The sequence below is a fragment of the Medicago truncatula genome, chromosome 3 (genome assembly GCF_003473485.1).
Source record: "Medicago truncatula cultivar Jemalong A17 chromosome 3, MtrunA17r5.0-ANR, whole genome shotgun sequence".
NCBI classification, from domain to species: domain Eukaryota; kingdom Viridiplantae; phylum Streptophyta; class Magnoliopsida; order Fabales; family Fabaceae; genus Medicago; species Medicago truncatula.
Window position 1 is genome coordinate 22,400,370 of NC_053044.1, and position 120,868 is coordinate 22,521,237.

The 120,868-nt window shown below is 35.8% G+C and overlaps 9 protein-coding genes, 3 long non-coding RNA genes and 1 other non-coding gene across 19 annotated transcripts; 8 read left to right on the forward strand and 5 right to left on the reverse strand.

Moving 5' to 3' along the window:
* Window positions 1–7,995: 7,995 nt before the first annotated feature.
* Window positions 7,996–11,410, forward strand: LOC11430841 (receptor-like protein EIX2). 2 transcript variants are annotated; one of them, XM_024778482.2, is made up of 3 exons: window positions 7,996–8,419; window positions 9,530–10,528; window positions 10,678–11,410. In XM_024778482.2, exons 1-2 carry the CDS (start codon window positions 8,149–8,151, stop codon window positions 10,510–10,512), a joined length of 1,254 nt encoding a protein of 417 aa, XP_024634250.1. In that variant the 5' UTR covers window positions 7,996–8,148; the 3' UTR covers window positions 10,513–10,528; window positions 10,678–11,410. The 2 variants fall into 2 exon arrangements, with proteins under 2 accessions (XP_024634250.1, XP_003599911.3); XM_003599863.4 differs by having other exon boundaries at window positions 7,996–10,528.
* A 1,420-nt stretch (window positions 11,411–12,830) lies between these two features.
* Window positions 12,831–16,285, reverse strand: LOC112419972 (uncharacterized). Of its 3 annotated transcripts, none has more exons than XM_024778370.2 (8): window positions 16,101–16,285; window positions 15,218–16,026; window positions 14,759–15,123; window positions 14,444–14,662; window positions 14,136–14,228; window positions 13,944–14,048; window positions 13,488–13,790; window positions 12,831–13,418 (listed from the first exon to the last, which is right to left on the reverse strand). In XM_024778370.2, exons 3-8 carry the CDS (start codon window positions 15,107–15,109, stop codon window positions 13,335–13,337), a joined length of 1,155 nt encoding a protein of 384 aa, XP_024634138.1. In that variant the 5' UTR covers window positions 15,110–15,123; window positions 15,218–16,026; window positions 16,101–16,285; the 3' UTR covers window positions 12,831–13,334. The 3 variants fall into 3 exon arrangements, with proteins under 3 accessions (XP_024634138.1, XP_039688421.1, XP_039688420.1); XM_039832487.1 differs by having other exon boundaries at window positions 12,831–13,063; window positions 13,334–13,418; window positions 14,759–16,026; XM_039832486.1 differs by having other exon boundaries at window positions 14,759–16,026.
* Window positions 15,262–19,068, reverse strand: LOC112420138 (uncharacterized). The gene is made up of 3 exons (XM_024778784.2): window positions 16,633–19,068; window positions 16,101–16,545; window positions 15,262–16,026 (listed from the first exon to the last, which is right to left on the reverse strand). Exons 1-3 carry the CDS (start codon window positions 18,873–18,875, stop codon window positions 15,262–15,264), a joined length of 3,453 nt encoding a protein of 1,150 aa, XP_024634552.1. The 5' UTR covers window positions 18,876–19,068.
* Window positions 19,069–26,358: 7,290 nt separating this feature from the next.
* On the forward strand, window positions 26,359–29,237 carry LOC11444252 (receptor-like protein EIX2). Its single transcript, XM_003599867.3, has 2 exons — window positions 26,359–28,866; window positions 28,977–29,237. Exon 1 carries the CDS (start codon window positions 26,460–26,462, stop codon window positions 28,848–28,850), a length of 2,391 nt encoding a protein of 796 aa, XP_003599915.2. The 5' UTR covers window positions 26,359–26,459; the 3' UTR covers window positions 28,851–28,866; window positions 28,977–29,237.
* Window positions 29,238–31,543: 2,306 nt separating this feature from the next.
* On the forward strand, window positions 31,544–37,507 carry LOC11445289 (citrate synthase, glyoxysomal). 3 transcript variants are annotated; one of them, XM_003599868.4, is made up of 14 exons: window positions 31,544–31,968; window positions 32,439–32,619; window positions 33,286–33,371; window positions 34,013–34,117; window positions 34,632–34,694; window positions 34,844–34,953; window positions 35,242–35,361; window positions 35,521–35,596; window positions 35,702–35,775; window positions 35,913–36,033; window positions 36,270–36,367; window positions 36,472–36,595; window positions 36,794–36,983; window positions 37,071–37,507. In XM_003599868.4, the coding sequence occupies exons 1-13, from the start codon at window positions 31,708–31,710 to the stop codon at window positions 36,929–36,931; spliced, it is 1,557 nt and encodes a 518-aa protein (XP_003599916.1). In that variant the 5' UTR covers window positions 31,544–31,707; the 3' UTR covers window positions 36,932–36,983; window positions 37,071–37,507. The 3 variants fall into 3 exon arrangements, with proteins under 3 accessions (XP_003599916.1, XP_024635364.1, XP_024635365.1); XM_024779596.2 differs by having other exon boundaries at window positions 36,794–36,990; window positions 37,071–37,463; XM_024779597.2 differs by lacking the exon at window positions 37,071–37,507 and having other exon boundaries at window positions 36,472–36,597; window positions 36,794–36,959.
* Window positions 37,508–39,876: 2,369 nt separating this feature from the next.
* TRNAM-CAU (transfer RNA methionine (anticodon CAU)) lies at window positions 39,877–39,948 on the reverse strand. Its single transcript has one exon. It is a non-coding gene; the product is annotated as a tRNA-Met (tRNA).
* A 727-nt stretch (window positions 39,949–40,675) lies between these two features.
* LOC11434377 (transcription elongation factor B polypeptide 3) lies at window positions 40,676–43,558 on the reverse strand. 2 transcript variants are annotated; one of them, XM_003599870.4, is made up of 8 exons: window positions 43,336–43,558; window positions 42,241–42,430; window positions 42,020–42,157; window positions 41,762–41,840; window positions 41,517–41,585; window positions 41,334–41,409; window positions 41,123–41,179; window positions 40,676–41,015 (listed from the first exon to the last, which is right to left on the reverse strand). In XM_003599870.4, exons 2-8 carry the CDS (start codon window positions 42,421–42,423, stop codon window positions 40,919–40,921), a joined length of 699 nt encoding a protein of 232 aa, XP_003599918.1. In that variant the 5' UTR covers window positions 42,424–42,430; window positions 43,336–43,558; the 3' UTR covers window positions 40,676–40,918. The 2 variants fall into 2 exon arrangements, with proteins under 2 accessions (XP_003599918.1, XP_024634978.1); XM_024779210.2 differs by lacking the exon at window positions 43,336–43,558 and adding an exon at window positions 42,716–42,849.
* A 1,018-nt stretch (window positions 43,559–44,576) lies between these two features.
* LOC11440476 (glutamyl-tRNA(Gln) amidotransferase subunit A, chloroplastic/mitochondrial) lies at window positions 44,577–53,270 on the reverse strand. Its single transcript, XM_003599871.4, has 10 exons — window positions 52,670–53,270; window positions 49,916–50,227; window positions 49,509–49,688; window positions 49,290–49,384; window positions 49,074–49,149; window positions 48,849–48,926; window positions 48,466–48,559; window positions 48,332–48,381; window positions 47,470–47,583; window positions 44,577–45,158 (listed from the first exon to the last, which is right to left on the reverse strand). The coding sequence occupies exons 1-10, from the start codon at window positions 53,192–53,194 to the stop codon at window positions 45,069–45,071; spliced, it is 1,614 nt and encodes a 537-aa protein (XP_003599919.1). The 5' UTR covers window positions 53,195–53,270; the 3' UTR covers window positions 44,577–45,068.
* Window positions 53,271–64,434: 11,164 nt separating this feature from the next.
* Window positions 64,435–65,823, forward strand: LOC112419909 (uncharacterized). Its single transcript, XR_003010009.2, has 5 exons — window positions 64,435–64,453; window positions 64,641–64,807; window positions 64,982–65,048; window positions 65,218–65,330; window positions 65,788–65,823. It is a non-coding gene; the product is annotated as an uncharacterized lncRNA (long non-coding RNA).
* Window positions 65,824–69,504: 3,681 nt separating this feature from the next.
* LOC120579348 (uncharacterized) lies at window positions 69,505–69,946 on the forward strand. Its single transcript, XR_005645151.1, has 3 exons — window positions 69,505–69,540; window positions 69,644–69,740; window positions 69,837–69,946. It is a non-coding gene; the product is annotated as an uncharacterized lncRNA (long non-coding RNA).
* A 166-nt stretch (window positions 69,947–70,112) lies between these two features.
* On the forward strand, window positions 70,113–70,760 carry LOC120579363 (uncharacterized). The gene is made up of 3 exons (XR_005645164.1): window positions 70,113–70,144; window positions 70,493–70,622; window positions 70,721–70,760. It is a non-coding gene; the product is annotated as an uncharacterized lncRNA (long non-coding RNA).
* Window positions 70,761–70,956: 196 nt separating this feature from the next.
* Window positions 70,957–71,835, forward strand: LOC120579557 (uncharacterized). The gene is made up of 4 exons (XM_039831982.1): window positions 70,957–71,074; window positions 71,177–71,353; window positions 71,462–71,530; window positions 71,638–71,835. The coding sequence occupies exons 1-4, from the start codon at window positions 70,976–70,978 to the stop codon at window positions 71,833–71,835; spliced, it is 543 nt and encodes a 180-aa protein (XP_039687916.1). The 5' UTR covers window positions 70,957–70,975.
* Window positions 71,836–72,952: 1,117 nt separating this feature from the next.
* LOC112420139 (uncharacterized) lies at window positions 72,953–118,472 on the forward strand. The gene is made up of 8 exons (XM_024778785.1): window positions 72,953–73,079; window positions 73,159–73,323; window positions 73,794–73,946; window positions 74,086–74,157; window positions 74,252–74,705; window positions 74,810–75,735; window positions 77,376–78,554; window positions 116,812–118,472. The coding sequence occupies exons 1-8, from the start codon at window positions 72,953–72,955 to the stop codon at window positions 118,470–118,472; spliced, it is 4,737 nt and encodes a 1,578-aa protein (XP_024634553.1).
* Window positions 118,473–120,868: the final 2,396 nt, after the last annotated feature.

Sequence of the window (120,868 nt, forward strand, 5' to 3'; positions counted from 1 at the left end):
GCTGGTAAGGCACTTCTGGGTTAGAGCAAGTGTCTACAACAAAGAAGCTGCTAAAGTGGAAGAAGCAGAGAAGGTATTGATTGATCCATCTTTGGAGGGAAAATCTCGTGAAGAAATGGGTTTAGAACCATTTGTCTGCACTGAGATAAGATCAAGTATCATGGGCATTCCAGTTCACATTTCTGAAGACATAATAGCCTTTCTTATTATAAGAGAATCTGAAGGAAGCTACAAAGGAGGAATAGGTAATAGCAAGACCAGCCAATGGAATGAAGTGGTCAACCTATCCATGTTCAACAACCTTCAATTGAGCATAAGATTTTCCTCCACTTCTTCATCACTGGAGAGAGAGCAAATGTGCCCAGATACATCTTCAGGCACATGATCCAGCAGCTTAAAGAAAGTCAAGAGAAGAAGAGATGTTGGATTCCTTATGGAAGGCTAATTTAAGAAATTCTTCATCAGGGAGGGATTCTGAAAGCTCTCAGCAAAGTAAATTTCTTTACTGATGAGCAGCTAGACACAAAAACCGGAAAAATCATCAATGGAAGCACTCTGAAGCACATGAAGCTGAAGGAATCATTTGTTATATCAAACTTGATGGAAGACTTTCCTCCCATCTGCAAGCAAGATCCTCTTGATGTCCAGATGAACTACATCATAGATCACTTTGCATCAACAGGCACGAAGACAAATCTGGAAGATGTGCCTGAGACCATGTATGGTGGAGCTCTACCAGTGGCTAAGAGCAGGAAAACTAAGGAAAGCTATCAGCAAAGATGACTACTTAGACGATGCTTCTGAACAATCTTCCAAGAAGGCAAAGAAAGAAAAGGCTTCTGGTGTACCAACCATTCAGGAAGAAGCTCAGGAACTAGATGCTGATAAAGTCCTGAAGAAGAGAACCAGAAGTGACAAAGCTGATGCTTCCTCCCAAACTGCTCTTGATCAACCTTCAATTCCAAAGAAGAAGAGAAAGCAGGCTACGTTGCTGAAGAAGAAGAGAAAGCAGGCTACGTTGCTGAAGAAGAAGAAAATTAAAGATGAGGCTAATCTTCAGAAGGTCTTAAAGATAGCAAAGCAGTTTGAAATCCCTGCATCCAGCATAGCAAGGGAAGATGCTGGTGCAGTTGCTCAGGAGGTGATTAGGGCTGCTGAAGAAGTGTAAGAGTTAATGGCAACTGAAGCTGGAAGCTTATTGGATATTGCTGAAGCAATTCAGGAAGAACATGCTGATGTATCAGAAGCTGCCATCCCAAAAGCTTCAGAAGGTATTCTTGACTCTCAAAACATTGATAATGTTATTATAGTAGAATCAGATTCAACCCCCTCCATATCCTCTCAATCCACCTCATATACATCCTCTTCAGATTTAGATGATGTACCCCTAGGTCAAATATACACAACCATTCATAAAGGCCTTTCACCATCCACCAAACACCACAAAAAGCCTGGTTTCAATTACAATACATTTGAACCTGTTTACCCATCTATTCTTCAAAGTATAGGTGAAATGTTTGAAATAAGAGTAGATGTTTGTAAAAATCTACCTGCTGATCATCTTTTTCAAACACCAGTGATCAAAACTCTTAGTTTTGTACCTGCTGGTATAGAAGTGGTTAATGAATCAGCAGTACCTGAGCGTGTCCATGTCAAAGAGTCTAACCAAACTTCAGAACCATCTGTATTAGAGAATCTAACAAATCACTATTCTGGTGAATTGACAGGTGTTGAGTCCAACTCAGAAAGAGCCCCTGAGGTAGCTTCTGGTGAAGTTACTTTAGAAAGTCTCCAACAACAAACACCAAAATCACAAATGGCCCAATCAGATATCTCTGCCCCTGAACAAGTTGTTCCTGAACCATCTGTTCCTGAACAACTTGCTTCTAAACAAACTCCATCCCCTTCTATTCCTAAAATTGTCAGTGAACCTGACTTTATGATCACATCAGAAGCTTCTGATGTTGAGGTTAAGCAATTAAACTCTTCCTTTACTATGATTATAGAGTCTGTTTCTGATCAACCATCAACCCTAAACAATCAAACTCCAATCTCCTCAAATAGCCAACCTTCATCATCAAACCTAGATATCCAACCTGTAGCTCCTACCAAACCAAAAATCTCTTCTCCACCCATAATGTTTCTGGATTCAATTATATTATCATATGTGTGTGAGAATATTTTTAAGGAGCTGAATAATCTGGTTCAAGCAAGGGATAATCTTCTTCACAAGGACAGCTATGAGAACCTCTGGAAAAGGCTAAACGAGAGAGTTGACTTTGTCTTGAATGAGCTACAAAGAACATGTATGGATGCTCAAGACTCAGCTCAACAAAAGCTTCAAGATTGGCTAAAAGGTGTTGATATAAATATGCAAGAAGTTAAAGTTCTCAAAACTTGGGTGCAAAATCCTTTATGCTTAAGGGAAAGGAATTCTACAGATTTCATTCCTACTGGTGTGCATCCCTAGGAACTGGATTTAACCTTCCTGCAGAAGATAAACTTCAAGTCAGCCTCCTATGAATTAGAATTGATGCAAAGGAATACAGAACTTGAAAAGGAAAACAAGAAGCTAAGAAAAGAAGTTCTTGAACAGAAGCTACTCCTGCTGGAATACAAGTCATCCACAAAAGCTTAGTTAAAAGAAGCAAGGGTTAGAGAAGAAAGATTGATCAAGAGTAATGAAGACTTCAAGCAAGAAATGAATGAAAAAGCAGATGAAACACAGAGAATGATGAAACAAATGATGGAGATGATCTAAAAACAAGCCCAACCTTAGTTGCACACCTTTAACTTGTTTATTTTTTTGTTTGTTATCTGCTCATTTTTTTTATGCTTCTGCATTACTGCTTCTGACCAATTTTATGTGCTTCTGAACAATATGATTATGCTTCTGAACTTCTTTTATGCTCTGATATATATATATATAATTTGCTTCAGAATTTCTCACTGTTTCTCTCTCTCTTTCTTTTTGTCTTTATTTTATACTATTTGTTGATGACAAAAGGGGGAGTAGATGTATAGTATTTATAGGCTCTGAGCCCCATTAATTTAATTTTCAACAAGTTAAATTAAGGGTTAATAGGCCTTTACCCCCTGTAATATAGGTCACTTTTGGTTTTGCTCCCTGTAAAAAAAAAATTGAATTCGGTCCTTGTAAAATTTTTTTGTTTTGGAAAACCCCCCTAGACCAGCTGACTGTGCATTTTTGCTGATGTGGCATGCTGCATCACCCTTTTTGGATGACGTGGCACGCTGACTGTATAATTTTTTTTATGGGGTACACGTGGCATTAATGATTATTTTTTTAAAAAAATAAAAAAATTCTTAAAAAATTTAAAAAAAATGAAATAAATTATAGAAAAATAAAAATATTAATAAAAATGATTAAAAAACGAAAGTAATTATGGAAAAATTAATAAAAATCTGGTAAATGAAAAAATCTAGAAAATTTAGTAAAAAAAATTCTGGAATAATTTAAAAAATATGGTAAAATGAAAAAATATAGAAAATTTAATAAAATAAAATCTGGAAAAATTAATATTTCCATATTATTTTAAATAGACGGAAAATTTAAAAATTCTGGAAAAATTTAAAAAAATTCATTTTTTTTCGAAATTAAGAAGTTTTATTTTATAAAAAAATAAAAATTCAGCAACTTAAAATATTTCAAAATTTATGAATCTAATAAGAATAGAATTAAAAATGAAAGTTCAGATTTTTCTTTCGAAATTAAAAAGTTGGTTTTTTTTATTTTTTAAAAAGAAAATGAAAATATTGGAAAGTCTATTCATAATTAAAAAAACATAACATTATATCATGAAGAATAGAATTTCGATATATATTAATTTTTTTTTTATAGAATTTCGATATTTTTTTATAATTTTAATTTAATTCAGATTTTTTTGAAAATTTCGATATATATAAATTTTTTTATTTTTCCAGATATTTTTTATTAAATTTTCTAGATTTTACTAGAATTTTTAAATTTTTCCAGATTTTTTTCATTTTTATATATTTTTCCATAATTATTTTCGTTTTTTTAATCATTTTTATTAATATTTTTATTTTTTCAGAATTTATTTTATTTTTATAATATTTTTTCGTTTTTTTTATTTTTTAAGAATTTTTTTATTTTTTATTTTAAAAAAAAAATCATAAATGCCACGTGTACCCCATAAAAAATAAAAAAAATTATACGGTCAGCGCGCCACGTCATCCGAAAGAGGTGACGTAGCATGCCACATCAGCAAAAATGCACAATCAGCTGGTCTAGGGGGGTTTTCCAAAACAAAAAAAATTTACAAGGACCTAATCCAATTTTTTTTTTTTACAGGGGGCAAAACCAAAAGTGACCTATATTACAGGGGGTAAAGGCCTATTAACCCTTAAATTAATATGACCTTCTTCTTATCTCTAAGTCTATTAATGTGAGATTATTCTGAGAGTTCTTTCGCTTTTAAATGATGAATTTAATTAACATGGATAGAACTCAGGGGGAGCTTACAAACCTCACCTTAAAGTACTATTGGACTTAGGGGGAGCATTCAAACCTCATACCCTTATAGTCAACTTGTTAATTAGATTAACAACAATTACACTTTTTAAATACTAATGTTTGTCATCATCAAAAAGGGAGAGATTGTTGGAACAAAATGTGTTTAACATTCCTCTTTGAAAGTTTTGATGATAACAAGGTATTAAAAATTGTCAATTGGATATGCTAATATTTGTATGAGTGTACAGGACCATGCTTAAAGCGTTTGAAGAAAACTGCTCCTGAAGACAAAGTGTTCCTGAAGTGGTGACGTCATCAGAAGCAAGTTCATCAGAAGCTCTAGTTCATCAGGAGATGCAAGATTTAAAGCTTCAAAGGCTATTCAATGGATTCAATCTCGTTTGAGCATTGCAGAAGACTGGAAGAGTGAAGCAACAACTATTTTGAAAGGATTTAAAGGCATTGAATGCTTTTTCTTCAAAGAGCGTTTACAAAGTACAATTGTACGAAGTGTACAACCACTACCTCCACTACTCTGTGTTTGTCTCTGCTACAAGACAAGAAAAACAACTCTATCTGTTCCCTCTCAATTGGAATGAATTTGAAATTGATCCTTCATAGGACAATAACCATATCAGGCAAAAGATCATTGGTGATTGATCAAAGCTTCAAACAACTCTATTTTGATGTGCTGACAATTCACAACGTCTCTTTCACATCTCTATATAAAGGAGTGAAGACTTAGAGTTTCGAGTAGAATAATACCAAGGATTACAAGTGCCAAAACTCTGCTGAAATTGTTCTGCATTCAAAAGTTCACTTATAATTTCTTATCAACTTTCATGTCTTAGAAATTCTAAAGACTTAAGAGTCTGTATCTGATTTGTATTGTGAACACCATTGATTGTATATCAAGTGTTCAACCTCAAACATTTTTCTTGTAATTCTGTTTCATTTTTTCTAACAATCCTTTTCCAATTTATCTTTTTTTAAGCTTTGCCATAACCCATCATCTTATATAAAACCACATTAAAATCTCATAACAACTCATAATTCCATTTGAATTAGATATTCTTCTCTGATTCAAACAATTATTCATGATGACCATTCTTACTTCACAAATGTCACTTCTTTTGCTTATACTTCTATCAATAACCACATTCCACAAAACCATGTGCAGCAATCACACAGTTCGATGCAACGAGAAAGATTGAGAGACATTGTTAAGCTTCAAATGGGGCATCAATGATAGTCTTGGTCAAATATCAACATGGTCAACTGAAAAAAATTGTTGCGTATGGGAAGGAGTCTACTGCGACAACATTAGCAGAAGAGTTACAAAACTTGAATCTTTGTATTCTAGAACTTGAGTTTCTTAGTTACTTGGATTTGAGATTCAATGATTTTGATATGATAAGAATTCCATCCATTCAACACAACATCACACATTCCTCTAAACTTGTCTACCTTGACTTATCCTACAGCTTTGTTACTGGTATGGATAATCTTGATTGGCTTTCTCCACTTTCTTCCTTAAAATATCTCAACCTCAGTGGAATTGATCTTCATAAGGAAACCAATTGGCTTCAAATAGTGAATACACTTCCTTCACTATTAGAATTACAGTTGAGTTCTTGTAACCTGAACAACTTAATGATCAACCCATATATCAAGTATTTGAATTTGTCGTCAATTGTAACTCTTGATCTTTCTTTAAACAACTTCACCTCTCATTTACCTGATAGGTTTTTTAATCTCACTTATTTGACCTTTCATAGAGTAATATATATGGTGACTTACCTTCAAGCTTGCTAAACCTTCAGAAATCGAGATACCTTGATCTCTTTCATAACCAGTTACAAGGATCAGTTCCAGAAGAAATAGGCCAACTTGCAAGGATCTATTCCTTCAACTCCAGGAACCTCTCTTCCTTAATTTACTTATCTATTGGCTCTAACAATTTCTCTGGTGAAATTTCAAATTTACATTTTTCCAAACTCTCTAGTTTAGTTGTACTATAGATGAGGAATTCACGTTTTGTATTCCAATTTGATTTGGATTAGGTTCCTCCTTTTCGACTCACTTACCTTTCTTTGAGAAATACAAATCAAGGCCCAAACTTCCCATCTTGGATATATACACAGAAGTCACTGCAACATCTCGACATATCGAGCTTGGGAATTTCGTTGGTAGATAGAAATAAGTTCTCGAGCCTTATAGAAAGAATACCTAGTGAAATTATTTTGTCAAACAATTGGATTGCTGAAGACATATCTAACCTAACACTAAATTGTTCGTACATAAGGTTGGATCACAATAATTTCACAGGAGGACTACCAAACATATCGCCAATGGCCTATTATGTTGATTTGTCTTACAATTCATTCTGAGGATCAATTCCATATAGTTGGAAGAACTTGAAAGAACTGACATTCTTGAATCTATGGAGTAATAGGCTGTCTGGTGAAGTTTCATTAAACCTCTCTATTTGGAAACAATTGAAGGTGCACATCAAACTAAGTTTCCTCCTCCCTTGTTTTCGGTGCTAAAGTCTCTAGATCTTTACACTTCATTCTCATACGTGTATCATCAAAGGTAACGTCCCTACTTATCAAGACATTTGATCCTCCACCAGATTCCAATTTCCACAACTTGTAACCCTTCACACCTTCCGGATAACCAATGAAGACACATTGCTAAAAAGATGAAAACACTAAAATGCGGTTTAGACCGTGGCTATTACAACAACCCTGCATCAATGTATTTTTCCCCATTTCATTTCCATCCCTTAATTTACAAATATAAACATTTATTAATTATATGTTTGTATATAATTTTGTCTCTATTATTATATTAAAAAATAATTTATCTTTTCAATTTATAATAATTTTTCAAATGTTTGAACCTAATATGTAACATTATTTCTGTTGGTCACCATATTACATTAATAGATGCTTAAACACTCCGAGCATAAAAATAACATAAAAATAAAAAGGAGGACTAGTTCAAAGTCTTCTTTGTTTTTCCAAAAGTCTTGTTTGGAGCTATTTCCTTTTTCTTTAAGCTAATATTCTATTTTTCCTACCAGACTCAGGTTTGTTAGCATCCCCTATTTTCCCAAACCAACTTCTTTTTTTTATGTTTTCCCATTAGCATATCCAACAACTTCTGACTTCTTTATTCAAGATGACCATTCTGACTTTACAAATGTCACTTATTTTGCTTCTACTTTAATCATGCGCAACATTACCGGAAAGATTTTTTTGAAAGAAGTTGAGTCACACATGTTAATGGTTCTTGTGTTATTATTATTATACTTCGTTGATTTTTAATGACAGAGTAGAAGTTTTGCCAAATATGTGCAGTATAATATTATTTTTTTTGAGCAAGTGCATTATAATAGTTTAAAAAAACTCGATCTATTGCATTTTCATTTTAATATTCAAAGTCTTATAGTTTTGGAGCTATTTCATTTCTTCTAACAATTAGACCCCATTTGAATGCTGTCCGCATACTTTTTTAGCAAACTTTTTTCCAATTTTTTTTTGTAAGCTTTCCCATAACCCATCATCTTATATGACCACTTTAAAATCTTATAACAAATCATAATACCATTTGAATTAGATCTTCTCAGATTCAAACAATCATTCATGATGACTATTCTTACTTCACAAATATCATTTCTTTTGCTTATATTTATAACCACATTCCACAAAAGCATGTGCAGCAATCACACAATTTTTCGATGCAATGAGAAAGATCATGAGACACTGTCAACCTTCAAAAAGGGCATCAATGATAGTTTTGGTCGGATTTCAACGTGGTCAACTGAAAAAGATTGTTGTGTTTGGAAAGGAGTCCTTTGTGACAATATTACAAACAGAGTTACAAAACTTGATCTCAACTACAATCAATTGGAAGGTGAGATGAATCTTTGTATTCTTGAACTTGAGTTTCTTAATTACTTGGATTTGAGTGATAATTATTTTGATATGATAAGAATTCCATCCATTCAACACAATATCACACATATATCTAACCTTTTGTACCTTGACTTATCCTTTAACTACGGTCCTACTCTGCACATGCATAATCTTCATTGGCTTTCTCCACTTTCTTCCTTGAAATATCTCTCCCTTAGTGAGATTGATCTTCACAAGGAAACCAACTGGTTTCAAGTAGTAAATTCACTTCCTTCACTATTAAAATTAAAGTTGTTTAATTGTAACCTGAACAACTTCATAATTAACACATCTATTGGGTATTTGAATTTGTCTTCACTTATAACTCTTGATCTTTCAGGAAATAATTTAACCTCTCATTTACCTGATGGGTATTTTAATCTTACCAAAGATATCAACTATCTTAGCCTTGAGGAGAGCAATATATATGGTGAGATACCTTCAAGCTTGCTAAACCTTCAAAATTTGAGACACCTTAATCTCTATAATAACAAACTACACGGATCAATTCCAAATGGAATAGGCCAACTTGCACATATTCAATACCTTGATCTTTCATGGAACATGTTAAGTGGTTTCATTCCTTCAACTCTAGGAAACCTCTCATCCTTAAATTACTTATGGATTGGCTCTAATAATTTCTCTGGTGCAATTTCAAAATTAACTTTTTCCAACCTCTCTAGTTTAGATTCACTAGACATGAGTAATTCAAGTTTTGTATTCCAATTTGATTTGGATTGGGTTCCACCTTTTCAACTCAGTAGACTTTATTTAGCACATACAAATCAAGGCCCAAACTTTTCATCTTGGATATATACACAAAAGTCACTGCATGTTCTCGACTTATCAAGCTCAGGAATTTCATTCGTAGATAGAAATAAGTTCTCGAGCCTTATAGAAAGAATATCTACTGAACTTATTTTGTCAAACAATTCGATTGCAGAAGACATATCTAACCTAACACTGAATTGTTCCTCATTATTTTTGGATAACAATAGTTTCACAGGTGGACTTCCAAACATATCACCAATTGCCGAGTTTGTTGATTTGTCCTACAACTCCTTCTCAGGATCAATTCCGCATACTTGGAAGAACTTGAAAAAACCGAGAGTCATGAACCTGTGGAGTAATAGGTTGTCTGGGGAACTTCCATTGTACTTCTCTTACTGGAAACAATTGGAAATCATGAACTTAGGAGAAAATGAATTTTCTGGAACCATACCAATCATGATGTCACAAAACTTACTAGTGGTCATATTGAGAGCTAATAAATTTGAAGGGACTATTCCACAACAACTATTCAACCTCTCTTATTTGATTCACTTAGACCTTGCACATAACAAACTTTCCGATTCTATGCCAAAGTGTGTCTACAACTTGACTGATATGGCTACTATTCAGAAAACTACTGTGTTTCCTACCACAATTGAGTTCTTTACAAAAGGTCAAGATTATGTTTCGAGAATCCAAAAAGAAAGGCGAACTATTGACCTTTCAGGCAATAGCTTGTCTGGAGAATTGCCATTGGAATTGTTTCAGCTTGTTCAAGTTCAAACATTAAACTTATCTCACAATAATTTTGTTGGAACAATACCGAAGACGATTGGAGGCATGAAAAATATGAAATCTCTCGACCTCTCTAATAACAAGTTTTTTGGTGAAATTCCTCAGGGCATGTCTCTCTTAACCTTTTTGAGTTATTTGAATTTATCATATAATAATTTTGACGGAAGAATCCCGATCGGAACACAACTTCAAAGTTTTAATGCATCGAGCTACATTGGCAATCCTAAACTATGCGGAGCTCCCCTTAATAATTGTACCACGGAAGAAGAAAATCCTGGAAATGCAGAGAATGAAGATGATGAATCTATAAGAGAGTCGTTGTATTTAGGCATGGGAGTGGGATTTGCAGTAGGTTTCTGGGGGATTTGTGGTTCTTTGTTTCTTATTAGGAAATGGAGGCATGCGTACTTTCGGTTAGTTGATAGAGTGGGTGACTATCTCTATGTTACTGTGATCGTAAAGTTAAATAGCTTTCGCCGAAGCTGAGCTCCTGCTAGTTAAGGTTAGTTAAACCTACCTCACAGTTTCATTGATTAGACTACAGAGTATTTAATCATTCATAATCCACTGATTAGTTGATAGAGTATTTTATTTTATTGTATAAATCCATTTAAAAGTTATATCAATTGCATTTGCTTCATATTTTATCAGGTGATTATGCATGTGGCGATCGGGCATTATTAATGTTTATCTAATCGTGGACATAATTGTCGATACCAGCCATTCTTGAGGTCATATGAGACTGGACTGCTGTTCTTGGGGCTTGTCCTCTCTAATGTTGCTCATGTTATGTATATCTCTCTCTCTATATATATTAGTTTATGCAGATAGTTGCAGAATAAGAGTTTGTGTAGAAATTTTGCTGCTTTTAATTTCACATTATAGCAAAAGAAAAAAATTAGTAATCTACACTAGTTTACAATATAGCATATGTTTCAAACACAATATTCAAATAAAGGTTACAATTCCAAGTCTTCCCTGCCTTTTCTTAGTCTTCTTGTTTGGATGTTTTTCACTTTAATCAATCAATTATGTCTATTTGCATACACATAATTGATTATGGCCACTTTTAAATAAAAAATTGTAATTATTTCCTTATACGTTTATTTGCATACACATTCAACAAAATCATGTCTAGCAGCAAATAGTGGTTTGTAATGAGAAATATCCAAACAAAAAATAGTTGATCCTTTTCAACGGCTTTCAATCTTTATCAGGTGATTATTAATGTACAAGATTCTGCATTTTTTTGCAAATCGTGGATATAATTTTCCAAACTGAGCGAATATTGTCAACATTTGTATGAGACAAGATGAGATCATACATGACTGTACAACTGTTGTAATGTTTTTATACAAGTTAGGGAATGAATGGATTCATGTTGTCAACTGTTCCAAATGTTGTGATTTTAGACAATCTTACATATAGGTTTATAATGGTTCTTTCATATGCTCCACTTCCATGTTTGTAACCGACAATTCCACTTCTTTCCTCTTTTATATGAAAATTGAAGAAAAAAATTAATGAGAAAGGTGATTTGTCAAATACAGTGCTTTTGTTTTGTCACTTTGTAAGATATGTGGCGATTTTATGAAAATTTAGTAAGACACTGCATCCGAATCACATTAATATTAACAATAGTAGGCACTAGGAAATTCATGAACATGACCAATTCCACTAATCATTCTCACTCAGTGCTAAGAATGTCACAAGAATATTAAGTTGGAAATATGAATGCCTGCAAACATCACAAGCCAAGACTGACTCACAACAAGCATAAGGCATTGGAACTTCTACAAAATCACCTGCTGTTATCCTTTTGGCACCACAATTATTGATATCTCAATAATAGGATGCTAGATCTATCTACTCTACCTCAAGTACACAAATTTCACCTAATAGAGCAAAACAACAAGGCAAAGACGAAAAAGTTACCTTTCGGAGAAATTGCTGTCTGAAGTAACCGTGATCTTGCTCTTGTCACAAGTAACATTAACGGAATCACCGAGAGCACCAATCTAATCCTCTCCTGAAGGAACTTCTCAAGAGAAGCAATGTCTAAAATCTTATCCTTAACCGGATTTGCGTAGTTGATAACAAAGCTCGACATAAAATTATTTGTAGAGAAGCAATTTTGTAATCTTATCCACAACATTCGGAGAAGCATTTAGCAGTGTTGGAGTTACTTTCACCTAAGTGTTGCAAGATTTAGTTCCCTTTGTTCTTAGTATCTCAGTCACAAAAAATGTTATATGAAGTTTTGAACTTTGGAGCCAAAACCATAAGGGAAGCTCAAATGAAGCTTAATTATTTATTTGTTTTTAAACCGAAACACTACAAGAAACTTGACCTCTAGTGACGGGCAAAAACCGTCACTAAAGGCTATTTTCCGTAGGTATATGTGGCCAAAACTTTCACCCACGGCCATATTGGCCGTGCACTATACTTAGCAAGTTGCAACGGATTTTTGTCTGTAAGTGCATGTTTTACCTACGGACAGTACCTTTACCTACGGACGGGTTGTGTGTCTCTACAAGATTTTTCTACAGACTAGTACTTTTACCTACAGCGTCTCTGGCCGTGGGTAAAAATCAATCCCACAATTTTTTTTTTTATAAAATGTCCCCCTTTTTTTTTAAAAACGTGAAACCCCCAAATATTTTTTGAGATATTATTTATTGTTGTTGCACTGTATTATATTTTTCTCCATCATACAAACTGGTTAATAACTATAAAAACAGTTATATTTCATAAAAAAAATTGGTGGATTAATATTCTCAAGGTATTATTCACCAATCATCATATAAACTAAAAACAACACCAGAATATATTCTCAAGGTATTATTCACCAATGTGGACAAATCATATAACTAAAGACAACACCAAATTACACAAAATGAGTTTTACTACTTATAAGATGCAGAAACTGACAGACACAGTTTTTATATGGTTCTACCCTATCAAGAACAATCATATACTTTTCTTCACATCATGTTCCGCCAAAACCAGATCATCTTCCTCTTCTCCATCAATGCACCTTAAAATAAGACCAAAAACAATTAACAGTTAGAGAGATGGATACGTTGTCATGCAATAAGTTGCCAAATTCAACATGCACGTTACGTCCGTGCATGTGCGCATGTGCAAACACACAAAGTCATCTGCCAAGTGATAAACTTATCTTGCACAGACATCTTTACCAAACTCGCAGTCACGTAAGTTTTAATTCATGACAAAGAAGAAGGAAAAAAGTTGCAGCTAGCATATAATTAGTGAACGCACATTTGCCCTCATTGAAAGATAATACCTTAAAAGTGCAGTGAACCAGTGCCACTTGTAGTTTGTTGATTATTACCAATAGAACCATTTGGAGCACTTGCAACATCAGGTACCTAAGTGAAAAAAAGTGTATTTTATTTTCTTGAAAAACATTCTTGAAGTTGAAAAATAAGATTTATTACCTCTTGAGCTACAGCCTGTAAGACAGCATTAATTTGTGGATCATCAGAAAATCGCATTTGAAGCACAGCAACAAGATTTCCAAGTACACTTTCTACTTTTTGAAGTCTATCTTCTGAATTAGTGCGTTGAGATGAAATATTTGAACTAGCATGTCGTGGAAGTTTGCCAAGACAACGCACACGTCCTCTTCTTTCAGGCCCTTTCACTTTTGAGTATGTATCATTCATCCAATTTGTAGAATCTTCAGTGACTTGAAAATTTTCTGAATTTTCTACCTCTGCCATATGCTTCTTTAACTCCTCCTACATGAAGAACGTTACAGTGAATTTTCTTCTTGTAATCCAAGTAAGGTTCAAGTTATTAGTTACAAGGAAACTAAACTTAAGCAAGTTACTAGACAGTACACCTTTCATGAAATTTTACACAGTTCCTTACTCTAAATAAATATATCTTACAATTGTTGAAGCTGCCTTTTCAGTCACAATGCTCCCGTCTTTTCGAGTTCGGGTTTCAATATAAATTTCAGCTCGAGAAGGTTGCACTCCTATAGCCTTCGTTGTCTAAAATTTTGAATAAGAACAGTAAGCATTCTATTTGCAAAACAACCTAGTTGAAAATACTAATAAAAGTCATACAAAGAAACATACCATCTCATGAATTAGCCTCGGAAGATTCTTGGTTCCCATGCAATGTAAATCCTCATATTTTGAGCGATTCCTTTTGTTGATTTGACTTATTTTCTATAAACAATAAAATACGAAGCATTAAAACACAGTTCAAATAAATCATTGTTGTTATTGTTGTAGTAGCTCTTGTTGCAGTAGCTGACTAGTCTAATTACCAACACAATTACAGAGTAAAATAGTGGGATGTAAATAAAAAGACGTGACAGAAGCAATATTCTTAGATAAATTCAGCATTGAAAATAGGCAGTGCATTGAAAACAAACATATACCTTCCCTTCCTTGGAACACCAATGGTGCACTAAAGCACGATATTGGGACGGATCAACTCTTGTGTCAGGGATGATAGAAGCCATTTCCTCTTCAGTTTTGCTTTCATCATACCCTTTTGATTTCAAATCATGCTTAAATTGTCTCCACTTACTGCTCATGTTATCCTTTAGTATTTGTGTTGTTTGCTCGGTCAATTCAGGAACAAATCGGAACTTACTCTATTTATTAAAAAGCCAAATTGTTAGACATTTTGTAAAGTAATAAAATATCACAATAAATAAATGGAAATAAAACTTCAAAAATTCTACAAAGACCTTAATTAAATCAAACATGTTGGTAATATCAGTCTCAAGCATGTCTTTCCAAGAAATATGGTTGATAGGAGCACATTGGTGTCTCCTTACCAAGCTCCCTATTGCATTCAGTAGAGTCTTCCCTTCCCAACCCATGGGATTACCCAAACTATCCACTTCAATAAGTATAAATTCTCCATCAGGCATGTCCCATACATCTAACATATGTGTATAACCTCTAGTCTTCTTTTCACAATGGGTCTCACTATGACTTCCCTCTTTGTTGACTTCATTAGAACTATCAACTGATTGCTCTTTTTCTAGTGATGGGCCATCAGTTTGAACAACCTTCAACTTTCTCCGTCTGCCCATGGTACTTGCTTTAACTAAAAGATCAAACAATCAGTTTAGTTGCTGAGAATGTAAAATAAGAATTAGTTGCTGAAAATTCAAAATAAGAGTATGTAAAACAATAATTACCTCTTCAATTGAAATACAATGATCTAAAACTAGCAATACACACCTTAAACAAAATCAGTAAAACCATCATTAATAACAGGAAAACAAACATAGTCTTCCTCACTATCATCCCCTGTATCACAATCCTCATCATTTTGGGGGATGTCACTTCGGGGAATGTCCTCCATATTAATTTGAACTTCAATGATATCATCACTATCATCAGCTTCTGGTCTAATCAAGTCATTATCATTTATTTCTTCCAAGACTTGTTCATTTCCATTATCTATAGCATTGGATTGAAGATCACCCAAATCATATACATCTCTAACCTTAGCGTGCACAACGACAAACCAATCCTTTTGTCTCTTATTCTCCACATAGAATACTTTTTTGGCTTGAGAAGCAAAAATAAATGGGTCATCACATATATCATTGCCTGTATGTTGCAAATAATTAAAATTTACTAATGGCAAGCCCAAATTATCAATGCTGCAACCCCTATTTATGTCAACCCAATCACACTTGAAAAGTACAACTTTATATTTCCCTGCATAATCCAACTGAACTATATCTGTCAATGCACCATAGTAGTTTATTTCTCCTTCTTTAGGGTGTTTGTCTCTTGAACTAGCATAACTTCTTGTCTTAACAGTAACACAAATCCCACTGTTTTGAGTCTTTAAGCACCTTTCACGCTTCTTTGTATGGAATCTAACCCCATTAACAATATAACCACTATAGTTTCTCACTATTTCTAGTGGACCACGTGCTAACCATTTGATTTCATCTGTGACAATAACACTTCCTTGCTCTTCCAATCGTGCGACCTAACACAATTTTATTTAAAATGATTATGAAATGAAACACAATATTGATAATGGAAAAGCTTTGTAAAACTTACTCGTTCACGAAACCAATCAGAAAATGTTTGACAATGAATTCTGTCGAGTTCATATGGTGAGAGCCGACGATTTCGATTTTGTCTCTTGATAAGATCAATGTGTTCTCTTTGAAAGGGGTCCACATTATTGTTGTTGAAAAGCACATATCTATGTGCTTGTATCAATGTTTTTTTATCAAGAGAAACTCGAGAAACTCTTCTTCTTTTCTTTACTTTGAACCCAATGTGGCTTTTTCTCCCCAATGGTCTACCTCTAGGATTAAAAAGACTTGAGTTTTCGACAAAAAAGGAATCATCATTTCGACTAGGTCGATTAAAACGAGTTTCCACTCCAGGGAGATACCGTGAACAAAATATCAAGCCTTCATAAGCTATATAACTCTCTGCAATAGACCCTTCAGGATGTGCTCGATTACGTACAAATGACTTTAGAGTAAAAAGGAACCTACAAAAAGATTTTATATTAAAATAAGATAATATCATTTTCTTTTATAAATTAGAATACTGTTAAATAAATAAACAAATTTCATACCTTTCAACGGGATACATCCATCGGTAATGAACTGGACCAGCAACTTTTGCCTCATATGCCAAATGGATTACCAAATGCACCATTACAGTGAAAAAAGATGGAGGGAAAATCTTTTCTAATTGGCACAACGTTTTAGCTACTCGATGCTCCAAGTCCTCCAAATTATGCTCATTAAGCACCTTGCCACATAGCTCTTTGAAGAAATTACAAAGCTCACTTATAACTTTAGTCACTTTGTCGGGCAAACAACCTTTCATAGCTATTGGAAGAAACTCTTGCATTAGAAGGTGATTGTCATAGCTTTTGAGGCCAGATATTTTGCGTTGCTTCACTTGCACACATCTTGGAATACTAGACAAATATTCATCTGGAGCTTTCAAATTCTTCAGCACTTCCAAGAATGATTCTTTCTCCTTTGATGTCATCTGATAACAAGCTCTAGGCAAATACTTTTTACCATTACATTGATGTATCCTTGGGTGTAGCTGACTTCTTATGTTCATGTCTATAAGGTCATAACGTGCCTTATCGTTATCCTTTGACTTTCGTTCTAAATGCAGCAAGGTTCCAATGATGTTATCACATACATTTTTTTCAATATGCATCACATCAAGATTATGACGAAGAACATTATATTCCCAATAAGGCAATGTGAACAAAATACATTTCTTTTTCCATGGTGACGGTGTCCCAATTCCATGTTCTTCCATTTGTTTCAAAGCAATAGTTCCATTGGGTAGCTCAGGTGGAGCTCGAAACTCTTGGTTTCCATCAAAATGTCCTTTATTGTATCTCCATTTATGGCCAGGCTCTAACCAACGCCGATTACACATATAACAAAACTTTCTACTATAACGCAACCACTTAGAGGTTGTGTCAAAACCACAACATGGACAAGCATATCGACCTTTCGTACTCCAACCTGACAAATTTGCATAGGCTGGGAAATCATTTATAGTCCACATGATCGCAGCACGCATTTGAAATGACTCCCTTTTACATGCATCAAAGGTTCTGACTCCAATTTCCCATAATTCCTTTAATTCTTCGATAAGAGGCTGCATATATACATCAATATTATTACCTGGACCTTTTGGACCAGGAATAAGCAACGAGAGTATGAAGTTTGGTTGCTTCATACACATCCACGGTGGAAGATTATATGGAATCAAGACAACAGGCCAAGTGCTGTGAGAAATTGTCATGGTTTTGAAAGGATTAAAGCCATCAGAAGCTAAACCTAGTCGAACGTTACGAGCATCACGAGAGAAATCCGAATATCGACGATCAAAATCCTTCCAAGCAAAAGAATCAGCTGGATGTCTCATGAGTCCATCTTTAGATCGATTATCTTTATGCCATGTCATAAAAGAAGCTGTTTTCGATGACATAAAAAGTCTTTGTAATCTAGCCTTAAGAGGAAACCAACGAAGAACCTTTAAAGGTATCTTTTTTCTACCTTCCACATCATCTGAGTTAACTTTCCATCTTGAGAGACCACATTTAGAACAAACATTAAGATGAGCCAAATCCCTCCAATACAATATACACTCGTTTGGACAAACATGAATTTTTTCATATGATAAACCCAACCCCGAAATAATCTTCTTTGTCTCATAAAATGACTTAGGCAAAGTATTTTCCTCAGGAAATGCATCACTTAACAGTTCTAGCAACATTGAGAAGCTTTTGTCAGTCCATCCATTCATACACTTTAAGTGGTACAAGTGTACGATGAAGGATAGTTTTGAGAACTTACAACCGGGATAAAGATTTTGCTCTGCCTCCTTCAATAACTTAAAGAACTTTTTTGAATTATCATCCTCTTCAGATTGTTGAGCATTATGGTTGTTTGTGAATGCTTCAGAACCCCTGTCCTCTATATTTGTATATGCATCATCATCATTATCGCTATTCGTATGCATTGGAAATGCATCATGAATTAATGCATCCATGTCATGATCAAATCCGTGTTCTACTTCAGATGCACATAGAGGGTTAGAAGGGTTTTCTTTCTCACCATGAAAGATCCAATGAATATAACCTTTTAGAAATCCATGATTGATTACATGTTCATAGACATCCATCCGAGTACGCTTGTAGCAATTGACACATTTTTTGCAGGGACAAAAAATTTTCCCATTTTCAGATGAGTTAGCAAAAGCAAAATCCATAAAACTTAAAACCCCTCTAATGTACTCCTCCTTAGTTATAGATTTATTTGATATCCAACTCTTATCCATTGTATAAAACAGGAGAGAGTCGAGCCGTGAGCTCTGCACCTTATTTATGAGCCAATAAGGCTTATAAAACCCAAAAATCTCTCGAGGTTTCGTAGCTAGCTAGTAATAAATTCAACAGTAATACTTCATGCAAAATCAGTTGCACTACATAATCATACCTAGGATTTTAATCTATTTATCCAAAAGAGTCATAGTCCACTTACGGTTGAGTGCTAAATCTAACAAAGCTGGTTTGCCGTGATCCTCGTAGACTATGACAGACACAGAACAACAACCAGAGCTGTTCCAAAAAATCTTTCGAAGACTTGACTTCTATACAAATCTTCTTAGCAACCTGCAATAGAAATAAACTCTGGAATCAATTTGATTGATGCTGATAGAAAAATCCTCATTTTCACATATGTAACAGGCTACTAATGATTGATGAATATAGTTTTGAACTCCAATTCTAGCTCTTAACTTTGATTTACACACTCATATCATATGTTTTCCCTATCCAAATTTTTATCATTATAGTGAATTCAAGTGCATAAACTAGAGAAATGTCATATTCAAATTTGCTTGTAGAGTGATTCCTTTTATAGACTCATTCATGTTTTTTGGTGCATAAACAACCCTTCAAAAGTTTTAAATAAAAGATGAAATATATCATGAATGTTATGTGAGAATTGATTCATATATTTATGAAGGAAATATTCATTGCAATCTAGCACCATATAACTTCTTTTTAACTATTATATACAAGTAGCTGTAGATGGCATATATGCCGTACATGCATACAACACTGTTGTTTTAGAATACAAACCCTTTTTCTTTTTCTTTTTTTTTACAAAAGAAGAGCTGCAACATATCATTAATGATTGGAACAGTAATACAAGTACTAAAATCATCATAATTGTGAAGGGTAACAAAATATAGAACACCCCCCTACCCCCACTAAGGTATGACAAATTACAAGAGTTTCTTTTAATTGCGAGACGCTTTTGTTGATAATCGTCTCCCGGATCTCGTATTGGTGTATTATCAAGTCATTCGTTTTAGTAGTTACTTTAGTCTTCCACACCAACTGCATTGAATTAGTGTGTGAACACTCACGTCGTAGACTAGACCTCTTCCGTTCTACACGTTCAAATGCTGCTGCTATTGCTCCTCTGCCTCCAAATTTGGAACCACAGCCAGCAGCTCAGGTCTAAATATTCATGTGGCTTGCAAGGGGGTACTTGATCCACTAAAAGGTATTAAATCTAGGAGAGGGTTCGGAAAACACTCATAATACAAACAAACAAGCTCGTACAACTGCTGGATTCTGTTTTGAATTCTGTTTTGTATATAGGTACAAACAAGTTCATCCAAATCGAGCGAGCTCTAGGAGAGAAAAAAAGTATATAGGACCTAAAAGTTTATTGAATTCTGTTTTGTTTTCCTTATTAATTGAGCAGAATAATGTATATGTTTCAATAGTTAGTTTATATGTGGAAAATCAATGTAAAAGTGTTGAGCATAGGGCTGTGACAAATTCAAGCCATGCTCGTACAACTGCTGCATTTTTTGTAGCTCATTCGGATGATTGTAACGTCGAGCCAGCACAAGCTATCACTGATGAACATAATCCACCAATTTTCAAGTCCTTCAAATACAAGGATTTCAACTCTCACTACTTTAACAAATATGCTGACACAGACGTGGTGCTGAAATCAGTTCAAAAACACATACACATAAACTGATTTCAAAATTCTACCAAAATCAAGTTCAAAAACACATACAAATAATCTGATTTCAAAATTTTTCCCAAAATTCAGTTAAAAACACACGCACATAAACTGATTCCAAAATTCTACCAAAATCCAATTCAAAAACACATACACATGAACTGATTTCAAAATTTTCCCAAAATCTAGTTCAAAAACACATCTACGTATACTAATTTCAAGAATAACAACACTATACCTAATTACCACATTCATATCAAAAATTAAAACAAAGAGAACGAAAATTACTCACAGCGATTGAAAATGATCCAGAGCGAGTTCGAAGATCGGCGGTCCGACGGTCGATGAAGGCGACGATTGAGATTGATACAGTTTGAACAAAATCGATACAGATTGATGTTGTGTTTGTTTTGACGGCAGAATGCACGCGCGTTTCAGCTTAAGCTTGAATATATAGCTTTTCAATATCACGTCCAAATTGCACGCAGAATCGATTGTGAGCTTGAGAACGATTAAGAGCAAAATCGATTTGAAGATCCCTAAATCAATTTGAACAAAATACGAACAACAAAATCGATTTGAAAATCGATACAGTAGGGAATCGATTCAGAGCTTGATGAGGTTTGTGAGGTGAGATTGATCAATGGAGTTTCTAGGTTTGTGAGGGAATCGATACAGCTTAAGTTTGTGAGGTTTGAGATCAATGGAGTTTGTGAGGTTTGAGATCAATGGAGTTTGTGAGATTTTAGATTGATGAAGAAAAAGCCATTTTGAGATTGATGAGCGTGTGAGTGTGAATGGTACGGTACGTGTTTGTGAAAAAAAAATCTCACTCTATTTGTAAAAAATATAACAATAATAATTATATAATAATATAATAGAAATAATAAAATAAATAAAATGGTTTTAGTGACAGTTTTTCATATGTCCGTTGGTAAAAACTACCCGCTTTAAAAAATGGCTGTAGGGACAGGGTACTTTTCTTGTAGTGAAAGGTTAGGAATGGAAGACGCATAGGTCACACTAATGCACACACAAAAAATGTAAAAATTAACATGTACCGCAACTTTGTTTTCCTTATGTGTCGCAATCGCAGCATTTATATTTCACTTCACGAAAAATGGTTTTTAGACACCATTAACCAACCAACGAAACTGAGACAAAATCGGCCACTTGTTCAGGATTATATTATTTCCTTGTGTATTGCAATCTCAGAATTAATTCACAATTTTGATAGCCAAGTAAATCACAGAATACCAATCGATGAATAGAGGGACAAAAACCAAAGTTATATGCAACACCGACCATTAAAATCAAGGATTTGATTAAAATAACCTCCACCATAAATCTGCAAAAATCATATGTTTTTCCTGGAAAGCCTCTGACTAAATGTTCTCAGCATATAAAATCTCCACATGAGGCTTTCATGATCAATTTCTCTCACTTTATGGATACTCCAAACCTTCTTCCTTCTTGTTTATTGAAACAAATAGGAAATGAGAGAGGACATGTCCATAAATGAGATTAAGAACAAAAGAAATGATATTTAAAAACATTTGCATCATATTAAAATCAAGCTAAGCTGATTTTAAATTATAAATTAAGTAATAAGATGAGCAGTTTATGTAATTTAAAATATGTTACGACAATCAACGATAGCCTGCAACTAACATTACAACTACCAAAATATGGTTATTTTCAAATAATAGTTTTCAAGAACAGAATGGTAGACCAATTAGCATAGACTTTCTACCATTTTATCCTTCCAATAACAATACCAATTATTTGAAAAGAAAACTAATTTATTCATCTACCGAGAACAACAAGAGTTTGAGCAAGGACAATGATTTTAAAAGAAATGCATTGAAAGGACTAGCAGCTATGGTTATGAGTGTTCTCTCAATTTCGATAACTTATATCAAATCTAAACACTACTAAACTCAAGCTATACTTGACAAAATTTGTACCTTCATGAATCAATGGTATACACGACAACAGAATCAAGCTTTAAACTCACGTTCTTTCATCAAAGTTATATATAGTAGCAAAAATAATTGTTTGTTTTCACAGCTACTTAAACGCTTAGCCATAATGTTGTAAAAAAGAGATTAGTTCAACACAACTTACACTTCCCCTAAACATCTTTATAGCAAAACTATCTTGACAGACGAGAGACGGGAAATCCTTGCCTTTTCAAATTGCTAAGTTGTTCATCATAACCTTACCATACAATTGGACAAATTTAAGTGAGCTCACCATTAGAACTCTCATGCATATTTAACTTATGACCCAATCAAATGCAAAAAGGATATGTCAACTAACAGAACCTAAACTATTGTCAATTGCACGACAGTCTAAACATATGTGACAATATCAGAATAGATCAAACCTGCATGCGTAAAGCGATAGATCTTTGAAGCAAGTTATTTCATGATGCGAAAGCTAGATCTCGGTTCTGTTAGAGTCAGAGACCATTAAATCATAGGCAATTGTATACAACTGTTATTTTCAAGGAAGCTGTCTTATTATTTTCTACCTTATGTACAGAATGAAAGGAGAAATAATGAATTAAGCAGAATATAATGAATGTAGCCAGGGTTGACTCCACTGACAGTGTATTTTATTGCATTTCTGATTCTTAAATTCCTGCATTATAGAATTTTATGATAACTTCTATCCATTTCATTACAATAATTAACAATTCTATAATATGAATCATATAACTGCTACTGTTGCTGCAGAAATCATTTTTCACTTGGTGTAATGATTTTTCCCAAATCTTCCACAAGGTTGCAAGCAAGATAAGTGCTAGGGCCTTAGGGTGCTTTTTTGATAAAGAATAAGAAGAGAAATAATCTAGGAGAGAGACCACATGGTAGAATGACACCATTCCAATCCATTTAAAGATCAAATACCAAATTTCCGCTACCAAGTTACATCGACAAAACAAGTGATCCTCCACCTCTCGTTTCCTCGGACACCACACACAATCCGATCTAACACCATCCACTAACACTCCTCTTCTAGATAAATTTGAGCAAGTCGGGAGTTTACCAGGAATTACTTGCCAAGAGAAAATTTATTATCGTATGGTTGTAAGCAAACCGACACTTTTCCTTACCAATGAGGAAAGGGTCCAACTGTCAAACTATAGTTAATACTTTAAATACCTTTCATTCTCATTCTCATTGAATTGTGATTGTGATGGGTAGCTACCTTGAATGGACTATTATGGTTGTTAGTTGTTACAACAACATTTTAAATACTCTAATCCGCCACACATCCTTTGACAATAATTAAACATCATTAATCACATAATCAAAAGAGAAAAGGAAATTTACGAACTATCCTTAAATAATGTATCTAACTTTCATGAAGAACAGTGAAGTTAGAATGTCATTTTAACAACAAAAAAAAAGGTAACATGTGGATTCAATCTTAGCAACAAATGTGATGTTAGTGAATTCGTTTCTATTAAATTAAAATCTTGTTATTTTTTAATTGCTCATACCTTTGTAGTCAATATTTTTTAATAATGATATGAGCTAAGTTTTCTTTGGTCAAAGAAAAAGAGATAAAATAGAACTAAGCTTCGATGTAAGTTTGCAAATGCACGTAGGAGTAATGCAGTAACTCATTTTCCAAAAGATATACCCCCTTCAGAGTTAATTTGAACTTCTTTAGATCAATTTGATCAATACTAATACATATATTTTAAACAAGGAAACTTACATTCTGTTTGGTAAAAAATAATGGATGACAGATAAACTAACTTTTATATCTGATAGTAGATAAGCTATCTGATTGAAGTGGCTTATAAATTTGAGATAAAATGTGATACAAAAAGTGATAAGATATAAGCTTTAAGCTATTTGAGTTAGCTTATTAAGAAATCGCTATAAGCTCGTGAGAAAATAACAGTTACCAAACGAGTTTTTTTTAGACATACATACGTGTGAGAGTTAACTTAAAATCAGGATCTGCATAAATCGTGCCACGATAAAGAAGCAACGTGCCACGATGGTTGAAGATTTTCGTGAAGCAAGTCACTGGAAAAATCGTGCCACGATGGTGCGCTGGCAGCGAATAACAGAAACGTATTTTTGGGTGCAGATTTGTTCCAAATTTTAAGCGATACTTTTACTATAAATATAGACCTTGTATCATGAGTAAACTTGGAGATAGAGGGATGAAACAAGGGTTTAGAAAGGCAACAACAAAACTAGGGTTTGTATAGAGTTTGTCTCTTTTGAACAAACACTAGGGTTTGAGGATTGATTCACCTTGGGAAACACTATTAGGATTGAGTCTCTTGGTTACGGGAAGAGATTGGGACTTTGGGTAGAATTAGGTGGGAGACTTATTCTTGTAACCCATTGATATTTATTTTGTAAACGTTACTCATCATATAGTGAAACGGAGGGCTGCTCTCTCCCCCAGACTAGGTCAATTTGGACGAACTGTGTCAACAAATTTTTTTGTGTTCTCTCTTCTTTTTCTCTCGCTGCAGTTTTCTACTTTTGGCTTGTGTTTATAATTGTTCCATACACTTTGATTTTGGTTGCCTGATTATCCCTTACTCCACACATCAAATTTATTATTGGTGTGATTTTTCATCGAATTCATAACAATTCGGACTTATAAGCTATATGCCATAAGCTATAAACTCAAATACGTGTCTTGCAAAACAAAGAGCTTACTTGGCTCCTTTTGCAGTCAAATATAAGGCACATCCCACATAAGGGAATTCTTGTAGTGACTATTAATTGGTTTACATACCACTCACTCCCTATCTTCAATTTAAACAGAACTTGTGTTCCAAAAGGAGATTAGAAACATCTCTTCCTTATCAAAACAATGATACAAGGATTAATTAACTCATGTTTTAGAATGTTGTTAGAGACGTCATATCTTCGCTAAAACCTTAAGACAATATATGAATCATCTCTATAATTAATATTTCCAATATTTAGCCCATTTATAGTTAATGCAGGACTATCCACTCACACTTGAACCCAACACCTCTTTCTTTATTGTGGTTCTGGAACATTGACATTGACCCATTATTGCTCACCACGCTTCCGAGTTCTTAAAAGTAAGAGAATATTAGGAATTTCTAGTGACCAACAGAAAAGTATTGCATTCATTTCATCATTAAAGATTACTTCACAATTGCAGGAAGATTTTAATTTCTCAATTATATCAATGTCAACCAATAAAATCAATTGGCAACAGGTAGTTTTAGTAGGCAATGCTGTATGCTTGGCAGTGGCGGAGCCCTTCATGGGCTGGGGTGGGCCACGGCCCACCCGGAAAAATAAAAAAATCAACGATTATAGGTCTATTTTGCGAGATTTTATTCAATTTTGTATCGGTTTTATGTTTTGGTTGATCCAAATTCCTGCAAAGTGGTGTAGTAGTCCACCCGAAAATTTAAATAATTCAATTATAGGTCTATTTTGTGAGACTTTAAACAATTTCTCAATAGTTAATTTTCGTGGCCCACCCTGACATTTTTTTCTGACTCTGCCACTGATGCTTGGGATAGAAACTATAAAAAAAAAAGACTATAGCTAAATTAATATGTATATTAAGTTCAAAATAATTTCAAAGTCTTCCCTACTTTTCCAATTAAGTCTTCTTGTTTGAAGATATGCAATAACAAATAAATCAAACTACTGTACTTCAAAATTCAAAGTCTTCACCTACTTTTTAAAAGTCATCTTGTTTTGAGCTATTTCATTTTTCATGCTTTCCCATTATCTAACAACATCTTCATATGCATAACATCAAAAGAAAAATCTTACACATATAATCACACAAGAATCAGACTCATATTTGAATTACATCTTCCTCTCTGATCCAAACAACGCTCATGACCATTCTTACTCCAAAAATGTCATTTATTTTGCTTCTTCTTTTATATGTAACCCGATTCGACAAAAGCATGTGCAGCAATCACACCACTCGATGCAATGAAAAAGATCGAGAGACATTGTTAACGTTCAGACACGGCATCAATGATAGTTTTGGTCGGATATCAACGTGGTCAACCGAAAAAGATTGTTGTGTATGGGAAGGAGTCCACTGCGACAACATTACCGGAAGAGTTACAAAAATTGATCTCAAACCTAATTTTGAAGATGAGCCAATCAGATATTTGAAAGGTGAGATGAATCTTTGTATTCTAGAACTTGAGTTTCTCAGTCACTTGGATTTGAGTCTTAATGATTTTGATGTGATAAGAATTACATCAATTCAACACAACTTCACACATTCATCTAAACTTGTCTACCTTGACTTATCCAACAGCTTAATTACTAGTATGGATAATCTTGATTGGCTTTCTCCACTTTCTTCCTTGAAATATCTCAACCTTAGTTTTATTGATCTTCATAAGGAAACCAATTGGATTCAAGCAGTGAGTACACTTCCTTCACTATTAGAATTACAGTTGAGTAATTGCAACCTGAACAACTTCATAATTGGAACATCTTTTAAGTATGTGAATTTGTCTTCAATTGTAACTCTTGATCTTTCTTACAACTATTTCACCTCTCACTTACTTGATGGATTTTTTAATCTCACCAAAGATATCAACTTTCTTAGCCTTTCAGGGAACAATATAAATGGTGAGATACCTTCAAGCTTGCTAAAACTTCAAAATTTGCAATACCTTTTGCTAGCTAAAACCCAATTAAAAGGATCAATTCCAGATGGAATAGGCCAACTAATAAATATTAAAGGCCTTGATCTTTCAGGGAACATGTTAAGCGGTTTTATCCCTTCGACTCTAGGAAACCTCTCATCCTTAAATGACTTATCTATTGGCTCTAATAATTTCTCTGGTGAAATTTCAAATTTACATTTTGCCAAACTCTCCAATTTAGATTCACTAGACTTGAGTAATTCAAATTTTGTATTCCAATTTGCTTTGGATTGGGTTCCTCCTTTTCAACTATCTCTCCTTTCATTGAAAAATACAACTCAAGGCCCACACTTTCCATCTTGGATATATACACAGAAATCACTGCAAGATCTCGACTTATCGAATTCAGGAATTTCATTGCTAGATAAAAATAAGTTCAAGGACCTTATAGAAAGAATAACTGGACAACTTATTTTGTCAAACAATTCGATTGTTGAAGACATATCTAACCTAACACTAAATTGTTTTGACTTACGTTTGGATCACAATAATTTCACAGGAGGACTCCCAAACATATCACCAATGGCCAATTTTGTTGATTTGTCTTTCAACTCCTTCTCAGGAACAATTCCACATAGTTGGAAGAATTTGAAAATTTTATATCACATTAGCTTGTGGAGTAATAGGCTATTTGGTGAAGTTTCATTGCACTTCTCCGATTTGAACCAATTGGAAATCATGAACTTGGGAGAAAATGAATTTTCTGGAACCATACCAATTTTGATTTCACAAAAGTTAGAAGTGGTCATATTGAGAGCTAACCAATTTGAAGGGACTATTCCACCACAAATATTCAATCTCTCTAATTTGTTTCACTTAGACCTTGCGAATAACAAACTTTCAGGATCTTTGCCACATTGTGTCTACAACTTGACACAAATGGATACTGATCGTGTGTATGCATGGCGTCCTGCCACAATTGATTTATTTACCAAAGGTCAAGATTATGTGTATGATGTTAACCCGGAAAGGCGAACTATTGACATTTCAAACAATAGCTTGTCTGGAGAAGTACCATTGGAAATGTTTCGGCTTGTTCAAGTTCAAACGTTAAACTTATCTCACAATAATTTGATCGGAACAATACCAAAAGAGATTGGAGGCATGAAAAATATGGAATCTCTCGACCTCTCTAGTAATAAGTTTTATGGTGAAATTCCTCAGAGCATCTCTCTCTTAACCTTTTTAGGTTATTTGAATTTATCTTACAATAACTTTGACGGAATAATCCCAATAGGAACTCAACTTCAAAGTTTTAATGCATCAAGTTATATTGAGAATCCTAAACTATGTGGAGCTCCTCTTAGTAATTGTACCACAAAAGAAAAAAATTCTAAAACTGCAACGCCGTCTACAAAGAATGAAGATGATGACTCTATAAGAGAATGGTTGTACCTAGGCATGGGAGTTGGATTTGCAGTAGGTTTCTGGGGGATTTGTGGTTCTTTGTTTCTTATTAGAAAATGGAGACATGCATACTTTCGGTTTATTGATAGAGTTGGTGACAAGCTCTATGTTACTTTGAACGTAAAGTTAAATAGCTTTCTCAGAAACTGAGTTCATGCTGGTTAAGGTTAGTGAAACCTACTTCAAAGTTTTATTAATCAAAATATTGAGTATTTGTTTCCTTATGTAATTCTATTCAAAACTTACATCCATTTCATTTGTTTCATATTTTATCAGGTTATTCTGCATGTGGCAAATCCTGCAATGTTATCCAGATTGGTGATATAATTTTCCAAATAGAGGAAATATTGTAATTTTCCTGCAATGTGAATAATAAATGGTTCAAGTCATTCTGCTTGCTGCATTTTATATATCTTGTAATTACAAAATAAGCATATCTGTTCCATCAAAAGTACAAATATAATGAACTCAAGCAGGAGAAATGTTTAGTATCAGTTCCATCAATATTTTCCCAATCGGATTAAACCGATAAATAAGAACAAGATTATGTCTCCTTGTGCTCAAACAAAATTTTCGAATACATAAGCATTATATCTTTTTATAGAGTACAAACTTGTTTAGGTCCCTATATAAACGTTTCACATATATTTGACACACACATCTTTCTCACTCGAATTTACATATGCAACTTTCATAGAACTACAAATTTCATGTTAGCAAAATTGGAACCATGTTAAAGTTAACAATTAACATTTGGTGTATAATTTTATGATAACCATGTTAAAGTTTTTTTTTCACTATAACAACTCTAGTCTTTTGAGTATAATTTTTCATGTACAAAATTAAATAAAATTCATTCAAACCTTTCACGTGACAGCACAATGCATGATAATTGGTTTTGAGATGAATCACCTCATACCAAATGTCTTTTGTTTATTATTAGATCTGAAAATGGTATATAATAGGTGAATGAATATTGCAATTATTTGATATATTTAGTATCGAAGAAAAATAAATATGATGGTATCATATGTAAAATTACAAATTAGGATGAATACTTTTTTTTTTTTTTCGGGGTTCGGACCCCGAACATTGCATTATGTATTGTCCATACCAACTGAACTAAACTCAGGAGGACATACTTGTTTCTATTTGATAAGCTGAGATGTGGTTCTAACTTGGCAGGCATGATGTACATAAATTTTTAGAAAGTATGGCTAAATTGAATAATATTGTAAACAAAAACAATTAATTTTTCTAATCACACTCTATGTACTGCACCCAACTTTACTTAGAATTTTACATTAATACAAAAATAATCTTTTTATATAAAATTTCATAAAACTTTTATTTCATTCATCATCGTTACTCTAAAATTTCACCCTCTTTCACCCACAAAGAATCATGGATGTTCAATCAATTTATATAAAAGATTAAAAGTGAATCAAAGCATCTTTCATCCATAATATATTACATATAAGTAAGTCCTTTTGTTCAATGATGCTAGAGTTTCTATTTTTTTTATTTTTATTGTTGTTAAACATTGATATGTTATTAACATTATTGAAGTTAACTTAAATTCAGTTTAAGTAGGTACATGTAAACTTAGTTTATATAACCTACTTACACTCTTAAAATAAGATTATGTAGAATCATTAAACAAGGTTGAAGAGTTTAAAGAAAAATTTAACTTTTAGTATGTACATTTAAACTCAGTTTACATAATCTACTTAAACTGAGTTTAAAATTGAATTACAGCTTCTCCATCGTTGAAGCAAGTCCTTTTTTTCCTTTAGGTTTCATTTCACTTAATTTCAATTACAGTATAATCAAGAAGTCTTCTTCATCAAAGGGAGAAATCTTTGTTAGATAAGTATGGTTTTTGAAGAAGAAAGAAGGAATAGGTGTTTCTTGATTTTGGAAGAAGAAAGAAGGAAAATTAAATTTTATTTAAGGGTAATTTTGTTATTTTAGAATGTAACCATGAATATATGGGATGTAATTTGAAAAATTCAAAAACAATTAAAATGATTCCAAAAAAAAAAAACAATTAAAAGGAAAATGTGTTAAATGTCAAGATAGGATAATGTGTATTCAATAAAATAATTTATCCTAAAGAAAATAATTCTACAATTCATATAATTAAAGATAATAATGGTTAAAGTTCTTGTAAAAAAAAAAAAAAAAGGTAAAATTACACTTTTAATCCCTTAATTTAATTTCCGGTAATAATTTGGTCCTTTATTTTTTTTTATTTCAATTTGGTCCTTTTTGTCCATTTTAAATACATTTTCAAGCTTCAAATCTTATATTCTTATGCAAACATAGACGAAGATCATATATTTGAAGACTGAAAGACTATAAGAAAATAAAATCATGAATTTTAAGCTTAAAAATTCATATAAAAATAGATAAAAAGGACCAAATTGAAATGAAAAAAAGATAAATGACCAAACTGTTATCTGAAATTAAGTTAAGGGACTAAAAGTGTAATTTTGCCAAAAAAAAATTAATGATTAAAGTTGTATATTGACATGTGTGCAGTAGTCGACTGCGACATCTATTTTGGAATAGAGAGTTTTGATAAAGAGAAATGATATTTGTACAACCACTTTGTGACAACTTTTTGACAAATTTCTCTCTCATATTTGCATTATTCTCTTATTCTCTCTCTTCCTTTCTCTCTCTCCATTGTTTTTGACCAATAAAAAAAGAGAAAAGAAATTGTCACAAAAGTTTGTATTAAATGGTTATTCAAATATGAGTACTCTTTGATAACGTTCAAGATAAAAGTAAGAGTGAAAAGATAGAATTAAATTTTGAATGATGTGGTGTACCGTACGTAACACCAATCTACGTACATGGAAGACGTGAATCTCAGTTTTGACTCCAATTTCCAATTCTAATCCTAATCCTAACAATAATACGATCCTTATTTCTCGAATCCATTCAAAGAATAACGAAAAACAACATAAACACAAACACAAGACACAAACATCGTACAACAATGTCAACGACAACAACAACGGAATCGAAGATGCACGACGCTGCACGGAACCGTTTATCCACCCTCACAGCTCACTTGCTTCCTTCCTCCACCACCTCCTCCGCCGCACTCCTCCATCCTCTCCACCTCTCCGCTTCCTCTGGGATCTCTCCACCGTCCAATGTCAAAGGAACGCTCACCGTTGTTGATGAACGTACTGGGAAGAAGTATAGTATTGAAGTCTCTCCTGATGGCACCGTCAAAGCCAATGATTTCAAGAAGGTGAGGGATTGAATCTGCTTCATTTTCTTTCTATTTGGTTGTGATCAATTTTGTTGTGTTGATGAATTTTCAATTGTAGATTTGACATTCGAAATTATTTTTTATTTGATCAATTGGGTCTTGTTCAATTTTGCTTTTTTCTGCTTCTTTTAATAATTATATGATTGTTTAGCTTACAAGTAAGAAAATTTAGATTTTTATTTTAGGTAAGAGGTATATGATGAAATATTAGGTGGGTTGATCTGTAGTTGTTGAATGATGATTATGTATTAATCTTTATGCATTTTGTATACATATCAAATAAAAATATTAAGACTCATGCTAGTGGACGGTGGGATTGGCCCCCTGATTAGTTGGTCATTGGGCTGGATATGCTGGTGTAAATCTATTCAAATGTTACACCGGTGTGATTTGATTTCTTCTCTTATTCGACTATAATATTATCTGATGCTCTAATTTTTGGTTTACAGATATCAACTGGGAAGAATGACAAGGGACTCAAACTTTATGACCCTGGATATTTAAACACTGCTCCTGTGCGATCAACAATTTCTTATATTGATGGTGATGAGGGAATCCTTAGATATAGAGGATACCCCATTGAGGAGTTGGCCGAGAAAAGCACCTTTCCGGAAGTGTCATATCTCATATGTGAGTATTTTTCAGAAAATTCTTGCGTGTGCATGTAACCTTTATGCAGAGTCGAGTATAGTAGTTTTCGACTCTTCGGCAAAAAATTGTTAGAGAATCTTAATATAATAAAGTAAATTATCAATCCCCGTATGTTATTTTTGTAATTTAATAAATGCTAAATCATTCATCGATGTTTTAAAATCAAATAGCTTTAGCTGGTATTTAGTAAAAAAAGAATCATGAAACAACGTCGAGACTGTAAACTTCGGACATACAATTTGCTAATTTTACATCAACATATCGTAACTAATAAGCATGTAGTATTCAAAATGGAGTTGCTTGAAATAATTATTGACTCAAACTGTTTTTCCGATTAGATGTCAAACATATTATTGATACTAAATAGATAAGACACATAGTTACAGATAACTATATTAAATTGGCAATCCTAAATTATCAAGTGCAATATAAGAATACTAAGTGAAAATTTTAAGGCCTGGTCTTTCAAGTGTAATTATTATAATTATGATTGAACATTTTTTGGGATCAAATTTTATGGCCAAACATGGCCCTGCTTTTAGCCTTTGTTTATGATATGTGGATCAAATGTTTTTTCCACCGTTGACTAACTGAGATGCAAATTTTTATGTCCGAGAAGACTAAAGTTTATGCATATATTTTCAGTGTATGGAAATTTGCCTTCTGCAAGTCAGTTACAAGAATGGGAGTTTGCTATATCTCAACACTCAGCTTTACCACAGGGTGTTTTGGTGAGCTTTTTCTTTTATCAATTTATTTTCTTACTTTGTTATTTCATTTAACTGGCACATTGATGATAGTTTTTGAAGAAGACACATTGATGATTGTTATGTTAACAGTGGCTGTTATTATCAGTATTAGTGTTGTTAACTTTTATGTTATGTATATGCCTCATTTTCTCAAGATAGGTTTGCATCCCGAATGAAATTTAAGCAAAAAGAGTATTTGAAAGGTTAATGTATATGGTCTAAACATTAGTTAGTACATCAACTTTTCAAATACCATTTTTACTTATATTTCATTCTGGACGGAGTAATTTATAGGCTTCATGATTTCTCCTGCAATCACTATACAAAGTTCCTTTGTCATGATAATCTAAAGGAGAGTGATTAGGTCGTTCATTTCTTTTTGAGAAGTATGTGTGTATTTTAGTGTTGTCAAATAGCGGCGCTATAGCGCTATAACATAGCAAAATTTGAACAAATGCTATTGTTTCCGAATACGCTATTTACTACAAAATATTTCCAAATAGTTGCTATAATATAGCTCCATTTGATAGTAGAATTTGAACAAACTGCTATTTTTCACGATCTGTGATTGATAACACTGGTGTATTTATCTAACTTGGTGGTTGCATAACATTGTTTTGTAGGATCTCATACAAGCTATGCCTCAAGATGCACATCCTATGGGTGTACTTGTTAATGCTCTGAGTGCTTTATCTGTTTTTCATCCCGATGCAAATCCTGCTCTCAGAGTAAGTAACACAAACCGTTGTCAGGATCAAGTTTCTCATCTTTCTGGATCAGCATTGATGCACTTGTATAATGAATGTGGAATTTTGTATGTGATGGAAATCGATTCTTAACTTTATTTTGTGGAATTGCTTCATCCTACCTATTTTTCCAATTTCTTCATATTGACAATGTTTTACTACATGTTTATTTTTACTTTGTCCGTTTTATTCACAGCAACTAGCTTTGACTCTGCTACTTAAAATTAACTTAGGAAAGGATTTTGAATAAAATTCTTTTTGTGCATAACATATAAGATGTCATACAAAGGAAAAATATCCATTCAAATAGAAGACAATATCAAAATTTAAAAATATCTAGAAACTATTTTTAAGAGATATGAACATGATATTGTGAGCCATCCTCTATATCATGAGCAGAAGTTTATTTCTTGTTAGGATTCAAAATTTTGCCATGTTTTATTATTTGATTCGCGTTTTATCATTTTTTTAACTTTGCATATATTTTTTAATGCAGGGACTTGATATCTACAACTCAAAGCAAGTGAGAGACAAGCAAATAGTGCGGATTATCGGAAAGGTTTGCTATTCAATTCTATGAATTCCTTAATCTTCCGTAAATGTCATATGTAATATCTCATTCAATTATTCTGAATGCTTCTTGCACTGTTTAAGCATAATTTTCTGAATTTTCGTGCAATATTAAATCAATTGTATGCTTATTTGCAGATAACAACAATTGCTGCTGCGATTAATCTTAGATTGGGAGGAAGGCCACCTGTTCTTCCATCCAACAAACTTTCTTACACAGAGAACTTCCTTTACATGCTTGATTCTCTGTACGTCTTCTCAGAACTAGCATGACTGACTTACCAAAAGACGGTTTATGATTTAAGATTTGATGATCAAATAATAACAGCATACTATTTGATTTAATTTAACAATTATCAATTATAGGATCATGATAGGATCACAGTCCTATTTAGATTATTCCTCTCATGTATATATAAATACTTGTACGAAGTTTGTTATCTGAGAGATAGAGAGAGTGAGAGAAATATTCAGATTCAAGTATTTTATCAGAAGAGTCTAACTCGTTAAATCTCCACTATGCATTTTTTTTGCAGTGGCAATCGGTCATATAAACCTAATCCTCGTCTAACTCGTGCACTGGACATCATCTTCATCCTGCATGCAGAACATGAAATGAATTGCTCTACATCTGCTGTACGCCACCTTGCATCAAGGTAGATCTCTCACTACTTATCAAAATAGCATGCTGCTTATAAACTTTTCCTAGTCTTTTTGGCTGCTTTCCAGCAGATACAGTTTGGTCTAAATAGCAATTTTGAAAGAAAACTAAAGATTCCTGTTATATGTTGCTTTAACAATACCCTTATTTGCAGTGGTGTTGATGTATACACTGCTATTGCTGGCGGTGTTGGAGCTCTATATGGACCTCTTCATGGTGGAGCTAACGAGGTAATTAAATGGTTCAAGTCCCTCGTGAGCATTTTTTGTATTGCATATTTAAACAGAGAGTAAAAGAAATGTGTGACAATGCTAATGCATCCTTCAATTATACAGGCTGTCCTCAAAATGCTGAGTGAAATTGGAAGTGTTGATAACATTCCAGAGTTCATTGAAGGTGTTAAAGCCAGGTTGACGTTACCTTTTATTTCTTCTGGGTTCTTATCAATAAAGATTGCTGATTGGCGATGATTTGCTCTTTTTTCATCTGCCACTTTTTGACATTGTTGTTTTTCATATTATTAACTGTGTGCTGTTTATTCTCTAGGAAACGAAAGCTCAGTGGTTTTGGACACCGTGTCTACAAAAACTACGATCCTAGAGCAAAGGTCTTAAAAAAATTGACCGAGGAAGTGTTTTCTATTGTTGGCCGGGATCCTTTGATTGAGGTGTTTATCCATCTTGTATTCCCTGTCTATGTTATGTCTGTTACATATTTTTTTGGGTATATTGTTCATGAGGCAATTGATCGATGACCAGGATTATGAATTCAATATCAAAATACATCTCTTTTTTTTTTTCTGCGTTTATTTTACTTCAGACTTAATAATATCAAAATATCATTTTTTTTTTCTATATTTAGTTTGAACTTGAAAATTTTATATGCCATTATTTGATTTTGTAGGTTGCTGTTGCCTTGGAGAAGATTGCTCTGTCTGATGAGTATTTTGTCAAGAGGAAGCTATATCCAAATGTTGACTTCTACTCTGGATTAATATATAGGTAATCTATTACTACATCTGATTTTTTAACTAGACATCATAAGATATGTCATTCTTCCCGGAATATTTGAATAAGATTGATCTGATTGGTTTATGTTATTTCAGGGCTATGGGATTTCCACCCGAATTTTTCACTATTTTATTTGCTATCCCTCGTATGGCTGGATACTTGGCACATTGGCGGGAGTCCTTGGATGATCCGGATACAAAGATTATGAGACCTCAACAGGTTATTTCCTTTCCTTTCATTATTGCCTGTCGTGATGCACCTGTATTTTATTTGTAGCATCTCTTTTTACGAAAATTGTAGCATCTGGTATCTTGGAAAATGATTTGCTGGCTGTATCATTTTAAGGCTAAATTTTATCATCCTTAATGTTAGTAATGGGAAAAAATTTGTATATAACTAATATATTTTATGTTCCAGGTATATGTTGGGGAATGGCTGCGCCATTATGCTCCAACCAAAGAAAGAACTGTACCGAGTGGAAGTAACACCGACAAGCTTGGCCAGTTATCTGTATCGAATGCTTCAAAGAGGCGGCTTGCTGGATCTGGGATATAACCTTATAGACTCAAGATATAATGAATAATTATGAACAAAGTTCAGAGATAAAGTAAATGGTATTCTTTTCCTTGCATAAGAATCAAATCTTATCTGATTATTGCTTTTAATTACCTAAATTGTGTTTTTCTTTAATTAGGAAGTGGCAAGGAGTTTTTATGAAGTAGCATGTCACTGCATAAATAATGTAAGCTGGTGTCATTACCTTCTAGCAGAATGATCATAGTGGAGGATTTGCAGTTCCAAGCTGGAGCCTTCAACTATGCAAGTAGTACATGTGCCAGAAGTTCTATAGAAAATTTTAGTCGTTTCGAACGTAACATTTACGAAATAAAAAACTAGTATTTGTGAGTGTGTTTGTGTGATAAATTTGCTGATTGCTGATTCACACTTCAAAGAATAAAATTTTCTTACTGATAAAGTTGTAGATATATGTTTGCAAATTTTCATCCTAAATCCTAATGGCACATTTTCATGCATATGAAACATGAAGTGACCACTGGACTTGAATGTAAAATTTATGTTGGCTATAGAGGGATATGAGCTGCTGAAAAATATAAAACACAATTATTTGAATTAAAGGACAAATTTATTTGAACTTAATGAATAAAATATGATTCCTAAATCAACTCCAGTGCTTTGAATGAGCTCTCAAATTTTAGCAAGAGTGAATTCGCTCATGATTCCTGTTGATGAATAATAGAAATTTGTTTGCAAATTTTGATCCTACATCTGTGGGGCATATTTTAATACATCTGATACATTTATGTTGGTTTTAGAGAGATATGAGTTGTTGAAAATATAAAAACAGCCAAATAATATAAACTACTTGAGGATATTTTTATTGGTCAATTTTGATCTGATTTATACTACAAAAAGGTTGAAATGCTGATACTTGGTATACATAAAACAGCATATAATTGCTTTATCAGTCAGATATTCAAATTCCAAAAACTAAGTTATCAATTCTATGCTGCTGATAATAACAATGGGCTAAAATATGGTTTTAGTCCCTGCAAATATGTCTCGTTGGTTTTAATCCCTGTAAAAAAAAATTGTTTTTGGTCCCTGCAAAATTTTTTGTTTTTAAAAATAGTCCCTGACCTTATTTTTGTGATGATTTGCATACGTGGCACATTATAACTGAACCAATTTTGTAGTTTTTGGTCCCTGCAAAATATTTTGTTTTTAAAAAGGGACTATTTTCAAAAACAAAATTTTGCAGGAACCAAAAACAAAAGAAAAATTTACAAGGACTAAAACCATATTTTAACCACAATATCATCAGATATTTAAGCAACACTATCAGAATTCTAACTAGCTTATTCAGTTATTACATGAGCTTTGAAGTTTAGCTAATTCCTGTTACAAGAGCAAAACTTCGATATTCGACTTCTACACTTGACCTGTCCAAAGTGGGTTTCTTCCCAAGGAATATGCAAGCATTGCATAAGCAATGTTTATCGTAAAAATGTCAGATTCTCAATAAACCTCACAAGGAGACTGTAGAATGTATGAATAGCCAAGAGAATTTTGTTACATTATCAACATATATCTATACGGACAAAATTTAGGAGAGACAACTCTTATATTGCTTAAAATCTTCAAGGAGATTAATATCAACAATTGCATACGGAAAATACTATACAAAAAAAAAAACAAAAAATGCATGTAAAGTTAGTATGTTTGTGAAACCATGCTAATTTGGAATATAAACTTTTTCACGTTTGTGAAACCGTGCTACTTTGGAGATGTAAACTTTTTCTTTCGATTTTTTTTTTTAATTAGATATCCTCCACGTGTAATTAGAGATTAACCTCTCGAGTTTTGTAGGACTTAAATGAGCGACAAATCCTCTCTACCTATATTAACTTTGTTGTATCTCCAAATTCAAGTTCAGACATAATACATTGGTCAATTTAAAAGAGATTTGTATCATCTCATCTAAACGTTTTTTAGTGATAGGGAGAATATCTTGCAAAGTGCATTCATCCGACGGAAAATCAATTGATTATGTGTGTTGTGAAGTTTCTAATTAAGGTCCTCAAGAAATTCCATTGAGGTGCAGTTTTTTTTTTTTTTTTTTAAAACTCTGTATCCGATCCAAGAATCGACTAATCCGATGGGACCAATCCCACCGCCCACTTGCGGGGGCCCCGTTTAAAGCCAGAGCAAGCTCTGTATGGACTTAGTCCACCGAAATTGGCACCAGAGGGAATCGAACCTGATACCTCTGGAAGAGCAAACTCCAAGATCTCAAGTCAACCACTAGGCCAACCCCAAATGGGTTGAGGTGCAGCTTATTAGGTTGCAAGTAGACAAGTAAAATGGAATAGTATATAATTATATTTTAGTTGGTTTTGAATATTGAACCAAAGATTATAATAACCTCTAAAACACCATTCAAAAGATTTTGCAATTAAAATCTTTATTTCAGTTAAAGTATAAAGCTTGGATATTATTAAAACCAAAGCGAAAATCGCAATTACTCATACTGTTATTATTATTATTACTACGCAAAATCCAATGACGTTTTTAATTTGACTCGAGCAAACAACGTCAAACATTTTGTATTGAGTGAGATAAACCATTTTTTTAGAGAGTGAAATAAATTGATAGTTACAACACAAAAAAGTTATTGATATTTCTCAAACATTGATAAATTTTTCAAACATAATTTTTGAGAGGTAGTGAAATACTTTCTCAAACATTGTGGTTGTATATGTATATTTTTATATCAGCTCCAAAAAAGTTATACAAGAAAAAAGCTGAAATTATACTGTTGATATTCGAAGTGAACTTTTTATTTTTATTGATAATATGTATCTGAAATTTTTGCTGTATAAATACGTTGGCATGTAACTATATGTATGTCCTGGAAAACTAGACAAAGGATAGAAAGGTAAATTACATAAAATGGAAAACGCACAAAAAAAAATTAAAAATATCAGAGCCTGGTTTCGATCCAGGGACCTGTGGGTTATGGGCCCACCACGCTTCCGCTGCGCCACTCTGATTTCTTGTGAATATGTTGCAATCTAATTGTATTTGTAACATATTTAATCTCGCCAATGCATTCTATGTATCTTATACGCGTCACAGATATTTTATTTGAGCTCCTATATATCTTTTTGATGAATAGATAAATCTTAGATATCGATCATATTTTGCTAATTAAATTTTTGGGAAGAAGAATAAAAGGGAAGCTTAGGAATAGGATTAAAATTGGAGGGTTGCAAAAACTGTTGTATTCATGATTTCTGGCACTTGGGTTTGGCCTTTAGTAAGTGGGATCTAGCATGTGAATGTTTTAGGTATTGATAAAATTAGTTTTGAAAAAATTTGATGTTAACAGAATTGATTTGAAAGAAGTAAGGTTACAAATTTTATTTATGTTTGATATTAATTTTAAAATAATGCATGTTGTTATATTAAAAAAGTAGAATAACTTTTAGTAAAGAGAAAGATAAGAAAGCTAAAATTATTAGCTTTTTTTAGAAATGATAATGATTGTAGAAGGACTCCTTCCTTGTCTTTTTCTATTATTTCCTCATTTCATCAAAAATTAAAAAAAGTATAATACTTTTGGAAAGAGATAGGTAAAAGAAGCAAACAATATTAGCTTTTCTTAAAATCAATCAATCCATCTCAATTTTCTTTTTCTAAACAATATTTTCTTTTAACAAAACTGCTCAATGCCTGCAAGTTGCAGTTGCATCATCGATCATAATCATGAACATTGGATGTGAAAATGAACTGTAATTGCATTTATATATGGAAATCAACATATTACAATACAAACAACTGCATAATTTGATTCTATCTACGCGGTACATATAACAACACATAAATGTCGAGTCAATTTTAGAAGCAAGCAATGAACATACATTTTTTTTAAGGGAAGAAAATACATTTGTATTAGCATGAATATAAATGTTGCTATCATCACAATTTAAAAGCAAATAATGATACATAGCATTGCTATCCTCATTGTCTGCCCCTAAAACATCCTTTTTGAAGATTGGGACCTTTGGAACTTGAACCAACTCCAGACATGCTTCCGATCTTCATGCTGCTTGATGAACTGTAGAACATGGAGCAACTTCATGAGAATTGTCGAGGAAAACAAAATGAGAGGAGAAAAACAAGAGAACGACGTTTGTACCAAATAATGATATTATATGTACCTACCTGCTACTCCTCGGAATAGAATTTTTCTTCATTGCTGCGATATTTTTTACCTCCCGACTGCAAGAATTTTAGAAAAACAAACCAACAAGATTTTAAGTCAATATGCGGTTCAAGATGCATGAACAGATAAAGTTCTAGTATGTTTCACGGTAAAGTGATTTCTGAAATACTTGGAAGCATCAATCCGATAATCATAGAAAAGAAAGGTTACCTCTTAAGAAATTCTATCTTTGACTTCTTCATTATGTTGCTCTTCACATTTGACACGTTGTATCCAGGTCCATTATCTACAAAAAATCGTCAAAGATGAAAAAACAACTAAAAAATTGAAAGCTACAACTTCAGTGAAGTAGAGGGAAACAAACAACAGAAATAAAATAAAACAAAAAATTACCTCCCCAAAATCTTCTTTTACTTGAAGGTGGAAGTTTGGTGCATGTTTTTACTTGCCTGCTCTGTTTCTCTGCATAGTATCAACATTTTGTAACTATTTTATACCAAGCAGACGGCATGAAATATAACGACGCATGAGTTGCTATCAAACAAGAAATTCTAGATAATTAGCATTTTTGGTATGACACAGGCAAATTTCCTAGAAGGAAAAAGGAAGTAGCAGAAAGGTAGAGAAAAAGTCATTACTTGCATCCGCATTCTTGTAGCGTTCCCTGAGTCGATCAATTGCTTCATTCTCAGCCTGAGCCACTTCTTTTCCCTTAGCCTGTGTATAGAGTTAGGAAAAGGTTAGAGGAAAAACAGCGCAAAATCAATCCACGCTTATACTATTACATGGTACAGTATCTAGTGCAAAAGAAAGAACAAATACATATAATACTTCTATCAGTTCTGAAATATAACCGAGTCTGAAAAGAAAAAACAAAACAAGTAAAAATAAAATACCTCATACAACTGCAACCATCTGAATGACACTCTTTTTTCTGTCATCCTCCTAATTATTTCATTTGTGCAACTTATACCAAACTGCTTTTCAAAGAACTTTTTCCACAATTTATCTGTTACCGGGCTCAAATCCATCCCCTGCCAAATCAAATAAAACAAATTATAGATTCATTTATCTTGTTCTAACTTCACTCATAATAGTTAACAAAAACCCGTCTTACTTCGCTGGCCTTCTCGATATGCGTCAACTGGTCAAGTGTGCAGTGTGGCAAGATTCGTTCAAGCAGATGATGATCAACAGGACCAACATTTCCAAGGTATCTTAAATTATCTATAGCTGTTTGAACACAAAGATCAACCAGAGATGGCGTCTTTCTCGCAGATATTTGACCCCTTCTCATCATAATAACACTGATCAAAACAATTCATACAATCAACAACTGACCAGTAAAACAAACAAAACCAACACGGGAATTAATCTTCAAATTTCTATTTCTTACTAAGCTAAGCCTGAAATAATCAAGACCATAATTGATATGAAGTTTTAAGTCATGGATGATCTACGCCATTTAATGATTCTTGACATTGCTTAAATATTGCTAATGCAATTGCAATCTATGAGGCAAAGACAAAGAAACGATACATACACTAACATCAATAATAATTTGAGAAAATGAAATAATTAAATGTAATTACATGTCTCAGTGATCGGACACTGACATGTGTTTGACCCTGGACACGCCTTCAATCAGAAACGTCACTCAGTCAGTGCTGGTGCTAAAGAGGTTGCAATCACTGTTGCTGCTACAATCGCGGCAGCAGACCATTTTCTAAAACCTTGTCAATTGGTAGTTAAAATCACCACTCATACACCAACACATAAAAAAACACCTTGAGTTACTACTCCTATGTAGCAAACACAATCAATTTGATTCAAACTACTCAGTAAAGAACAATTAAAAAAATCTAACTTTTTATTTAGCACACAAGTAAAAATTGAATTGAATTTCCTACATTAAATAATTTAATTATTCATAACATTAATTAATAACAGAAGATCAATAAGGTTCTGATTACAAAAATTCAGGCTATTTATCAGTAAAAATAACAGAAACATAAAAAATCCTCATGAATCCTCAATTAAAGCTAAAATCTATCAAAACTTCAAAAGGGTCGTCATAAAAAACAAAAAAGTTTCAAAATTGAATCAAAAAAATTGAAATTAAAACAATTCAAGATCATGGGTCATTGAAATTATGAAAACAGAAGCTAAATTAAATTGAACAATGGTACATGGGAATTTTCGAAGTGCTTACAGATTCTGTTGATTCGAAGGTGGATCAGACACGAGGAACAGAAAGCTGGTGAATCGAAGAGGAGATGGATAAAGAGTGTGTTTTTCCCAAGGTTACAAGAGAAGAACGATTAGTGCGCGCGTGATATCACGCGCGTTGTTCTTTTTTGAAGGTGATTAACGGAATATGATAACATGCGCCGTTGTTTGTTACATGTGTTGGATTGGAAGGGCTAGAAACGGAGGTGCCAATAAAAAAAGAGAAATGATATTTCTACAACCACTTTACGATAACTTTTAGATAACTTTTTATCTGATACTTACATTATATTCTTACTCTCTCTTCCTTTTTCTCTCTCTATTGGTTTAGACCAATGAAAAGAGAGAAAAGAAAGGTTGTCAAATATCATTGCTCAAAAAAAAATTGAAGGAAGGGTACCAATAAATAAATAAACTGTTAAATAAAACCGGATCTACTTGCTAACCAAATTAAAAAGTTAGAAATTTATGTTTCTCTTAAAAATTAAAAATATTTATCTTTCAACATAAAAAAAAATTATAAAAAAATAAGTTAGCGACGTTTCTTTTTATTGTGAATTAAACACTTTGATTTTAATGATATGTATGACACCCTTAGGTGCTTTATTATAATTTATTGAATTTCTGTTGTAAAATAATTTGTGGGATTTATATTTTATGTTTATAACAAACTTTGAAAAGATTATGAGTTAAAGAAATCGTTAGTAGTTATAAGTATTTCATGTGAAGAACTACACGAAAATATCTAAGAAAATCTATTCAAGTTTTGTTATTTTTATACATAGTAATATTTATCATTATCATGTTTGTCAAAAAAAAATCTATCATTATCATTATAACAAACTTAAGTTCAGGGTGCTTGTAAAAAGGAAAAAATATCATTATAACAAACTTAAGGTGTTTGTGGTGTCATTAGGATCGATTTTGAGACAAAAAAATCACCGGATATAAAAAAAAAAAAAAAAAAAAAAAAAAATCAAATGCGATTCAATCTGATTTGGATGACTATTCTTAAAAATCCGATCTAACAAATCGGAAAGATTAATCGGCTTGATGCTAGTATTGTTAAAGAAGATAAAATAAACGTATGCTGTATACATTGTTCTCATCACATTCTAACATATCATACAATTTTATTTTATTTTTGAAGGGACATACCTTACAAAATAACATAACCTTGCTGCTTATTGTAACCATAGTATTCAATGTAAACTAAACAAGCCATTAAAATATAACCGGTAGAATTTCATATATTTTTTTCTTCAATGTTAACCATAAGTTTTTTACTTAAGAAAAACATCCTCAACAGTAAATTACGAGGCCAACTATTTGTTAATTCTGATGAGCAGTTGCTCCTTTACACTTGATCAATCTATAGCTGGTTTTACACTGAATAAAACAAATTAACTATTCGCAAATGATAAGCCAATAAACAAATAACATTCTCAATTTCAAAAAAGGAAAAAACAAAAAGCAACTAGAAAATGCTGCTGACTTACTGTGATCATTCTCAATTTCAAAGAGTGGAAAACTCAAGCTTGCTCAATCCAGATTCAATCATGTGTGACCAAAATATTTGCCTGTAATGTCAACCAAATTTTCCTTCTATTTGGTAACACTGAACACCCTAAACATACCTGCTTCGGCCACCGCATTTTCATGAAACTGATAAATTATTTATGGATCACCAAGATGTAGAATGATCCCTTACCCTCGTTATTCAACGCTATCAGCTACGATTGGTGGAACAAATCTGCAATTCTCAAGCGTTTGCTCAAAGATATGTCCCACTCTCAGCAGTTCTCCCTGCAAATAAATTCCAAGCCAAAAAGGATGATTCTATTTTTACTTTATTTTTTGAAGGAAAAAAAGGATGATTCTATTGTTCAATGTCAAAAACATACTCATGCACGTTATCTCTTCTAGAACTCTGGCATATATACATGCCCACATTATTTTAGGTTAAAATACATAACACCAAAATTTTACCCAAGTATATGAGATACCAAAAAAAAGTAGTAAGACCACGGTAGTTAACTTTAACCATTTGATAACTTTCAATGTTGGAAGTAAAGAAAATCCTACCGACAGTGCAATAGTGTGTAAGCTCAAGAACATCTGTAGTTTTTCTATAAACATGGAAGTTTAACAAATAGGACAAAAAAGTACACTTGGTCCACATGTAGTTCAGTATGTTCTGAACTTCCAAAATGCAGTCAACCTAGAGTTTTCTTTTTCACTTTCAATATTCTTTCCTTTAAGAACTTAAGAGGGTACCGGGGGGACAACAATAAAAAATCATAAACCTCTCTTTTAGCACAAAAATAAACTGAGCTATAGTTTATAAGCAAAAATCATATATTGACGTTACTTTTTGAAGAAAACTTGAATTTCATTAGTGCAGTTTCCTCTCTTTACTATCTTCCTTTTGAATGTGTCTAATCTTTCAGTTCAATATCTGTCATTATGCAGCAGCAGTTTTATGTGTGAGTTGTACCACAAAGAGAAGGAATTTCAATCAAAATGTTAGGTGTCTGTTAGTAAGTGCCAGTAAGAGTGAGAGTTAGTTGGATTGAGATAATTGGAAGAAATATGGCATTTTTGCTTAAAAATAAGAGGAATTAAGAGGGAGAAGTATCTAGTCCTTTGGTTAGGAGGAACAGACCATCGAAGTTCTGCAACATCTTTTTGTAACTGAGGAAGATTGTAACTCTTTCTTATAATACGATATCAGGTGGTTATCGACTGGTATTGGAGCTCCGATCTTGGACCAGTGACTCGATCACACACAAGGGTTCATAACAGGAACATCAGACAGTGGAATCCTGATGGGACTGAGGACAAGGAGAATAATTGTGAGGGGTATCATGTGAGGTGCCTATTAGTAACTGTTAGTACGAGAGCAGGTTAGTTCAGCTGGGAATAGAAGAAATAAGGCATGCTTCTCATGTATAGGGGCCTTTCCCGGGCTAGGAAGGAGTAGACACTTTAAATTCTGCAACTCCTGTAATTTTGGGGAGGGGGGATTTTCACTGTTTCTTACAATAAGCCATAGAAAGATTCTATTACCCAAAAGTTGGAGAATAACAACATACATGCTCAATGAAATGTAGAATTTAGGAACAAAAACCTTTGAACCATTCCCCAAGAAAGAAAGGAGATAGAAACTAACATCAGAGCATAAGACCACCAAAATTTGTACTTCATTCCTCTCATATTGTTTGTTGTTTAATGTAATGCATGTGTCTCAAGGAAATCATTAATTACACTAATTTTCAAGGTAAAATCATCTTTTTTGACTAAAACATTTTTATTGAAGTAAGAGTTATGTCGAATGACTAATGATTATGGCGTAGTTGATATACAATAAATAAGGGTATTATTTAAAAGTTGTAAATAATATTTTCTCGATATTCTAAAGTGACAAATATTCCAAACAAGATGGTTAATAGGAGACAAAGGGGGTACCTTTTATACAACTATCTCATTTGATGGAGGAAGAAAAGGATTAAATTCTTTAGAACGTAACATTGCATTATTTTTCTTAATGTGGCCGTATTTAATCATCTTCAAATTAAAGAGCAAATAATCTTTCGGAGGTGTTTGCTTCACTGCTACAAATTAAGTTCCTGGGAATTATTTATTTCCATCTTTGGTAGACAAACACACCAATACATTCTAGGGAATAAATTATTTCCGGTAACTTTTTTCAACTAAATTACCCCATTTGTATTCACAGCAGTTAACTTCCTTTATTTCTTAAAAGGCCATTTATACCCTCCTAAGTAACTGCAGGCACCCACGTTTATAAACCAATATGTGTACCTTGTCTAGTTTACATGATAAGGGTGTTTTGATAATCATATCATTTCTTTAAGTGTTCTCAGGAAAACTAATCATCAACCAAACACAATTTTTAAACTCATTTTGGAATAAAATTCATGTGTGATATTCCAGGGAATCAATTCCAGGAATAATTTTAATAACCATCAAACAAATGCTCCCTTAGGTTTTAACCATCTCCCTCTTTAATGCTCTTTAAAAAGGTAGACTAGAGGATGCATAGAGAAGCCCCATCAACACGAAGTTCAGTGTAGTTGATAAGAAAACTCAATACCTCATTAAATGCTGCACCAATCATTTGCAGGCCAACAGGAAGGCCAGTCGGTCCATTCTCAATAAATCCACATGGTAAAACCAAGGCAGGTAGTCCAGCTAGGTTGACATTTACCTATAAAAAGAAAAACCACCAATAAACAAAGGCAAACATTATGCTCGGCATTTCATGTAAACTGAGTAGCTAGAAATGAAATTACAGATAACGCATAAAGATCAAACTCTCTAAACCACTGGGTGCATAACTAGTTATGCAACTTGTTGAAAAATTATCCACATCTCTATATTTATTGTATAGGATTATTGTTTAGGCATATTGTATCATAGCACATAAAGTAAATACGAAAAATATCTCCAATATTTATGTTGTATTTATTGTCTTTAGCCTATATAAAATTGACTCTGCTGTGTAGTTGAGACGCGGTTTCAAAATCATGCCTCTATTTTCTCTAATTCAACACAGCTTATGCTAACTGATGACTTCATTCGCTGGGATACTCTTTTATGGAGTAACTAGAACTCACAATAATATATACTTGACACATGTTAAGGTACTAATACAATGCAACGACCCAGCAGTTATTGATTAATTAAGATATTTATTGGATTGTTTAGATTGAATATATATCATCTAAGGCATAAACCAGCAATTCTGTGGCCTGCTCAATAGCTCAGAGCTCTATAAACTTTAGTAACTCGTACTCGTTATGAATCAAGTTTAATTTCAATGGAGTTGAAGTTCAATAGTACAACTCCAAACCTCAAACTAACACTATTTGTCTAGTTAACATTAACATATAATGAGATCAGAATTCAGAAGTATGAGACAGAAATCTAGCCAATAAGAAGAATGAAATACTTACAGTCATGATGTCACCAGCATACATAGCCAAAGGATCATTTTTCTTTTCACCTGCAAATGTCAAAGAAAGAGAACGATTACTATTGCAGGCACTAACATGCAATAATGCAAAAGGAAAGCTACACAGATGCTAACCAATTTTATAAGCAGCTGAAGGAGCTGCAGGGGAAATCAAGATATCATATTGGTCCAGCGCCTCCTTGAAGCTATTCCTTATAATGGTTCTCACCTGTTACATAGAACACAAGTGAAAGGCCTTGCAGATCCCAAACAACTAAAATAAATGAAATTCAGAACGTCGATAAGACAACCTAGGAAATGAAGCAAGATTTTAATTTAACTACCAGAGCAATATATATGTTGACTAACATCATATTCTAAAAGACACATAAAGAACAGGAGTAAATGTATATCGTTATGGATGTAATTTTGAAACATTATAAATTTCTTTAAGCAACATATATTAATCTGAGTCCTGTGACTGAATTAATTATAACATAAAATAAAGTTAGTTGTACCTGCTGCGCTCGTTTGTAATATGCATCATAGTAACCAGCTGAAAGGGCATATGTCCCCATCAAAATTCTCATTTTCACCTGAAATGTATTAAAAAAAGAAAGCCAGCTCAAAATACCAATGCATATAAAATTGGATCATTTCTTTTATACAGGTATATTTACATATAATGCTGCCAAAAATCTTGCAGCCGAATTTGAAATTAAGAAGGATTGAAAGGTGTGTACCTCAGAACCTAACCCTTTGGCTCGGGATTCACCATATAGAGAGTTTAGCTCTTCAGCATAAACTTGGTTTCCATATCTAGATATAGAGAAGGTGGACCCAAGCCAAACAAAATGAATTATCAATGAAAATAAACAACACAAAATAAAACATTGTGTTCAGTTGTGTGTGTTTGGACGAAGAGAGCGAGAGGGGTACATGGGGAGTCAGCCACTGACCTAATACCATCATAGCGAGACAAGTTGGAAGATGATTCAGACAAAGCAAGGACATAGTATGCCGGCAACCCAAGCGAAAAGGATGGCAGTGACACCTGTAAGTTAATGGACGGATGAAAAGGGTTAACTAACAAATGAATTCTAATAACATAAGCTTGTAAAGCAACTTAAAAAATTATCATTCAGATCAGAGATATAGAGAAAAATGAAGTGGAGGACCTCGCTCACAGAGCATCCTAATGCCTCAAAATGTGAAGCAGCGTCACGAATTGCAGAAACTACTCCAGCATCAACACCATCTTCAATAGTTTCACGAATCAAACCAATTCTCAGTCCTTTCAAGGGCTTACTTTCCAAAGAACTTGCAGAGTCAAAATGAGATAGAAAGTTGGGCACCTCCTGATAAATTACACTGTTAGTTATTCATTGTTAAAAAGTAATTAATTGGCTTAATAACAAGGTAACAAAACAAATGAACACAAGAACAACTTAGGCAATTACCCTTCATATTTAACAAAGAGCCCGAGACTATACCAAACATTGTCGTCAATGACCATTGCTAATAAAGTAATAATGAAAAAATTAAAAAGCTAACATTTTTACCAAACATGGTGAAAAACTCGTACCTGCTTACTTGATGTGGCATCAAATCTATCATGACCAGCAATTGCATGGAGGAGAATCCCAGCATCAGCGACCGATGAACCAAAGCAGCCAATGGCATCAAGCGATGACGCATACGCCATGAGTCCAAATCTTGAGACGCGCCCATATGTTGGCTTCAAACCTACGACACCGCAAAATGATGCCGGCTGCCTCACACTTCCACCAGTATCACTTCCCAACGATACAACACACTGCCTGGCAGAAACTGCAGCTGCCGATCCTCCGGATGATCCTCCTGGCACCCTAGAAACATCCCACGGGTTGGCAGTCACCTATTGAATGAACATATGCATCACCTGAGTAAACATATCTCAGTTATAAATAGGCGTACAAGTAATAAAGCTACAAACAGAACTCTATCAAAGCTTAGCCAACCCACCCACAGACGGAGAAAAAACAACACAGCCCCACTATTTGTATGTTTTGTAATGACAAAAATACAAATTTAGCAATGCATCACATTATGGGTCCATCAGGTCATTCATCAACAATTTCACCTGACTCAGATCCTCTGCAATCTCTCTAAATCTAAATAAAATGGTCTCTATAGCTGCTGCCCCATAAAGCAACTGTAGGACATCCGATTTTCAATTTTCATTCTTCTCATTTTCTCTCCAAACAAATGCTGGAACCCATGCTCACAAACTTAATTCAATTGTTAAACACAAGATAACTGAATCAAGTAACCACATAATGTCACCACTCAAACCATCTCACATTTACTTCTAATATTACAAACTGGGCATTTGAAATTTGAGAGGGGACGTTCTTAGATGCACCTAGCATACGACACTATTCTTTTATCACACCGCTCAACATGACTGACATCAGCCAAGTGGATCATCAAACATCATGATTCCTCACCAACACTAACCCCACACTAATGTATCTAAAAATCTCTCATATTAAAATCATCAACAATTATAAAATATATATCTAAAAGTTCAAAAAACAAGGGTAGCATACAAACTAAATTGTAATTCAGCTTAAATGCCCACCCAAACTGGAAAACAAAAACATGTTGATCTTCAAAATCAACAGAACAAACAAACAACTACCGAATAAAAAAAAAACAAACACAAATGCACTACAACACAAAGCAACAAAAAAAAATGAAATGGATTTAATAAGCCACCAAACTAGTCTCAGACTTTGTATGGCGCTCTCAAATAGGTCCCTGACATTATATATATTTGAAAAAATCATTGACTCTATTAAACTTTCAAATTGAGCCCTTTATCTGACCACTTAATATCAATTAGGTCCCTATATTTTAACAACTTACAGGAGTAAGTACGTTATATGTGCTTAAGCTTCTGTTAGTTCAAATCTAGTTATTGCCCTAAATGTATCTAACAATATGTATTGTTTTAGGTTAAATGTAAGGTAATGTTGACTGTAGGGTGACATTCTCAATATGTATTGTTTTAGGTTAGTACATGGCACATGAATGGAAGTTGTGAAATATAGAAACACTGGTTTATACCAAAAAATCTTAAAACCAAACTTTCAACCCATATTCGAAATACATTATTTCAAAATTGGCTTTAAAATCTATACAAGTTTTTGGCTGCATGAGTTTCATTCATGAACTTAGCATCAAATTTCCATGGATAAAACAATTCACATTGCAGTTGTTCCAGGTGTTGGGTATGGACACTTAGTCCCTATTCTTCAATTCTCAAAGTTACTTATCCATCTTCATCCAGACATTCATGCCACATGTATCATTCGCACACTTGGTTCTCCCCCAAGTTCCTCAGAACCCATCCTTCAAACTCTTCCATCAAATATCAACCACATGTTTCTTCCACCGGTTCAACCTGATGACCTACCTCAAGGACTGCCTTGGAAATCCAAATTCAGCTCACAGTTACTAATTCTCTCCCATATTTACATGAGGCATTGAAGACTCTTGCTTTATGGACTCCCCTTGTGGCCTTGGTGGTTCATGCTTTTGCTGTCGAAGCACTAAACTATGCTAAAGAATTCAACATGTTATCCTATATATACTTCTGTGCAGCAGCTAGTACACTGGCTTGGAGCTTCTATTTGCCTAAGTTGGATGAGGAAACAACATGTGAGTACAGAAATCTACCAGAGCCTAAGTTGGATGAGGAAACACCACTTACTATCAATTTGTTCCCTACATTTAACAACTCACTATCAATTTAGTCCCTAACTAACATACTCAGAAGATATAATATGAGTAAAATTTAACAGAGTCACGAACCTTTTTTCAAACACTCATAATTTGACACTATAGTCCCTAAAGTTATTGAAATTGCAAACACATCCCTAGCACCTAATTTAACAGTAATTTTAAGGACAAAATTAACCAAGGAAAAACACATTCAAAGATTAAATTGACAACCTAAAAACAGATTTGAGGACTAAAATGACTAATAAAAAATGCTCTTGTGGATGTGTTTGAAATATCGATACCTTCAGAAACCAATATGACAGCAAGTTATACTTTCAAGGACCTAAATTGAGGTGTGCCAAACAAAACAAAAAAACTAACCTCAGATTAACATTAACACGGTCAAAGAACTTGAGAATAATATTCACTTTAAAATTTAAATTATGGTAAAAAGTTTCAAATAAGGTATATGAATAAACTTAAAAAAAAAAAAAAAAAAAAAAAAAAAAAAAAAAAACAACTTGAAATTGAACATATATATATAAAGAATATATAAAGAGAGTGTTAGAACCTGAAATGCAGAAGCTTCAGTGGTACTTCCCATACCAAACTCATCCATATTCGTCTTCCCAACAACAATCCCACCCAACTCCTTAACTCTCTTCACCGCCGTCGCATCAAACGGCGGCCGATAACCATCAAGTATCCTCGACCCACCAGTCGACGGCATGTCAGCCGTACAAATATTATCCTTAACAGCAACAAGAACACCAGCAAGAGGACCAACTTCCTCCCCCGCAGCGATTCTGCGGTCGAGGTCATGTGCCTGATCGAGGAGGGATTGGTCGGAAGGGAGGTGGAGGAAGGAACGGAGGTGGGGTTCGGTGAGACGGATGCGGGTGAGGTGGGATTGGATGAGGTCGGTGGCGGAGAGGGTGTTGGTGAGAAGGGAGTGGCGGAGGGTGAGGATTTGAGAGGGGGGTGCAGTGGTAGGTTGGGGGTGTGTGAGAATAGCTTGAGTGGTGATTGTGGATGATGGAAGGGAGAAGCGTGAGAGAGTGGAACGTGGGGTTTGGAGTGTGGATAGCATTTTCATTTTCACTTTAGAGTGAGTGTGAATGAATGTGAGAGAAAAGAAGATATAACGATCCTAGCTCAACTTTCTCTCCAAACAAGTATGAAGTTATCGTACTGTAGAAAAATCCTAGTTTAAGTGGTGTGCGTTAAAACCGGTTCACATGAACCATACCCACAACACTGGTTTTTTTTTTTAAGAGAACCACAACCCTGGTTACCTTTTATGAAAACCGGTTTTCGTCCAAATTCAATTTACTCAAAACAGTTGGTTATGAATTGTTATGTTAATCCTTTTGTGCTTCCTATGGAAAGTTTTTCTTTTAGAGTAACTCTCAGTTTCTTCCAGAGAAAGTCAATGCAGAGAAATGGAGTGGGACGAGAGAGGAAATTGAAAATGTTGAATAGAGGGTTAGGGAGATTTAGAGTGTTTGATTCTTATTTTGTTGAATTTTGATTGAATTGGAGAAGAGAATTGTATTGATGTTTATAATCCATTGAAGAATTGAAATGGTGATGGAAGAAATTAGGATTAAAACCAGTTTTCTTACAAATCAGGTCTAAATCGGTTCTGACCAAAATCGAAACTTATTTTTGCTAAAAAAACAGTTTTCATGAAATGGGTTTACTAACTGAACCGAACCATATATTTCATGAAACTCCAATATTTTTTGAGAAATGCTAAGGACACACTCTTTTAACACCCTCCAATGACATGAGGCCACATCACCTCCATTTTTTATTCTTTTACTTGTTAATCTGTTCTACAGGTTGAGAAATAACAACGCTTTTTATTTTATTTTTTCTTTAACTTAAACTCTGACTTCATCTTCTCCGAGACTCCCTTGCTCTCTACAGAGGAAAATTCTACAATTCTTATAAAGGTGGATCTGCCATGGGTATTCTGTTCATGATTTTTATAAGCATCGGATTCATACAAACAATTTTTTTACTTTGGATCGATAACCTGATACGAGGGAGAGAGATTGTGGTTTGTATTGAACCTATAAACAAAGATACCCAAATCTGGCCTGTTTAATGGGAACCCTGTTATGAAGTTTAATTAGAAAGATTCGGGCTTTGATGTTTGAATTGAAGAAAGATTGTGGGGATTGAAATTTGATGAAAAAAGATTGTGGAAATTGAAGTTCGAAACATGAATTTTATCCAAAGTGAAAAAATTGTTTGTATGGATCATGTTTTCTATGGTGATGTTTTTAGGTTCCATTGTTTAATCCTGAACTTGAAGAGTCTGTTCTGGATGGGAGGTTGAAGCGCAGGAAGATGAAAATCTTTAATTACTATTTTTTAATTAAATCCAAATAATAATAAATAATAAGTAATAAATATAATGAAGGATGGTGGAAACCGGTTGCAAGTCAAGGTGTTAAAAAACTGGATGACATGGCAAATTGTGAGTGGAGTGTGTTAGAGGAGTGTGTTAGAGGGTATGACCCTAGCATTCCTCATATTTTTTTAGGGGTTGAAACACAAATCCTTGTAGGTTGTAACATCCGCTTTCTAGTCGTCAACTAGCAACAAACCTTTGCTAAGCACGGGCCCGTGTTCCGTACAGGGCTAATAAGAAGTAGAGGGTTATGTATTAAAACACATTGTAATGTTATATAAGTTGAGAAAATAAGAAGAGAAAGAAGAAAAAAAAAACTGCTGATAAAGTCCACAGTAATAATAAAAGGGCAGATTGCATTGAATTCCTTTGGGATTATTTTTTATAACACAAGTGCCCCTTCTAATTTTTCAAACGCATCATCTCCCCTCATTTTATCCATTTCAATAACTTTGTATACATACAATTTAAGGTCGGTCATTTTGATTTTTTTGTATCTGTTTTCTCTTTTGACAATTAAGTTAAATGAGGTTTTTTTTTCACAATAAAGAAAAACAATAACAACATTTGTTTTTACCATCAAATACAACAAAACATCGGCAATTACAGAAGAGATCAAAAGAGAATATGGAAATGAGAAGAATTTTGGTGGATGGACATTGTGGTTGATCAATGAAAAGGAAATAATTTTCGATATACTCGTTTTATTACATTAGAGTTTGAAAATTAAACAACCTTGACTGAGAAACAATAATTTGGAAAAAAAATCACCTAAATGAAAAATAGAAGAAAAAAATAGTCAAAAATTAAGTTAGACCAAACTCGTATGAAGAAGTTAATTGCTAAAAAAAATGGAATTGACAATTTAAACCTTATATTATAAGGGAAGTGCTTGTCAATTTGTTAAAAAAAAAAATAAGGAAGATTAGTGTTTAGTTATAAAATAGAGCGGATATTTGTGTTATTTAAGAAGACCTTAAAGAAGGTTGGTGTAATAAGCCCTTTTTTTTAAGACTAATTTTCCCATGATAAAGTCATTGAAATTTTTGTTATTAAATATTATGAAGTGGTGTCATTATTGATAAAGAAAAAACATAATAAAAAAAACATGATAAAAATATTAAAAATAATAAAGATTTCATTATTAATAAAGATGTCGTTATGAGTCACGTGTATGAACTGTACAACTATATTATTTAAAGACTTATTTATCATTTTTTTACTGTGTTTTTTATAGTCATATTTCTGAAAGATATAATAATTAATAATCTACAACAATATAAATATTATTTATAATATGACATGGTGGTCTGACTTCTTTGATTCTCTGTTGTTTCTAAATATGTTGAAATCTGCAGGTTTCAAGGCGTCTTGTTTGCATACACTCTAGTTCTTCAAACTCGAAAGAGTTTTTATGCTTGCTAATTTGTTCAACTATCTGTTGGAACTTGGATTTTGATATCATGCTAACGGTCGATCCATTATTATTTTGTTTGAAAAAGGTCGATCTATTAATTGTTCTTCGCAGATGTTCACTTTTCATACTTTTTTTGTAAGTTCGTTTCACATCCATATACCGGTTCGCTTGGTTGAGCCCGTGATTAGTGAATTTTTTTAGGATAGATTAGGGTTGATCTACTCGGTCTGATTTATTATGTTCTATCCCTGTTTTGGGCTATATCTGAGTCAGATCTAATGCCTGTGATAAGTGAATATTTTTTTAGATTAAATATGTAAACAATTGTCATTTTTTTTCATTGGATTACCTACAAAAGAAAAACTGATACGAAGGTAGTTCTATTACATCCTAAAATAATCATATGAACATCATAAACTAAATAAGATCTAAACATGTTGAGGAGTCAAAATATTAAGATGGGGCAAAATTGAGTTTTTATTTGTCATTAACTTTCATAATTAGCGAAAGATAAAATAGATTGTAAATATCCCCGTGAGTTTAGCTCAGTTGGTAGGGATATTGCATATTATATGCAGGAGCCGGGGTTCGAACCCCGGACACTCCACTTCTCCACAATTAAATTGTGTGAGCTCTAGCCACTAGGCTACTTGACCAAAAAAAAAAAAAAATAGATTGTAAATTATTTTTAACTCTTTAGATATTTAGAAGTTGAATTATATGAAAATTTGTTTTGATTGAGATTAAGTTTGTTTGTTCTTTAAAAAAAATCTTATGTTAGTGTGTTTTATCAAGCGAGTTCGTTTTAATTTGTTTTTAAGATAGAAAAAATTGAGGGAGATTGAAGAAAAAATACAAAAGGATATACTTTTGACAACGTGTCAAAAAATTAGGGAGGGGTAGGATTGTATTTTTGGTAGACATTAAGTTTCATAATTAGATAATAGAATTAGAGAAAAATAAAATATATTTTAAATTATTTTTAACTCCTTAGATATTTAGAAGTTAAATTTTAGTAAAATTTGTTTGTTCTTTAATAAAAGATTTTAATTTGTTTTTAAGAGAGAAAAAATAGGGGGAAGTTGAAGTAAAAGACACAAAATGATATAATTTTGATGACGTGTCAAAAAATTAATAAGGAGCTAGATTGTGTTTTTGGTAGACATTAAATTTCATAATTAGATAGTAGTAATAGATAATTTAAATTGTTTAGGTACAACAATATAAAAGAAATTTTATGTTGCCAAATCACATAAATTTTTTGAAAGTTATTTTCCCTCTCATTTAAATAGGATTTTTGTTAAAAAAAAAAAACACAAAAGGGTAAATATATGTTGAGGTGTCAAAAAGATTTAGATGGGGAAAAATTGTGTTTTTGTTGGTCATTTAATTTCCGTAGTTATATTACTTCCGTAGTTTTTTTTTAAGGATTTACTTCCGTAGTTATATCTATACTATATATTTATACTATATATAAAGAAAACTAACCATTTCGGCACTTTTGGGTTTTTGCAACAAAAAGAAAAAAAAACACTTCTTGGCTGGATTTTTCTTTCCAAAAATACTCTTAATTTTTAATACAAATAACACATACAACAAATAGATAAGTTGTATGTTACTTGTCCATTAGGTTACAACAAATATATATATATATATATATATATATATATATGGGGTTGTTAACTTACACCCATCTAAAAACACTAAGCTGCAAATTAGCAAATTACACCACCTAAAATTATTAAGATGCATGTTAGCAACCTACACCCACTTAATTATTTACACTCATTTTTAAAATATTTATAAGGTGCAAGTTAGCAAACTTAACTAATTTACACCCGCCTTAAAAGCTTGTGTCTCACATGATACTATTACATGTTTTTTTTCTAATTAAAAAAAACAACAAAAATTTCATTAAATATTTGATTTCCAAATTCATACTATCATTCACACTAGAACAACAATTCAACAACATGATTTAATTCATCAGAAACACTTAAATATACTTCTGCAAGAGGAGTTTGAAGCAAGAGGTAGTGGTTATTATTTATTAAAGTCATAAACATTAAGGCAAATTGAGCACCGAAGAATATTGAAAGGAAGTGACATGGATGAGGCAAATAGACCACCGAAGAAACAAAAAACAAAATGCATATCAATTCCTTATAAAAACAGCACAAAGTTCACGGAAAAAAAAAAAACACGTAACTGTTGTTCCGAAAATTAAATTTGTATGTTTAGGAAACAAGACAAGATGTCATTTAATTAGTTGCAAAACTACCCTTCCATTTAAAATTAAGTTGATAGAGATAAAATAATGTTTTAGTAAAAGACAAGTGGATGTAGCTTGATAATTTGTATCTTAGTGTTTTCGGAACTGTTGTTCCAAATATATATATATATTACAGCTATCTAAAAATATTAAGGAGTTCTTTCAAAAAAAAAAAATGTAAATTTATATATTTAAAATATGTTTTAAGCCAAGGACAAATATGTAAATTTCCTTTATTTTTTAAATAAAATTATGAGAAACATAATTTGTATCTAAGAAGCACGTGAGACACAAACCGTTTAATCAAATGTTATAACCAATATCTAAGGTTTAGTTCACTTTTATAGTTACCGAATTCATATTTTAGTACATTCATTAGTGAAATACTCTATGTAGAATAATTTTAAACCTAATGGACAAGTAATTTGACTAAATTATTTTTTAAAAAGGAAAATGTAGGGGATGGGAGGAAAACAGAGATAAGTTTTGGTTCCCCCAAATCAATTTTTTTTTGGAGGAGAGCTCTTTAAAATATTTATTTATGTGTAACAATTATCCACGATTTATTTTAAAATTCAAATGTTATCATCTATACTATATAGAAAAGGGTAATGTTAATCGATGTCTCCGGGACACTAGTTAAGGAGACTGATATAACAATTTTGCATTGGAAATTGTTAAAAACTAGTATGTTTAACTTTTTAAAAGTCAAAATTTTGTTGTTTTCAAGTAAAAATTTCTATTTTTTACTTCCTTAACCCAAAAGAAAACTACCTCTTTCATCATTTGTGGGCTGAATTTTTCTTTTCAGTAATATCCTTAATTTTCAATACAAATAAGACATGTAACAAATATATAAGAATAAATTTAAATATTAAAACAAATGTAACAAACGTGAGCAAAAAATAATGTTAAAGATTGGACTTTAAATCCTCTAAAAAAAAAAGATTAGTAACAAACATGAGTAAAGAATAAGGTTAAAGATTGGACTTTAAATCATCTAAAAAAAAATTATGACTCAAAATATTTTAAAAAAAGATTTGTTAGCACTATATTAAATATTAGGCTTATTTGATCCAAATGTCCCTCAAATAATTTCAAATTTTCATTTTGGTCCCACAATTAATAAAACGTACCTTTTGGTCCCTCATTTTTTCCTCCGTTTGCCAAATAAATCCAGACCGTTAACTTTAACTCCAAAACATCTATGGTGAACCAACCTTTCCATCATAGACCTTATTAATTTTGTTAATTTTAACCGCTTCATCTTTTGTTTTAAAAGATGACCATTGGATTATACATGTCTAATATTTTCTTACATTTTTTCATCTTCTTCCCTCTTCTTCTTCATCATAATCATCATACACATTCATCCATCATTATCTTTGAAGCCAGAAAATAAAAAATTAAACACTTAAATTAATTTTTTAATTACAAATTCAAAAAAAAAAAACTCCACCCAACCAAACCCATTAATCTATCTATTCTCACAATATTACACTCAGATTCGTTCACCAACTTTACAACTCAATCTTCATTTGTAAATACTCTCTTAATAATCCACCTATTCTCTTCCTCCTTAACAACTTCTCCACTGTTCTCTCTCTGTTCAGTTTCATTTCAATTCGAATTTACAGAAGGTTTGTTTCATTTCAATTCCAATTTCATACACAACAAGATCTTCCCTTGCTCATGTCAAATCTGGAACCAAATCCTATGGTTGAGCTTTTGACTCGAATTCGAATTCCATCTCAGCATCGAAAACGTCGATGGAAACGTGGAAGAGTGACGTACGGCGGCGGAAAGGGTTGCGAGTCGGTGCCGGAGACAGAAAGGGTTATGAGTAGGTGAAGTCTGTTGTTGGTTTGGGAGCTGACGGGGAGTTATGTTGGGTTTGTTCAGCTGCATCTGTGTTGTTGCTATAAATTCTGTTGTGTAATGTTTGCCTGGCGTGTTGTTTTTCTGCTGGATGGTAGTAGGCATCTGTTTTGCTGTGTTTTGCGGCATCTGTTTAGCCTTTTTATGTCTTGTGGATGTTGATTTTTTTTCCTGGTGTAGTGCTGTAATTTTAAGGCTATGTTTTTGTTACTTCCAGCCACCTCTTGTGCTAGGCTGCTTTGTTTGAAATAAAATTATGTTTCAAAAAAAAAAATGTGTGCATGGGAGTGGAGGGTAAGAGGATGAATTAATTGATTAATTTTCATTTTTCTGGATAAATGATGAAGATGATGATGATATTTATGAATGTGATGTTGAAGATGATGAATAAGAGAAAGAAAGAAGATGAAGAATGGGAGGTGCAATACGTGTTATAAGAAGAGAAAATTTATAGGAAAATGGACCATATTATCCGGTCTACGAGATTGATCATTACAAAGATGGGAAAATTTGTGCTCGAAGGACGGGTAATATCTGATTCTAATATCGGTGAAAAGGTGTTTATTCCAAGGTTATCGCTAACACCATCTGATAATAGAATTCCTTTCAAATTTAAACGAAGGTAGTTTCCGATATCTTTCTCATTTGCAATGACTATTAACAAGAGTCAAGGTCAGTCGCTAGAACATGTTGGTGTCTACCTACCGTCTCCTATTTTTTCACATGGACAGTTGTACGTCGCACTATCACGGGCTACTTCGAGGGGTGGTTTAAAAATATTGATTAATGACGACGACGGCGATGATACCGATGTTGCATCAAATGTGGTCTACAGAGAAGTTTTCCGTAATGTGTAGGACTTTTTTGTGTACTATTCATTTTCTTACTTATTGAAACTATTTGCATGTCAACAAACTTCAATTTCCCTTTCAAAATTATATGTTATTTTAATGTAACAGGAACTACGTACTAGAATTATGGAACAATAACAACGTCTTTGGTATTGACATTTTGCTTTGATTCACGACAATTTTTAGATTCACGCGAACTACAATGTCTTATTTTTTCAGTGAATATTATCTTTTTTAAATGACACGTGCGTTAGCACGGGTCAATGGTCTAGTGTTCCTAAAAATTGTCCTTCGAGCACAAAATATTAGGTTAAAATATTAGATAGGTTTTAGGAGGAGTGAAGTTAGGAAATCATGGTTAGGGTTTGGAGGAGGGGAATTAGGAAATATTGTTAGGTTTTGAAGGAGGGAAAAGTTGCTAAAATATCTTTTATTTATAAACCTAACATTGTTGCCCTAATTCCACCTAATATTTAACCTAAAAAATTATAGCCACTTTTCCCTCCTTCAAAACCTAACCATATTTCCTAATTCCCCTCCTCCAAACCCTAACCATGATTTCCTAATTTCCCTCCTCCTAAAACCTAATTCCCCTCCTTCAAAACCTAACCATATTTCCTAATTCCCCTCCTCCAAACCCTAACCATGATTTCTTAATTTTCCTCCTCCTAAAATCTATCTAATTGATTTCCATATTTTCTGTTGCCATATTTTTTTTCCTCACTTCCTCAACTCATTTACCCTAATATATTATCTTTTATCTTTTATTTATTAAAGTTAACCCGGATGCTAATTGTTGCCCTAATTTAACTTAAATTCAATGCTTGCTTTTACTGTATTACCCATGTTTAAAATATCAAATTGCAAAAATCTCCTATTTTAAAAAAATAAATTGTTTCCTACTAAACAGATAAACTTTAAAATAAAAAAAAACAAATCACTCCTATTAACAAATTGTTCCTATTTTATTGCAGAAATTCCCAATTCTTTTGAACGAAACAAATCCCTCCTACTTTTTTTTTAACAAAACAAATCATTATTTCCTGCTGCTTCTGCTAATAGATTTTGTTACTCGCATCCTTGGAGGTTGACTGGTCTAAACTCCCATAGAATTTCTGAATCTGCAAATATCATTTGTGTAAGATGATGATATATGCAATGATTTTCAATGTTTTTTCTTTCTCCACCATGTTTTGATCTGTAGCTTTATTTTACAAATTGCAGATTTTGTTGATGGAAATGTGGATTTGGGGATATGCAGGTATGTTTGTTTATTTCACTTTCATTATGTAATTGTTTCATTCTAATTATTATTTTTTTCTTCCCTTTTTATGTGTTTGTATAGAAGTTTTTTTTTTTATATATATATATAATTGCCTCACTTTCTCTGATGGTTCCCACTATGTCGTTGGATTTATCACCAAGAAGCTGGAAGGGTTGGTTCTATCCAGAAATTTGCAGATAGGCTTCGTTGTTACACTTGGTCATTACTTCTTCATCTCACTTCAAAATTGCAAGTGCGTTTTCTCTCTACATGCGAAAATTATTAGCTTATCTTAACGGGGCTCCACAATGATTTAATTGTTTCATTCTAATTTATTTTTTTTGTGTTTATATAGAAGCATTGTTATTGTTTAACATTGAGAAGAAAAATCAAATGGATTTTTAGCTGCTCCTCCTCTTTTATGTGACTAAGGTTAACCACACATCTTTCTCTCCATTCAATTCCTCTATTGTACAAAATAGCTTGCAATAGCTTTTTAGACTTCTTACAAAATCAAAGTAATTGTTATATGATTGGTGTGGGGTTTGGTTTGTTGATTTTGCAGTTCAGGAATTTTCAAATTTGGGGTTGGAATAAGAATAGGAGCATTTGTTTAGTTTGATTTTTGGTTATTTGTAATCCGATGACTTTTTGAATTGCATTGCTATCTAATTTATTATCATCTCTTTTTTTGTTTGTTATATTCTAGAAGGAGGTTTATGCGGTGGTGGTTGTTGCAAGAAGGCCCTCGCGGTGATAATTTATACGGTGGTGGTTGATTAAACTGATGTGACTGTGTCTTAGATGTCCCCTGAGCTATGCAAACTACAAATTAAGTTGTAAACCATGATTCATATCATTGTTTTAATAAGGATTGGCCCAATGCTTCATGTGATATTCTATTGGCTGAATAAGGATCTATCTAAGCATATGATTGTGTCTTCAAAATATGCTTAACTTACCATTAACTATAAGCATGATCATTGCAAAACATTAATTGTAAATCATACCTTACCTACATAATATAGCTATATATTTCATGTTATTTTAATTTACGGTTTTTATGTGATGTTGAACTCCTAAATTACTAATATATTGTGCTCATCATTGACCCGTGTGATAGCACGGGGTTAACAAATTATGAGGTTTTGCTTGACATGAAAGCAATTTCTGTTATCTGTCTCATTTGCAATAACTATTAACAAGAGTCAGGGTCAGTCGTTGAAACATGTTGGTGTTTATCTACCGTCTCCTGTTTTTTCACATGGACAATTGTACGTCGCAATATAAAGGGTTACTTCAAAGGATGGTTTAAAGATATTGATCAATGATGAGGACGGCGAAGATACCGATGTGACATCAAATGTGATCTTTTTTTTTTGTCAGGTAACCTAGCGGCTAGAATTCACCTTATAAGGTGAATAAGTAGGGTGTCCGGGGTTCGAATTAATATTATGAATTGAATTATATTATTATTTCCATTCAACTAAACTATTTTGATACATATTAGCACTTGATATATTTATCAATATGACCCGTGCTTTGCACGGGTTAATGGTCTAGTTAGGTTAAAATCTTCTTATATATTAAAGTTAACACTTAAGCATATTGTTGCCCTAATTTTAACCTAACCCTAATGCCTTAATTTTACTCTTTTAACCCTAGCTCACACCTAATCTTCTCACACCTCTCTCCCTTTTCTCTCACACTCAAATTTTTCCAATCAGTCTAAACCTAACCCCCAAAATTTTCATCTCACACCTCTCTCCCTTTTCTCTCACACTCAAATTTTTCCAATCAGTCTAAACCTAACCCCCAAAATTTTCATCTCGCACTCAATCCTCTCATTCTCACTTGCTTCCGTCTCCGCCGTCATCTCTATCGCTTCCATCTCCAAATTTTCATCTCGCACTCAATCCTCTCATTCGCACTTGCTTCCGTCTCCACCGTCATCTCTATCGCTTCCATCTCCGACGTCATCTTTATCGCTTCCATCTCCGTCGAGTTCAGTTTCCGCTGTCATTCTACTCCATCGATCTCCACCGCTTTACTCCTCCGACGTCTCCTCCATCACGGATCTGAACTTTTAACGAACACTTCCTGTATCAGCCGCCACTTTGTCTCCTCCGGCAACGAGGCCCTAACTCCGGCAACCAGGATATTCTCATAGGTTCGTCTCTCTCTCTCTTTCTCTCTCTCTCTCTAATTTCTTTTGTATGAAGTCCACACTTGGCTGAGGTTCTTCTCATAGGTTCATCTCTCTATCTCTCTAATTTCTTATGCAATCACTAATTTGGCTTTTGATTTTGTGTTTTATAATCATAAATTTGTGTTTTCATAAAAGGAAAGCTACGCTACTTATAGGTATGGAAAAATAAGCCTTAGAAATTTGTATGTATTTAATTTATTCTCTCTGTGTGTATTTGCTAAATTTCTAGGTAATCAACGTCAAACCCTTCAGCAATTAATGGTGACTATAAAGTATACTCAAATTGCTGAGATTTTAGGAGCTGTAAAACCATTTGAGAGTTGGCTCTTGATAACAATCATGAACCATTTTATGTGTTGTAATGTGGAGAGCAGAATATTGAATAGCTTCATCATGGTGAGTTTTGTTTAGTTGTAGTTTATGCAATAAGCTTCATTCAATTGATTTTACGCCCATTTGGTAATCATATTCACTCTTTAAATCTATAGAGTAAGTCAAATGCGAAAGGCCGTAAGCCCTGATTATATCTTGCTCATTTGAATATATGCTCATTTGATGATTGAATGACAGATGCAGAAACAGGGAAAGTGTGATTTCTTACCGAGGGATAATCATATTCACTCTTTAAATCTATAGAGTAAGTCAAATGCGAAAGCAATAATCTTATAAATTTTGTTCCTATGTTGTTCAATAAGTCATGTCAACTTGGTTCTGTTTTTTTTTTTTTCATACACCTTCCATTTGTACATTTTGTTTAGTTCCATCATTGGTTGTTTGACATGCAAAATGTAAATTCTAAATTGCAGCCAAGTTTTCTAATGTCACATATTAGTCGAAGAGAGTCTGAAGTTGCAATGCAACCAAGGAAATAAAAATTAAGCGGAGGGTTATTGCCTTGCCTTTTCCTACTGTTGGCAAGGTTTAGCTTTCAATAAATTTTCAAAAAAACAATGTTAAGGTAGCAGCTTTCTCTAAGATTTTGTTTTTTTTGTTAATTTTTTGAACATTTGATTGCTAAGTGAATTGATATATTGATAGGTCGTAACACTACCTGACTGGTAAACTTTTTAACACATATTCCTTTAAATCTTAAAAATCTTGCAGAAAATTGATGGTATGCACCTCTATTAATATGATTTATTTACATCTTAAAAATACATGTTATGCTTTCAATTGATGGTATGCACCTTCCATTTGTACATCCTATTTTCTAATATGGAAACCCTATTGCCTTAATTTACTGTTTTAACCTTAATGCTTATTTTATTTGTTCTATTTTTTTGTTTCAACAGACCTTAATGCTTATTTTGTTTGTTCTATTTATTTGTTTCAACAGAACGGCTTATTCTATTTGTTCTATTTTTTTGTTTCAACAGATCTGCCAAATCACACTCATAACCAAATCTCCTATTTTCTTTAACAAAAGAAATCGGTTCTTCCTTTTCTCTTGCTTCACCACATACTAGAAGCAACATCACTCCTGGTTAGTTAACATACCTTTGTCTTTTCTTTGATTCTCTTCTTTTCATCACTATTAACCCTATTCTTTTCACACATATTCCTTTAGAAAACATGGCCGGCATAAATATAGAGACTCTTTTGTCCTATCACTGCCTAACTGGTAAACTTTTTAACACATATTCCTTTAATCTAATTATATTTTTTCTGCCATATATACATGACAAAAATTTCACTTTTGTTTTTTATAGGTCCTTTGATCAAAAACCCACTTTCAGAATATGACAAGGCAATCAACAAGCTACAAGTAAAGTACAGAACATACATCGTCGAGTACGACTTCGACACTGTGAGTATACTTTCATTTTCGTTGTACAGAACAAGCTATAATGTTATTTTTAAATTATAAACAGATAGTTGTTGAATAGTGTTGTTTGCTAAATTTATTGTGCTGTTTGCATATCATAAATGTTTCTTCTATTTTAGAAACTAAGTGTTTATTATATAGTGCTGTTTGCTCTATGTATAATGATTTTCGTATGTGTAGTGCTGTTTGCAAACCATGGAATTGAATCATCTTAACCTTTTAGAGTAGTTGAATAGTGTTGTTTGCTAGCTGTATAGTTATGTTCTTATCACCTCTTGATTTTTTTTAAATTAAGAGGCACATCTATCAACCAGTGTTCATAAGCCACATGTTTGTCTAATCATCCATATTAGTTCAATGTCCTTTTTTTTTTAAATTACGGTAGCTCTTGCCTACCATAGTGTGATAAATATTTATAGATTCAATTTAAAACAGTTATAATAAACAAATAATTTTGTTGTTTGCACCAGGGTGCCGTATCCTTGCCAAGAATGTTCGGCAGTGATTTTGGAGATCAGATTGGGCGCTTTGCAACATTGACTGATCCAAAGGGCAATCAATTTGAGGTCTTAGTCGATAGCATTAATGGTGACTTTTTTTTAACAAAGGGATGGAAAGCAATTCGCGAGTTTTATGGGATTAGTCTAGGAGCTTGGATTACTCTGATTTTTGTTGGTGTTGGACATTTTGATATGAAGCTGACTGATAGGTTTCACAAGATTATTAACTATCCCGTTTTTGATCCACCCATGCATTTCCTTATTGACAGAACTAACGTGCACACAACTTTCAACAAACATCTCCAGCCCAAAACATCTCTTCTCTCTTATCGTCATAGTATCAATTACATGATTATAGATTTCGGAAAAAAGTTATCTCAATATGATGTAACAAAGGGTGCTTTGGTATGATACACTTTTCCGATAAACATCGTTTTTTAATTAGCTTCTCATTGACTAAGTTATGATTGCTTCCATTTTGGTTTATGCAGATACTCATTTACACAGGAAATGTTGCGCAAATGCTGGATACTTCTGCTACCAATGTGAAGATTGTGGATGATTGCGGTAATGTATGGGACTGTGACTTAATTTTTGGTACTCTTCCTTACGAACACTGCAGGATAGGTGGGCAGTGGAAGAGGTTTGTGGAGGCTCGCAGGCTGCGTGAAGGTGTCAAAATCAGATTGGGAGCTCCGATGGCTGGAATGAATGATTTCATTTATCTCGATGTTGTTTACGATTAGACCATGTTCATTTAATTGCTTCAGAACCTTGCAAGCAATTTCTTTTATCAGATCCACCGTGTTATTTTTATTGCTTCGGAACCTTGCAAACATTTGCTTTTATCAGATCCTTCTATTTTGTAGTTTTAAATTTCTCAAGTATTTTCCATGTTCCAATCACTATCTATCCATAGCAAAGTATCTACTTTTTATTTTGGTGTTCCTCTTGAATATAAAACACATAATATTGTAGAAAATCCACAAGGAGAACTATCTGATCAAGTTGTACAATCCATTATGTCCAAAAATATATTTTGAAATATTGCAAGCAATTTCTATCTGTGGCAAAATATTGTTCATAATGACACACTCCATAGCAAAATATCTACTTTTTATCTTGGTGTTCCTGTTGAATATAAAACATATATAATAAGTAAAGTAAATAGAACTGTAAATTGTTGGGCATGTAAGCTGAGCAACAGATGCAAATAGAACTTTGAATTTCTGCCCTTGCCTACCAATTTTGTCAAACTGATTTCTGAACCTTTTTTTTGTAGATTGGCCAATGACTTCATTGTTGCGCCTGAGAGTCTTTCAACTTTAATTGAGGGTGCACCCAGCATTCGGAAAGATGTACAAAGGTATAATTACGATGAATATGTTGGTGTTCTTATTTGTGGTTTCTATTTTGATTATTATTATTATTATTTCCTTTTGAGAAATTAGAATAACTTAGAATTATTATTAAGTTTGGTTCCAAATTTTTTGGGAGCCAATACTTATCAATATGTCCTCTTTTTAAGGAAAGCAAAAAACCAATTATTTCCTTCTGATGCAATCTTTTCCTACCTAACAAAATGTGCTATTTTTATTCAAAAGCAACTGTACAGATCGTTTGCAGTAACAATTTTTCCTGTTTTTTTTTTTATGAAAAACATCATACATATCCTTTCCTTCCCATCGAACCCCACTCAGCAGTGTAACAAAATGTGCTATTTTCAATGAAAGACACTAAACAGATCGTTTCCACTATTCAATCCTCCCCTACCTAACAGTATTTCCTGTTTTTTATGAAAAACATCATACATATCCCTTCCTTTCCATCAAACACTACTCATCGGTTTTTGTCCCTTCATTCTATATATACATCACAACCTAATAGCAATATAATCTGGTTCTAAGTAAGCATCTTCCTTTTTCAAAAACGCCAAACAAAAATGTCTAGCATATACACCCCACTATCAGCTGTTTCTGGAGGAAGGAAGAACCTGAAGATGTGTGTGCGTGTTGCTCACATTTGGTTAATTCCAGCTAAAAAAGATCCAACTAACATCGTATTCATGAACATGTTGCTGGTGGATGCAAAGGTTTGTGCAATTTTTCAATGTTATTTTTTAAATTAACCTCTTACAACCATATATTGTTTCCATTCTCTTTTTGTTGCTAATGCATGTTTGAATCACTAATTGAATTGAATATGACATAAATTACTTAGATTAAGTTCGATTTAACTTACTGCGTTGTTTAATTTTTGCATGCTTAAAGAAAAATTGAGATAGCATATATATAGTTGCTATATAGTTTACAATCTGAAAACATATATAGTTAATGGAAATAAAACTTATACTCATATATATAGTTGCTATAAATAGTACGTCCATGCATATCGTTTATATTTTGCGGCACTATGGTGAATATGACAAATGAATATGATCAATATGAGCTATTAATAGTACCTCCATACATGATGGTTTATATTTCTCTGTAATTTATTATTTTAATCACCTATTTTCTACTTTTGTTGTCATCTATAGGGTGGACGTATCCACGCCACAGTTAGAAAGGATTTGGTGGCAAGATTCAGGTCAATGGTTGAGGAAGGGGCTACATATGAGCTTCACAATGCAATCGTCGGTATTAATGAAGGTCCATATAAGATAACTTCCCACAAACACAAACTTGGTATGCTGCACAACTCAAGTTTTACGAAAAAAGACTTACCTACTCTCCCTATCAATGTTTTTGAGTTTATGTCATTCAATGAAATCCTCTCTTCAAATGTCGAGGAGACATCTGCTGGTAAGACTTCAATTCTGAATGTGTGATGTGCATTACTTATAACTCTCTGCACTCCCTGAGAAAATACTTACAATTGTTTTAACTTTTCTATACACTATATCAGATGTTATTGGTCATGTAATTGAAAGGGGTGATGTAAAGGAAACTGAAAATGAGGGCAGGAAGAGCAAAGTGATTGATTTGACTTTGCAAGATTTGGAGTGAGTTTTATCTTTTGATTTTTGCCTCTTTCATGTAATGTAATTTTGATAAATATTGTGTGGATGCATTGATTATTGCCTAATATTTGATTGCAGGAACAACCGTTTGCATTGCTCTCTTTGGGGTGAACATGCTGACAAAATTGTGAGCTTTTTTGTTAACCACGACAACTCTTCTCCTGTTGTATTGATATTGCAGTTTTGCAAGACACACAAATATTTAGGTATTTCGCGGTTTTTAGTTTCTACTTTCTGTTAATATCTACACATGAAATATTGGTAGAAATTGTTCACTTCCTCTTCAATTTGATTAAACTAGGTGCAATGGGGATTGTTAATGCGTTTTATGGGACTAAATTGATACTTAACGGTGATTTACCTGAAGTTGCTACTTACATCGCACGGTAAGCATTTATGTTTTTATAGAAAGTAGACACTAAAATCTTATAATTGGTGTGGACGTATTTTGTAAAACTTGATAACCTATAATTATTGCATCAATGAAACCATGAGCTGCTATGATTGTTTAACTTGATACCACATATGATGACATAGCAACCAAGAGTTAGACGACTCTAATTTATGCTCTTATATTTCTACAATTTACAGACTTAAGAATTAATTCATATATGTTTTGTTTAAAAAAATAAAAATACAAGATGGAGCTTGACATTTTGCATAATTGTCCTGAGTTTTATTATTTGTTCTGCTTGAGTTTCATTCTTTTAATGAGATTGTTATACTTTTATCAGTATGAAAAAAACATCGCTCCAGTTGACCCAAAGTGTTAGCCAGATTTCCATAAACAGCTCTGCATCTCTTTCGGATGACTTGCTCAACACCAAGAGAATGACAATCGAAAGTATGATTGAGTCAACTCAGGTAGTTGTCTATTTTAGAGATTTTTGAATATTTTTTCCGATTCATCATTGATATTTATGTTCAAGAATTTTATGCAAAAGGCGGTGAAATTTTTACAGGTGTGTCAAGGTTCGGTACTTGCCATTATATGTGAGATCGAAACTGAGGCTGAGTGATACTTTCGATCGTGTACCCAATGTGCTACATTGGTCACTGTTGACAATGGAATGCTCCGGTGTCACAAGTGCAAAACTTGCAAAAGTGTTGTGCCTAGGTATCTAAATCTCATCCGAATATAATATTTGTTTTTATCATACGTAGAAGTTTATTGATACGGTTGATTATTTGTTAGGTTCAAGCTGCATGTCATTGTGATGGACGATACAGGGTCCGCTACTTTTGTTCTTTTTGATCGCCAAGTGACGCAATTTATTGGGCGTAATGTGCAGGACTTAATCAATGAACATGAGAAGGTAGTGGATAATTGCATGATCTATATATGAGGTTTTTTTTTTTTTTTTTTTTTTTTTTTTATGCAAGGAATTTTCAACTAACATCTTCTGATTTTTCAACAGGGAGAAGGCACCAATGATTATCCTCCTGATTTTAATGTGCTTATTGAAAAGCAAGTTCTTTTCAAGGTTGAGGTTGATGAAGGAAATGTCGTGAAGAAGTATAGGAATTATGCCGTTAAGAAGGCATCTGACGATGTTGGTGTCATCGAACAGTTCATGTCTAAGTATAATTTGGAGGTAGTTCATATCTGATATTACAATCTCATAACTATTTTAGATTAATTAATGTTCATAAGGAAATCATCCTATGACTAATTGGTTCTTTTGTTGATGTATGTGTGATAGAAACCCAACGATGGATCTGTTGAAGAACTTAGTGTGAATGGTGTTGCAGCCAACAATTATAATGTTCAGGTGGCACTTCATTGATTAATTATATATAATCTACAATTGCCAATCAAATGCAGAAAATTTAATCTGTAGGAAATTTAAACAAATTTTTTTAACACAAATGTCTGCAGGATGTACAAGAGGCTGAAGACTCATGCAGCAATACCTGTGTGATTGGCACACCAACCAGCAAGACAGGTCTTAAGCGGTCCTCTGATAGCATTGACTCTGTGGCTGTTGATCACGGTGAAGCTGGTCAGGCATCGGTTACAAAACCTAACAGGGATGTTCGTGTCAAGATTGAGCCTAAAGACACTAGAGTTGTTTAACTTGCTCTAATGCTGGAACTATCTGCTTTGTTATCGAATTTCTTCAATCTCCATGAATCAGACATTTAGGATTCAGTGTTTTTCCTTTATTTTTTTACATTTTGGTCTTTAATTTTCATTGTATTGCTGTGTTGGTTGTACTTGCTTAGCTCTGCAAACTTTTGTCAGTACACCTAAATAAAGTTTTGTTCAAGCATGAATGTGGTAATATTAGTCAACAAGATGAATCAACTTTCACATTTGCAAACCAAAACAAATACAAAAATCAGTTAACAGTTAACCAAACTGTGATGAATTGGTAACTTCATTGCAAAAAGTATACTATTAATTTAGAGACTTAATAACAACATTTTATTACTTCTAGAGAAAAGGCTAGACAAACTTATTTGGATTAATACTTTTTCAGGTGACCATAAGAGAGAAATTGCTTTGGTAAATATGCAATGATCAGCAAATTTTGTTTTTACCACAATGTGTAGCAGTTCTTCTATATGATAAGGTTTACAAGCTAAATTCATATGATAAGGTGAGTAGCGGATTTACTCAAGTTGCTACCTTATTTAAAATAAAACTTAGAAACCTGTGTAGTCCTATATAAACATTTATTTGGGAGGTAGCATTATAATGAAGGGAATGAATTATTTTGAAATGCATGGTCTTCATAATGATCCAATTCCCTCTGACCATTATCTTGCTTAAGTTTTCTTGATCTCCTGCTACTCTACACATGTCAACCATGAAAAGTACAAACATAAATTTTCTCTTATTATTTTATTTATAACTGAGATTTTTTTTTTGTAACTATGATTAATACTTCTTTTCCCACGTGTTTCTAATATCTTTGTGAGATTCCTAATGAAATTGTAAACTAAAAATGCTTGCAGAATCTTGATTTGTCTCACAACAAATAATTAGACACAAAATCTGCTCCTATTCTTATGGATCCTTCCTAAATAATTTCAACTATAAGTGCATTATTTTTAGAATTATAATATAACTTAATCAGCAATAAAATTGCAGTCAACTGATATGAGAGCATTTAGCCTATCCAAGACACTTACACAGAACAACAATTCCTTTTAGTTGTGCTGTTTCATCTCATGCTCCTATTTGCTTAATGGAGAATAGCAAGAGGCGAAAAATTGTGCAAATATATGATAATTCAGAAATTGTTTCACATCATCCTTCATCTCATAAAAGTTTCAACCTCTCTAACAGAAATCCTTTGTCCGACATCACAAATGGTTAGTCAAGCACAAACACTGCAACACTATTAGTAATTGTTTCACCTAATTTTGCTAAAACATGGATGTTTCTTTACAGAAGTATCGAATAGTCGCGGTTCTAACAGCCAAACCAACGAAATCCTTGGAACCAGTGGACATGTTTTAACAAATGCCACACATATCTCTCACGACCAATCTGTTGGATCTTTCGATGGCATATGCGGAGAAAACCGCGAGGATTCTGATATACCAGACAATGAAGGTAAGCTAGCAATGAACACTTTTGGTTTCCATTGGACGATGATGATGAAAATATGAATTATAGTAGGATTATGCTTAAATGGAAACAATTTAGTACATGATTTAAGGGTCTTTCACTCACATGATTTAATGATCTTTCACTCCTTATGCATCCAATAACTCATGTATAAAACTTAATCATTTAAGCATAATATCTTCAATGTCTTGGTAGCAGACTAGCAGCTAATGAAACAAAAGAGAGAATAGAGAAACTACTACATAGCTGCATAATCATATATGTTCCGCATAAACTGATAGTAAAATTTTGTGTGTTCAATTATTTTGTGAAGTGTGCAAAAATGTTGAGAGTGAAGTATGCAAAAATGATTCAAAAAACATAGAAATTGATTCCATATGATTGATTTAAAAAAAACAATTAATCTGAAAAGAACATTAAAACCCTCTCAAATGTGTTTGTTTCATTTGATTCAGTGATTCATTTGGATGATGATGCAACTGTAAACCAGAACCATCTTTTTCAAGCCACACACAGAATTTTGTCGTCTGTCACATCTGCTAATGAAGAATCAATTGTAAGAAACTGCCTTCAAAATTGGGAGGACGAAGATATTCCACCAAATTCAGGTAATGTTGCTTTTTGTCTCTGTAACTTTATGTTTAATTGTGTTGCTTATATCTTATTGGATGAATATGAATTTTCATCCGAAAATTATCTTGGTCGAACAATGATTTCTTAACGTATATGGCTGTTGTATGTGAACAGACTTCATCTCTGACATTGTGCATCAGAATTGCACCGATATGTTGTTGGAAATATTTTCATCTCTTCGATCAGGTACCATTATTTGTAATTAAAATATAAATATGTTTTCTTTCATCCAAGACATTGTTACAATATATACAATTGATGATACTCGCGTTATTTTCAGATTCTCTTGAAAGTGTAAGTTACGAGGATTTTGGGCAGCCATATTGTATATGCAAATATTGTGGATCACACATGTGGTATGGAGAGAGGAATCACAAGCAGTATAAGCCAATTGTGCCAGAATTCTCTATGTGTTGCAAGGAAGGGAGTATAAAAATTGCGTACCCACCGTTGCCTGAACCTCTCGCTGATTTGTATTACTCTGACAATAAAAGAAGCAAGTACTTTATGGAAAATATTCGATCTTTTAACAGTATGTTTGCCTTCACATCAATGGGTGGCAAGATTGACAGCTCTATGAATAGTGGGAACGCTCCTCCGACGTTTGTTCTGAATGGCGAAAATTATCATCGGATCGGTAGTTTGCTGCCAATGGAAGGAAATGGCCCGAAGTTTGCTCAATTGTACGTTTATGACACCGACAACGAAATCAAGAATAGAATGGCCGCTGTGAGGTAAAATGTTTTACAGTTTGGAAATTCCGGTATTTATTTTTTATTGCACTCTCTGAAGTAAAGCTTTCATACCATACATATTGATATTTTTCTTTTGTTTGTAGGATGGACGACGACAACGATACGATCAAATCGTCAATTGTTGCTGACCTTAGGGACATTCTTGATGATGTCAATTCCTACGTCAAACAGTATAGAACTGCAAGAGATACTTTAAAGGCGAGCAATGCCCCTACTGTCAAGCTAAGAATATTAGGCAAGAGAAATCGGGATGGTCGGAGGTATAATTTGTCTACAGCGTCAGAGGTTGCAGCTTTAATAGTCGGTGACTTTGATTCTTCTGATTTTGAAAGAGATGTTGTTGTCGAAGAGAGATCTGGTATTTTGCAGAGAATTTCAATTCTTGAGCCATCTTACTTCCCATTGCAATATCCGCTTTTGTTTCCAAGAGGAGAGGATGGTTATCGAAAAGATATCAGGTACAATGAATCATCCAATAAGACACTGAAAAAAAGGTTATATGTCACTCAATTAGAATGGATGGCTTATATGGTCCAGCATCGAGAAAGGATTTTTTCAACTATTGTTTTTTCACGGAGGCTGCTCCACCAATTTTTAGTTGACGGATTCAGTATGATAGAGTATGCTAGGTTAAGGTATGCAAGAGATCATCAAAAAGAGTTAAGGGCGGATATGTATAAAGGATTAACTGAAGCACTTCTAAGAGGAGAGACAAATCCGGCTACTACTGGAAAAAGAATTATTTTGCCGTCGACTTTTGTTGGTGGTCCACGGTACATGATCCAAAACTATCAGGATGCAATGGCTATCTGTGGATGGATTGGATATCCCGATCTATTCATCACGTTTACTTGCAATCATAAATGGCCGGAGGTTGTTGATTTTCTCAAATTGCATAATCTAAGACCAGCAGATAGACCAGATTTTTCTTGCAGAATTTTCAAGTTAAAACTCGATCATCTCATAAAGGAGATCAAGAAGGGCCAAATATTTGGAGAAGTCCGGGCAGGTAAGTGATGAGATAAAACCGCAAGTGCACGGTCTTACCGAAGTAGTATAAAAGAGTATCGTTTCGACAGGGAGTAGTTCAATTTAATTAACCTTTAGAGATGATTAGAAGAGAGAAGAGAATTGTAAGTTGGGGGTTTTTAAACGGTTAAAAAGCAATATAATAAAAGAGCCTTGGGATCGTTGGTTTCATCTAAATAACAAGTCCTTCTCAAACCAAAACCATAAGCTTATAATGTTATGTTAGACCTAATTTCTCAAGACAGTTTCTCTTAAGTTCCTCTAGTAACCAAGCCTATTTCGCTGACTTGATTACTATTGGATTTTGGTTCCTCTAACAACCAAGCCTATTTCGCTGACTTGATTGTTATTAGTTCCCTTGAAGATCGAAACTATATGTCTCAAAGATTGCAAAGCCTATTTCGCTGACTTTGCAATCCTTGTCTGAATTCACTTGTTCGAATATCAAAGCTCCACTTTCGTTTTATGAATTGATATTTGGAATAATGGACGAACAATTATCAAACCCTCCACTTTCGTTTCCACAGTTTGATAATGGTTAATCCATGTTAAGACGGTGAATTCAGATAAGAAATTAGGGTTACATAAGATTAAGGCTTAGGGCTTGGTTTGATTAGGATTATGTCATTTAGACTTATCCAACAATCCCAAGACAAGAAGAAGTCTACTCACTCATGTTCATCGTAGACATGGGGGAGAAGAGAGAAAGCATGAAAGTAAAAGACAGGAAAATAAAGGAAAGGAAAAGAACTTTATTTAGAAAAGCAATTGTCACTTATTGTATTCCAAGTAAAGATGATTATTTGTGATGGCTAGCTACTCTATTTATAGTACACAATTGACTTAAAATCTAAGCAAGTATATTCCAAGAATATTCCTCAGTAGATTGTGCGCCAAAATAGAATAGCTTGGAGTCCAAGCAAAAGCAGCAAAAGGTCTCTGGAGGGTGGCACGGCCGTGCCAAGGCTAGCACGGGCCGTGCCAGGCTTCTGACTTGTGGGAGATATATTTTGTTTCCCAATCTTCGTATTTTCGTGTCCAATTTGCTCCAAATCCCTTTCTTTTGCTCCAAGACTCAATCCATCCAATATTCTTCCCTGAAATATAATAAATTGCAATTTAAAGTAAACTATCCTAAAAAGGAAATAATACTAATATAAAATAATATAAAATCTAAATAAAACTAAACTAAAAAGCATATTAAAATAGCATATAAATGACTCATCAGTAAGTAATGTATACACTAAAGTTTTGGTCTCAACTGTAGCATTTTATTTATATATGTTATGTTCTGTCGTAAAGTATTTGAAGTTACTTTCTATTGCTACTTCGTCTCTTTATTGTAACACACGATGCAAGTACTAAAATGAATTTCAATTGATTCCATACGGCACATTGATGAGATAGCATGTTAATCCATGTCGTATATTATGCATCTACCATGTAAATATAATGTTTATTAGAGGTATTTTATACACAATATTCAGTAGTTAGCCACGACTCCCTGATTATATGACATTTGTGCAATATTTTATTTTTTAGACTAATTTACCATGAAGTTAACTTATATCAACCTTCTATGTTATGTGTGCAGTTATATATACTATTGAATTTCAAAAGCGTGGACTGCCTCATGCACCATACTGGTGTTTTTGAAGCCAAGATATCGTTGTAAGAAGCCTGAGGATCTTGACAAGATTATATCAGCAGAGATTCCAAACAAAGATACATATGTGGAGTTATTTAATATAGTGACTACGCTGATGATTCACGGCCCATGTGGTGACCAAAACACAAGTTCGCATTGCATGCTCAAAAATAGATGTACCAAGCACTTTCCAAAGAAATTTGTGGATCAAACCGTGATCGATAACGATGGATATCCAGTTTACAGAAGAAGGGACAATGGAGTTTATGTAAAAAAAGGAGAGTGTTTTGCAGACAACAGGTTTGTTGTGCCGTATAATAGAACACTGCTCTTGAAGTACAATGCTCATATCAATGTTGAGTGGTGCAACCAAATTCGTTCAATCAAGTACCTTTTCAAATATGTAAACACAGGACATGATCGCGTCACCGCAAACTTTTATGGTGGTGGAGGTGAAAATGGTTTGGATGAGATAAAAATGTATTATGATTGTCGATATTTGTCTGCGTGTGAAGCTGCCTGGAGAATATTCGCTTTTGACATACATTACAGAGAACCTTCGGTTGAACGGTTAAATTATCATTTAGAAAATAAGCATTCAATTACGTACGAAGAGAACGAGGATATTGCAGATGTCATAGAAAGATCGCATAGAAAAACTACAAAGTTTTTGGCTTGGATGAAAGCAAATCAAAAGTATCCAGAAGCAAGAAATATGACTTACAATCAATTCCCGACAAAATTCGTGTGGAAAGCACAAGATCATGAATGGACTCCTAGGCAGCTTGGTTTTTCGATAGGAAGGGTCCATTTTGCTCCACCAGGTTCCGGCGAAAGGTTTTACCTGAGAACTCTCTTAAACTACATCAAAGGTCCGACATCTTTCGATGACATCAAGACAGTCGACAGTGTCAAATACAATACTTTCAAGGAAGCCTGCTACGCTATGGGGTTACTGGATGATGACAAGGAGTTTATAGATGCCATAATGGAAGCAAGTCTTTGGGGAACTGGCACTTATTTACGTAGACTCTTTGCGGAACTTATGGTATCTGATCAGTTTGCCAGACCAGATGTTGTCTGGAATTCTACATCCGCAAGTTTAATTGATGACATTCTCCACAAACAGAGGCGGGTGCTTGGAGCTCCAGGTTTATTTCATTGTGTTATACCCTGTTTTTGGACCTAAAAATACTGGGCCCAATTTCATTTCAAACTTTGTCAATTATCAAATTTCAACTGCACAGTTCAAATTGTCTCTGCCTCGCAGTATTTTCAATCACAATTTTACCTATGTTTTTCTTGCATAAAACCTTTCGAAATGTCTTTACTTGTCTTGTAAGTCATTCAAAAGTGTCTCTGAATCATTACATTGCTTTTTCTACAGTTTATTTCAAAATTTGCAAAGAAGTCATACAGAAGGGTATTTTGGTCATTTCCTGCAGTGGGACCCATTTTCATCCTTGTGACTGTCTCGGAGTCTTTTCAGATTGTTTTTTTTTTTTTTTTTTACATTTCATCAGTAAACCTTGTTAAGTTCATTTCAAACTTGCATCTGAGTCAGTGTCGAGTTAATTTGATTCTGTTTAGGTCATTTTTCGCCATAGGGGCATTTTGGTCATTTCACATAAAATTTTGGCATGGGGAGGTTACTTTGAAGTACCTCATTTAGGCCATTGGTTCGTTTTAGTCCGTTTTGTCAATTTTATTTGTGTTTCGCTTTACGTTTGGTCAAATTACCAATTTTATTTTTATTTTTATTGTTTTTATTATTTTTGCATTTTTGGTCCTCAAAGAGTTCCAAAATTGCAGTTCAGTCCAGTTTCTTTTCCAATTTTCATTTCAGTCCTTTTTGTCAAATTGCAGTTTAGTCCTCAAGTTCTTATTTTTGCAGAAAAGTCCAAAGTTCATTTTTCAGGTCCAAGCCGTGCCATTTTCATACAAATCCAGGTGTCACATTTTCATTGGATCTCAAGTACACATGTCAGATTATAAATAGTGCACAGTGCCACTCAAAGCCATTAATCACACGCCACTTCACCAAAAACAGAATCAATCTTTCTCTTTCTTGTCAGTTAGATCAAACCAAAAAATCAGAGAGAAATCACCAAGAACACAAGAACCCTAAGATTTCCAGAACCAAATTCATACACAAATTCATTGATTTTCACACTAATCCTCAGAGATTCGTGTGAATCTTCATCACCGGATTGAAGAATTCTCCTACAATTCAAAGTGCGAGCTCACATTGAAGCAAGCTCAAGCACTGATCATAGGGATTTTTCATACAGATTCAAAAAAACGTTGAAGCAAGCTCAAGCACGTAATCACAGAGAAGCAGAGAAAGAATCAGAGAAGATGAAGATGAACCGGTAAACCGATTTATTTTCGGTCCAAAAGCAAGCAAAACCATCAAAACCGTCAAGAACATTCAAGTTTTTTTCCAAAGATTTTCCTCCATTAAAAGTTTCAACCAAAACTTCAGGTAAAACTCATTTTCTTCTCTTAGAAAGTATTAATCACGGTTTAAACCTGTAAAAAAAAAATCACGCAAGCAACAGATCTAAAAATTTCCAGAATTCAAAGATAAGACTTGTTATACCCTGTTTTTGGACCTAAAAATACTGGGCCCAATTTCATTTCAAACTTTGTCAATTATCAAATTTCAACTGCACGGTTCAATTTGTCTCTGCCTCGCAGTATTTTTAATCACAATTTTACCTATGTTTTTCTTGCATAAAACCTTTCAAAATGTCTTTACTTGTCTTATAAGTCATTCAAAAGTGTCTCTGAATCATTACATTGCTTTTTCTACAGTTTATTTCAAAATTTGCAAAAGTCATACAGAAGGGTATTTTGGTCATTTCCTGCAGTGGGACCCATTTTCATCCTTGTGACTGTCTCTGAGTCTTTTCAGATTATTTTTAAACATTTCATCAGTAAACTTTGTTAAAATTCATTTCAAATTTGCGTCTGAGTCAGCGTCAAGTCAATTTGAATCTGTTTAGGTCATTTTTAGCCCTAGGGGCATTTTGGTCATTTCACACGAAATTTTGGCATGGGGAGGTTACTTTGAAGTACCTCATTTAGGCCATTGGTTCGTTTTAGTCCGTTTTGTCAATTTTATTTGTGTTTCGCTTTACGTTTGGTCAAATTACCAATTTTATTTTAATTTTTAGTGTTTTTATTATTTTTGCATTTTTGTCCTCAAAGAGTTCCAAAATTGCAGTTCAGTCCACCTTTTTTAATTTTCATTTCAGTCTTTTTTGTCAAATTGCAGTTTAGTCCTTGAAGTTTTATTTTTTGCAGAAAAGTCCAAAGTTCATTTTTCAGGTCCAGGCCGTGCCATTTCCATACAAATCCAGGTGTCACATTTTCATTGGCTCAAGTGTACACATGTCAACTATATAAGCATTGAGTCAGAATCAAAGCCATTGATTACACGCCACTTCACCAAAACAGATTCAATTTTTCTCTTTCTTGTCAGTTAGATCAAACCAAGAAAATCACAGAGAAATCACCAAGAACACAAGAACCCTAAGATTTCCAGAACCAAATTCATACACAAATTCATTGATTTTCACATCAATCCTCAGAGATTCGTGTGAATCTTCATCACCGGATTGAAGATTTCCCCTACAATTCAAAGTGCGAGCTCACATTGAAGCAAGCTCAAGCACTGATCATAGGGATTTTTCACGCAGATTCAAAAAACGTTGAAGCAAGCTCAAGCACGTAATCACAGAGAAGCAGAGAAAGAATCAGAGAAGATGAAGATGAACCGGTAAACCGATTTATTTTCGGTCCAAAAGCAAGCAAAATCATCAAAACCGTCAAGAACATTCAAGTTTTTCCAAAGGTTTTCCTCCATTAAAGGTTTCAACCAAAACCTTAGGTAAAACTCATACTCTTTTTCAAAAGCAATATCACTGTTAAACCTAAAAATCACGCAAGCAAAACAGATCCAAAGGTTCCAGAATTCAAAGAAAACCATAACCGTAAACATCAAAATCTAGATCCGTAAGGATCAACGTTTTGAAAGCGAAAACAGGCGTCAAAAAGTAATCAAACGACGAAACGATGTAGATCTTTAAAGATCTAAATGATCTCATTCAAAAAAAATCAAAAATCATTTCAAAACCGTAAAAGCTTTTTCAAGATCTACGTCGTTCCAAGCCGTTTTCAAAAAAACAAATGCCGGATTCGTGTTTAGGGTAAGAAGGCGAATCGTTTGATGTAGAAACTTTGAAGTTCTGGAAAATTAGGTCACCGGAGTTGCTTAGGCGCGCCGGAGAAGATGAAGCTTCCGGCGGACCTTCAAGGTCTCCGCCGTGGCTTCATCCTCACCGGCGGTGAGGGTTTAGAGAGAGATGAGAGAAGAGAGAAGAGTTAGAGAGAGAAAGGTGTGTGACAAATGAAAAAACCGGCGCGTTAGGGTTTTATATAGGGCGCTAGACCGGACCGGTTCAAGACCGGTCCAATCCCCTGCGTTGTGAGCCCTTAGATCTAGGGTTTGGGACCTTGGATCAATCCAACGGTCCCTGAGTATCCCTGTGAGATCCGTTTCCTCTGGTTTTGGGCTGGGCCTTCTGTTGTACGTTTTTTTGCTTCTTTTGCTGCTTGCACCATTTTCTTTGCTATTTGCACCTGTGGCCTGCTCATTCTTGTTTACAAAATTTCTAAAAAAATCCTAGTTGTTTCTTGGTACATTTTTGGCATTTTTATGGTGTTTTCCTGCATGTAAAAAATATCAAAATGGCATGAACAAATTTCCATGTGTTTTTACACTTTTGGTATACTTTTTGCTATGTTTTTGTTCTTGATACTTTGATATGTGTTATGAATAAATGATACCATATCTTATGATGAATATGCCTCTGGACATGTGCTTCTTTTTGCTGTTTTGAATATGATTTTATGGATTTCTTGTTTTACAAGCAACAAATGTTTGTTTTAGAGAATAAAGTGTCAAATTTCTCTATGAATTTGGTGTGATACCTTGCTTGCATATGTTTCCATTAATTTCATGTCATGGCTTGAAACCAAATTTCTTGCAAAATTGCCATGATGTGATGATTATGGGTTACAAGCACCTTTAGGTATCACATCAAAGTTTTTAGGTTCATTGCCACTTTATTACCTTTTCTTTGCCATTTTTATGCATTTCCTTTTGATTACTTCCTACTATTGTGTGCTTTATGATTACTAACCATTTCATCTCATGTGCCATACCTTTCATAGCATTCCACCACTCTCTCCACTTTCTTTAGCTTAGCATTTATTTTTTTTTTTTTTTTTACAAGTTTTAATTCATTTGGTAATGTAATTTGTTATCATTGGTTTGTAGCTTGGCAAAGGGGCCATAGAATGTATTTAGGAAATGTTGTAATATGGACTATGGACACTATGGCGCACCGACACGCACACACTCACCTTAGATGTATGCATAGGATTGTATGGTTAGACAAGCGTTTAGGTTTTAAACCCTTAGAGAAAATCCACCTTTTTTTCAAAAAAAAAAAAACAAACAATTGAACTTCACTTCAAAAATTTCATAATAAATATGAAGTCAACACTTCATTTTTTCCTTTCTTTTTTTCTTAAGAAAAATTCAATCCATCTTAACCATTTAGACTTTCTTTCTAATCACTAATCAAACCTCATTTTTTTGCTAAATCTAATGCTCATGAAGCCTCCCAATCTCCTTCTTCAAAACCTTTTTTTAAAACTTAAAATCAAACAATTAAAACAAAAAACAAGTTTTTTTTAGCAAGAACTACGCCGGTTTTGATCCCGTAAAACGGTACGTAGGCAATGAGTCAAAACTCATCCAAGCCGAAATAAAATTAAAATCTTACAACTTCTCTCCCCCCATTCTTAACTAAATAAACCTCCCATTTTCAAAAGTAAGTAAAAATAAGCGTGAATATAGACTTAGGAAAACGGCTCCTATAGAGGACTATAGTTACTCCGGGTGCCTAACACCTTCCCGTAGTAAAACCGACCCCCGAACTTAGAATCTAAGGGTTTTTTCTCAATTTTTCCCTTCCCAAGAAAAAAGAGAGATATCAACGGTCAAAAGGTTCAAGTCCAATTAATGGCTTGGCACCCAAAAACCATGATAACAGAAATGGCGACTTCACTGGGGATTCTTTTTAGCGGGTCGCGCCTAGTTTTTCTTAGTTTATATTTACGCTTTGTTTTATTACATATGTGAATATTTGTTTACTTTCATTCAACGTGTGGGGTGAGAATATCAAAAGTCCTAACCCGGGCTGAGTGAACTTATGTTTAGGTAGAGATATAATCGACAATTCGATCCGGGGGTTGCCTCGTGTATTGGATTATGCGATCAATCTCACATAGCTGAGGCATTTTGAAGGTGATATTGTCGGCGTGTGTTGTCATGCTTAGGCACTTCACTTTCAATTGTTCGACGAAGCTATGAACCGTAGTTACCAAACCCATCCTAGCCTTTTTAGGACGTAGTGCGGTGGCTAAATTGAGTGTTGTCTCAAACTTTAGTCGTCATGCGATACTACACTCAAACTAGACCTTCTCACAAATAATCATGGAACGGGTGTCGTCCTGTACTACCATGATATATGTGAGAGAGGTTGCAGTTTGGGAACTGTGTTAGAACCTTGGATTACCACTATCTAAAGCCTTAGTTCACCGGACGCCGTGTCCATCCGTGGCCCCGTTACTTTGAACCTCAACCCACATTGTAATTAAACAACACAATCATGCATACATGCATTCATGCATAAACATTTTTCATGCATTCATCGAAGGGTTTAAACAAATGGAAATTTTTGTAAATAATCACAGGTATGAAGAAGACTAAGTGCTACAAGTTCAAGGAAGTGGATTTGGTTAGTTTGAGAGAGTTGGCACTCAAGGTCAAGAGTCAAACAGGGTTCCGACTCCGATATGGGGGATTGCTTACTTTGCTCCGAACCGATGTGGACGAGAAGCTAGTGCACACTCTGGTGCAATTTTATGATCCGAGCTTCCGCTGCTTCACTTTCCCGGACTTCCAGTTGGTTCCTACTCTCGAGGCTTACTCCAATCTAGTGGGTTTACCTATAGCCGAAAAGACGCCTTTCACCGGTCCCGGGACTCCTCTTACTCCTCTGGTTATCGCTAAGGATCTCTACCTCAAGACTTCCGACGTCTCCAACCATCTTATTACCAAGTCTCACATCCGGGGGTTCACTTCAAAGTATCTTCTTGATCAGGCTAATCTCAGTACTACTCGTCAGGATACACTCGAGGCTATTCTTGCTTTGCTCATCTACGGGCTCATTCTCTTTCCGAACCTCGACAACTTTGTGGACATGAATGCTATCGAGATCTTTCATTCCAAGAACCCGGTTCCCCCTTTGCTAGCAGATACCTACCACGCCATTCATGACAGGACTCTCAAGGGCCGTGGGTATATTCTTTGCTGCACATCTCTTCTGTATAGGTGGTTTATTTCGCACCTTCCGAGTTCCTTCCATGATAACTCGGAAAACTGGTCCTACTCGCAGCGGATTATGGCTCTCACTCCTAATGAGGTGGTCTGGATCACTCCCGCCGCTCAAGCCAAGGAAATCATCATGGGTTGTGGAGACTTTCTCAATGTACCTCTTCTTGGTACCCGTGGAGGAATCAACTACAACCCCGAGCTTGCTATGAGACAGTTCGGTTTCCCTATGAAATCGAAGCCCATTAATCTTGCTACATCTCCAGAGTTCTTCTTCTACGCGAATGCTCCTACCGGACAAAGGAAAGCTTTCATGGATGCTTGGTCTAAGGTCCGAAGGAAGAGTGTGAAGCATCTAGGTGTGAGATCCGGTGTCGCTCATGAGGCTTATACTCAGTGGGTGATAGATCGAGCTGAGGAGATTGGTATGCCTTATCCAGCTATGAGATACGTGTCTTCGTCTACTCCATCTATGCCTCTACCTCTACTCCCCGCGACTCAGGATATGTATCAGGAGCATCTAGCTATGGAGAGTCGTGAGAAGCAAGTGTGGAAAGCTCGGTACAATCAAGCCGAGAATCTAATCATGACTTTGGATGGTAGAGATGAGCAGAAGACTCATGAGAATCTGATGTTGAAGAAAGAGCTAGCTAAGGCCCGGAGGGAACTAGAAGAGAAAGACGAGCTGCTTATGAGGGATTCCAAGAGAGCCCGAGGACGACGAGACTTCTTTGACAGATACTGTGATTCAGATTCCGAGTCCGATGATCTTCCGACTACTTCCTATGCTTGAGAGCTCTATTTGTTTACCTTGTTGAAAATGTTGTGTAATTTTGTTTATTTGCAAGATTTCTAATTTGTTTTAAAATCCTTCGATAAAAAAATAAGTCTTTTGCATTCGCATTTGCATATCATGCATCATATGCATCATGCATTGGTCACAAAGGCTTCCAAGTGCTCACTATCTCCTGGTTCCTCTGCCGCAGTGTGAAAAGTGGCTCGTGCTCAGAGAGTTTACGAACCAGATAGAATTGATCGAACCAGAGAATACAGAAGAAAGAAAAGGGCTATGGAAGAAGAGAACGCTCAGCTTCGCACCGAGGTAGCCTCTCTAAAGGAGGAATTGGCTAAAGCTAATGACGTCATGACTGCTCTACTAGCTGCTCAAGAGCAATCAGCTACAGCTATCCCTACAACCACAGCTGCACCAGTAACTACAAGCGTGCTCCCTACCACTTCTGCAGACAATCGCTTTACTATGCCAGTGGGGTTTCCGTATGGGCTTCCACCGTTCTTCACTCCCGTCGCTACAGCAAGTACCTCGGGCACTGCTAACAATGTTTTGATCCCGGCAACAAATGCCGCCTCCGTCATTGCTACTTTGCCACAAACAACAGTAGCCGTCACTGAGCCTCTGGTCCACACTCTGCCTCAAGGTATTAACATCAACACACAGCACAGAAGCATCCCCGTAACCAAGACTATGGAAGAGATGATGGAGGAACTTGCTAAAGAACTCCGTCACGAAATCCAGGCCAATCGAGGGAGTGCAGACTCTGTCAAAACTCAAGACCTTTGCTTAGTGTCAAAAGTGGATGTTCCTAAAAAGTTCAAGATTCCGGACTTCGACCGGTACAACGGGCTAACTTGTCCTCAAAATCACATCATCAAATACGTCCGGAAGATGGGCAATTACAAAGACAATGATTCCCTTATGATCCACTGTTTTCAGGATAGTCTGATGGAGGATGCCGCAGAGTGGTATACTAGTTTGAGTAAGAATGACATCCATACCTTGGATGAGTTAGCCACCGCTTTCAAGAGCCATTATGGGTTTAACACTCGACTGAGGCCAAATAGGGAGTTCCTCAGGTCCCTATCTCAGAAGAAGGAGGAAAGTTTCCGTGAATATGCGCAAAGGTGGAGAGGGGCGGCTGCCCGTATCACTCCTGCTTTAGATGAGGAAGAAATGACCCAGACGTTCTTAAAGACGTTGAAGAAAGATTACGTTGAGAGGATGATCATCGCTGCGCCGAACAACTTTTCGGAGATGGTCACTATGGGAACCCGTCTTGAGGAAGCAGTCAGGGATGGAATCATTGTGTTTGAGAAAGCTGAATCTTCTACGAGTGCATCGAAAAGGTACGGTAATGGACACCACAAGAAGAAAGAAACGGAAGTGGGGATGGTATCAGCTGGAGCCGGTCAATCAATGGCTACTGTTGCTCCTATCAATGCAGCTCAAATGCCTCCGTCATACCCATATATGCCATATTCTCAGCATCCGTTCTTCCCACCGTTTTATCATCAGTACCCTTTGCCGCCGGGCCAGCCTCAAGTGCCCGTCAATGCGATTGCCCAACAGATGAAACAACAGATGCCGGTTCAACAACAACAACAAAATCAACAAGCTAGGCCTACCTTCCCTCCTATACCAATGTTGTATGCAGAACTTCTTCCAACTCTACTCCAGAGAGGTCATTGTACAACTAGACAGGGTAAGCCCCCACCTGATCCGTTGCCTCCAAGGTTCAGGTCTGATCTCAAATGTGACTTTCATCAAGGTGCCTTAGGTCATGACGTCGAGGGGTGTTATGCTTTGAAGTATATCGTGAAGAAGCTCATCGATCAAGGGAAGCTGACTTTTGAGAATAATGTCCCACATGTCCTCGACAATCCGCTACCAAATCATGCCACTGTGAATATGATCGAAGTGTGTGAAGAAGCTCCTAGGCTTGATGTCCGCAACGTCGCAACTCCTCTGGTACCTCTGCACATCAAGCTGTGCAAAGCTTCTCTGTTCAGCCATGATCATGCCAAGTGTCTAGGATGCCTCCGTGATCCTTTGGGTTGTTATACCGTTCAAGAAGACATCCAAAGCCTGATGAATGATAATCTTCTGACTGTCAGTGATGTTTGCGTGATTGTGCCGGTTTTTCATGATCCGCCTGTCAAGAGTACACCTTTGAAGAAGAATGCTGAGCCTTTGGTGATAAGGTTGCCAGGACCAATTCCTTATGTTTCGGATAAGGCTGTTCCATACAAGTACAATGCTACTATGATAGAAAATGGAGTAGAGGTGCCTCTAGCCTCCTTTGCCACAGTAAGCAATGTTGCCGAAGGGACTTCTGCAGCGCTAAGAAGCGGGAAGGTTCGTCCGCCGTTATTTCAGAGAAAGGTAGCTACACCGACCATTCCACCAGTTGAAGAAGCAACTCCAACCGTTGTTTCACCCATCGCTACAGATATGAATCAGCCAGGCAAGTCTATAGAGGATTCAAATTTAGATGAGATTCTGAGGATAATAAAGAGGAGCGACTACAAGATCGTTGATCAGTTGCTGCAGACTCCTTCGAAGATATCTGTATTGTCATTACTCTTGAGCTCTGAGGCTCACAGGAATACCTTGTTGAAAGTGCTGGAGCAGGCATATGTTGACCACGAAGTTACGGTAGATCGTTTCGGTGGCATAGTGGGAAATATTACTGCTTGTAACAACCTCTGGTTCAGTGAAGAAGAGTTGCCGGAAGCGGGAAAGAGTCACAATCTGGCTTTGCACATCTCGGTAAATTATAAATCAGACATGATATCAAATGTGTTGGTGGATACCGGTTCCTCTCTCAATGTAATGCCCAAGACAACTCTAGATCAATTGAGCTACCGTGGGACCCCGTTGAGGAGAAGTACTTTCTTGGTCAAAGCTTTTGACGGATCTCGAAAGAATGTGCTGGGGGAGGTAGACTTGCCGATAACCGTTGGCCCTGAGAATTTCTTGGTTACTTTCCAAGTGATGGACATTAATGCATCCTACAGTTGCCTGCTGGGAAGACCGTGGATACACGATGCAGGTGCGGTAACCTCTACCTTACATCAGAAGTTGAAATTCATAAGGAATGGAAAGCTTGTTACCATTCATGGTGAAGAGGCATACTTAGTTAGCCAGCTATCTTCCTTTTCTTGTATTGAAGCAGGGTCTGCTGAAGGGACTGCTTTCCAAGGATTGACCATTGAAGGTGCGGAGCCTAAGAAAGCTGGGACTGCTATGGCTTCATTGAAAGATGCTCAGAAGGTTATTCAGGACGGTCAGACTGCCGGTTGGGGCAAGGTGATACAGCTCTGTGAGAACAAGCGTAAAGAAGGTCTCGGGTTCTCCCCGTCGTCAAGGGTTTCCTCGGGAGTCTTCCACAGTGCAGGGTTTGTTAATGCTATCTCTGAAGAAGCCACTGGATCTGGTCTCAGGCCTGTATTTGTTACACCAGGAGGCATTGCGACAAATTGGGATGCCATTGACATTCCTTCAATCATGCATGTTTCTAAGTAATGTGTCTTGTTGCTTTAATGCTTTGTTTTCAAAATAACAATCCTCTCGCTCTGCCCAAAGCGAGAGTGATATTTTCTGTAAGGGCATGTTTGTTTCGGCATTGCCGTTGATTAATAAAATTTTGTCGTTTCTTCCACGACTACTTTTTTTTAGTGCTTTTTTCCCTTGGAAACAATGGTAATGCCAGAAAAAACCAAAACGTCTGTATTTTCTTATTAATTTCAAAAACCTGCATGAAAAAAAAAAAAAACTCTTTCTAAAATCATCCAATCATTATATGCAGGTTGAACCATAATAAACCCGTTGAACACAGTAATCCTACGGTTCCTCCAAGTTTTGAATTCCCTGTGTATGAAGCCGAAGATGAGGAAGGTGATGACATACCATATGAGATTACTCGGTTACTTGAGCAAGAAAAGAAAGCCATTCAACCTCATCAGGAAGAGATTGAGCTTATTAACATAGGTACCGAGGAAAACAAGCAAGAAATCAAGATTGGTGCTACTCTAGAGGAAGGGGTTAAACAGAAGATCATCCGACTCCTCCGGGAATATCCGGATATTTTTGCATGGTCCTATGAAGATATGCCAGGTCTAGACCCTATGATTGTGGAGCATCGGATCCCTACCAAGCCTGAATGTCCTCCCGTCAGGCAGAAATTGAGAAGGACTCATCCTGATATGGCTCTCAAGATCAAGAATGAAGTTCAAAAGCAGATTGATGCGGGTTTCCTCATGACAGTTGAGTATCCCGAATGGGTTGCCAATATTGTGCCTGTGCCAAAGAAGGATGGTAAGGTCCGGATGTGTGTTGACTTCAGGGACTTGAACAAAGCCAGTCCGAAAGACAACTTTCCATTACCTCATATTGATGTGCTTGTTGATAATACTGCTCAATCTAAGGTGTTCTCCTTCATGGACGGTTTTTCCGGTTATAATCAAATCAAGATGTCTCCTGAAGATAGAGAGAAGACATCTTTTATCACTCCATGGGGTACTTTCTGCTACAAGGTGATGCCGTTCGGCCTAATCAATGCTGGTGCTACCTATCAAAGGGGAATGACCACTCTGTTTCATGACATGATTCACAAAGAAGTTGAGGTATATGTGGATGACATGATTGTGAAGTCAGCAGATGAGGAGCAGCATGTTGAATATTTAACAAAGATGTTTGAAAGGTTGAGAAAATACAAGCTGCGATTGAATCCCAACAAATGTACATTCGGTGTCAGGTCCGGAAAGTTATTAGGCTTCATTGTCAGCCAAAAGGGCATTGAAGTCGATCCTGATAAAGTCCGGGCCATCCGAGAAATGCCAGCTCCACAGACAGAGAAGCAAGTCAGAGGTTTCTTGGGACGTTTGAATTACATCTCCCGATTCATATCTCATATGACTGCAACCTGCGGGCCGATCTTCAAGCTACTTAGAAAGAACCAGCCTGTTGTATGGAATGATGAATGCCAAGAAGCTTTTGATAGCATCAAGAATTACTTGTTGGAACCACCTATCCTTGTCCCACCCGTGGAAGGAAGGCCTTTGATCATGTATTTGGCAGTATTTGATGAATCCATGGGATGTGTACTTGGTCAACAAGATGAAACTGGAAAGAAAGAGCACGCTATCTACTATCTAAGCAAGAAGTTCACCGATTGTGAAACTCGGTATACAATGCTTGAGAAGACTTGTTGTGCTCTAGCTTGGGCTGCCAAACGCCTGCGTCATTATTTGGTGAATCATACAACTTGGTTGATATCCAGAATGGATCCGATCAAGTATATCTTTGAGAAAGCTGCTGTTACTGGAAAGATTGCACGCTGGCAGATGCTTTTGTCTGAATATGATATTGTGTTCAAAACTCAAAAGGCAATCAAAGGTAGCATTCTCGCCGATCACCTTGCTTATCAACCTCTTGATGACTATCAACCAATTGAATTCGACTTCCCTGATGAAGAGATCATGTATTTGAAATCCAAAGACTGTGAAGAACCGTTGATTAATGAAGGTCCAGATCCCAATAGCAAGTGGGGTTTAGTCTTTGATGGTGCTGTCAATGCTTATGGCAAAGGAATTGGGGCAGTCATTGTATCCCCGCAGGGGCATCACATTCCTTTTACCGCCAGAATCTTGTTCGAATGTACCAACAATATGGCTGAGTATGAAGCATGTATCTTTGGGATCGAGGAAGCAATTGACATGAGAATCAAACACCTCGACATCTATGGAGATTCTGCGCTCGTCATCAATCAGATAAAGGGTGAATGGGAGACACACCATGCTAATTTGATTCCTTATCGTGATTATGCGAGACGTCTTCTGACATATTTTACAAAGGTTGAGCTGCACCATATTCCTCGTGATGAGAACCAAATGGCTGATGCTCTTGCTACTCTATCTTCCATGTTTCGAGTAAACCATTGGAATGATGTGCCATTAATCAAAGTGCAACGCCTCGAAAGACCTTCGCATGTGTTTGCTATTGGGGATGTGATCGATCAGGCTGGTGAAAATGGGGTTGACTATAGACCTTGGTACTATGACATCAAGCAGTTCTTGCTGAGCCGTGAGTATCCGCCGGGTGCTTCCAAACAAGATAAGAAGACCCTGAGAAGATTGGCCGGTAGATTCCTGTTAGATGGAGATATTCTGTACAAGAGGAACTATGACATGGTATTGATAAGGTGTGTTGATGAACATGAAGCAGAGCAGTTAATGCATGATGTACATGACGGTACCTTCGGGACCCATGCTACAGGGCATACTATGTCAAGAAAGTTGTTACGAGCAGGTTATTACTGGATGACCATGGAGCATGATTGCTACCAGTACGCCAGAAAATGCCACAAATGTCAAATCTATGCCGATAAGATCCATGTGCCTCCGCATGCTCTCAATGTTATGTCATCCCCATGGCCGTTCTCAATGTGGGGCATTGACATGATTGGAAGAATTGAACCGAAGGCTTCAAATGGTCATCGTTTCATCTTAGTGGCAATTGACTACTTCACCAAGTGGATTGAAGCAGCATCTTATACCAATGTGACCAAGCAAGTGGTAGCTAAGTTCATCAAGAACAACATCATCTGTCGATATGGTGTTCCCAGCAAGATTATTACTGACAATGGTACCAACCTGAACAACAATGTGGTGCAAGCTCTTTGTGAAGAATTCAAAATTGAGCATCATAACTCTTCTCCCTATAGACCTCAGATGAATGGTGCAGTTGAGGCCGCCAACAAGAATATCAAGAGGATTGTCCAGAAGATGGTAACCACTTACAAGGACTGGCATGAGATGTTACCCTATGCTCTGCATGGCTACCGTACTACCGTGCGCAGTTCAACCGGGGCAACCCCTTTCTCTCTTGTATATGGTATGGAAGCAGTTCTTCCTTTGGAAGTGGAGATCCCATCTCTCCGTGTGATAATGGAAGCAAAGTTATCTGAGGCTGAATGGTGCCAAAGCCGGTATGATCAGTTGAATTTGATTGAGGAAAAACGTATGGATGCCATGGCTCGTGGACAGTCATATCAAGCAAGAATGAAGACCGCTTTTGACAAGAAAGTCCATCCTCGAGAGTTCAAGGTAGGGGAACTTGTATTGAAAAGGAGGATAAGCCAGCAACCCGACCCAAGGGGCAAGTGGACGCCTAACTATGAAGGTCCTTATGTTGTCAAGAAGGCCTTCTCCGGTGGTGCTTTAATCCTTACACACATGGATGGTGTGGAACTTCCAAATCCAGTGAATGCCGATATAGTCAAGAAATACTTTGCCTAGAAATATGAAAAGAACAGCGTGGTAGGTCGAAAACCCGAAAGGGCGGCCTAGGCAAAAATGCGCTTCCCGGTGGATCGAAAACCCGAAAGGGCGGTCCAGGCAAAAATAAGGGACAAAAAACAAATATGAAAAAGCTCGCTGAGATTGTTCGCAACTCAGGCAAAAATGAGCGTCTCGATGAATCGAAAACCCGGAAGGGCGGTTCATGCAAAAATGAGATTGAAACAAAAGGCAAGTAACTATATCTGGCCAACCACCGTCCCCCTTGGGGCATCTGCAGCTGTTAATGACCATCTTCATCTAAAGCTCCTACGCTTGCGAATTCAAAGTTTTCAGGAAATGTAATGATTGCTGTGTTCAATGTACCACCAACCAATAAAATTACCATTTTCCAAGATTTGCGAATCCGTGGAGTCATGCCTTTGGCTGACCACCACTCTTATACATCAATTTGAGCCTTTGCTTTTGTTTAAAACTCTGTTTTCTTTCTACTTTCAAAGCTATATACAAAACATTTTCTTTCTATTTTGATAATGACAATGCTTGAAACAAACATTTTTGAAAATTGAAAACCTTTTGTCTATTTTGAAAAGCAAACCCGAGCAACAGGGTACAGTCAAATGAAACATGCATGAGCGAGGGTATGTGAATGTCTATTTCAATATATGCTACAAGCAGGTTCTCCTCCAGGATAGTCTGTGGTCAATGGCAAGAATGAAAAAACAGAGTGAAAATGCATGAAAATGAAAAGGCTCGCTAAGTCGAAAACCCGAAAGGGCGGCTTAGGCAAAAATGAGCACCCCGCTGGATTGACAACCCGAAAGGGCAGTTCAGGCAAAAATGAGGCATTGAAAAGAACTTATTTCCCCGGTGGATCGAAAACCCGAAAGGGCGATCCAGGCAAAAATGGGATGAAAAAAATGATGAATGAAAATGAGAATATAACATGCAAAAGCATTGACCACAGATGCAATGTCTACAACATACCCAGCGCTGAAATGCCCAGCACAACGGCGTTTTCCCCGGTCGGGTCTTCCAAGATTCTATCCCCAGCAAGATGCATAGCTACCTGCCCTCAGCTATGGTTCCGACACGTCTCCCAACGACGTCATCTCCAAAGAGGATTTCCAAGAATGTGTAATATAGCACGAGCCACTACGTGCCCAATACTCTGATGTCTTGTCTTCCCCGTGAAGTCGTGCCTACAAAATGCCAATAGTCATGCATTACAAGCATTCATACATGCATAATCATGCATATTACGTACCCATGCATTTAATGAAATTGTTATATCATCCATGCATATTGCATTTCCAATGTCAACGTCAGTCTCAATTCAGTACTCATGTCAGGTTCTCTGTCAAAACCTTGTGAGCCAATAATATCGGTCAATTTTTACCTTTCAATTCAAATCGACGTCAAGTCAACCTCAATCTATATTTTGTCAACAAACCAATCCCCAGTGAATATGTTCCCGTTTGGTCAAGTGGCTAGTTCAAGTCCAAGAACAGCTTGTACCTATCAATTTGCTTATATTACAGGTCGAGTGCCCAGCTCAATCCAAGAGCAGCTTGTACCTGTCAATATGTTTCCGTTCAGTCAAGTGACTAGCTCAATCCAAGAGCAGCTTGTACCCGTCTATCTGTCTCTGTTCGCTCAAGTGGCTAGCTCGATCCAAGAGCAGCTTGCGCCTGTCCATTTTTTGTATTTGTCTCCGGTGGAGTAACCAGTTCGAATCATTAAGAACAACTCGTACCTGCCAATTTTACATGTTTTCAGTCGAGTCACCAGTTCGAATCCGTAAGAACAACTCGTACTTGCCAATTTTCTCTTTTTCCCAGTCGGGTCACCAGTTCAAATCCATAAGAACAACTCGCACTTTCCAATATCCCCAAGTGAGTTACCAGTTCGAATCCATAAGAACAACTCATGTTTGTCCAGTAACCTCTATCCCCTGTGAAGTGATCAGTTCGAATCCATAAGAACAACTCGCAGTTGTCTGTTTGTTTCATCCCCGGTTAAGTGGCTAGTTCGAATCCAAGAACAGCTTGTACCTGTCCAACTTGTTTCTAGTTTCCCGTTACTCTGCTATTCACTATCTTTGTCAATGTCTACCAATCCCGCAATGGATACGACATATTTTGTTAATTCCAATCCCCATGAGGTCTTGCATCCATAATCCAAATGATGCATGGCATGCATATTATTTGAATATGGGTAGGCGTATTTTTACGTCCAAACACAGTGCAAATGCTAATATTTAAGTATCTTCGTCCTGTCAAGCCAAAGACTCCGTCTCTTGACTCTCCAGACAAAGAAACTTAAATAGGGGCAGCTGTTATACCCTGTTTTTGGACCTAAAAATACTGGGCCCAATTTCATTTCAAACTTTGTCAATTATCAAATTTCAACTGCACGGTTCAATTTGTCTCTGCCTCGCAGTATTTTTAATCACAATTTTACCTATGTTTTTCTTGCATAAAACCTTTCAAAATGTCTTTACTTGTCTTATAAGTCATTCAAAAGTGTCTCTGAATCATTACATTGCTTTTTCTACAGTTTATTTCAAAATTTGCAAAAGTCATACAGAAGGGTATTTTGGTCATTTCCTGCAGTGGGACCCATTTTCATCCTTGTGACTGTCTCTGAGTCTTTTCAGATTATTTTTAAACATTTCATCAGTAAACTTTGTTAAAATTCATTTCAAATTTGCGTCTGAGTCAGCGTCAAGTCAATTTGAATCTGTTTAGGTCATTTTTAGCCCTAGGGGCATTTTGGTCATTTCACACGAAATTTTGGCATGGGGAGGTTACTTTGAAGTACCTCATTTAGGCCATTGGTTCGTTTTAGTCCGTTTTGTCAATTTTATTTGTGTTTCGCTTTACGTTTGGTCAAATTACCAATTTTATTTTAATTTTTAGTGTTTTTATTATTTTTGCATTTTTGTCCTCAAAGAGTTCCAAAATTGCAGTTCAGTCCACCTTTTTTAATTTTCATTTCAGTCTTTTTTGTCAAATTGCAGTTTAGTCCTTGAAGTTTTATTTTTTGCAGAAAAGTCCAAAGTTCATTTTTCAGGTCCAGGCCGTGCCATTTCCATACAAATCCAGGTGTCACATTTTCATTGGCTCAAGTGTACACATGTCAACTATATAAGCATTGAGTCAGAATCAAAGCCATTGATTACACGCCACTTCACCAAAACAGATTCAATTTTTCTCTTTCTTGTCAGTTAGATCAAACCAAGAAAATCACAGAGAAATCACCAAGAACACAAGAACCCTAAGATTTCCAGAACCAAATTCATACACAAATTCATTGATTTTCACATCAATCCTCAGAGATTCGTGTGAATCTTCATCACCGGATTGAAGATTTCCCCTACAATTCAAAGTGCGAGCTCACATTGAAGCAAGCTCAAGCACTGATCATAGGGATTTTTCACGCAGATTCAAAAAACGTTGAAGCAAGCTCAAGCACGTAATCACAGAGAAGCAGAGAAAGAATCAGAGAAGATGAAGATGAACCGGTAAACCGATTTATTTTCGGTCCAAAAGCAAGCAAAATCATCAAAACCGTCAAGAACATTCAAGTTTTTCCAAAGGTTTTCCTCCATTAAAGGTTTCAACCAAAACCTTAGGTAAAACTCATACTCTTTTTCAAAAGCAATATCACTGTTAAACCTAAAAATCACGCAAGCAAAACAGATCCAAAGGTTCCAGAATTCAAAGAAAACCATAACCGTAAACATCAAAATCTAGATCCGTAAGGATCAACGTTTTGAAAGCGAAAACAGGCGTCAAAAAGTAATCAAACGACGAAACGATGTAGATCTTTAAAGATCTAAATGATCTCATTCAAAAAAAATCAAAAATCATTTCAAAACCGTAAAAGCTTTTTCAAGATCTACGTCGTTCCAAGCCGTTTTCAAAAAAACAAATGCCGGATTCGTGTTTAGGGTAAGAAGGCGAATCGTTTGATGTAGAAACTTTGAAGTTCTGGAAAATTAGGTCACCGGAGTTGCTTAGGCGCGCCGGAGAAGATGAAGCTTCCGGCGGACCTTCAAGGTCTCCGCCGTGGCTTCATCCTCACCGGCGGTGAGGGTTTAGAGAGAGATGAGAGAAGAGAGAAGAGTTAGAGAGAGAAAGGTGTGTGACAAATGAAAAAACCGGCGCGTTAGGGTTTTATATAGGGCGCTAGACCGGACCGGTTCAAGACCGGTCCAATCCCCTGCGTTGTGAGCCCTTAGATCTAGGGTTTGGGACCTTGGATCAATCCAACGGTCCCTGAGTATCCCTGTGAGATCCGTTTCCTCTGGTTTTGGGCTGGGCCTTCTGTTGTACGTTTTTTTGCTTCTTTTGCTGCTTGCACCATTTTCTTTGCTATTTGCACCTGTGGCCTGCTCATTCTTGTTTACAAAATTTCTAAAAAAATCCTAGTTGTTTCTTGGTACATTTTTGGCATTTTTATGGTGTTTTCCTGCATGTAAAAAATATCAAAATGGCATGAACAAATTTCCATGTGTTTTTACACTTTTGGTATACTTTTTGCTATGTTTTTGTTCTTGATACTTTGATATGTGTTATGAATAAATGATACCATATCTTATGATGAATATGCCTCTGGACATGTGCTTCTTTTTGCTGTTTTGAATATGATTTTATGGATTTCTTGTTTTACAAGCAACAAATGTTTGTTTTAGAGAATAAAGTGTCAAATTTCTCTATGAATTTGGTGTGATACCTTGCTTGCATATGTTTCCATTAATTTCATGTCATGGCTTGAAACCAAATTTCTTGCAAAATTGCCATGATGTGATGATTATGGGTTACAAGCACCTTTAGGTATCACATCAAAGTTTTTAGGTTCATTGCCACTTTATTACCTTTTCTTTGCCATTTTTATGCATTTCCTTTTGATTACTTCCTACTATTGTGTGCTTTATGATTACTAACCATTTCATCTCATGTGCCATACCTTTCATAGCATTCCACCACTCTCTCCACTTTCTTTAGCTTAGCATTTATTTTTATTTTTTTTTTTACAAGTTTTAATTCATTTGGTAATGTAATTTGTTATCATTGGTTTGTAGCTTGGCAAAGGGGCCATAGAATGTATTTAGGAAATGTTGTAATATGGACTATGGACACTATGGCGCACCGACACGCACACACTCACCTTAGATGTATGCATAGGATTGTATGGTTAGACAAGCGTTTAGGTTTTAAACCCTTAGAGAAAATCCACCTTTTTTTCAAAAAAAAAAAAACAAACAATTGAACTTCACTTCAAAAATTTCATAATAAATATGAAGTCAACACTTCATTTTTTCCTTTCTTTTTTTCTTAAGAAAAATTCAATCCATCTTAACCATTTAGACTTTCTTTCTAATCACTAATCAAACCTCATTTTTTTGCTAAATCTAATGCTCATGAAGCCTCCCAATCTCCTTCTTCAAAACCTTTTTTTAAAACTTAAAATCAAACAATTAAAACAAAAAACAAGTTTTTTTTAGCAAGAACTACGCCGGTTTTGATCCCGTAAAACGGTACGTAGGCAATGAGTCAAAACTCATCCAAGCCGAAATAAAATTAAAATCTTACAACTTCTCTCCCCCCATTCTTAACTAAATAAACCTCCCATTTTCAAAAGTAAGTAAAAATAAGCGTGAATATAGACTTAGGAAAACGGCTCCTATAGAGGACTATAGTTACTCCGGGTGCCTAACACCTTCCCGTAGTAAAACCGACCCCCGAACTTAGAATCTAAGGGTTTTTTCTCAATTTTTCCCTTCCCAAGAAAAAAGAGAGATATCAACGGTCAAAAGGTTCAAGTCCAATTAATGGCTTGGCACCCAAAAACCATGATAACAAGACTGTAACCGTAAACACAAAACCTAGATCCATAAGGATCTAAGTGTTGAAAGCAAGAACAAGCACCGGAAAAGAGTTAAACTATGAAACGATGTAGATCCGTAAAGATCTAAACCTTTTCCTTCAAAAAAGATCAAAGAAAATTCATTTCAAAACCGTACGAAAAATTCAGATCTACATCGTATCAAGCCGTGTTCGAGAAAATAATTGCTGGATTCGTGTTTAGGGTTAAAGGACGAATCGTTTGATGTGAAAATCTTTAAGTTCTGGAAATTTTTCGCCGGAAAGTGCACAGGACTCGCCGGAGAAGATGAAGCTTCCGGCGGACCTTCAAGGTCTCCGCCGTGGCTTCATCCTCACCGGCGGTGAGGGTTAGAGAGAGGCGAGAGAAGAGGGAAGCTTAGAGAGAGAAAGAGATGGAAGAAATGGACTGGACCGGCGTCTACGTCCTTATATAGACGTTTGAACCGGTCCGGTTTATTTTGCTTCCATTTTGAACCGTAGGATCTAGGGTTTCTTTTATTGAATGGCTGTGATGCGTTGTTGCTGTATGCTTGATTTACGTTACCATGCGCTGCGTGTTTTGAACCGCTAGATCTGGATCCGGATCAATCCAACGCCTCTGAGGCCTTTGGATGATCCAGGTCCAGTCTGTTTTGGGTTTTGGTTTGGGCCTCAGTTTTCTTTCACGTTTTTTCGCTTTTTTTACTATTTGCACTGTTTTTCTTTGCTATTTGAACCAATGTCTTGATTAAAAATCTTGATAAATTTCCTAGAAAATCCATGCTTACTTCTTGACATTTTCTTGATGTTTTACGGTATTTTTGCACGCTGGAATTGGCAAAATTCTTGTATGATTAATCCATGGCATTTTAATTTTTTTTTCTTGGATTATTTCTTATGATTATTTTGTCAATTCTATCATTGATTTGTGAATACGTGATAAATGCCATTTGACATGTTAATGTGAGGTGCTCATGCCTACAATCCTATGTTTACTTTGCTGTTTTAGATTGATTCATGAAACCTTGATTGTATGAGCAATGTGTGCATATTCTAAAAAAGGGTAATAAGATGATAATTCTATCTCAAAATTGGTATGAAGCTAAGCTTGTTTGTTTCTAATGATCCTATGTTTATAGCTTGAGATAAAAGAAACTATTTCAAACTTGCTATAGCATGAGAATTAGAAGCTACAAATGCCTTAGGTTTCATATCAAAATTTTGGGTTTTATTACCATTTTATTACTATCTTTATGGCATTTTATGCGTTTTTGCCTCTTGCTACTCTTTATGCTTTATTTCACTAACAAGTTTATTTCCGTGTTTCATGCATCTCATTTAGCATTCCCTCCACTTTCTTTAGCCTAGCATTTATTTTTTGCAAGTTTTAATTCATTTGATAATGTAATTTGTTATCATTGGTTTGTAGCTTGGCAAAGGGGCCATAGAATGTATTTAGGCAATTTCTGTAATATGGACTATGGACACTATGACGCACCGACACGCACACACTCACCTTAGATGTATGCATATGATTGTATGGTTAGATAAGCGTTTAGGTTTGAACACTTAGAGAGAATCCATCTTTTTTTCCAAAAAAAAAAAACAATTGAACTTCACTTCAAAAATTTTCATAATAAATATGAAGTCAATACTTCATTTTTTTCCTTTCTTTTTTCTTAAGAAAAATTCAATTCATCTTAATCATTTAGACTTTCTTTTTAATCACTAATCAAACCTCACTTTTTTTGCTAAATCTAATGCTCATGAAGCCTCCCAATCTCCTTCTTCAAAACCTTTTTTTTTTTTAAAACTAAAAATCAAACAATTAGAACAAAAGAAAAACAAGTCTTTTTAGCAAGAACTACGCCGGTTTTGATCCCGTAAAACGGTACGTAGGCAATGAGTCAAAGCTCATCCAAGCCGAAATAAAAAATCAAATTCTACTTCTTCTCACCCCCATTCTTCACTAATCATACCCTCCTTTTTACAAAAATAAGCAATAAAAATAAAGCGTAGAAATCAACTTAGGAGAGCGGTTCTTATGGAATACCATAATCGCTCCGGGTGCCTAACACCTTCCCGTAGCGAAAACGACCCCCGAATCTAGAGCTTTTTAAGGGTTTTTCTCCTTTTACCCTTCCCAAGAAAAAAGAGAGATATCAACGGTCGAAAGGTTCAAGTCCAATTAATGGCTTGGCACCCAAAAACCATGATAACAGAAATGGCGACTTCACTGGGGAAATTTTTTTAGCGGGTCGCGCCTAGTTTTCCTTAGTTTATATTTACGCTTTATTTTATTGCTTACATATGTGAATATTTGTTTATTTTCATTTGACGTGTGGGGTGAGAATATCAAAAGTCCTATACCCGGGCTGAGTGAACTTATGTTTAGGTAGAGATATAATCGACAATTCGATCCGGGGGTTGCCTCGTGTATTGGATTATGCGATCAATCTCACATAGCTGAGGCATTTTGAAGGTGATATTGTCGGCGTGTGTTGTCATGCTTAGGCACTTCACTTTCAATTGTTCGACGAAGCTATGAACCGTAGTTACCAAACCCATCCTAGCCTTTTTTAAGACGTAGTGCGGTGGCTAAATTGAGTGTTGTCTCAAACTTTAGTCGTCACGCGATACTACACTCAAACTAGACCTTCTCACAAATAATCATGGAACGGGTGTCGTCCTGTACTACCATGATATATGTGAGAGAGGTTGCAGTTTGGGAACTGTGTTAGAACCTTGGTTACTACTATACAAAACCTTAGTTCACCGGACGCCGTGTCCATCCGTAGCCCTGTTACTTTGAATCTCAACCCACCTTGTTCTTTAACAAACACAATCATGCATACATGCATCCATGCATAAACATTTTTTCATGCATTCATCGAAGGGTTTAAACAAATGAGAATTTTTTGTAAATAATCACAGGTATGAAGAAGACTAAGTGCTACAAGTTCAAGGAAGTGGATTTGGTTAGTTTGAGAGAGTTGGCACTCAAGGTCAAGAGTCAAACAGGGTTCCGACTCCGGTATGGGGGATTGCTTACTTTGCTCCGAACCGATGTGGACGAGAAGCTAGTGCACACTCTGGTGCAATTTTATGATCCGAGCTTCCGTTGCTTCACTTTCCCGGACTTCCAGTTGGTTCCTACTCTCGAGGCTTACTCCAATCTAGTGGGTTTACCTATAGCCGAGAAGACGCCTTTCACCGGTCCCGGGACTTCTCTTCCTCCTCTGGTTATTGCTAAGGATCTCTACCTCAAGACTTCCGACGTCTCCAACCATCTTATTACCAAGTCTCACATCCGGGGGTTCACTTCCAAGTATCTTCTTGATCAGGCTAATCTCAGTACTACTCGTCAGGATACACTCGAGGCTATTCTTGCTTTGCTTATCTACGGGCTCATTCTCTTTCCGAACCTCGACAGCTTCGTGGACATGAATGCTATTGAGATCTTTCATTCCAAGAACCCGGTTCCTACTTTGCTAGCGGATACCTACCACGCCATTCATGATAGGACTCTCAAGGGCCGTGGGTATATTCTTTGCTGCACATCTCTTTTGTATAGGTGGTTTATTTCGCACCTTCCGAGTTCCTTCCATGACAACTCGGAGAACTGGTCCTACTCTCAGCGGATTATGGCCCTCACTCCTAATGAGGTCGTCTGGCTCACTCCGGCCGCTCAGGTGAAGGAGATTATCATGGGTTGTGGAGACTTTCTCAACGTACCTCTTCTTGGTACTCGTGGAGGAATCAACTACAATCCCGAGCTTGCTATGAGACAGTTTGGTTTTCCTATGAAGTCGAAGCCCATCAATCTTGCTACATCTCCAGAGTTCTTCTTCTACACGAATGCTCCTACCGGACAAAGGAAAGCTTTCATGGATGCTTGGTCCAAGGTTCGAAGGAAGAGTGTGAAGCATCTAGGTGTGAGATCCGGTGTTGCTCATGAGGCCTATACTCAGTGGGTGATAGATCGAGCTGAGGAGATTGGTATGCCTTATCCAGCTATGAGATACGTGTCTTCATCCACTCCGTCTATGCCTCTACCTCTACTTCCCGCGACTCAGGATATGTATCAGGAACATCTAGCTATGGAGAGTCGTGAGAAGCAAGTGTGGAAAGCTCGGTACAATCAAGCCGAGAATCTAATCATAACTTTGGATGGTAGAGATGAGCAGAAGACTCATGAGAATTTAATGTTGAAGAAAGAACTAGCTAAGGCCCGGAAGGAATTGGAAGAGAAAGACGAGCTGCTTATGAGGGATTCCAAGAGAGCCCGAGGACGACGAGACTTCTTTGCCAGATACTGTGATTCAGATTCCGAGTCCGACGATGCTCCGACTACTTCCTATGCTTGAGGGCTTCATGTGTTTATTTCAAAGTCTTTCTTTTGAGAATACTATGTAGTTTTGATTATTTGCAAGATTTCTAATTTGTTTAAAAATCCTTCGATGAAAAAAATAAGTCTTTCGCATTTGCATTTGCATATCATGCATCATATGCATCATGCATTGGTCACAAAGGCTTCCAAGTGCTCACTATCTCCTGGTTCCTCTGCCGCAGTGTGAAAAGTGGCTCGTGCTTAGAGAGTTTACGAACCTGATAGAACCGATCGAACCAGAGAATACAGAAGAAAGAAAAGGGCTATGGAAGAAGAGAACACGCAGCTTCGTACCGAATTGGCATCTTTAAGGGAGGAATTGGCCAAAGCTCATGATGCTATGACTGCTCTGTTGGCTGCTCAGGAACAACCAGTTCCTGTAGTTTCTACAGCTGCAAATGTGACTCCTACCGTAACAACTGATCCCCGCTCTATCATGCCATCCGGGTATCCTTACGGGCTTCCGCTGTACTATACTGCTAATACAGGGGCAGGGACCTCTGGTACTACCAACAATGGCCCAATCCCAGGGGCAAACTTAACTCCTGTTAGTACCGCCTTGACTCAAGCTGCAACAACTGTTACCGAGCCCATTGTGAATGCGGTGCCTCTATTTGTCCATGCTAATGCGCACCACGGGAGTATTGCCACAACCGGAACTATGGAAGAGAGAATGGCAGAACTTGCCAAAGAGCTCCGACGGGAAATTAAGGCCAACAGGGGAAGCGGGGACTCCATTAAAACCCAGGACCTCTGCTTAGTATCGAAGGTAGATGTTCCAAAAAAGTTCAAGGTCCCGGAGTTCGACAAGTATAACGGGCTGACTTGTCCTCAAAATCATATTGTCAAATACGTCCGGAAGATGGGCAACTACAAGGACAATGATTCCCTTATGATCCATTACTTCCAAGACAGTCTGATGGAAGATGCTGCAGAGTGGTATACTAGTCTGAGCAAAGACGATGTCCATACTTTTGATGAGCTGGCCACTGCTTTCAAGAGCCACTACGGGTTTAACACTCGTTTGAAGCCGAATAGGGAGTTCCTCAGGTCCCTATCTCAGAAAAAGGAGGAAAGTTTCCGTGAATATGCGCAAAGGTGGAGAGGGGCAGCTGCCCGTATCACTCCTGCTTTAGATGAAGAAGAAATGACCCAGACATTCTTAAAGACCTTGAAAAAAGATTATGTTGAGAGGATGATCATCGCTGCCCCGAACAACTTTTCGGAGATGGTCACTATGGGAACCCGTCTTGAGGAAGCCGTCAGGGATGGAATCATTGTGTTTGAGAAAGCTGAATCCTCTGTGAATGCGTCGAAGAGATATGGTAATGGACACCACAAGAAGAAAGAAACGGAAGTGGGGATGGTGTCAGCCGGAGCCGGTCAATCAATGGCTACCGTTGCTCCTATCAATGCAGCTCAAATGCCTCCGTCATACCCATATATGCCGTATTCTCAGCATCCGTTCTTCCCACCGTTTTATCATCAGTACTCTTTGCCGCCGGGCCAGCCTCAAGTGCCCGTCAATGCAATTGCCCAGCAGATGAAACAACAGTTGCCGGTTCAACAACAACAACAACAACAACAACAGCAGCAGTATACTAGACCAACTTTTCCTCCTATACCAATGTTGTATGCAGAACTTCTTCCAACTTTACTCCAGAGAGGACATTGTACAACTAGACAGGGCAAGCCACCACCTGATCCGTTGCCTCCAAGGTTCAGGTCTGATCTCAAATGTGACTTTCATCAAGGTGCCTTAGGACATGATGTCGAGGGGTGTTATGCTTTGAAGTATATCGTGAAGAAACTCATTGATCAAGGGAAGCTGACTTTTGAGAATAATGTTCCACATGTCCTCGACAATCCGCTACCAAATCATGCCGCTGTGAATATGATCGAAGTGTGTGAGGAAGCTCCTAGACTTGATGTCCGCAATGTTGCCACTCCTCTGGTGCCTCTACACATCAAGCTGTGCAAAGCTTCTCTGTTCAGCCATGATCATGCCAAGTGTCTAGGATGCCTTCGTAATCCTTTGGGTTGCTATACTGTTCAAGACGACATCCAAAGTTTGATGAATGATAATCTTCTGACCGTCAGTGATGTTTGCGTGATTGTGCCAGTTTTTCACGATCCGCCTGTCAAGAGTGTACCTTTGAAGAAGTGTGCTGAGCCTTTGGTGATAAAGTTGCCAGGACCAATTCCTTATGTTTCGGACAAGGCAGTGCCATACAAGTACAATGCTACTATGATAGAAAATGGAGTAGAGGTGCCTCTAGCCTCCTTTGCCACAGTAAGCAATATTGCCGAAGGGACTTCTGCAGCGCTAAGAAGCGGGAAAGTCCGTCCGCCGTTATTTCAGAAGAAAGTAGCTACGCCGACCATTCCACCAGTTGAAGAAGCAACTCCAACCGTTGTTTCACCCATTGCTACAGATGTGAACCAGTCAGGCAAATCTATAGAGGATTCAAATTTAGATGAGATTCTGAGGATAATAAAGAGAAGCGACTACAAGATCGTTGATCAGTTGCTGCAGACTCCTTCGAAGATATCTGTCTTGTCGTTACTCTTAAGCTCTGAGGCTCACAGGAATACCTTGTTGAAAGTGCTGGAGCAGGCTTATGTTGACCACGAAGTTACGGTAGATCGTTTCGGCGGCATAGTGGGAAATATCACTGCTTGTAACAACCTTTGGTTTAGTGAAGAAGAGTTGCCGGAAGTGGGAAGGAGTCACAATCTGGCTTTGCATATCTCGGTGAACTGTAAATCAGACATGATATCAAATGTGTTGGTGGATACCGATTCCTCCCTCAATGTAATGCCCAAGACAACTCTAGATCAGTTGAGCTACCGAGGGACCCCTTTGAGAAGAAGTACTTTCTTGGTCAAAGCTTTTGATGGATCTCGAAAGAATGTGCTGGGAGAGATAGACTTGCCGATAACTATTGGCCCTGAGAATTTCTTGGTTACCTTCCAAGTGATGGACATTAATGCATCCTACAGTTGCCTGCTGGGAAGACCGTGGATACACGATGCAGGTGCGGTTACTTCCACCTTACATCAGAAGTTGAAATTTGTGAAGAATGGAAAACTCGTTACAATCCATGGTGAAGAAGCATACTTAGTCAGCCAGTTGTCTTCTTTTTCTTGTGTTGAAGCAGGATCTGCTGAAGGGACTGCTTTCCAAGGTTTGACCATTGAAGGTGCAGAGCCTAAGGAAGCTGGGGCTGCTATGGCTTCATTGAAAGATGCTCAGAGAGCCATCCAAGAAGGTCAGACTGCCGGCTGGGGCAAGGTGATACAGCTCTGTGAGAACAAGCGTAAGGAAGGTCTCGGGTTCTCCCCGTCATCAAGGGTTTCCTCGGGAGTCTTCCACAGTGCAGGGTTTGTTAATGCTATCTCTGAAGAAGCCACTGGATCTGGTCTCAGGCCTGTATTTGTTACACCAGGAGGCATTGCGACAGATTGGGATGCCATTGACATTCCTTCAATCATGCATGTTTCTGAGTAATGTGTCTTGTTGCTTTAGTGCTTTGTTTTCAAAATAACAATCCTCTCGCTCTGCCCAAAGCGAGAGTGATATTTTCTGTAAGGGCATGTTTGTTTCGGCATTGCCGTTGATTAATAAAATTTTGTCGTTTCTTCCACGACTATTTTTTTTTAGTGCTTTTTCCCTTGGAAACAATGGTAATGCCAGAAAAAACCAAAACGTCTGTATTTTCTTATTAATTTCAAAAATCTGCATGAAAAAAAAAAAAACTCTTTCTAAAATCATCCAATCATTATATGCAGGTTGAACCATAATAAACCCGTTGAACACAGTAATCCTACGGTTCCTCCAAGTTTTGATTTCCCTGTGTATGAAGCCGAAGATGAGGAAGGTGATGACATACCGTATGAGATCACTCGGTTACTTGAGCAAGAAAAGAAAGCCATTCAGCCTCACCAAGAAGAGATTGAGCTTATCAACATAGGTACCGAGGAAAACAAGCGAGAAATCAAGATTGGTGCTACTCTAGAGGAAGGGGTTAAACAGAAGATCATCCAGCTCCTCCGGGAATATCCGGATATTTTTGCATGGTCCTATGAAGATATGCCAGGTCTAGACCCTATGATCGTGGAGCATCGGATCCCTACCAAGCCTGAATGTCCTCCCGTCAGGCAGAAATTGAGAAGGACTCATCCTGACATGGCTCTCAAGATCAAGAGTGAAGTTCAAAAGCAGATTGATGCGGGTTTCCTCATGACAGTTGAGTATCCCGAATGGGTTGCCAATATTGTGCCTGTGCCAAAGAAGGATGGTAAAGTCCGGATGTGTGTTGACTTCAGAGACCTGAACAAGGCCAGTCCAAAAGACAACTTTCCATTACCTCATATTGATGTGCTTGTTGATAATACTGCTCAATCTAAGGTGTTCTCCTTCATGGACGGTTTTTCCGGTTATAATCAGATCAAAATGTCTCCTGAAGATAGAGAAAAGACATCTTTTATCACTCCATGGGGTACTTTCTGCTACAAGGTGATGCCGTTTGGTCTAATCAATGCTGGTGCTACCTACCAAAGGGGAATGACCACTCTGTTTCATGACATGATTCACAAAGAAGTTGAGGTATATGTGGATGACATGATTGTGAAGTCAGCAGATGAGGAGCAGCATGTTGAATATTTAACAAGGATGTTTGAAAGGTTGAGAAAATACAAGCTGCGATTGAATCCCAACAAATGTACATTCGGTGTCAGGTCAGGAAAGTTATTAGGCTTCATTGTCAGCCAAAAGGGCATTGAAGTCGATCCTGATAAAGTCCGGGCCATCCGAGAAATGCCAGCTCCACAGATAGAGAAGCAAGTCAGAGGTTTCTTGGGACGTTTGAATTACATCTCCCGATTCATATCTCATATGACTGCAACCTGCGGGCCGATCTTCAAACTACTTAGAAAGAACCAGCCTGTTGTATGGAATGATGAATGCCAAGAAGCTTTTGATAGCATCAAGAATTACCTGCTGGAACCACCTATCCTTGTCCCACCCGTGGAAGGAAGGCCTTTGATTATGTATTTGGCAGTATTTGATGAATCCATGGGATGTGTACTTGGTCAACAAGATGAAACTGGAAAGAAAGAGCATGCTATCTACTATCTAAGCAAGAAGTTCACCGATTGTGAAACTCGGTATACAATGCTTGAGAAGACTTGTTGTGCTCTAGCTTGGGCTGCCAAACGCCTGCGTCATTATTTGGTGAATCATACGACTTGGCTGATATCCAGAATGGATCCGATAAAGTATATCTTTGAGAAAGCGGCCGTTACTGGGAAGATCGCACGCTGGCAGATGCTTTTGTCTGAATATGATATTGTGTTCAAAACTCAAAAGGCAATCAAAGGCAGCATTCTTGCCGATCACCTTGCTTATCAACCTCTTGATGATTACCAACCAATTGAATTCGATTTCCTTGATGAAGAGATCATGTATTTGAAATCCAAAGACTGCGACGAACCGTTGATTAATGAAGGTCCAGATCCCAATAGCAAGTGGGGTTTAGTCTTTGATGGTGCTGTCAATGCTTATGGCAAAGGAATTGGGGCAGTCATTGTATCCCCGCAAGGGCATCACATTCCCTTTACCGCCCGAATTCTGTTCGAATGTACCAACAACATGGCTGAGTATGAAGCATGTATCTTCGGGATCGAGGAAGCAATTGACATGAGAATCAAACACTTCGACATCTATGGAGATTCTGCGCTCGTCATCAATCAGATAAAGGGTGAATGGGAGACCCACCATGCTAAGTTGATTCCTTATCGTGATTATGCGAGACGTCTTCTGACATATTTTACAAAGGTTGAGCTGCACCATATTCCTCGTGATGAGAACCAAATGGCTGATGCTCTTGCTACTCTATCTTCCATGTTTCGAGTAAACCATTGGAATGATGTGCCATTAATCAAAGTGCAACGCCTTGAAAGGCCTTCGCATGTGTTTGCTATTGGGGATGTGATCGATCAGGCTGGTGAAAATGTGGTTGACTATAGACCTTGGTACTACGACATCAAACAGTTCTTGCTGAGCCGTGAGTATCCGCCGAGTGCTTCCAAACAAGACAAGAAGACCTTGAGAAGATTGGCCGGTAGATTCCTGTTAGATGGAGATATTTTGTACAAGAGGAACTATGACATGGTATTGTTAAGATGTGTTGATGAACATGAGGCGGAGCAGTTAATGCATGATGTACATGACGGTACCTTCGGGACCCATGCTACAGGGCATACTATGTCAAGAAAGTTGCTACGGGCAGGTTACTACTGGATGACTATGGAGCATGATTGCTACCAGTACGCCAGAAAATGTCACAAATGTCAAATCTATGCTGATAAGATTCATGTGCCTCCGCACCCTCTCAATGTTATGTCATCCCCATGGCCGTTCTCAATGTGGGGCATCGATATGATTGGAAGGATTGAACCGAAGGCTTCAAATGGTCATCGTTTCATCTTAGTGGCAATTGACTACTTCACCAAGTGGGTTGAAGCAGCATCTTATACCAATGTGACCAAGCAAGTGGTAGCTAAGTTCATCAAGAACAATATCATCTGTCGATATGGTGTTCCCAGCAAGATTATTACCGACAATGGTACCAACCTGAATAATAATGTGGTGCAAGCTCTTTGTGAAGAATTCAAAATTGAGCATCATAACTCTTCTCCCTATAGACCTCAGATGAATGGTGCAGTTGAGGCCGCCAACAAGAATATCAAGAGAATTGTCCAGAAGATGGTAACCACTTACAAGGACTGGCATGAGATGTTACCCTATGCTCTGCATGGCTACCGTACTACTGTGCGCAGTTCAACCGGGGCAACCCCTTTCTCTCTTGTATATGGTATGGAAGCAGTTCTTCCTTTGGAAGTGGAGATCCCATCTCTCCGTGTGATCATGGAAGCAAAGTTATCCGAGGCTGAATGGTGCCAAAGCCGGTATGATCAGTTGAATTTGATTGAGGAAAAACGTATGGATGCCATGGCTCGTGGACAGTCATATCAAGCAAGAATGAAGACTGCCTTTGACAAGAAAGTCCATCCTCGAGAATTCAAGGTAGGGGAACTTGTATTGAAAAGGAGGATAAGCCAGCAACCCGACCCAAGGGGCAAGTGGACGCCTAACTATGAAGGTCCTTATGTTGTCAAGAAGGCCTTCTCCGGTGGTGCTTTAATCCTTACACACATGGATGGTGTGGAACTTCCAAATCCAGTGAATGCCGATATAGTCAAGAAATACTTTGCCTAGAAATATGAAAAGAACAGCGTGGTAGGTCGAAAACCCGAAAGGGCGGCCTAGGCAAAAATGCGCTTCCCGGTGGATCGAAAACCCGAAAGGGCGGTCCAGGCAAAAATAAGGGACAAAAAAACAAATATGAAAAGCTCGCTGAGATTGTACACAACTCAGGCAAGAATGAGCGTCTCGATGAGCCGAAAACCCGGAAGGGCGGTTCATGCAAAAATGAGATTGAAACAAAAGGCAAGTAACTATATCTGGCCAACCACCGTCCCCCTTGGGGCATCTGCAGCTGTTAATGCCTATCTTCATCAAAAGCTTCTGTACTTGTGAATTCAAAGTTTCTAAGAACTGTAGTGGTTACCGTGTTCAATGTACCACCAACCAATAAAATTACCATTTTCCGAGCTTTGTGAATCCGTGGAGTCATGCCTTTGGCTGACCATCACTCTTATACATCAAGTTGAGCCTTTGCTTTTGTTTGGAACTCTATTTTTCTTCTACTTTCAAAGCTACATACAAAACATTTTCTTTCTATTTTGATAATGACAATGCTTGAAACAAACATTTTTGAAAATTGAAAACCTTTGGTCTATTTTGAAAAGCAAACCTGAGCAACAGGGTACATTCAAATGAAACATGCATGAGCGAGAGTATGTTGATGTCTATTTCAATATATGTTACAAGCAGGTTCTCCTCCAGGATAGTCTGTGGTCAATGGCAAGAATGAAAAAACAGAATAAAATGCATGAAAATAAATAAGCTCGCTAAGTTGAAAACCCGAAAGGGCGGCTTAGGCAAAAATGAGCACCCCGCTGGATTAATAACCCGAAAGGGCAATTCAGGCAAAAATGGGGCATTGAAAAGAATTTATTTCCCCGGTGGATCGAAAACCCGAAAGGGCGATCCAGGCAAAAATGGGATGCACAAATGAATGAAAATGAGAATATAACATGCAAAAAGCATTGACCACAGATGCAATGTCTACAACATACCCAGCACAACGGCGTTTTCCCCGGTGGAGTCTCTCAAGACTCTATCCCCAGCAAGTTACATACCTACCGGCCCTCGGCCATGGTTCCGATACGTCCCCCAACGACGTCATCTCCATAGAGGATTTCCAAGAATGTGTAATATAGCACGAGCCACTACGTGCCCAATACTCTAATGTCTTGTCTTCCCCGTGAAGTCGTGCCTACAAACTGCCAACAGTCATGCATTACAAGCATTCATACATGCATAATCATGCATATTACGTGCCCATGCATTTAATGAAACTGTTATATCATCCATACATATTGCATTTCCAATGTCAACATCAGTCTCAATTCAGTACTCATGTCAGGTTCTCTGTCAAAACCTTGTGAGCCAATAATTTCGGTCAATTTCTACCTTTCAATTCAAATCGATGTCAGGTCAATCTCAATCTATATTTTGTCAAAAAACCAATCCCCGGTGAATATGTTTCTGTTTGGTCAAGTGGCTAGTTCAAGTCCAAGAACAGCTTGTACCTATCAATTTGCTTATGTTATCGGTCGAGTGCCCAGCTCAATCCAAGAGCAGCTTGTACCTGTCAATATGTTTCCGTTTGGTCAAGTGACTAGCTCAATCCAAGAGCAGCTTGTACCCGTCTATCTGTTTCTGTTCGCTCAAGTGGCTAGCTCGATCCAAGAGCAGCTTGCGCCTGTCTATTTTGTATTTGTCTCCGGTGGAGTAACCAGTTCGCATCCAAGAACAAGCTCGCACCTGTCTATTTTACATGTTTTCAGTCGAGTCACCAGTTCGAATCCATAAGAACAACTCGTACTTGTCAATTTTCTCTTTTTCCAGTCGAGTCACCAGTTCGAATCCATAAGAACAACTCATGTTTGTCCAGTAACCTCTATCCCCTGTGGAGTGACCAGTTCGAATCCATAAGAACAACTCGCAGTTGTCTGTTTGTTTCATCCCCGGTCAAGTGGCTAGTTTGAATCCAAGAACAGCTTGTACCTGTCCAACTTGTTTCTAGTTTCCCGTTACTCTGCTATTCACTATCTTTGTCAATGTCTACCAATCCCACAATGGATACGACATATTTTGTTAATTCCAATCCCCATGAGGTCTTGCATTCATAATCCAAATGATGCATGGCATGTATATTATTTGAAAATGGGTAGGCGTATTTTTACGTCCAAACACAGTGCAAATGCTAATATTTAAGTATCTTCGTCCTGTCAAGCCAAAGACTCCGTCTCTTGACTCTCCAGACAAAGAAACTTAAATAGGGGCAGCTGTTATACCCTGTTTTTGGACCTAAAAATACTGGGCCCAATTTCATTTCAAACTTTGTCAATTATCAAATTTCAACTGCACAGTTCAAATTGTCTCTGCCTCGCAGTATTTTCAATCACAATTTTACCTATGTTTTTCTTGCATAAAACCTTTCGAAATGTCTTTACTTGTCTTGTAAGTCATTCAAAAGTGTCTCTGAATCATTACATTGCTTTTTCTACAGTTTATTTCAAAATTTGCAAAGAAGTCATACAGAAGGGTATTTTGGTCATTTCCTGCAGTGGGACCCATTTTCATCCTTGTGACTGTCTCGGAGTCTTTTCAGATTGTTTTTTTTTTTTTTTACATTTCATCAGTAAACCTTGTTAAGTTCATTTCAAACTTGCATCTGAGTCAGTGTCGAGTTAATTTGATTCTGTTTAGGTCATTTTTAGCCCTAGGGGCATTTTGGTCATTTCACATAAAATTTTGGCATGGGGAGGTTACTTTGAAGTACCTCATTTAGGCCATTGGTTCGTTTTAGTCCGTTTTGTCAATTTTATTTGTGTTTCGCTTTACGTTTGGTCAAATTACCAATTTTATTTTTATTTTTATTGTTTTTATTATTTTTGCATTTTTGGTCCTCAAAGAGTTCCAAAATTGCAGTTCAGTCCAGTTTCTTTTCCAATTTTCATTTCAGTCCTTTTTGTCAAATTGCAGTTTAGTCCTCAAGTTCTTATTTTTGCAGAAAAGTCCAAAGTTCATTTTTCAGGTCCAAGCCGTGCCATTTTCATACAAATCCAGGTGTCACATTTTCATTGGATCTCAAGTACACATGTCAGATTATAAATAGTGCACAGTGCCACTCAAAGCCATTAATCACACGCCACTTCACCAAAAACAGAATCAATCTTTCTCTTTCTTGTCAGTTAGATCAAACCAAAAAATCAGAGAGAAATCACCAAGAACACAAGAACCCTAAGATTTCCAGAACCAAATTCATACACAAATTCATTGATTTTCACACTAATCCTCAGAGATTCGTGTGAATCTTCATCACCGGATTGAAGAATTCTCCTACAATTCAAAGTGCGAGCTCACATTGAAGCAAGCTCAAGCACTGATCATAGGGATTTTTCATACAGATTCAAAAAAACGTTGAAGCAAGCTCAAGCACGTAATCACAGAGAAGCAGAGAAAGAATCAGAGAAGATGAAGATGAACCGGTAAACCGATTTATTTTCGGTCCAAAAGCAAGCAAAACCATCAAAACCGTCAAGAACATTCAAGTTTTTTTCCAAAGATTTTCCTCCATTAAAAGTTTCAACCAAAACTTCAGGTAAAACTCATTTTCTTCTCTTAGAAAGTATTAATCACGGTTTAAACCTGTAAAAAAAAAATCACGCAAGCAACAGATCTAAAAATTTCCAGAATTCAAAGATAAGACTGTAACCGTAAACACAAAACCTAGATCCATAAGGATCTAAGTGTTGAAAGCAAGAACAAGCACCGGAAAAGAGTTAAACTATGAAACGATGTAGATCCGTAAAGATCTAAACCTTTTCCTTCAAAAAAGATCAAAGAAAATTCATTTCAAAACCGTACGAAAAATTCAGATCTACATCGTATCAAGCCGTGTTCGAGAAAATAATTGCTGGATTCGTGTTTAGGGTTAAAGGACGAATCGTTTGATGTGAAAATCTTTAAGTTCTGGAAATTTTTCGCCGGAAAGTGCACAGGACTCGCCGGAGAAGATGAAGCTTCCGGCGGACCTTCAAGGTCTCCGCCGTGGCTTCATCCTCACCGGCGGTGAGGGTTAGAGAGAGGCGAGAGAAGAGGGAAGCTTAGAGAGAGAAAGAGATGGAAGAAATGGACTGGACCGGCGTCTACGTCCTTATATAGACGTTTGAACCGGTCCGGTTTATTTTGCTTCCATTTTGAACCGTAGGATCTAGGGTTTCTTTTATTGAATGGCTGTGATGCGTTGTTGCTGTATGCTTGATTTACGTTACCATGCGCTGCGTGTTTTGAACCGCTAGATCTGGATCCGGATCAATCCAACGCCTCTGAGGCCTTTGGATGATCCAGGTCCAGTCTGTTTTGGGTTTTGGTTTGGGCCTCAGTTTTCTTTCACGTTTTTTCGCTTTTTTTACTATTTGCACTGTTTTTCTTTGCTATTTGAACCAATGTCTTGATTAAAAATCTTGATAAATTTCCTAGAAAATCCATGCTTACTTCTTGACATTTTCTTGATGTTTTACGGTATTTTTGCACGCTGGAATTGGCAAAATTCTTGTATGATTAATCCATGGCATTTTAATTTTTTTTTCTTGGATTATTTCTTATGATTATTTTGTCAATTCTATCATTGATTTGTGAATACGTGATAAATGCCATTTGACATGTTAATGTGAGGTGCTCATGCCTACAATCCTATGTTTACTTTGCTGTTTTAGATTGATTCATGAAACCTTGATTGTATGAGCAATGTGTGCATATTCTAAAAAAGGGTAATAAGATGATAATTCTATCTCAAAATTGGTATGAAGCTAAGCTTGTTTGTTTCTAATGATCCTATGTTTATAGCTTGAGATAAAAGAAACTATTTCAAACTTGCTATAGCATGAGAATTAGAAGCTACAAATGCCTTAGGTTTCATATCAAAATTTTGGGTTTTATTACCATTTTATTACTATCTTTATGGCATTTTATGCGTTTTTGCCTCTTGCTACTCTTTATGCTTTATTTCACTAACAAGTTTATTTCCGTGTTTCATGCATCTCATTTAGCATTCCCTCCACTTTCTTTAGCCTAGCATTTATTTTTTGCAAGTTTTAATTCATTTGATAATGTAATTTGTTATCATTGGTTTGTAGCTTGGCAAAGGGGCCATAGAATGTATTTAGGCAATTTTTGTAATATGGACTATGGACACTATGACGCACCGACACGCACACACTCACCTTAGATGTATGCATAGGATTGTATGGTTAGATAAGCGTTTAGGTTTGAACACTTAGAGAGAATCCATCTTTTTTTCCAAAAAAAAAAAACAATTGAACTTCACTTCAAAAATTTTCATAATAAATATGAAGTCAATACTTCATTTTTTTCCTTTCTTTTTTCTTAAGAAAAATTCAATTCATCTTAATCATTTAGACTTTCTTTTTAATCACTAATCAAACCTCACTTTTTTTGCTAAATCTAATGCTCATGAAGCCTCCCAATCTCCTTCTTCAAAACCTTTTTTTTTTTTAAAACTAAAAATCAAACAATTAGAACAAAAGAAAAACAAGTCTTTTTAGCAAGAACTACGCCGGTTTTGATCCCGTAAAACGGTACGTAGGCAATGAGTCAAAGCTCATCCAAGCCGAAATAAAAAATCAAATTCTACTTCTTCTCACCCCCATTCTTCACTAATCATACCCTCCTTTTTACAAAAATAAGCAATAAAAATAAAGCGTAGAAATCAACTTAGGAGAGCGGTTCTTATGGAATACCATAATCGCTCCGGGTGCTTAACACCTTCCCGTAGCGAAAACGACCCCCGAATCTAGAGCTTTTTAAGGGTTTTTCTCCTTTTACCCTTCCCAAGAAAAAAGAGAGATATCAACGGTCGAAAGGTTCAAGTCCAATTAATGGCTTGGCACCCAAAAACCATGATAACACATTGCTTATTTATTTTTTTTATTTGCGTAATAATTATGTTTGTTCCTACTTTCTTCTCAAATAATTTTCCATTTTTGACAATGCATGCGTTTGTTTTTATACGAAGGTAACTACCGTTGTTTTTTCAAAATACATGCAATGATATTGGTAAATCTAATAGTGGTTGTGCGTTTGTGCAAAATATTTATTCTAATGGCAATTTACATAAATTATGAATGAATAACTATTTATATCAGAAATGTATATTGGCTGAAGTTGAAAAAATTAAGCTCTATTAAGTGCGTTCACACGTCTGTTTTTTTATGAAAATTACATGAACATGGCTGTTTTTTTCTCATTCATTCGATAAACAACTCCTGCTGATTTTTAACAACCCTGATTTGTCTCCCAGATTTACGTTTGACTGATGAGCAGTTGAAGGCTTATGCGTTGGCTGAACTAGAAATGTTGTTGCAGAGCTCTGGGAAGAATTTGTCTGATTTTCCTCCAATGCCAAAGGCCGATGCATCGTTGGTCCCAGATGTCGGGAGTAGATTGATTTATGATGAGATGAACTATAATAGGTCTGTACTAGCTGCTGAACATACCCGGTTGATGTCGACCATGACTTCGGAACAACATAATGTATATGATACAATCATTACAAGAGTCAGGGAAGACAAGCCTGGTTTTTTTTTCCTATACGGTTATGGTGGTACGGGGAAGACATTTATTTGGAGAGCTTTGTCAGCTGCTTTAAGGTCTGATGGTGAGATTGTTTTAGCATGTGCATCGAGTGGGATTGCTGCCTTGCTTATACCCGGTGGAAGAACTGCACATTCGAGATTCGGTATCCCTTTTATAATCGATGAGACCTCAATGTGTGGAGTTACCCCAAATACACCGTTGGCATCGCTGGTGATTAAGGCTAAACTTATCATATGGGATGAAGCGCCAATGATGCACAAACATTGTTTCGAAGCACTCGATAGATTGTTGAGAGATGTTCTAAAGACCGTAGATGAAAGAAACAAGGACATACCGTTTGGTGGTAAGGTTGTTGTCTTGGGTGGAGATTTTAGACAGATATTACCAGTCATACCCAAAACTCCCAGGCCGGAGATTGTCTATGCTTCAATTAACTCATCTGATTTATGGAGGTACTGTGAAGTCCTTACGCTTACAAAAAATATGAGGGTTCTAAGCGGCGCATCTGATGTTGACATTGAAGAGAGGAAGTTGTTTTCTGACTGGGTTTTAAGAGTTGGGGATGGTACAATTGGGGAAATCAATGATGTCGACATATCCGTTGAAATCCCGTCTGACTTGCTTATTCCAAGTTCAGGTAATCCTATTGCATCTATTGTTCAAAGCACTTACCCAAATTTGTTAGGACACATTGGTAAAGCAGAATATTTTCAAAGCAGAGCAATATTGGCACCAAAGAATACAATTGTTGATCAGGTTAATGATTATGTGTTAGACTTGATTCCTGGTGAGGAAAAAATTTATTTGAGTTATGATACATCTTATCATAAAAACCTAGGCGGTGACGCAGTGGACGACATCCACACGCCTGAATTTCTCAACACCATTGTTGCCTCCGGATTACCAAATCATAGGATTCGATTGAAAGTAGGAGTACCTGTGATGTTATTGAGGACAATAGATCAAAATTTGGGCTTATGTAACGGTACAAGATTGATTATTACAAAGATGGGTAAATTTGTGCTCGAGGCAGAGGTAATATCTGGATCTAATATAGGTGAAAAGGTGTTTATTCCAAGATTATCGCTACAGCCGTCTGATACTAGAATTCCGTTCAAGTTTAAACGAAGGCAGTTTCCGTTGTCTGTCTCATTTGCAATGACTATTAACAAGAGTCAGGGTCAGTCTTTGAAAAATGTTGGTGTCTATCTACCGTCTCCTGTTTTTTCACATGGACAATTGTACGTCGCAATATCGAGGGTTACTTCAAGGGATGGTTTAAAGATGTTGATCAATGACGAGGACGGCCAAGATACTGATGTGACATCAAATGTGGTCTACAGAGAAGTTTTCCATAATGTGTAGCACTTTGTTTTGTAGTGTTGTTGTGATTGCATATTCGTACTATTTTTATGTCGACAAACGTTGGATTTCCTTTTATTCAATAAACTATGTCATTAAATTTATATGTTATTTTCCGTAACAGGGTCGATGTCATGAAAATTGTTTAATATGGTACTTAAAGACGTTTCTGGCAATTTTTTTGAATTAAATTTTACTATTTTTACGATTCAAGAAAAATATTTACTTTCATATTTGCGCTATAATATTTTTTGTTTTATGACCTGTGCGTTAGCACGGGTCAATGGTCTAGTATTATGTTAAAATTAGGGCAACAAAGCTTTGTTTAGGAATAAGAATAGGGTTTGGAGGAGGGGAATTAGGAAATATGGTTAGGTTTTGAAGGAGGGAAAAGTTGCTAAAATATTAGGTTAAAATATTAGATAGGTTTTAGGAGGAGTGAAGTTAGAAAATCATAGTTAGGGTTTGGAGGAGGGGAATTAGGAAATATGGTTAGGTTTTGAAGGAGGGAAAAGTGACTACAATTTTTTAGCTTAAATATTAGGTGGAATTACGGCAATGTTAAGTTTATAAATAAAAGATTTATTTTTTTGTTAAAAGATATAATTGAAATAAATAAAAAAATGGCACAAAATCTTTCCCAAATCCCCTATTGCTTACGAATCGGTTTTTCTGTTATTATCAAGTCATATCTATCTTTAGTATAAATAGAGTTTCATGTAAATGAGACTCATATAATCTCTCCTCTTTCTTTTTTCTCGGCATTGTTGACTTCTTTTATCGAAGAATCAAACTTCTTTTTGGTGAAAGTTTGCTGATAGTTTTCAAATATGATATCAGTTTTCAAATATGGTACCAGTAAAGAGGTAAGTACAAAGTGTATAATTTATTGAAGGTGGAAACACTTTTTTTTAGGGTTCTTTTCTTTAGTTAAATAAAATATATGCCAAAAGCTTTAACACTTCTATCCCATCGCTAGTGATATCACTACAAGGTTTTTTTAGAAAGGTTTGTTAGGGTTTAGATTGAGGATGAGTGAAGCAGTGAAGGGTGGTTCAGGAACAACCTTAAAAACATAAAACAGTGCCGCTAAACAGGTTTAGATTGAGAATGAGTGAAGTAGAGAAAGGTTGTTGAGGAACAACAAAAACAGTGTGGCTAAACAGCTATAAAATACACTTTAATGTTTGGGAGTTTGGAGGGAGAGGGAAGAGGAATGGAGGGCTTTGGGGATGAGAAATACATAGGATAATAGAAAAATCTTTCACATTTTTTAAAAGGGTATATTTTTAGAGAATGATAAACTAATGTTTATGATTCATATATTTTTAATATTAAGAATATTATAACAACATATATAAACCCTTCAATACCCTCCGAACTCTCCTCCAATACAACTTTTTAGTTCTCCAGATGAGAAAGGTTTTGTATTATGCTGCAAAATCCTCCCATTCCAATGTCCTCTATTTCTTCCATTTGTTCATTTCCTTTTTCCAAAACTCTCCCCTCCTTTCCCCTCCAAACTCGCAAACAAGGCCAAAGAGAACTCTAGGCTTAAATAAGGCTGGTCTTAGATTTCTTAAATATATTTTTAATATAATTAATCAAAACTAGTTAAAAAAACAAATATATATGTATATAATACTAACTATTAAGTAAAAATAATAAATTTGATGTCCCTAGATGGCCGTCCCTCCTGCTCATGCTCAGGCCACCCCATAGGCTTAAAAGTACACTAATCCAAATACATATATGTTGGTTTAAATTTTGAAGTCTGTAACTTTTTGTGTTATGATTGCCTTTTACGTAGCATTGTTACCTATTTGTATGTATTTATGTTGTTTTTATTCTAAATTTTGATTTGTTTTATGTGGTGTAGAAGGTTGCCTGGCGTCGTCCTTCAAAGAATGAAATAGCACTAGATGTCGACGGAAGTTCTTTTCGAAATCTGGGTCGCGCGGGATATGGAGGTGTAGTTAGGGATTACAAAGGCGAATGGCTTAGAGGATTTAGTGGGCCTATAGAGTTTGCTATAGGGTTTGCTAATAGCTTGGAAGCAGAGCTCGAAGCTATAAAGCATGGATTATTATTTGCTTGGGAATATGGTTATAAACAAATTAGTTGCAGATCTGATTGCACGCAAGCTTTGACATTGATTCGAAAATATCAGCCAGACGATGATACACGACCTTCATTCATGATTCAACAAAATATTCAAATCATTGAGGAGATTGAAGAGCTTGTCTCTCGCGATTGGGTGGTTGAATTATCCCACACTTTCCGAGAAGGTAATAAGTGTGCGGATTACATGGCTAAATTGGGAGCAAAAGGCGTAAAAGATGTTTGCGTGAGCCCACCAGATGGCTTATTCTCTTTGTACCACAACGATCTTATGGGAA

Excerpts from the sequence above, each read along its gene's own strand:
- LOC120579557 (XM_039831982.1), top strand. The coding sequence starts at position 70,976 with ATGGACGATACAGGGTCCGCTACTTTTGTTCTTTTTGATCGCCAAGTG. Across the intron at positions 71,075-71,176 it reads TAATCAATGAACATGAGAAG|GGAGAAGGCACCAATGATTA; the intron begins GTAGTGGATAAT and ends ATTTTTCAACAG. Across the intron at positions 71,354-71,461 it reads TGTCTAAGTATAATTTGGAG|AAACCCAACGATGGATCTGT; the intron begins GTAGTTCATATC and ends TATGTGTGATAG.
- LOC11440476 (XM_003599871.4), bottom strand. The coding sequence starts at position 53,194 with ATGAAAATGCTATCCACACTCCAAACCCCACGTTCCACTCTCTCACGC. Across the intron at positions 48,927-49,073 it reads CCAAAGGGTTAGGTTCTGAG|GTGAAAATGAGAATTTTGAT; the intron begins GTACACACCTTT and ends AATACATTTCAG. Across the intron at positions 48,382-48,465 it reads TTCAGCTGCTTATAAAATTG|GTGAAAAGAAAAATGATCCT; the intron begins GTTAGCATCTGT and ends TGACATTTGCAG.
- LOC112420138 (XM_024778784.2), bottom strand. The coding sequence starts at position 18,875 with ATGGATAAGAGTTGGATATCAAATAAATCTATAACTAAGGAGGAGTAC. Across the intron at positions 16,546-16,632 it reads TGGATGTATCCCGTTGAAAG|GTTCCTTTTTACTCTAAAGT; the intron begins GTATGAAATTTG and ends ATCTTTTTGTAG. Across the intron at positions 16,027-16,100 it reads CTGATTGGTTTCGTGAACGA|GTCGCACGATTGGAAGAGCA; the intron begins GTAAGTTTTACA and ends AAATTGTGTTAG.
- LOC11434377 (XM_003599870.4), bottom strand. The coding sequence starts at position 42,423 with ATGATGAGAAGGGGTCAAATATCTGCGAGAAAGACGCCATCTCTGGTT. Across the intron at positions 41,586-41,761 it reads CTACAAGAATGCGGATGCAA|AGAAACAGAGCAGGCAAGTA; the intron begins GTAATGACTTTT and ends GATACTATGCAG. Across the intron at positions 41,016-41,122 it reads TCTATTCCGAGGAGTAGCAG|TTCATCAAGCAGCATGAAGA; the intron begins GTAGGTACATAT and ends CATGTTCTACAG.
- LOC11445289 (XM_024779597.2), top strand. The coding sequence starts at position 31,708 with ATGTCAACGACAACAACAACGGAATCGAAGATGCACGACGCTGCACGG. Across the intron at positions 32,620-33,285 it reads GGAAGTGTCATATCTCATAT|TGTATGGAAATTTGCCTTCT; the intron begins GTGAGTATTTTT and ends ATATATTTTCAG. Across the intron at positions 34,954-35,241 it reads CTTTACATGCTTGATTCTCT|TGGCAATCGGTCATATAAAC; the intron begins GTACGTCTTCTC and ends TTTTTTTTGCAG.
- LOC112420139 (XM_024778785.1), top strand. The coding sequence starts at position 72,953 with ATGGAGAATAGCAAGAGGCGAAAAATTGTGCAAATATATGATAATTCA. Across the intron at positions 74,158-74,251 it reads ATTTTCATCTCTTCGATCAG|ATTCTCTTGAAAGTGTAAGT; the intron begins GTACCATTATTT and ends CGTTATTTTCAG. Across the intron at positions 78,555-116,811 it reads GCGGGTGCTTGGAGCTCCAG|ATTTACGTTTGACTGATGAG; the intron begins GTTTATTTCATT and ends TTTGTCTCCCAG.
- LOC11444252 (XM_003599867.3), top strand. The coding sequence starts at position 26,460 with ATGACCATTCTTACTCCAAAAATGTCATTTATTTTGCTTCTTCTTTTA.
- LOC11430841 (XM_003599863.4), top strand. The coding sequence starts at position 8,149 with ATGATGACTATTCTTACTTCACAAATATCATTTCTTTTGCTTATATTT.
- LOC112419972 (XM_024778370.2), bottom strand. The coding sequence starts at position 15,109 with ATGGGCAGACGGAGAAAGTTGAAGGTTGTTCAAACTGATGGCCCATCA. Across the intron at positions 14,663-14,758 it reads ACATGTTTGATTTAATTAAG|AGTAAGTTCCGATTTGTTCC; the intron begins GTCTTTGTAGAA and ends TTTAATAAATAG. Across the intron at positions 13,419-13,487 it reads TACAGGCTGTAGCTCAAGAG|GTACCTGATGTTGCAAGTGC; the intron begins GTAATAAATCTT and ends TTTTTCACTTAG.